The sequence below is a fragment of the Poecilia mexicana genome, unplaced genomic scaffold, assembly GCF_051168715.1.
Source record: "Poecilia mexicana isolate PSO_F unplaced genomic scaffold, ASM5116871v1 scaffold_14, whole genome shotgun sequence".
NCBI lineage: Eukaryota > Metazoa > Chordata > Actinopteri > Cyprinodontiformes > Poeciliidae > Poecilia > Poecilia mexicana.
This window is the reverse complement of record NW_028263383.1, coordinates 6,424,408-6,538,804: the sequence shown is the minus strand read 5'-3', so window position 1 is coordinate 6,538,804 and position 114,397 is coordinate 6,424,408. Positions and strand designations below refer to the sequence as shown.

Genomic DNA, 114,397 nt, shown 5'->3' with positions numbered 1-114,397 from the left:
AAAAACTGAGAACACCAATCTAAAACTTAAGCCTACCTTAAACGTATTCTCTTTTTTTTTCATTGATCTTTGTGATGGTTTTCTCACTCATTTCTTCTAGTCAATCTTTGAAGTGTTTTTTTTTTAACTATTATTTATTGAGATAAAACACACATGTAGACTTTCTTTTCTAATTAGTTGACTTCTGGAGTCACTTGGTTGCACTTAATTGCACTTAGAGGTAACAAAGAAGATATGACTGGATGCAATGGCACAGCACACTAGTCAGATTTTTATTTGAGAAACAAATTGAAAATGAATTATATATAGTTTTTTTTTCTTTTCCTTCACAATTATGAGTTGCTTGGTGTACATAAAAATCCAAAAAAATACATTGAAGTTTGTAATTACGATGCTGGTTGGTTGGTCGACTGGTCAGTTGATCGACTGGTCGATTGATTGGTTGATTGATTGATTTTTTTTTTTTTATTCAGTCATCAAATAATTTGTTATCCATGCTTTAAAGCACTGGCAACAATTTAAACAACTTGACTGGAAAGGTACAAGGAAAAGCACAAGGCTTATATTTATACCTGTCCTACAATGTAAACATTTTCAAGTGATCTGAATACTCCTACAAGCCACCGCATTTAAAAAACCCTAGAACAGCTCAACCCAAATACCAGTACAGAGATCATAATACCTTATATAGTTATAAGATTAAGAACCTGGAAGCAGAAACAGCAGATCAGCCAAAGCTGAGCTCTGAGCAGAGACACACTATTTAGACTACTAGATTCAGTAGGATGGGAGTAATTCATCACCCCAGATTTTAGGTCTAGCCTCTAACTTCTTCACTGAGGCAGAATGAGGGAAAAGACGAGGAGAAGGGTGACACCATGGGCAGGATGTGAGCACTGGGCGTGGGTCCGAAGATGGGTGTTGGAGGTGCGGCATAAGGTCGGCAGTCAATTTATTTCTTCTTTTTCTAGGAGAAGTTCCATCAGATGATATGTTGCAGGCAGTGTGGTGAAATTATGCATTTAAATCTTTAACCACTGAGTGTTACAACACCGGCCACGACATGACAGCAAGACACTATATATATTAACCAGTTAACTATGTGTGAGGCCCAGTTTGATTCCAGACCGGGATAAGTTGTTACCATTTGAGAAGGATATTTATATGCAAAAGAGAAAAGGGAAATTTATATGTTGATGATGTTGGAAGGGATCTGTTATGTAGTTACACAATGTCTTTATACCTAAGCCAACTAAGTGGTTTGGTTTCAGGTGCTAGAACTTAATAAATAAAAGAAAGGATGAAGTTATAAATGTTAGTAAGTACTGCTTTTGATGGAAGACTATTTCAAGTCTTTGGGTTGATAGCTATGTAATAAATTAGATTTTGTCTTTTCTTTTCTTCTTTTTTTTTTACTAATTTTTGCAGTTTATCGCTGGCAAATTTAAATCTGACTCAGAAATCTTTACTAGGTTGATAAGACGTGCCACTGGATCACCTAAATACAGAGCTCTGAAAGCAAATACATTTATTTAACATTTTTGACATTGTTGTGTTGTGGACTTATGTGGAGACAATAAGGAGGCTGTTCATACTTAAAAAAAAACAATCAAATGCATCTTTTTGGATGTGTGCATGTATAAAGTTGCTCAGTGTCAGCCTGTTGTGTGAACATTTGCCACAGAGACAGCGACACAGTTTTAACTGAGAACAGATGGCAATGGGGTGAAACTTTTGGGCTGGACCCCCATGATGAACGAGACCAGTGCAGAATTCATATCAATGCTCCACACATCCATATATGTAACCTCTCCCTGTCTTTCTGTCATATAAAGATACACATAGGATAATCACACACATACACAAAGACATTTATGATAAACAATGATTTATTCTGGCTCCTGTTTAACGTCTGTTCATTAGTTATTCCCTCTAATCTCAATAATTGACAGTCTGACCATGACAACCCTACAGTGCATTTAAAAACACTTCTGATTTAAATTCTTGAATGAATTACAAGTCTACACATTTCTTACAAACCTAACTAAAGCGGCAGTCATATATTAATTAAATAATGAAAAAGCAGTCCCCCAGAATAGGTAAAAATGTCCAGAACCAAGATTAGCGATGTTGGACATATCTCATCTTTTGATCAGTATTTATGCAAAGCAGAAATAAATGTGCCATGGTAGTTGAAGTGGGGCTAAAATCTGTGAGGACCTTTGGAAATGGATTGTTAGGATCTAATGGAGGGTCCTGTCTATACTGGCTGAACTTGCTGGCTGACTTTCTCTGCTATGCAAACACTCTCCTACAGTTGACTGCAACTCTGAGAGGACTCTGACATGAACCAAAGCGGTAAAATGGGGAAAAAACAAAAGAAATGTTTGCCAGTTCAGTGAACTGAAGGAAATGTTGAAATGCATCATTATAAAATGCAGTTGAGAAATTTCTTTTGACAAAATGTTTCTTAACAACAATGCAGCCATATTGATTGTCTTACAATGCACACTGGCTGATTCTTAATAGTCTCAGTAAAGTTCAAAGGTGAAGAACAACAAAGGACAGACCTTTTCAGGCATTCCAGCTATATAAACTGTTTTTTCTTTAGCAGAGACAGAGAAGCTGATCTGTGATAATTCTCCTCTGAGTTGCCAGTCCACCTCTGGAGGGTGGAGGCTGAGCTTCAACTTATTTCTTTCAACAAGACACCTGGACGTGAGGAGCTTTGATACTCAACCCAAACTGGTGGATGTGAGGTTTTCTATGAGTTAAATCTTCCTGTTACCTCTCAGTGGGCAATGTCCTGTCAGCTCAAGGATTTCAGTCTATGTTCCACACTCACATCTGCTCCATGCCTGACATGCATAGTTTACCTCATCTGACCTTTTTCTGACACCATGTGGACTCGTCACAATCACAAGGCCTTCGTAGTCTCCCTCCTTGTGACCAAGAATCTCATTAACAATAAGATATTTGACAATACATTGTCTAAATTTATCTTTGCTATCCACTGCAAAGATCTTCCCCTCCTCTCCCACTGACATCTCCTGGAAGAAATAGTGACCAGTCAAGCTTAGAACCACAAATCCCTGTTCTTTTATAACATCTTTTTTTTTTTACCTACTCCATCCGCTTCTGTAGAGCTTTCCACAAATGTGGGTCAGGAAGCTGCCAAAAACCATGACAGACTGATTGATGCAATTTAATTAAGTGTTCCATTTTTACTCAGAAATTGAAATTTCCAAGTTTGTTGTTGAAAAGAAAAAAAAAATACTGGAGAAGCTCCTAGAAGTTATGAGTGGGAAAGTTGGAGATTTCTCAAAAATCTGAAATGGATTAAAAACCTACTCACAGAAGCAGATGAAAATAGCTTTTTTGTTGTGCACTTCTACTGATATTTACTTCATTCAATTTTTTGCACACTTTTAACTATTCAATCTCATAAATTGTGTTTAAAAAGTATGCATTGTTTTTTTTTTGTTTTTTTTATCTTGCATTGCTTCCAGCAGTTAGTCTGGTCATTGGGCACATCTAATAGAAAATCTCACTGGAACAGATACAGAAGAGAATAAGAGGCATGTTTAAAAAAAAAAAGATTTGAAATGGTTTGACTACATCACTTTCTAATATTGTTGCTGTTTCTCCCAATAGTCCAACGTAACCCTGAGTCTATTTAGGTGTCGGCCCCGGCTATCTGATCCACCTTTTCCTGCGCAGCGGGATGAGATGAGGTCACAGCTTTGCTTTGTGACTCTGTGTCAAAAGAGGAAAAAGGGGGTGGTTTGGTTAGGCTTTCCTTTCCCATGACCAAAATATCACTGGAAAGCCTGAATGAGGTCTATTTCATTCAAACACTGTAAATCTGCTACCTGACTTTTACAACGGAGTAAAACCCTCCTTGTAATTATGTGACATTTAAAAACCATTTCTTGAACAGGCTTCTATTTTTATAGCTAAACTGATGACTCACAGCTGATTACAATTGATATCAGTATTTAGGATAGCACCCTTCTATAGATTTTACTTTCAAAATGAAGCAAATTGAATCCTTACTTAGTTTTCTTCACTCCTTCCATTGCTTTTTTTTATCCAATAGCCAGACCTCTCTATAAATATGTAAACAAATCACAATTAACATTTGTGTTTCTACTTTAGAAAATAGCCAGCAAGGGTCAACTGTTCAGGAAATGTAAGTCTAGAAAAGCATGGCGCCATGCAATACCTTTGGCTAGATGTGCTACATTTCTTTTATTTCTCAAAATGCTGATTAAAAGCCAGACATTAAGAAACACTGAAATATACTAACAACAAAAACTCAGCTATATTTTTAGGAGTTGGCACCAGATTTCCTGTTATGTGTGGCTTCCTGTGGATATTTTTTTTTTAACTCATTCACTGAATTTAAATAGCATATTGGTTACATGGGTATTCTGTATTAACTTGTACAGCTTTTGAAACATTTGAGGAAAACAGTCTGTGGATAAATAGACTAGAACATGTAGTTAAAGCCCCATTTTTATTTTGTTCTGTAACTGTACTTGGCAAATGTTTTGCATAGGGAATTATGTCAAGAAAAATCATATCCAGTCATGACAGCTGTTCACCCCACAAAATCCTCTTTTCACTAATTCTATGCTAATTTGAAGCTTCATGTGCTGGTTTGAATGACACAATCTCTATTATATGCTTGGAAGTTTTGAAGATGTAAGAACTTGTCTGTCTGTGACTCAACCGTACTAACTTTTTGAAAACCCATGTCAGTGCATGGCCTGTTTCCATTTCTTCAAGCTTCATTTGAACAAGGCCTCGCCGCGTCAGCCCAACATTTGCTGAGAATTTTATCCTCTGCGTGATCCTGTGAGAAAGGGGGTGAACAGGGGCAAGAAGCAGTTTAGATTTTCTGCTGCAGCTGTTATTGCCCCCTTGCACTTTTACATGCAGGACTGATAAAGGAGCAGTTCCTCTGACGAGCTTCCAGGTTTTGTACAATAAAGACAGATAACACCACACAATCCAACTGTTTCTCGTCTTTGTTGATAAGTGTTGCCCTTCCACCTCATATACACCGCCTTGAAAAAATAAGCTTCAAACAGGAACCAAAGGGTATTTTAATAGGATTTTGTATGATAGACAAACACAAAGTGGAGTTTAAGTGGAGTGTTTTTTCAAGCTTTAAACAAAAAAGACATAAAAGAAAGTGTGCTGTGTAACTTATATGTATCTTTTCAGTCAACTAGATTTTACTGAAATTACATCTAGAGTTTGTGCCAGCATTGCACAACTTGGCACTAAAACTTTTGCCTCCTTTTTTCAAAGTAGTTTAAATTCAGTTGGATTAAAAATCGAGCATCTATGACCAGCAGTTGTCAAGTTCTGACAGATTTTCAGTTGGATTTAAGTGTGAACTCCAATCCAACCGATGGCACATTCTTACATATACTGTTAGGATCTAACCCTCCTCTTGGGTGTATGTTTGGGATTGTTGTCATCCTGGAAAGATCCACACCTAGTCTAAAGTGTTTTGCAGCCTCTGGCATGTTCTCTTCAGGTTGATTCTCTATATTGATTTACATCCATCGAATCTTATCAGAAAAGAATCCCCACATCATGATGTTGCCACCGTCACCGTTATTTATTGTGGGGTTGCTGCTTTCATGTTGATTTGCAGTCCCCAAAGCTGTTGTGTTTCTCAGTGGGATGATTTCTTCCAAGTTATGCGTTATTCCAAGCACTGTTTGCCCCGTACACAACATTTAGCGTGAAGACTAAGCTTTTGTCGTGACCAGAGAACCTTTTTCTCAACTGCAAACAGAAATTTTATGGCTTTCTTTCAACAACGACCTTCTTCTAGTAAGTTTTGCTCAATGGCCAGATTTGTGGAGTGGATGACTAATAGTTGTTGTGTTAACAGATTGTCCCTCCTGAGCTGTGGATCACCGTAACTCCTCCAGATTTACGACTGGTCTATTTTCTGCTTCTCTGATAAATGTTCTTTTTGTCCACTCTGTCAGTTTAGGTGGACGGCCATGTCTTGGTAGGTTTGCAGTTGTGTCACCCTCTTTCCAATTTTGGATGATGGATTGAACAGTGCTCCATGATATTCCCTGGGAATATCTTTTTATAATCTGGCCCAGCTTTGAGCTTCGCCACAGATATATCCCTGAACTATCTGTAGTTGTTCTATTTTGGCTTTTAGTGGTGACAAATATGTTTATTTAAGTTGAATCAATTTAAAATATTCAACATCTGTCTTTTAGATTTTGTATGAACTTCTGCAACTATTCTTTTTTTGTTCTGTTTTACATTAGAGTTATGTTGTCATCTTGACTAAGACTTCCTGAAAGAAGAGATGTTGTACCACAATAGGAGCAACTTGGCTAAAAACGGCTTTATTGTGATGATGAGGATGGCCATTTGTTGCACTGGACTTTATTGACGGGTGTCAGAATAAAGAAGGCTGAATACAAATTAATGTAATTTTTTTTCTTCTTTTTTATTTGTTGAAAACTGAAAAAAAAAATATAATTTTACTTCAATGTTATGCACAACTTTGTGTCCCAATAAAAACATTAAGGTCTATAACTGCAATGTGACAACAATTTCAAATGATTAAAGATGTATGAATATTTTCAAGACTCTCTAAGCATTTTTTTGTAAATATCTTCTTCTACACATCCAATTCTGTTCTAATCATTATTTAGCTTCCAGTCTTTGTAGGACTCAAAAATTTGCAGATGTCGCCTTCCACGTTTGCACCCTTGTTTCCCCCCATGCTCACTAATCTGTCTCTGCATGACACCTCCTTTCCTCCCTCTTCCTGCTGCTATCAGAATGTTTTATTGTTTCAAAGCAAATTCACAAAGCAGATAGACAGATTACCTCAGGATGGCCTCAATATGAGACCTAAAATTGTTTACACTAAGAGGAAACCTTTTTGCTGCTGCCTAACAGACATGCAATAAAACCTTGGCAAGGATCAAAAGAGGGCGTAATGTATTGATTCAATTGAAATTAAATGCATGTTTTCCACACACAAGCCTTTTTTGTGTCATGGTAATGCAGCTGTGTGTCTTATTAATGTTACGCTGTAAATTTATCATGTGTGTGATAGCTGGATCAGCATGGGGTCCAAACCGAGAGCTTTTGTCCTTTTTTTTTTATTCTTTACTCTAAACAAGCTCCAGTGTCCCTGTTACAATTTTTTTCTGAAGTCTAAAAGTGTCAGAGAGCCAGCTACAGCTGCTGGAATACTTTCTCCTTAAGATTCTTTCACTGGTTCATTGCACAGCATGAATACCTGCTGAAAAGCTTTTCTGCCCAACATTGTGCTCCTCTTGCAAGAGTCCAGCAAACAGGAAGAAGCTAATGCTGAGAACTTCCTATGTATGAGCCAGCTCCTGTGCCCACAGCACAGGAGGATCCTGCATGTGCATACGCGTATGCGTGTGTGTGTGTGTGTGTGGGGGGGGGGGGGGTGTGTGTGCGTGAGTGTGTGTGAGTGTGAGTGTGTGTAATGCTCGTCCATTCTGCTTCCTTCCCTTCAGCCTTTTTAGCCTGCGGATGCACGGCATCGTGGGAAAGCGTGATTTGCACCTCAGCGCACACTCGTCGAGGACAGATTTAAGGGGTGTTTTATGCCAGATGTGTTGCAGTGACATTTTAATAACAATTACTGTTAATGTTCTGGATTTATTGTCAGTGATGAAGAAGTCTGAGATAGTGGAGGAAAGTAAGCATCATTAGAAAGAGGAGCTCAAAACTAATTTGTTAAATTTTTTTTTTTTTTTTTTTACCTCAGCTGGCCTTTTATTGCATATAGAGAAAGTTATACACTTGGCTGTTGTGAATGGTCTGCCCCTTCCCACACACAAAGCACACTCCCTTCCTCAATCTATTATTCTAAGTCTCCCCAAAACTAAATTTACTGTGTTACTGGACAACAGTTACAGTTTTGCCTATGTGTGTACGTGTGTGATGCGTGCGTTTTGGGACATTCGAACCTTGGCTGAGCCTGTGTAGTGTGTCTCAGAGACATCTCAGGAAGAGGAAAATGAGAAGGTCAAGTGCGTAGAGGAGATAAGTTGTCAGTCTTGCTGGCCTTCTGGATCAGCTGCTTCCTGTTTACTTCTGTGTGGAGAGTGTTGTCCCATGACGATAACAAGGCGTTCCGGTGCTTCTGTTCCACCGGAACAGAAGCACATCCTGCAATGGATGAAACCCTGTTCAGTGACTCAACGCATCTAACCCAAATGTAATTATGACCTGCGCACCACTCTGAAAGAAGCAACACGTCACACAGGATCACGGTGCAGCAGAAATTACCATTTCAAATCTGCATTACATAGATTTCACAAACAGCCATGTTCATAGTCCAGTGAGTCCTATTAAGGCAAGAAAGTCTAAATTAATAATTTGTGTGTCAAATTTCAATCACAAGCTCTGATGTATATTTATTTAGATTTTCTGCAGTCAGTCAGCACAATAATTCTGAAGGGGAAGAAAGTTTTGTTGCCTCTTTTCTTTTACAAATAAGATTTAGAAAGTGTAGCATGGGTTTGGAACCAGCTCCAACCAGCTGTCTACTACTAATTATTACAATTTGAGGAAGTGCATTTTTTCTAATATGCTATTTTAGGTGTTACGTCATGATATTAGGGACAATGGAATATTCAGGAACTTGCTGTCTTCAAACTATCGAAGGTCAGGAAATCAAACCCACTTTGTGTCTGAAGAATAGTCCAGACAAATTTTAAAATCGACACTAACTCTTTCAGCAGTCAATTTTGTTTTATAGTCATGGCAGAATGCAGAGACTTTTTGAGGTCGATCCTGGATTGGGAATTCTGTCCCTTCCAATTGTTCCGTTGTCTCTGACTCATTTTTTTTTCCTCATTCGTTTCAGATTTTTTCCAACAAATATCTTCCTATGAGGAAGATAAGGTCCTGAGTTCACCATCAAAGCCACACACACACATATTCACGTACATAGTACTGCTGAAGAAATTTTTAAACTGGGGAGTATTTGTAACAAGGGGATGGAAAGCTAAGACAAAAATCACATCTGTTTATACATTTAAAAACAACAGGAGTTTTAAACAATAAAAAGTTATATCTTGGTTTTAGTATCTTCACCTTTAGTAACTTTGTTGAATTGTTTTTATTATTTGGATTGGGACCGAAACCACATATTTGGGTGTCTAAAATCTCTGCCAACTCAAACACAGAGAGCAGTTCAGATGTGGTGTGTGCCTGTGTAGAGCTCAATAAATCTCACCCCCTGATCTTTATCTCCTCCAGACATCAGCTGGTCATAATCTGTGGTGGTTCTTTGCTTTTCCTGCATCTTCTACCATTTCTCTCTCCCCACTCCTGTTCCAAGTTGCTCTTTGCAGTAAGGGCAGGACCTACATCTAAGTCCAAATGGACCAGCACAACTCTCACTCAATGCCTGATTGTCAACGGTGACTAAGTTAATCAAGCTCTGTCTTTATGAAATGCTCTCATTGCTTCCTGAATACTTAGCTTGTGTCTTCTTATAATTTAGAACTACCCACTTGGGTCCTAGCTCAAGTCCTTCTCATATTAGGTCAACAATACTTATTTGGTTAATGCCCCTCTCACCTGAGTTCACTCTTGGTCCTTTTTATGTTCAGCTTCAGCTTCAGCTTCTTTAGAGATCGTTGTATAATCACTGGAACCTCAGAATATAATCCACCTCTCCCACTACTCGACTTACTCCCCTTGTTGCCTGGAATCAAGTAAGACAAATCAAGTGTTGATTTGATAATTTCTTATACGTTTGAAAAATCTTTGAATCTCCCATGGCAGCCATTTGGGGGTGCCTAAACGCTTGCACATGCAAAGAACCACCTTTTTCCAGAAAAGCTCCTTGGAGCTGCTGTCTTCAGCCAAGTTTCCACCTCTCAGAGAATATCCTGCACCCCCAACACTCTAATGACACTGATATTATGGCCTTTATGTACAGGGCATAATATTTACAAATGGCAGAGCTTGCCCAAGGCAGCACTCATAAAAGAGTCTCCCCTGCTTAACACAATTTCTCCCCCCCCACCCCCCAAGTTTAAAACACAGAAAACCAGTGGATTTTATTTTTATTTCTCAAGAGAAAATTGTTTTAGAAAGATCTATTTTTATGTTGTTGATGCCCATCACCACAATGCAGGAGGAATTGTCTTTAGGTCTTCTTTGGAGCTCTGAACAAGTATCTGATGCAACTCATATGCATCATTTCAACATAAATCATCAGTTTTGTGTTAAAGCATGCAGAGATGTTCCCTTTGTGCACTCTATCTGATCTGGGTTGCTTCATCTCCTATTAAATGGTTTGTAAATGACATGCACTCAGAGGAACTTACTTTTTAACATGTTTAGGCAGTGCAAGGAAAAAAATGATAAACAAGGTTAACTCTTGGCTCCACTCTCATAAGAACAAGAAACTGTGAAGAGATGATGTTGGTCTGTCAGAGTTTCCACTGACGGCAACTCTTCTTCTCAAAATTATCTCACTAAACTTAATTTGAAGGTAATTGGTCTTGTCTCCTATTTTTAACTTTATTCAATGTTCAAAGTAAAAGGAAAAGATAAAGGCTGAAGGGAGTCAACACTGATCTTTATAGCCCTACATAAATTCTTATTCAGCTTTGACAGTGATGTTCAAATAAAGGATTATATTTTGATATTTTTACAAAGATGTGAAACCGTCCTCAGTAGTGTTTTGCCCAGTAAATTCATCCTGAGATTTTTTTAAGTCTCTCCAACCATAGCTTGGCAGTCTGTGAGAATAGGATATTTGCAACGCCTTCTCTGTCATCAAAACACCCGTCCTACATGACATATTTCTTCAATTATGCCTCATTTCACAGAGACAAAAAGAGCACTTCAGGTTCGAGCCAAGTCTTGAGCGTTTTCCACCAATAAGTACATAGCCTTTGCAGCTCTGATTCAAAACAGACGGAGAGAAACTTTGGATGCTTGTAAGACATTTGTTAAATGCACACTGTAAACCAGTTTGACTGGTGAGGAAATCATAAATACTACATTTGCACAGTTCTTGGTTCAGGTACGCAACTTGGAGTTGGCAGTAGTAAAAGGTGTTTTTGGAATAAGGCCCTGGACTTTTCAAAGGTCTCTGTATGGGCTACCAGCGATTAGCTTACACAAGGGAGGTATTTTCTTATTTACAGCCATAATTCTATGTTATTGCAATTGTTTCAGTGTGCATTCCCTCAACTGGACTAAACCACAGAAGCTAAGTTTTCCAAAGAGCAGAGTGTGGCCTAGATTTTCAAATTGTTTAAAATTGTAGTTTCTAACCGCAAACAGAAAAACAAATCAGTTTCTGTTTGGTTTTTATATAGATTAGTTTCAAATCTGTGTTTTTAGACTTTTACAATAACATAATAAAACCAGAGTACAAAAAATAAATATAAAAGTTCAGAGGGAGCTGCAGTCTGACTACAAAGGTATTTTCACACCTTAAGCTTTCTTAAATTTTGACATGCTGCACATTGCAACAATTGCACACTGCTTTCAAAATCTTATGCAATGAAAGTATATAGTTTATTTCTGTAATATTTTGCAGAGATGCCTTTTGCTTCAATTCCAGCTGCAATACTTTATGATACATCTCTCTCAGGTTTGCAAATACAGAATATTTCCAAATTTTTGGCAAAATAGCTCAATCTCAGTCAGGTTCAATAAAGAGCATCTATGAACAGCAACTTTCCAGAATAGTGACAGTTGAATATAAATCTAGGCAGGGTCATTCTAACACATACACTTTGATCTAAATCTGTCACAGTCTCTAATCTTTTGTTGCCTCTTACATGTTTTTCTTGCATGATTGTTTTGTATTTAGGTTGAGATTTTTGTCCAGTAACCAAATCCTGCTTTAAATTACTCCACAAATTAACCCTGACCTGTTAGCTTTATTCCTTGATCTTTGTCATGCTTTTTGGTCACTAATCTATTGAGTTAGGCTGAAGAAGAGCTGGATACATGGCTTGATTTACAATTTTAAAGGCAGTTGACCATGCTGGAATGTAATTAGGGGTATTAAGAGTAAACTTGGCAAAATTGTAACAAAACAAACTTGTTTCCAAATGTGCACAAAAAAAAGTTCAAGTGGCATCATCGCTTTGCTAATGTCCAGTGGTAAAAGATGCCGTTGCTCACATTGGCTGCCATGTTGTGTGTTGGTGATGGAGCTTAATGCAGCAGGCTGAGACATCAAGTAGTGTCAAAGACATCAAGTAGTGTCAAAGACTTAATGAAAGAAAGATGATGGAGAAAAAAAACTTGCAAAAATTGGAGAACCAAGGGTGCCAGAGAAGAACAAAAATCATAAATCGAAAAAAAAAAAAACTAACAGGAGGAACCGGTGAGGAGAGAGAGAAGAAAAGGTGTATAAGTACTGGGAGACTGAATGCTGGAACAACCTGGGCGGATTGGCTAACTGATTGCAGGTGTGAGGGACGAGAGCAAAAGGCAGGCTGAGGAGAGAGAGAGAGAGAGAAAGAGAGAGAGAGAGAGAGAGAGAGAGAGAGAGGCACAGGGGACTAGGAAATGAAACTAACACTTAAGCAAAATTAAAATGTATTAGTTTAGTTTATTAGCTACTAAGAATAACAAGACACAAAAAATAAACATAATAAACTAGAATTACCAAGAAGGGATTGAACTAAAGAAAAATGGAAACAAGACCGATCAAATTAAAGTAAGAACCTAACAGGGAATAATAATGAAACTAGAATGAAACTCAAAAACAATCTAAGATCCAAACAACTGACATAAAGGACTTTGTATTTTAAGAGGCTTTTAGATAAACAGAACTGGTGCAATGTGGTTATGCTGATGTTTTCTTTTGTTTCAGATAATTCTTCATAAGAAAACAGACATGATGTACTTTTTGAGTGCTTTAGGGAATGCTTAACCATTTCTTAGCTCACTCTGTGAAGTTTAGCTTAAGATATTAATGGTTACATTAATTATTTAAACCAACATTTTTGACTGCTAGACAACAGCTTTATTTTCTTATGTGCAGGTCATTCAAAGTGATCTGTAAACCTGATAGCCATGGAATAAGCAATGCTTACAACATAGCTTTCATCTGGCAACTTTCTCTCATTGTTTGTGTTTTTGAATGCTACCAGTCCTTTTTTCTGAAACTAATTGCTGTTTTTCTTTTTTTCATTTTCCATAGAGTTCTGGCTTAATACTTTCCTCTGAAATGTCTCTCCCCCGTGCTCAGCCAGACTTTTTCATTTTGGTGAAGTGTGTCGAGGGGCTGGATGTAGGGATTTGGGAATATTGAAGTTGTGGTGAAGGGGGCTCACTTGTCACTCTTCCAGGCAACCACTGTTTAATTCTCAAATTTTCCATGCATTAGGCTAATAAGCAAGTACTGCTCTGTTCATACTCTCGCACTCAAATTCACTCTGAGTAAGTTCTCCATCTTTCCCACCCCGATGTGTTCCTGGCTTATTTGGGGACTGACTGGTCACTGTGTTTCCCATCATTCTCTGAACACACAGATAGACCTAGATGAAAAGGCAAGGTAGTGAGCTCGCAGCTGCGACCAGAAAATCTGCTGCACTGCTTAGGATACCCACCGGCTGTCCACATCACAGAGACCACAGGTTTCTGAGCTCTGTAATCACAGCTCACGGGCCTATTTTAGTGCAATCTGACTATGGATTAGGCAGAAAATTGCCAGGGATAGCAAATGTTTCCATGGAGAGGTTGGAAGTTCCTTGTAAGAAATAATAAACAGATTCAGATCAGACATGGGCGCCTGGGAACGGTGGCAGCTAGAGGAGTTTGTTGTCTGTGTCTGACAAATTAGTTTAAAAAGTAGAAAAAGGAGATTTTAAATACAACATAATGTTGCAAATCTATTAAAAGTGATTTTTTTGTGTGTCTTTTCTTCATATGCAGATTTAATCACAACCACTTGAGCTTGTTTAACTTAAGTCTTCTTCCTCGAATGCTATTAATCAGTTGGGTGTAATGACAAGGCTGACATCACCGTAAATGTTTGTACTCCGTCAAGCTCACACATGTGTGTTGGGGGCCCAGAAAGTTGTTTTAAATCTTCCCAGAGCTGAATTAATGACAGAGGCTTGCGGTTGCAACTGTCACTAAAGTCAAGTCAACCCAATAATTATCCCCTTTAATGAATAAAAATATGGAAACTGTTCTGTCCTGAACACTCAATCATGTGTTGAAACCATGTGACTCCCATCAGCTAAAGAGTGCTGAGAGTAATCAGCCTCACATGTGAACAAATAGCAGAGAAAGACACGGGGCCACAAATGGGCCATCATTCAGAGCATCAGGTAAATAAGCTAGGACAATCCACACACACACACGCAAACAGAAAAACAAAAAAAAACAGCTAAAACCTTAATGATTTGAAATACCAGTTGAAACTTCCATTACTGGGTTTTGCTTATCTTTTAAAAAGTAAGTCTTTCTGCCACACATCACATTACAATGTGCTACAAATCATCTGTCTTATCTCTTGCACGTTTTCGCTATCAAGCCATGGCTTTAACAAGTCAATACTCTCCAGGTCTCCAGTTCTGGGCATTCTCAAGTCAGTCCCAAACCAGGAGGGACATGCTAGCTGATGTCTCATCCCAATGGGATGTACCCACAAAACCTTCCCAGGGTGGTGTGGAGGAGGAAGGCTCAAATGCACATTTCCTCTCAGCTAACTCCTTTTGATGTGGAGGAGAAGCAACTCTTCGCTGAACTTACCCCAGAAGATGGAGCTCATCACTCTGTCCGTAAACCTGCAACAGATCACTACACAGGAAGCTGATTTCAGCTGCCTGAATCATCTTGGCCGACTCTGTTTGATATTTTCTCCAACCTCCTCAGGAGTCTCTTCCAGGAGTTCAGTTGCTATTGAGACATAGCACACCCAGTACTTACAGCACTTCATGTTGTTCACATTTTACGGTACAACCTGTTTCCAAATTTCTTTCAAAATTCTATATACATATACTTTGTTATGACAATGCAATTTTTTTTTCTTTTTATGAGTGCTTTGCAAATTTTTTCAGAATAGGAAACCAAGAATTACATTTATGTAAGTAAAAAGAGAAGCACTGCGAGAACGTTTTGGATGCATTTTATCCCTGGAAAATATCAACAAACAAACAAACAAAAGGCACCAGCTCAAACTTTATGGTGAGCCCATGCCGTGCAAGCTCGAAAATACCAACAGAACCACATCATGTGTAAAAAGGAAGGATTAAAAACCCTGAGTTTTGCAAACTAGTCACCCTCCTTTTCATCACAACACATTAACATCCAGTTCATGACAACTATAAACTAGATTGCTGGCAAGTGGAAACCCTCCAACCCACTGGAGGAATATGGTGGAAGTGACAAGAATATGTAGCTCTATCTTTGGATATACAAGGACCCACCAATCCCTACAAAATACCATGTGGGTTTCGTCGTAAGCCTCCTTCAAATCCACAAAACTTTTGCGGACCAGACAACAATTCTACCAGAGCAAAGATCTGCTCAACCGTTTCATGGCCAGGACTGAATCCAAGGTTCCACGATCGATTCGACCCTCCTTTAGAAATCAGAGAAAATCAGAGAACTTGCATTTATTTCTATATTTTTTTTCTCCTCCCATTTTGTACTGACATAAGATGAATGCATTCTGTGTGCTTCTTTGCTCCCAGCTTTGCATGAAAACATGTCAGTAATCCTTTAATAGATTTTGAAAAAGCAGATCTTGTAAGCATATGAAGCCTGTATGCAGATGGTATGTAAATCATGCCAAAAAGAAAGAATCTGCCCTGGCTCCACCACTTATACTGGTGTAAATTATAGAAGGAATAACATCACCGTGGAATGATTTATCCCAGCAGCAACTGGGTCAGCAGTAAGAGACAGTGCATTAAGTTTCTCTCATGAGGTCATCCAGGGAGTTTATTTTTGTTACTGATAAACTTCCAGAAAAAAAGTCTCATAGCTGGATTCATAAAGAAGCATCTTCTTTTCCATTGAATAAAATTCAAAGTTTATTCCAGCTCTTTAATTGATCCTTTGAAAGTAGATTAGAGTTTTGACACTGAAACTAACATTCACTGAAAACTACATCCAAATGGTTTCTTCAGATCTGATATTTCTCCCAGACTGGTCATAAAATTCAAAATAACATGTTGGTTTTGAACCTTCTCGTAAGCCAGCGATGAGTGTTGGGGTTTCCCACCCATTGCTTTGACTTTTTTATTCGGCACTAAAGCAGAACAGCACACTCTCACCTGTTCTCCAAATGATTAATTTCCTGGACATCAGAGACTGTTAGCAACAAAGACGGGAAAAGAGTTTGAAAACAGGCAGCTTTGATAGTCAAGAGCTCATTGTGCTAAATGCTAAGAGCTCTGTGAGTGTGTGTGTGTGTGTGTGTGTGAGTTTCAAAGTAAATATGGGTGCCATGTGGGGGTTGAAGGTGTAAGAGAAAGCCTAGCAGGCTTCTCATTTGTAGACCATTAGAACCCACTGCTAAAGGCACATGGTACTTTGAAGAGTGTTCAGGCACCTCACACTGTGTTCCAGGTGTTCAGAGTGACCATAAAAAGACACCAAACACAGGACTTCTTGTTCGCACTTATGAAGCAGTGCAATGGCAACTCAACTTTCAACGTGCACCCGTTCTAATTCTATATGAAACACTTTCCTGACTCACAGGTTTCATTTATCGGGATTTGGACTGCAGTTTCATAAAGATGGCGATGAGCTGGGATTTTATGAGACCCTTCATATGGTTTGTGGTTTGGCTCAGTCTTCTTTCGAGTTTGCCCTTCTGTCTCATTGCTGAACATGGCAGCATTGTTTTGCTTTGAATAATGCAAAAAAAAGGCTTCCTTTTCATGTGGTGTCTCTCCGAGGCATGTTTGGTAGCCTACATCTAATTATGCATTTAATTCCTAAGATTATTCGTTACACATTCAGAGGTAATAACTAAACTCTAAATAACTAACCTATACAGCTTGAGATTAATTGAAACTGGGCTTTTTGGTTTCTTCAACAGTGGATTCCTTTTTTGCTGCTCTTTTGCAAATGTAAGATAGGTGGAAAATTAATGGACGTCAACAAATTTCTCCACCTGAGCTGTGGAGAAATTCTTCCAGAATTACAAATCAGCCTCTTGGTTGCTTTTCTTATTAATGTTCTGCCTAAACTATCAGTCTATGTGCATAGCCTTTTGGTACATTTGAACTTGTGCCATGTGCTTTCTTTTTCTTAATTTTGGATTGAAACAGGGCTCTCGGAAATGTTAAAAGTTTCGTATGTTGCTTTATAACTTAATCCTCCTTTAAACATTCTGGCCTGCCTGTTTGTGTTTCTTGGTCTCCATGATGTTGTTTGCTCATTAATCTTCTTTAATACTCATTTTGTTTCTTCATAATTATGTGCTACCTTGTGTCTGACTATCACAAATTCTCGACAAAACACATTAAGGTTTCACTCTACAAACAGGACTCAGTGGACTTCTTTTAAAACTGTTTCGCCATTGTGTTATATAAAAACACAAAATCAAAACGTACCCTGTGTTGTCGATGCTTGTAGCGTGCATTCTTTTGTTTGCGTGTAAATGCTAATATAGATAATTTTGTTGTTTTCTGGAACAGTTTCTTCTGCACATCTATCTGTTGTGTGAGAGAGTCTAATTTGAAGCTGATTTTGCAGAGCAAATCTAACCCAGCCAAAAACCCTGATCAGTCCCAGGCAACAGAGATGTTTTAAAGTGATTTTACTTCCCAGGTGGTTTTCATTTGAACGACAGCATCATCTTTAGTCTTGTCTCCTTAATTTTTCTGGATTCTGTACTTGGATACAACTATTTTTTCTTGTACGTAGAAACCCCTGCATCCCCATTTATTCCCTCTGAACTACATTTTTTCAACCTCAAGTCTTTTGACCTCATTATGATGACAGGATAAAAACATTTGTTTCACAATTTAGCATTTTTGGGTCGTTTCAAATAGAAACACACTATGTAGGTCCAGCAAGGTATTTACAGTATCGCACAAAAGTGAGTACATGCCTCACATTTTTGTTATTTTGTCTGTTCTTGGGACAACGAAGAAGACATTACACTTTGCTATGATATAAAGTTGTCAATGTACAACTTATGTAGCAGTGTAAATTTGCTATCACCTTAAAATACATAGCCATTAATGTCTAAACCGCTGAGTACACCCTAAAGGGAGAATGTCCAAGTTGTGCCCATTTAGCCATTTTCCTTCCCGTGGTGCTACAAGGTGTTATGTGTGATTCCTCCCAGAGCAGAACTCTCCACGGTCGACCAAAGAAGTTGAGTGCAGGAGCACAGAATCATATCCACAGATTATGTCTTGAAAAGAATAAAGAAAAAAAGAACATTATAAATTCTACATTTTTCACCCACACACTGTAAAATGGGATGCATTAAAAGTAATACATATTTGTCCCGTTACAAATATGTGAGAAAAAAAAACTACACGTATTTCATTTGATCATAGTTTGACCCTTGTATTGTGACTTGCTTTTTTGCGTGCTAACATACAAGTCAAGATAGAAATCAATATGGCAACAGCTCCAGAGAGCAGGATGTCCTTTCTACTACTGACCTCAAGCAGACCTCTAAACCCATTGTATTTGCCTGCTACTCCTTGCAGTAGACATGCGTGAGAAAGTGTTAGCTTTTTAAAATTCTCAAAGCACAGGGAGTAAATTACAAAATCCATGTTTCAGTTTTGTCCCTGGACCTGGTGTATGCGTTGAATGACCGTTTGGCACCTTTTTTTTATTTGTTTGTTTTAACCTTCTTAAAAGCAGACAGGAATAGGAGACCTCACAATGACCTTATTGCTGTTTAGTACCGTTGCAGTCTGCTAAGCATGTCCTCTGAATTATTTTAAAGGTTATTTGCTGACATAAATCAGCTTTCCGTGAGATCTACTGTTTTTCGTGTTTTAGCTGCAACAGCTGAATCAAATAATTTAATTACTTATTCAGCAAGCCAACAAGTTTGGCAAAGGCCTGCTGATGAGCCATTCATCTGATTTAGCTGTGTTGGACTAGGATCGCATCTAAAACCTGCAGGGCAGGACCAGGGTTGGAGACCTTTGGCTTAGACCAATGCCAAGTCACATAGTGCGAGGAAATATGTCCTTAATGTGTTGAATACAAATAATCTACTTTTTATGACTTGTTCGGCTAACATTTCATATTTCCGACTTAAGAATAATGTTTTCCTGCTCCTATCTGAGCGATGGGAATCATTACAGTATGCTTAAGTGGCCAGTTATAGCTAGGGCGCATATTTCTCTAACTCTGTTTTTACACGCATTCCAAAATGATTTAGAAGTTTGCTGACCATAGTGGGAGTGGTCACTCACGCTCTAACTGAAAGGAAATATTTCATCATCCCTATTGAAATTTTGTCCATAAATCACACAAAACAATGGCGTACCAGATCCTCTAGATCTGGTTCAGAGAGAAGGAGGTACATAAAGCTGAAGATTTTCTGTTTAGAGATTGAGAACACTGATACTGATTATAGAAAACTGTAAACATTGTGAAGATGACAGGCAAAAAAAAAAGAAAAGAAAATGCCAAAATCTTCAACTTTTTATCTTGTAGGGATGTAGAATGATAAGGAAATTAGAATATTTAATAATGTACTGTTTCATATGGGTTTTAATCCAATATGTTTTGCTGTTGGTTTTCAATTTTATGCCGTTCCTACTGCAGAGAGACTCCCACCGTGGTCAAAGAAAGGGTTAACCACCACATCTCTTCTTATTTCATTACAAGATGTATCATAAAAATCAAATCTGATAGCAAGACAATGAAGTTCAGATCCTCTGAGTCATATAGGTTCAGTTTCTGAAACGGTAACATATGTTGCGTCCTGAAATGCAAGCTTTGTAAGCTGCTTCTTATTAAGTTGATGCCGTTTAGGTAAATGGAGGAAACAACAACAGATTTTTGAGAAAATATGTTTAATCTGAAAATGTTCGATCTGTTGTATCTATTAAAAGTTGTAAGTTTAGTTCTTGTGTCTCTTTAGATTATCTAGTTATCTCATGCCATTTGATCGGCCATTGCAATAAAATGTGCTGCTTAATGCATCTGGTTTGAGGTTTGCTGCTTTTGGCTGTGCCTGGAATCTAGTCTTGTTGGCAAAGTTTGGCCAGTTTAAGGAATAAAAAAGTTGAGTTTTTAGTTATTTCTCAGCTAAAGCTAAAGTAGGTAAGTTATACAAACAAGATTTTGACATGTTTGTTTAAACTGTTACTATTTCCTATTAGTTTGATATGAAGCAGAAAATCTGTGGAAAAAAAAAAAACAAATCAAGCTCCTCTGCTTTCTCCTGGTCCTAAAGCCATAAATAGAAATACACTACTCAATCAGAAGCAACCATGCAGCGCCAGGAGGAACGTCTTGGAGCTGTCAATCACTCTTCTATAGGTACACGCTGCTCTACCCTGCTCTCTCCTGTGCAACAGCTCCTTCTGTATTTGCTTTCAGGCTTTAATTGCTTATGTGTTCATGACTCAAGACCGGCACGGATTTAGATCTGACCAGTGGTTTTACTCTCAGTGAAATACCAGCTGCCTCATGTTTAGTTTGGCAAAATCAACACAAACTGAATACTAAATTTATATCGAACTGGAAGTGTTTCAAAACGAGTGACTCTGTGGGCATTGAAGAGGAACATAAATGCGACTCGTTATGGTAAACTGTTATGGCTCCTACAACATAGATGAATGACGAGTGATGATGAAAGACATATTTATCTAGATGGGAAAAAGTAGCGAAACATTAAAGCTGGGCAGGGCTGATAAACTGTCTACATAAAAGTAATAGTTTGTCAATATTTTAGTTGAAGATATTTTTAACAGTTTTAATCCAAACAAATACATATCCTTTAGTTAAGTACTTCTAAATATATATTCTGTAGCCAAGTAAAAGATGACGTGCATCTCTCCTTATGTTCAAATGCTTTATTTCAAGCCAGATGCGTTGTCGTGCTTGAAATGCATATGTTCATGTCTACTTAGCATATGTTGATTCACCAACAAAGCTGACATCAATCACCAGCAGACACGAGAAAGATGTTATCGCCGTTGCGGTAGACGCAAATAATTCCGGAATAACAGCTGGCTTGAGATCAGGCTAAAACGGCCCACAGGACTCTGTGTCCCGAAACGTTCCGTGTAGATGCCTGAATTACAAGGACTCACACACTCCACAAGGTTTCTGTCCCATACAGATGACAGGCTCAGGCACATTTCTGAGGATTCTTTTCAGCTGCAAGTTTTCCTCTTTTATTGGGGAGGAAGAGAATAAAAGGGAGGATGCCCTTGGACCGCAAGGACAGTAAATTCGAAACTATGTTTTGTTACCCTTGTCATCTCAACTCTAGCGCATAAATTTGTTTTCAAGCTTTGTATACAGAAGCTAAAATGTCACATGCACATAGAAAAGAAAAACAAATATCGGATGATGTAGAAAGATGAATGGAATAAGATGTTTAATAAGAGTTTCCCCTTTTTCATTTGTTTTTACAACACAATTAAAATTAAGTGACACCAACATTTGGATTGGTGCCATGATCAGTTTTACTAAATATATAATTGTTCAGCTATTTTCTTTTTGAGAGATCTAGTTCAGACTAATTATAAATTTTAGATTCACAGCTTTTTTTGTTCTCCTATACCTTTTTGGTTGAATGTAATTGGTAACTGCAGTAATTGATGTGATTTTGGGAGTGATAAGAGGGTGTGAAGCTGTAATGTTGTCACCCTATTTTAATCCTCTATTTTTTACTGTCTTCACTTGTGAGCAGTGTTGTCCTGGCAAAAGCATCAACAACTAAAATATTTTCCTTTTCCACAAGCTGTACCATGAGCCACAAGCATACAGTGTTCTTTTTACTGCTTCAAATGTCCAGAGAAATTATCTCCAGAGTTGTGTGAGGCCTGGTAAGATGTTCATTTGCAAATATCTTCTACTGAATTTTGAGGTGAGAATATGGTAAATCCTTTCCTGTTATAATTTTCTGAAGATCATATTTGTGCAGGTGCCTTACCTCATGCTCTTAAAACTGAGGTTTTGGTTTGCATTTCTACCAAATTTATGAGCGGTTTTCTCAACATTTTCTAGGTTTTCAGACCATAATTTGGCCTCCTCCACTGTTTTCTGTCAAATTCAGTCATTACGGGGGGATTCTCAGGACAATAAAGCCATCACGCCAAATATTTGCAAAAGGAGCTAGTGGCAGGTGAACAACAGGGGAGTGATTGACAAGCAGCAGGGTTGAGAGAGAAGTGAAACTACAGAAGTGCACAGTGGAGCTGATTTTGGTAAATAATATTACAGGTACAGATAATCAGGAAACACTATGTGGCAATATTGTCCAACATCTTCAACAATTTTAATGGGACTGTTATTAACTTTTTAAAGCTTTCATTTGCTTTGATTAGAATTTTTTTTACATTTTTCTTATGTGATGGTTTGTTGTGTTTAACGTGTAAGCATTTTTGTAGTATTTGGTGTTTTTGATGTGTCCTGTGTTTGTTTTGCTGTTAGAAATTTTAAACTCGGCTTTCTTTACTGAGACATTGTCTCATGTTTGGTTTCAGGAATACAAAAAAACAACATCTCAAATAACTGTCTTCATTAAAACTTGGTACGCATGGATTACTTTACTCTGTTGGGCAGAAAGGCCTCTGCTAATTCAGACAGATGAAAACAAAACATTGATATTTCAGGGGTCACTGACGGAGTGGGGTTTCAAACTGAGGATTGTTGGTTTGTGGCTTTTAAAGTTGATACAGTGCTCAGGGAAATGCTCTTGACATGTTTCCTTTGAGCTGCAGGGGTGTCTTGTGTTGCAAATAAAACAAATTAACTTTTTACTGTTGTCTGAGTAACACTAGCTAAAATCAACAATGTCTAACTGTATTAGGAAATGATTGAGCCTCCTGCCATCATGTGTGATGTAATAGGATTGGGCCGATTGGGTTTGTGGTCTGGACTTTGTAGGAAAGTCACAGATATCATTAAGGTATCAACAGAGGACTTCAAAGAGTGGCCAACAGCAAAATGTAGCTTTCAAAGGTTTACATTTCTAGTTATAGCTATGAAGCATGGACATGCGTCAACATTTTTTCGAAAGGTTTATGAAGAGCAAAAGAGAGAGAAAAATAATTCGGGAGTGATTCATGGATTGTGGACAGCCACTGGAGTTTGCGCCTCCAGAGCCACCACACAAAGACGTGTCCAAGACATTTCTTGCGGTAAGTCACTCGGAAAACAGAAACGTCAAAAGTGGGAAAAGAATGTAACTTTTGCTTATTGGTCCAAAGCCCTGTTTATGATAAACGTAAGTTTTCCATTTCATCTTGAATTGCAGATGTCAGATTCTGAAGGAAATGTTGAGAGGGACAAAATCAAAGCTGCTTGCAGACCAGAGAGAAATTTCCACCATCTGAGATTATTTCTGGAGCTATGCCATCTGCTGGTGTTGATCAAGTGAGTTTTAATAAACTATACAAATAAACTTGACTTGACAACCTTTAATGTGCTTGATTTTCTAGTAAATTAACCTAGCCTGACCTAAACCATATAGAGAATCTGTTGCCAGTGGAAAGTAAGAGATACCAGGACCAGAACTGAGGATGAGAACAAAGAACTGATATCTAAATGAATGAACTGCAGAAGGAAATATTGCAAACATCCAACTTGGCCAACAGTAACCAGGATCATAGCAAAGAAGAACAGCAATGGTTGTGTTAGACCAGATCAGATAAATACAGATGTTACTGTTCCCTTACAGATTTCCACATGCATGCTGGCTAAATGACTGCTGGCACAGTTAAACAAAGGTTTTTTTTTACTAGCCTTGTGGTTTCTCTAATGTCAAGTTAAGCTGGAGAGGTTCTGATTTGACCACAGATATACCTCTTTTAGGACAGCATGTGTGCTTCTTTAACGGCACGCCCCAACCAAACGCAATCAGCATGATCTTACTTAAGACCCACATTGCTGTTTATATGCCCAAAGAGACAATAAAACCTTTACAAAGAAAAAAAAAGGAAAGAGATGGATTGGGTTAATCAATTTAGAAACTAAAAGGTGAGACAAAAATATACATGGTGATAATAACAGGAAATGTCATGGCTGAAATCCTGCACAAATAATCCTCATGTATCACACTCTTCTCCTTTCCAATCTTCTGTGATTATCAGGCTCTGATGTCTCCCCCTGTCAGGAGCAGCAGGTTGATTAAACCAGTGTGCTGAAGCAGAACCAGGCTGCGTATTGATTGGCACAGTGACCTTTTATCTGCCACAGTTCCACACATGTGGGGGGTTGCCTGTCTTGAAAGGCTTGGGCTCAGCAGCAGGAGACATTGCTAAAGACAGGAGTGCCGCTGTGCACAAATGACATTCATAGCTTTCAGACACTGTAGTCTCAGCATTGTGAGCCACCCCCTTCAGTGTCGCTCCTCTGACCATTGCTAAGATGATAATCAATATAAATTGCTTTCTTTGAGGTAGCACCAACTCTTCTCTTGAAAACAAATGCATTTGTGCTTGTTGATAAAAATACATATCTTATTTTTATCGTATATCGGCAATACAAGAATATTGCATTGCCTTCTTTAACCAAGTAGAGCAGATTCACATATTGTATAGTATTGGATCTAAACATGTGAGTCTTGAGAGGGACAATCATTTAAGGGCATAGTCAGAAGTAAGTAACACAGATTCCAAAAAAGCATGATAAAGGACAAAAAAGATCTTTCAGTATGAATAAATAAAAAATTCAATCAATGCTGTTAGCACTGTTTCCTCACAGCAAGAAGTCAAGCTCAAATATCAGCTAGGGGCCTTTCACCCTGTGTGTGCGCAAGTTTTCTTTCAGTCCAAGAACATAACATTTAAGATAATTAGTCTCTCAGAAAATTACCCTTATAAATGAAATGAGTGTGTTTGTCCTGCGTGAATTGGCAATCTGTCCAAGTTTAACCCCATCGTTCACTTAATGCTTTCTGGAGATGTGGACAATGGATGGAGAAGGAAAATGTTGCTGCCAATAATCTCTGTTTCCCCTGTAAATAATCCTTGGATTATGTGTAAATAGCTGTCTTATAGAAACACGACAATAGTTAAAGGTTCATAAAGTAGTGCTTGTAGATAAAAATATTTTTGAGATGAGAAATTTTGAGACAATAAAACATGTGCTTCAGTCTGTGGCCATCTTGGACTCCTGGCCCATCCCTGCAGCTAAACTTTTGGATTTTGAAATATTTTTACTGAGATGACAAGTAATTGAAAAGTGAAAAGAGACAATGAGGATCTGCAGTTTGTGTGTCAGTATTGGAGGTTGAAGATCTACATTTGAAATGTTCGAAGAAGACAGTCAATCCTTCTCCAGTGGAGACGAGAAAAGAAAATGAGGAGCATGTGAAGTAGATAGCTATAAGTACCGGTGGGGGAATAAAGAAACAGACATTATTGGCAGTAAAGACAGGGGAAAGACATCTGTAGAAGGAGTGGCAACCACATGAAGCCATGGGATCCAGATGGGAAAGGAAAGGGGTAGGCAAATAGGATTATCTCAATAATATAAATCGATAAATCAGAGAAGACAAAAAGCCATGCAATGCGGCTTATGGGAAAGATGAAAACCAAACGCAAAAAAATGTGAGGACTGTTTAGCTCACAAAACTTGACATCGATCCATTTAAAGACAAACATGAGTTGGTTGTAAAACTAAACCATTCAAACAGGCACGGAAACACACAGTGAGCAAAGGTTGATCAGGGCAATTAGTTTATTATGTCTATTGCCTATACCAGGCCTGTTAGCATGAGAAGACTAATACAACAGCATTATCTGTTAAAACAAAAAAAAAAAAAAAAAAAAAGGAGGGAGAGACAGAGAAAATGGCTGCCCTCCAACTACTGGTTTTTGTCCCTGGCCTTCTCTCTATTCTGGGACTGTCTATGTGGCACAAAGCTGCACTTGTGGCATTGTTTTCACCTGATTCAAACCTCATGTTGAGCCTTTCACTAGCTACATAGTTTATGTGCCTGTTTTAATTTTCATTCTTTTTAGATTCTCCAGTCCCACATTTGATCCTCAGTATAAATTAATGGAGGGAGATTGTTTAAAAGAATAGACTTTGGATTTTAAATCTCAGGTGAAAGAGATTGAAAATCCCAAGAAATCCTGGAGAAACTAACTTAATGCCTTTTGATGATGGCATTACGTTAATTAGGAGCAGCTTCCTGGCGTAACGACACCTCCATTCACGTCAAGGTAACATAACGTGAAGCAAACAATTAAGAGCAATTGTTTGCTCTTAATTTTGGGGAAAAGAAATCTGAATTTACGAAGCATGTGAGGTTTTGATCATATGTCCAGCAATACCTAATCTGCGCCAGCAGGTGAAGACAACGTCAGCAATAACCACGTCAAGATTACAGTGAAGAAAAGGATAACTAAAGAAGTGCCAGGTCAAAGATTATCATTAAAAAAATTGTAGCTCATGCTTACCCTTTCCTTGTCATTAAGTTTTTGACTTCCATTCAATGTTTATTTCACACCAAGTAAGGACAGATGTGGAATAACTCATATAAAATACTTCTTTAAGGTTGTGGTTTCTAGCACAAAAAGTCAAATATAATGTTTATATTTATAGTAAAACAAGGTTTAAAAAATCTCCACTTAAAAAGGGATTTACATTTTTTTTTCCACTTTTTCAAAATCAATGTTTGGATATTGCAGCTGTCTGCTCCCAAAGAGCTCCAAGTAAATACTCAAAGGTTACTTGGTGTACCGTCATCAACATAGGTTCTTATTAAAGTCAACAATGGTCTATTTGGTTTAAATTTGCTATACAATAGATTGTATTCTTCAACTCACCATCAAACCAGATATAAAAGCTGTTCCATTCTAAACTTCACTTCAGTCACATCAGCCACTTAAATTTGGTGAAATGTACTAACGAATTATCTTCGCATGTAGAGAATCGAGATAAAGAGAGGGGTCTGTTAGCCACTCTCTGGATTAACATCACAGAAAGGGCCAATGGTGATGTGATGTGGTGTGGTGCAGATGATTGCAGTGCTGATTCAGCTGTGTTTGGAAACCAGAAACCAAAAAGACCCTCAATCCCCCAGCCTCCTCTTAAAACCATATTCCGTCAACTCTCTCTTTAATCCCCGTCGACCCCTTTGCACGCCACACTGACACAAGCCACCCTGACTGTCTCCGCCAGAGATCCCTGCCCCTGGGAAAACCCATGAAAACGATCATCACCACTCGCCACACCTCTATCTCTGATTCAAGTCGAGACCATATGTTCGGTGCCTCAGTAGGTCCCGTTGTCAACCTCAAGTGGTGAACTTCATTCAAACTCTGTGTTAACTTCTAATCACAATCTAGATGCAAATCTCAAAACCTGAGAATGGAAATCAAATAACTCCACATTACAATCAGACATCATTAAGCTTTCCATGACTGGAGCTAGAGCCAAGATATCCAACAGGAAATTGCATTCAATTTCAGGGGGATGTTTCACTTTTACAGTATTCACAGGACTGGCAGATTTTTTTTTCTCCCTTTGTGGCACATGTTTTCAGACTGATCTGGCTGTCCCACCTTTTAACAACTCTAAGTAGAGTTAGATGTGGTTTGCTATTCATACGTACAACTGTATTAAAAACTGTTAACAGGTCCAGTTTAAAGCCAAGCTAAGTATTATTCCTGTGATGCATCATGTGTGGCTAAAACCTGATTTTATGTGGCATCTCCAGTGCCGACTAATGTGAAGGAGCTGTATTGCATTCAGGCCACATCATTCATCTTTTGTGGTTACACACCATTGGTTTCCACAATAACCAACTCAAGCAGAAAACAAGTAGCTATCCAGCCTTATGGCTTGAATACAACATTTCTTTTGCTCGTTTATCATCCATACAACACACATACTTTAATACTTACATTGTGTCATGGAAGAAAAGCCTCACAAGCGTTGAAGGCCATGATAACATGTGACAAAGAGATTTTTCAAATGAGAAGCACTTTCACCAACCAAGCTAGTATTGCTATATGGGTGGACAAAGACTGACACCTAGTGGCTCATATAAAAACTCACCCAGAAAAAGTGAACTGAGAATGAAAAGAACAAACAAGGTGAGCAAACAAAAATGCAAAGTTGCATTTTAACAACTTTGCATTTGTTAAAATGCAATGGCTTTATAATCTCATGTGCAGTGTTGGGTATAGCATTTTTTATAAGTTTTTCTTTCAAGCAACTTTTTTGTAAACTTTCAAGAAAGTTGCCCATTGCCAGCATCTTGTAAGCGTTCAAGCAAGCTTGTAAGAAAACCTTCTTTAAAGCTCTTTTAAACAGCACTCTGTTGTTGAATAGACTCAACTTCAAAATGTGTCTGGCAACAGCTAAGATCCTACCAAAAAGAGAAAAACAGACAAACACAACATTGAAAAAAATAGTTTAGCTCTGATTGGTTCTTCTGGACATTTTGAAAGAGACATACAACTTTTTTTGTATGCTCATTTTATTAAGACACCTTAACTAATTTAAAGTGCATTTCGATACAAAAAGAAAATCAATTTTATCAATGAAACTTTGATCCACACAAAGCTGCATAAGAATGTCTACCTTTTGGTAATATTTAAAATCAAAGGTTCAGTCCTGTGGCATTGATTCTCTTCTTCTTGTGAACCTGGATTTGTCTCTGTAAGCTTAACCTTATTTCTACAGATTTTATTCCATGTTGAAAAGATTACAAAGCACACAATACTAATCTATCTCATACCTGAACTGACCTACATTTTAGCTCCCTAGAAACAGTTTTCCATTTCAAGTCACTGTCTCCCAGGGGGAAAAAAAAAAAAAAAGACATTTTGCTAGTTCCTATTGTCAATCAGTTGATCTTAATTAATGGTGTTCTTTATCACTGCTAATTGAGATTTAAAATGCTCAGCTAATGAGCAAGTTGTCTTTAGAAAAACATAAAAAGCATTCTCTGCCTCATTAAATTTTCACTTCCCAGTACATACTAGTCTATCAACACAAATACATGTTAAAAATTTGAGGGTTTGTTTCCCTTTTAATTCCTCTTCCCTAGCATCACTTTTTAAATATTACTTACTTTGACATTTTTCATAATTTTACACATAGCAAAACAACAAAAAGATAAAGTAACATAAAGTAACAAATTGTGCAAATACTTTTGAAAAGAAACATACTTCCACATGTTTCAGAAAGGGTGACAGAAGCTGAAGGGTATCGGTTCGAACCTCACTCTATTACTCACTTTGTCCTGGGGCAAGACACTTCTCCTGCCTTGCCTATTTGTGGTAGTCAGAGATGGTGGTGCAGATTCATCAGTCGGATTGTAGCTTGTAATAAAAAAGCGCTTTGGAGTCCACTGGACTGGACTACATAAAGTGCTACACAAGTACAGTCCATTTACACAATATTAAATAAAAAAAAAAAAACAGCAAAAATCAGTTCAACTACACCGTCTGGCCCTTTTCTGGTTTAAATAAAACAATGAGTCACACAATTTTAACCCAAGACTGTCAGATTAATACATTCTGAAACAAAGGATTTTTACATTAGTTAACAGGGAAGATTTTTGGCAAGATTGTTTTTTTGTGTCCCGAGTACCGTATTTTCCGGATTGTAGAGCGCACCTCACTATAAGCCGTACCCACAAAGTTTGTTTAAAAAAAACAATAAAAAAAACAAACTGGAAACATACTTGTATAAGCCGCACCGGGCTATAAGCTGCATGGTTCAAAGCGTGGGAAAAATACGTTATTTGTAAAAAGTCAACGAATGTAATCAAATCAGTTACTTTAAACTGCATGAAAATTAGGCAGCTTTAGAACTTTGGTGAAAATTGTCCAAAAAATAGTTAACAGTTAAAAGGTGGAATTATTAGACAATTAATTACACTGTATATGAATTAATCAAAAGTTTTAAAAACATTCATACATCCCAAATGACGCAGCGCACATACGTTCCCCTGAAAAAGCTCACTTTCTCCTTCTTAAGCATATTTTTGTCATTAAATGACATTTCTAATTCAATGGGATTTACCATGAAAAATAAAACTGATGCTGAGCAACAAAGTTGCTGCAAAAAAGAAGAAGCACTGCTTCAAAACACTGGAAAATGAAACTTTCCAGTGGTATCAACCCAGAAAACTGAAGTGACTGACATACTTAAAAGATAAATACGTTAACAATGTACAGCTCAGGTGTTAACAGAAGAAGAGCTTAGAAGAGGACTGGTGTCGTCGTCCTTCTCAGGCTGGCCGTCCTCCTCAGAGGTTCCATCTTCTGACTTTATGGGTTCAGTGGAAACATCCACTCCGATGAAAGCCACCGCACTAAAATGTTCAGAAACAGGAACACATGTGGACAGGAAATAGACATTACCAATTCCAGCTAAAACAGGAGACAAGCTTATCTGTTGTGTCATGGATTTCCATTAATCATGTTTTGGGAGTTTACAGACACATTGTCAATAAGTTAATTTTTAAACTAAAATGATTTTCAATTTCATTAAAGAGTTCACAACCTGTGTGCACTTGTAGTTGGCGAGCAACAACAAAATATCTGGGTAGGGCTTTGTTTTTTTTAAAACAGATGACTGTGCAAAGAAAGAAGCACAGCATGTGATAGACATGTAGGCAGTAAGGGGGGTTATGTTTCACGCTACAGCTCCCACATTGACTAAGCAGTATCACTTTGTCTTCTCAGTTTAACAACAGTCAGCAAAATATCCTTTAGTTCAACAGGACAGGGAGCTTCAGTGTCCATGGCACAGCCTACGGCACTTTGAAAAGTATTTTATACTCCTTTGATTCTGTCTGAAAGACATACACAAAAAAGTGGGTGGTTGTGAAGATGATACAGCTTTTCCCAATTCTTTTTACCAATAAAAATCTGAACACTGTGGTATACATTCAGGCTCCCTGAGTCGGAAGAATAATTGATAGCGATTCAAAGTGCAACCTTTCTTACACCCAGAGAAAAAAACATTTTTACCTATTCCTCAATAAAAAAAATACCTGAAGATCCATCTGACTGGATGTAGAGAACCTGCAAACATATTTTCAAGTATTGCTAAAGATTTTCAATTGGATTTTGGCCTGGACTTTTAACTGGGCTATTTTAACACATGACTATGCTTTGATCAAAGCATGGTGCTGGAAGGAGACAGGTTTCAGCCAGTCTCATGTAATCTGTGACTGGATTTTTCTGTGATTGTCCAATATTTATCTCTATCCATCTTCCCATCAACTCTGACCAGCTTCCCTGGATCTGCTGAAGAACAGGATCCCCACAGCATGATGCTGGCAGCAACATTTTTCACATGGGATGGAAGGATCAAGGTAATGTGCAATGTTAATTCTCCACCATAGAGTTCTGTATAAAGGCTTAATGTTGGTCTCATTTCCTCCTTTTTCCACATTTCTGGTGCTTCCCCACATGACTTGTAGTAAACCTTAAAAGGAACATTTTATGGGTTTCATTGAAGAATTACTTTCTTTTTCCCCACTTTGAATTGAAAGATTTGTTAAATGCCTTAGTAATACTTCTCACACCTGAGCAGTAGTATGACTTCACACCTTAGAAAGCTACGCAAGTTGTCGGATAAGGTTTTTAATTCTTATGACAATGGTTAGAAAGTTATACTTTAAATAAGGAACTGTGCCTTCCTACTTTTTAATTTTGAACATTTCTGTTTTCTACAGAAATGACATGTATTTGGCAATTATGACCCAGCAGAAAAGTGTTTTTGTAATCCAAATCCTTCCTCAGACTCCAGCAGCCAATAACAAGTTGGAGCTAAAACTCTTACACAACATTGCTGAGATCATGCATTTTAATGTTGCTGTTGGATGCATCTTTGAGTATAACTTTATTCCTTTCAAATACCAATCTGTGTTTGAACAAATCAGCCAGCGAAGAGACAACTTCTTTCACCAGGATGCGTCTCTGATGAAAACATTGTATAGGAGGGTGGTATGAAGTGAGCCATTGCAAGAAAAGAGCCACAAGGAGCCCTGTGTGTTGGGGACACAGAATATGTGTGGAACACACTTCAAAAAGTAACATTTTGTCCTGCATGAAAATCTGTATTTGTAAACAAAAACTAATACTCCTCATCACCAAGCTCATACCATCCCTGTGGTGAAACTAGGGGATGGCGACTTCATAATGTGGTGATGTCTTTTCATCAGCAACTTAATACTTTAAATCATGTCCTCAAAGAGTTAGGAACAATTTTGCATAGGATTGTGTTTGTATAAACTTGTCAACTAACAATTTTTGCTCTTCTTTTAGATTTATTTCACTGGAAGTTTGATTTTATTTGTGTCTATTTTATGAATTTCTTTTCATTTAGGAAACAAAAAGTCGCTACATGTAAGAGTCAAACGAAAGCCTGATATGACAGTTTAGTCTTATGGTGTGAACACTAGGAAAATCAACTTACGCAATCGCAGATAAAGGAATGACACAGAGTCCTGCAGCTAAGAGGAAGGCTAAACCAGGGTACCACCCCACCGTGGCAGCATAGATACTGTTGAAGACCGCAGATCCAACGTTGTTAAATAAACTCTCCAGAAAGGAAAGATAAGCAAAAAGGGCTCCTGGAGAAAAAAAAAAAAAAAAAAAAAAGAGGAATTCAGTTAACCATAACAGTGACAACTAAAGTCAATGTTATGATCCTTCAAGTCCTTTCACTTCTAGGATAAACAGAAACTTTAAGTGCTTTGTTTTCCAAGTGTACGCTGAAACGTTAAGGACAGGACACACACCAGTGGACTATGACTCTTTAAACACAGACATGCATCCATGGTGTGTGTCCAAAAGCACACTTGCCTTGCTCAGACTTGGAGACGATCTTTGACATTACCGAGCGGAGAACAGGGAAAGGCATTATGGACAGCAGCATGGGGATCCTTACTGCAATAAAAAGAAATCAAACAAGAAAATTAAATAAGAAATTTTATGAAAGCTTTTGTGCAACTGCAAACACACACAATCACTGACGGAAATTAATGTTTCAGAGCTATAACGAGTTTCAGCGTTCATGTCTTTCATAATAACCCCCCTGGCAGTACTATATCTAAACCAAACAAAGCAGAGATAAGAAAATAAGCAAAGCAGAGATGAGATGTCATGATTACAAACACAGTCAAGCTTACAATTCAGTCATCTAATAAAAGACCCTGCAAGCTCAGTAGCTTCTGAACACCTTACAGGCCAATAAACTTAGCTGTCAATCTGTAACCAGAGAGAATAGTCTGTAGTGATTTTGGTAAGAATTTTTATTTTTTAAGTGCTGTTTTTATCTTGTTCAGTAATTAAAAGCTATTTTAGATAAATTGGTCATAAAATGAAACAGAAAACATAAATTACAAGGCCTGAAATGTGACAAGTATGGTTGCTGGATTTGCTCTCTGCGTTCATACAGTGAACAGAAAAATATACATATATATGTATATATATGTATATATATATACATATACATTTTAATGAATTCAAACATTATCAAAAAGTTTATTTCTGCAGCTTAATTAAAAAGTTTAATTCATATAATATTTACATTCCTCAGACAGAGACTCATATTTCAAGTGTTTATATCTGTCAATTTCAAGAATTAAGGCTTTCAGATAATGAATTCAGTTTCTTAGAATATTAGATTAGAATAATTCAAATCTATAATGGAAATAATTTATAGGACAAGGGATATTTACTTGTATCCACATAAATAAATATATCCATCCATCTTTACCCATTTATCCTTGTAAGGTCACTGGGGTATATAGTGAATTGTCATTTACTTGTGAATCATTTTCTTCCACATGCTTGGATTTTGTCGTTTACTGTCTGATTTTGTTAAGTGTCTGACTTTCTGGTGGACAAATGTCAACTCAGTCGTCTTCTTCACAATAGTGTCATCTATACTGTAAAATGTTTGTACCAGAAAAACAACATCAACATATCATTATGTGTGTAATGAATCTATGTAATATAAATGTTCCACTTATTGAAATAAATTACACTTTTTTTTAATTACTTTTACTTTTCAAATTCTTGGGGTTGCATTTTTGTCTAGTTCAAGTAATGACTGTGCAAAGTTTAATAACTTTAATTATGACTCGGCAGCTTAAACTCACCTAAAAACATCAGAACTGTGGTCTTTGCAAACGCCATCATGATCAGTCCTGACAGCACAGACAGGATCCCCAACGCAACGATCAGCAGCTGCGGGACTCCACAGTATGTGAACGCAGACACTCCCAGGAAACTGGTCAGGAACACCGTGGTGGACAGTGCTGAGCCATAGCCAATCAGAATCTCAGTCCAGCACAGTGGCTCGTTTAGCTCGTATAGCGTCACCAAGGAGATGCCTCCAATGTAGGTGAAGGTGAAGCTGGTGAAGATGATTATCAGGAGGACTAAAACTATTTTACACTTGTAGCTTGCTCTTGCAAAGATCTGGCAGAGCCCAAAAATCAACTGTCTCAACCCAGGGCGCTGGGGAGACCCGTCTATATCACTGCCATCAGCGGGAGTCTTTCTTACCGTCTCCTCCAGGATAAAAACTGCATAGACTAGGATCAAACACTGGCACAGGGCTGAAGTTAAGAAAGGCCAGTTAAAGCCTGCAGCTCTCAGGAAGTAACCTGTAGATATTGCGGCCACTCCAGACAACAGTCCAATCATCATATCCACTCCAGCCATTCGCAGCGTCTTCTGCCGGTCGTCTTGGCACAAGTCCGCTATGTAGGCAAAGCAGCCTCCCAGGAAAGTGCTGATACCCCCAAACAGAGAGCTAAGGAAGGAAGAGCCGATGAGAAGGTAGATGTTGAGCTCAAAGAAGGACACAGTCAGAAAGGTGCTGGTATAAATCAGCGTGCCGATCAGAGGCATAATGATGGTGATCTTGCGTCCGCCCCGGTCGCTGTAGGCCACCAGCACAAGAGTAACGATCAAAGATGGGATTGTGGAGAGGAGCTCCGAGTAAAGGGAGAAAAGAGACGCCTGCTTCTGCACCTCCTGGAAAAGCAGACACAGGGAATTTAGGTTAGAATAAAATCAATTACTGCTTAGATGCATACACTGAATGTTCTAGTGTCGCGTCATCACCGCAATTATCCCAGCAGACTTTCATTGGTCCTTCAAAACAACAATTTTGCTGTTTCTTGTTATTGTTTTATTTTAAGTAAAGAACTTGTTTCCTTTACCCTAACTGAAAGTACTCCAGAAATTGATTGATTGACACAGGTTTACAGCAATATTTACAAATAATTAGAGGGTCTATCTGCTCTTGTAGAGAGTCTACAGTCACCTTCATAGTAGACATGCTGCATACTGACAAAACTGTTAGGGAGTCTGAAATCTTTCTGAAACCTGTAAAACTTGTTATTAAGATGGCAGAGATTGTGAGAACAAGTGAGGTTTTTCTCGAGAAAAAGCAAGAGGAACAAAGCTCTACTGCTACGCAGGTGCCATTGTGGCAGCTGTGTCTTCAGATAAAAACAGATTATTCTTGTGTGAGTGCGTTTCACTTCCTACTTTCATTTTCACATTTTTTGATAGCATGACATTACTAGTCCATGACTGCATGTTTCTTTTAATCTGCTTAAAATCAAATTATGTTGGTGCGTTGAACACTGCAAGCTGCTATTGGATCGGAAATGATTTGAGATTATGTTGTTAGTTCAGGGTGTTGAAGTCAAGTTCAGAAGTGTTGAGTCACATGTCTGCTTTGAATATCAATTAAATGTATCCACCAAATTAGCATTCTAAAGTATTTTGCAACAAAAATGCTACTGTAATGAATAAACAATGTTGCTCAGGTGCAACAACAATATACCCCTTTAACTTTGAAATATTAAAGCTGCATAATTATAAATTATGCAACTTCTCAAACCAATTAATTGCGGGGTATGAAATTAAAAGGGGTATACAAATGCTCACCACATTATCAGATTTTCATCTGTGGGAAAAATTGAAAAAACAAAAACGAACAAAAAAAGAAAACCTGGCCAAAACTTTGTGTGAAATGTGAACATTTTCCAGGGATGAAAATATTTCAGCAAAGTTCATATGCATTGGTCATTAAGAGTTGACCAGTTTTTACGGATTAATAAACAGCATAACAACCAGCTAGAATTACAGAATAATATTGATTTTTCATGATATAGTTTTTTTTTTCATGAAATGTTAAAAGACATCAGTACAGAGAGCTAGAGGGAATCACATTTGGGACTGATATTTATTTACATAAAACAACAGAACATTATCAAAATTTAAATTAGATAACCAACAAACATATCCTCTCCTTCCTTACATCCTTCCATTATGAACGAACCTTATGGAAGTCAGTCTGGTTGCTGCTGCTGTTACTTGGAGCACATCTGGAGGTGTTGTCTGAGACGGGATAGGGAGTGTTGGTCAGCTGCTGCCAGAGCCTCCTGTACACATACTGCTGGACCAGCGGGTAGATGAGAAAACTGCTAAAAGCATACAGAGCCACCACTGGCTCCACCAGGTAAAGGCGCTTCATGTTGAGGAGGTATAAATTAAAGTTTCTGAAAAAAGCAGGACAAGAACATGAGATATTTAGAGATGCATACACATAAACCGGGAGCCGAGACTGGTCTTTAAAAGTACTATTCATTTGTTTTCACGAGCATATTCACTCACAATAAAAAGACAGCATGCAAACTAACCAGCATAATTTAATCTTCAAGTGTATTTGTGTCAAGGACATCACAAGAGGCATATGAAATTGAAATTACATGATTTAGAACTGAATTTTTTTTACATGGGGAGGTAACAGAAAAATCTGAATTTCTTCATTTTATATGCGTTTTCAAATATGTTTAGGGTTTCTTTTCAATTCTTTTTAATTCTTAAGTTACATGTCCTTAATTTTCCATAAATCTATGTTGTCTTGAACAGATGTTCAAGAACACATCTTTTCAAGAAAATAGATGTTTTTTTTTTCCTTTCTTTTGCTATAAATATGTAGTTTTTCTTTGTGGAAAAAGTACAAAAAATAAAAACATTAACCAAAGTGAAGAAAAACATATAATTCTTGAACAGCTCTTGTTTTTCTGGCTACAGGTGGGAGATTTTTTTTTTCTTACTGCTTTCAGGTTTTGATTAGAACCTGAAAGGAGAAATTGTGACTGTGGGTCATTTTTCTTTGCTTTCTTTGAATGCTTCCAAATTTCCCTAAATTCTATGGGTTCCATAATTTGATTAAAAAAAACAATTAATTTACAAAATTTAACAATGTCAAAATAACGCTAATGCTTTATGCCCTTTGTGATTTCACCAAAAACATGGAAGACTTGTTTTTGTAGATTTTATCTCAATTACATAACAACTAAAATGCAAAACACATCTAAAAAATTACCCTCATATCTTCTGTAGGTGAAAAACTGCAGAGAGCTTGATTGATTCTACATAAAAGTCTGGTGATAGCTTTAAAACATAAAACTGATCCATAGCTAGTCATCAAATAGCAAACTAATTTTCTCACTGATGCATTGGGTGATAGAAAAACCGCAATTTGTTGCTTTAAAACTGCAAATCAACAAAACACATTCACACAGCTTATACATGATAGCATAATATTTACATTTGTCTGCTCGTATTACTATCGTTATGCTAAGAGAAATGTTATGATCAAACTTTGTCTGCCAGTTAGGAAGATAACACATAATTTAATAACCATAAGAGAGTTTACTTAATGGGAAACATTAGCAGATGCTGTGGGGTGAACGGGGTTAGTTCGATAACACACGTTTAGACGACATGGCAAAGCCTTATTGTATAGTATTCATATTAATCATAATATCATAATACCTACCTTCTTAAATAGCCAATTCAGTCATGTTATTGCTTCCAAACACTGTTGTGTTTACGAATAGGCTGGAGGTCTTGTTATATATGCCAGCGCGCAGGGTTATGAAAGCCTGCTGTCCCGCCTCTGGTCTAATCTGATTGGTAGAAAAAACTGCAAATCTTCTCTAATTGGATGTGAGTAACTGTCTATTATGTTTAAAGGCGGACGAGTTCATATTTCTAGTTTCTTTCTGCGTATTAATTGTAGTTTACATGTGTGCCTGTACAGTTGTTATCAGTAACGTTTACTAGCTTTTAAAGGCAAGTACTTTAAGTTTTATTGCAATTAAGGCACTTCCGTCATATATGGTTTTAGAAGTATTACGGTAACGTGAGGCAGGGCGTGCTTTACTTTACGTCCGAATGTACCACTCCGCCAACACACCGGGAAGGATTTTGTTGTGACAGCGGTACAGCGACCCGGTGGGGAGACGGTAAGACGGGGTTTATAGTACATTTATTCTGTATATTTTAATTAAGCCAGATAGTTGCTACATAAAACCAACATTTAGAAATACATGAAAGCGTGTGTGTTTTACATGAGCGGGACTAGATAAGAAATGCGATAGTAGCTGGTAGTTAATCATCCCAGGACGCGCAGGTAGTGCCACCATCAAAATAATGAAACCTAGCGAATCATAGCCGTCTCTGTGATTTAATCTGGCTAAGTTGGCTAACGTTGCCAGCTAGCGTTAGGCGTGCGAAGGACAGCAAATACTTTCTTCACATACGAGTAATTCACCTGCTTCGTTTGATGGCTTTGCATTGCATAAAAATGTAGCATTGTGTGCTAGCTGGTAGGTTAGCGGTTGCTTCGTATGCTGCTGCTGCGTTTTGAAGTCGTGACTATCAGTCAGGGAAGATGATCTGCCACTTCCCCGGCCTTTAACTTTCACCATGTCCCTCTATCACTGCTACCCTGCAGCGAGTCTGTTAAAATAAATATTACTTTGTCATCTCTGTCGGGCAGTGTCCTCACTGATCCCCCCTATACGGATGACTTTGCAGCCTAACTTTCCTTCTTGTTCCTGTAATTGTTTGGCAAGTTTCCCTTATTTGCAGTTTAAGGGAAACGTTTCGAAATAGAATAAACTGTCACTGTTTTATTGTTTATACAGTCTTCTTAGATTTTGAGACACAAATGGTGGACTTATCGATCCTTTCTGTAGCAAGCTGCAAACAACTAGAAGTTGGTATTAAAATGTAGGTTTACCCAAAACTTTCTGCTGTCTTTGGTACAATGGATAAGCAAGATAATGGTATTATGCAAAGCATGCTGTGTTGTGTTTTGGTTTTCTTCTGTTCAGGCTTGCCATACTCTTGAGATGGAAGACTGCTGCTCTACTCACCCATGTGCAGTGGCCTTCATTGTCTCAATCTTTAAAAGATTTATTGTCCTATTCAGAATCAGAGTAAAAAAACTGATAAGATCGGAGGTCCATTTGCTAAGATATTATTCAAATCTCCGACTTTATGTTGTGCAGGCGGCATTATGGTCTTATCGGTTTCAAATGAGTTTGGCTATCTGATGTCCTTTAGCCTTGGATCACAGTGCCATGGTCCAGCTGAGCAGCGATTGGCACAACCTGGAACAAATCCACCAATTTTCTTAAATGTAAATGTTAAACTGTATCAAACAATTGATCATACACACAGACTTTCTCAGTGTTGTTCCTGACCTTGTCTGTTCCTTTATGACAGTAGTCTATCTACGTTCTGATGGCTGCTTCCTGCAGAATAACACACCCTGTCACACAGCTTAAATTAAATCAAATAGCTCAAATCAGCTGGTTCTCTGAACATGACAATCCTTCACATATGCTAGATCTCAATCCAGTGGACCAACTTTAGGAAACATTTGTAATGGAGGAACTGCATCACAGATGTGCAGCTGAAACATCTGCTGCATTCTGCGGTGCTATCATGCCAAAATGACCCAAAATCTCCACTTGTCTCTGACATCTTGCTGAATTAAGGCAGTTTTGAACCTCAAAGTGTGTCCAACTTGCTACTAGATAGGTATGGCAGTGGGTATATTTATGTGTTTAGAGATGCACCGTTCAACTGAATTGACATCAAAATCAACCACTTAAAGACAGAAAAATTTGGGGTTTTTTTCTTTTGATTAAATGCATCAAAAGTAAGTGCTTCCCATCCTCTTCAGTTTGTAAGTAAATTAATTAACGATTAACCTTTTCTAAATTAGTGAGAATTTTAAGAAAGGTTAGGTACATATGCTTAGATGTATAAATAAGGATTTAAAAAAAAAATTAAGTATTTTCTGTTTTACCGTAAATAAAGATCCTACTGTTCAAGTTATTCAACAAAAATCTTAAAGTAAATGTATTTTTATGTCTCGTAATCACTGATTCTTATTTCTTTCCTTTGTTTACAGGTAATAACATAGGATTTTTTTCATCTTGGATCAGCTATGGCCTTCAGCAAAGGATACCGTATTTACCACAAGCTGGATCCACCACCTTACAGTGTCATAGTGGAAACGAGGGCGAGGGAAGAATGCCTCATGTTTGAATCAGGAGCTGTTGCCGTTTTGTGTAAGCCATCTGTTTTTTAATTGAGATATGATTGACACTATCTTTAGACTGCACTTTCAAGCAGTGGCATTTCAATGGAAGTATGACACAAGCGATTCATCCTAGAACATCTGTCAACTACTTACAAATGATATATTTGAACAGGCTCTAATAATGTTTTCTTCTTACCCGTTTTGTCTCTTTTAGCGGCGGCGGAAAAGGATGCCATTAAAAGTACTTATACCAGGATCTTTGATGCGTATGGAATCCTTGGTGTTCTCCGGCTAAACCTGGGTAGGAAAACAGAAAATGATTGTTCCCTAAATGGTTCCAGGCAGCCATGATGCTTCTCCTCTGGTTTGTGGCACGGTTGCTCCTTAGTCATAAGCTGCTTTCTTCCATCCTTCATATGACCTTGAAGGGTGTTGTTATAACAACAAGGAACCAGCGTGAAAGATTAAAGCTCAGTCTTCTTGATGGCTGAGATTAGACTGGCTGCTGAATTCCTGTTATGCAGTAATGGCATCAAAGTTCAGTTAACCATTTCTTGTACTTTTGATCCCTCAATTTTGCAGGGGACTCCATGCTGCACAGTCTCGTGGTTGTGACAGGATGCAGCTCTGTGGGGAAGGTGCAGGATTCAGAGGTCTTCAGGGTCACGCAGACAGACTTTATATCTCTGAAGAACGATCCAGGTGATGAGGACCGGATTTCCGAGGTGCGCAAGGTCCTAAACTCAGGACACTTCTACTTTGCCTGGTCTGCTACTGGAATCAGCATGGATCTAAGTCTCAATGCGCATCGCAGGATCCTAGAAGACACTACAGACAACCGCTTCTTTTGGTAGAGATGTCAACATTTCTCTGTTTAAAGCTTATAGAATAGCCTTTAGGCGTGCATTTGTTTTATTTTATTTTTTATTTTTTTTCAAAGATTGTGATCTGTTTTTGCTTCTTTTTATTTAGTCATCTTTCCCTCTTTGCAACCAAACAGGAACCAGTCTCTGCACTTGCACCTCAAACACTATGGAGTAAACTGTGATGACTGGCTGCTGAGGCTGATGTGTGGCGGCGTAGAGATCAGGACCATCTATGCCGGCCACAAACAGGCCAAGGCTTGCATCTTCTCTCGCCTCAGCTCGGAGCGAGCCGGCACGAGATTTAATGTGCGAGGAACCAACGATGACGGACAGGTGGCCAACTTTGTGGAGACTGAACAGGTTAGTCACGGCTTCAGTCGACAAGTTCCTTCTTTTCTTAAGTTATCACACAGATGGAAGGCAAAACGTTTAACAAGTTCAGTATGATTTAAATCTATTTTTGTCAGCAGTTTTACTTTGTATGAATGAAGCCCCTAGTAATGCAGTCTGCCCACAGCTCTTACTGAGTCAGTCATTAAATATTATTGATAACATTAAATTTAAATTAAATTCAGGTATTTTATTTTGCAAATAAATAAATAACTCAGCTTATCGATTGTCTTCCAATTTATGTTGCTATTCATTCCAGTTTCAGAATATTTTTAAAATGTATATTTAATCGTTTTGTAAGTGGTTTTAATTGTGTAATTGCATTCATTCATAAAAAAAACTAAGAATTTCTCTTGTTCTTTCCTTCAAAGGTTATCTTCCTAGATGATAAAGTCTCATCGTTCATCCAGATCCGAGGATCCATTCCTCTTTTCTGGGAACAGCCAGGAATCCAGGTACAGATGGTATCAAATGCTGAAGTATTAATGTAATGTAAGGCATTTATTCAAATTATAAAACATTTTTGATGGTTGAAGTTTTCTCGATTTTCTGGATGCTTAAGTCATAGGTAGGACTCAGTTAGGATTGTTTACTGTGGCAGTGTATGTTTGCTGTGTTTTTTTGATTAGTTGGCCTCTTCGTACCTCCTGTTTGCAACTTCATGCCTTTCTTCTTCCACTTCATATGTTATTTAACCCTTTCATAGCCATTAACTTAAATAATTGCATAAAGTTTATTGTCCTTTGTCGTCAAATATTTTTAATGAATTTTGAAGAGAAAACGTGTAATTTAATTTTGTTCATTTATTTAAAAGAAGAAGCTGAACTGTTGCATCTAATTTCTTGTGACCCCAGTTTAGGCCTCTTCACTCTTATGATGTTTGACATATTATAACACCCAGATCAATCCAGTATAATTGAGTGAATCTCTATTGGTTGAGGTTATTTAATGAACTCATAAAACCATTTTTTCTTATAGTTGAGTAATTATAGAATATAGAGAACTTCTTTAAATTATGGGCTATTAAAGCTGAAAGAGAACATCTCTGACAGGTAAGAATGAACTCAAGGCTTCATTTCATACCTAATGACATCCTCCATCAAGCAGCCAAAACTAAAGCTTCATTTTATAGTGAAGGGAGCAAAATGACAAGTGCCTTTTATGTTATTACAACATAAAAGGGAAAAAAAAAAGTCATCTTGTTTTCACAATAGATTTTTTATACCAGTTTTAACCCCTTTTTGTCGCTTTATTCAGAAAAAGTCCATTAAGGGTGTTTTGTTGCACCTCAATGAGAATCGACACCCTAATGGACTGGATGAAAACCCCCACCTGGTATAACCTTTTCCTTTTGTTTTGTTGTTTTTATTCCCCCCTCCCATCTCTATTTATTTTCATTTTTGGGGTGGTGGGTGGGGGCTGGGAGCTCTGCTGCTGTTGCTGTTGCTTTATTACTGCAGATAAGTCAATCCTCTGTGCAATGCCAGACTTGATGGGTGTAAAACAAAATGAGAAGTTTCATTATAATTTCTTAGTCTACCCTGCACCTGTCCAGGAAATGCCATTTTGATTACATCTGATATTCCCATTGTGTGCTCACAGCTGACGCAACATCACTTGAGTTTGCCTGCTCCTGTTCTGACATTGCACAGACTGGTAATTTAGATAGGATGTGGGGGAGGTTAATGATAGTAATAGTGGTTGGTAAAGGGCTTTTTTTCTGTTTTCCTCAGCTCCCAGACTTCTTGGGTCAGGTGAGAGAGCCTGATCTGAAAACATCCCCTAACCACTTTTTGATTTACTCTAATATTCCCAAAGCAGCTGGATACACGTTAACCTCTAACAACAATAATCTCCTAAAAACCGACATGACGCCATGAGCATATTAGCCATCTATTCAGGCCAGTAGGTCTTTTCTCAAAACACAGATTAGTGGGCTTGGGGTTGTTTTCAGACACAAGTGTAGTTCTCCTGCTTTGACGCACCTTCTTAGCTCTCAGTCCCCTTCTACCAGTTGTGGCTTGTAGGCTCTCCTCTCCATACGCTCAAGTACTTCCTGAGCAGGATGTGTTATGTTAGTTTCATTTAAAAGAGAAGTTTTTCTAATGCAAATGAGCCTATATATAATTAGCACAAGTGCAATTCAAAGAGCACCTGCTGAGTGAGATAGTCAGTGGTAGAAGTTGAAAGTCATTCATTGTTTTATTTACCCATCTTTGAAAAGAGCTATTTACTGGTGCATCTGAGTAAATTAGGACATTGTCAAGAAGTATATTTAAGCCTTTATTTCAGTTTTGGAAGGTCCAGGCTTATGGATTATGAAACGTGGATTTTAACCTAGCAGTTGTAGCTTAGTGAAATGCTCCTGTTGCTTGAATTACTGCGTCAATGCCACATAGAGTTGGAGACAATCAGCTTGTGGTGCTGCTAAGTTGTTAAGAAAGCCTGAGCACCTTTAATAATGACCTTCAGTTAAACTGCAGTGTTTGATCTCGTGTGTTTTATCTTACAATACCCCACAGATTCTTTATTGGGGTTTGGTTTAGGTCAGTTTTGCTGGTCAATCAACCAAAATGTAGAAGTACCCATGTTCTTTCTTATTTTTCTGTACAAAAAAAAAAATTAAATGCTGCAGGAATCCCTTTTTCTACAACATTTTTTCCTTCCACTCAACTTTCTACTAATATTGATGGATACTGCACTTTGTGAACAGTCAATATCTTTAAAACCCTTTAACTGTCACCCCTAAAACACTTACTGGTAGGTAAACGGGTTCATAAAGACTCTGTTGTCGTCACGACAGTTAAAGGGTTTTAACATTTTGCAGTTTGACATCTACGTAGAGGGTACCTGCCTTTGGGTAACTATAAAGTCTTCCCCATGATTGTGTTGGCTATAACAGAACATTTCCAGTTTTTGAAAACACTTTAAAAGGAATATTCATTTTTTAAGGTCCTCAGTAGTCATCCTATTTGCAATAATTCTACATACTATGAAATGAAAATGTTCAATTATTTAGTAATTTACTGAGCTGCACCTGTATCTATTCTCTGAAGCGAAATGACTCATACTGTGAAAGATGCATCTGTCCTTCAACTATAATAACAATCTGAGAATCCTTTTTTTTTATTTAGATACCAAAACGTTTTTAGATCATGTATAGATTTAGTACTTGAAAATGTTGATTTTATTGTTCTTGACCAGTCTACCACGGTGTTGTGGCACACACTGACTGTGTTTTAGTCTAAGCTGTTCCACTGCAACCTGAGTAGTTTCAGATGTCATCTCAAGAAGTTATTAAAAATGCAGAGGCTGGACCTGCATGACGGAGGAGAAAGAAAAGAAGTCACAATGGCCGCAGTACGGTTTACCCCCAGTATAGTTTATACAGGCCCTGTCAAAAACAGGTCTATGCAAGCAAATCATAAACGGAACTAGACAGAAAAAACTCTGTCTAGCCATCATCCTACAAGCTGATCACAAACAGAAGTCAAGTGAAAGTAGGAAGAGCTTTTCTGTTGGCAAATATTTTTTAAAAGGGAACAGCAACGTGACAAAGAGGAACAGACTTCCTTGTTGCGACCAGAGTGTTAGATTTATTCATTTCTCACCAAGCCTGAGTGGGAGTAGTCATGCGTATCCAAGTTTACTTCCCTGATTCTGTGTCAATGCTTGTATTAGATTTTTCGATGGAACAACAGGGCTGAAATCTGGGGAAGAAAGGTGTTGGAGAGATGACGAGATTCCTCTGTTGCTCAGTGTCTTTGTCTGCGTGAACAAATTTCCTCCATTCTGTCGCTGTGTTGCTCTTGTCCCACTCCATCCTCTCTCCGTTTAAAATGAACCAAGGCCTCATCTGTCTATTTCAAGTGCACAAATGTCTGTTTCACTTTCTCAGGTTTTCTGGGAATCCACACAATGTGTACTCTTATCTTTTTTGGGGTCTTTTAAATTTATTTTTTTTGTACTTTACCAAAGTAGGACACTGTGGGTTGTGTGTTTGCAGGTGGGGTCCCATCGTGTCAAACTCTCAAGGGGATTTGAGGCAAATGCACCAGCTTTTGAAAGGTAATTAAAAGGTTAAGTGGATCTTTTATGAGTGACTTCAGTTGCACTTCTCTTCTGCTTTACTTGATTCCAGCTGATTGATGGCCTTCTGGAAATCTCTTTGCCTCCTGGTTGAGAGTAGCTAAGGCTTGAAAACAGGAGAGGATTAAGACTGAAATGCTAATATTGTTGCTGGGAACACCAAGGACACATTAATAGCTCTTCATCAACAATGTCCTACCAAATATACAGTATTTTTGATGTGACATGAACATTGTCAAAAATCATGGGAGATGCTTTTGATTCAGTCTAATATTTGCCCCTATATATGCTACTCTCTCTTCAGGTGACTGAGTAACATTTGCATTTGGAAGAGTTCCATTTCTGAAATTGTTTTCAGTTTCTTCATTAAATAAATCCCCTCAATAGTTTTAATCCATTGGTCCAAAATTGCTGGATTTACAAAGTTCCACTTCTGTTTCCAGGCAACACAAAGATACAAATCACATTTGGAAACAAATTATGATCCAGGATTTTTGGCATTAATCGTTGCACTTTTTTTTTTCAACTTGGACAGCTCAGTTGTTACCACATACCCCTCATTTTCTACTATATCTTTTAGCTAATATACATTTTTTCACGTTTACAACCCTCAGTGGAAATGTCAAAGACGTGGTTTCTGCACGTCTTTGCAGAAACCCTGCAGGGTTTTCCGTCACATTTTTTAAAATGTCCTTTTAGTTGTGTCTTAAATTAGTACCCCCATTACTTTTCTAAGCGTATTCCTTTTTAATACAATTAGATATTTTTGTTTTGAGACAAGTGCTGACAACTATCATGCAATGTGTGTTGAACTTCGGACCTAGGGATTACAATGCTACAATAGATGCAGAGCAGGAGCCTATTGCTTAACGTTCAGCCTTCCTCACAAACAAATCTGTGGGTTTATTGTAGCTAAGTGAATTGAAATAAAACATTTTTGTTACCTTACCATTACTAGCTCCTTTAGAAGTGTGTGACATTAACTAAATTTGTCTTGAGAAACAGATTTCAGTAGTTGGCTTTAACTTTATATCAATAACAGTTCAGGTACTTATTGTATTATGCTGCTGCATAAAAGGCAAAGTTAAGAAACTTGCTAACGCAAATAACTCTCATAAGAGAGCCAAAAATGACCAAGATAAATTAAAGAAGCTTAGTTTAATCTAAGTAACTTACGTTACAAAAACAAAAACTGAAGTTTTTGTTTTTTTATTTAGGCCTTTAATTTTGAAAGGAAATGTTATTTTAAAAGTTTTCTAAATATTTGTAAATATAACCAGCTGAAACATGCAGAAGCTCTACAGACAGCTTCAGCCCCTCTTAACTTCTCATCGGTTTTGCATCAAAAAATAAATAAATAAATAAAAATTGACTCATTTTCTGGCTTTAAATGACCAGGTATTCTTGTCCTTTCCAGTATACTTTAGAAATCAGATGGTGATAAATGCTCTTTTTCTTTACACTTTGGTTGTTTTGTGATTGGGGTGTGAACCATGCCTTCCTGGTTTAAAATCTGTACCACACCCAAATAGTACTGGAACCCTCCTTATCAATCCACAGCAGCCGCTTTTTTAACTGTGTTTTTCCAGAACTTATTTGATTGTACAAGGCTAGCACATACATACTGCCATTAATTATAAATTAAGCAATGAGGAATATGGCCAACTTCCAATCTTCTGTTTTTGTGGTGCAGATGTTAACCAACTTTTCTTTCTGCTCCCTTTAATTTGCTTATTGCATCATTTTGGGTCCCTTTGCCATGTTTAACACCTCAGTGTTGCAGAGTACGGCTGCTTCCTTGACTAGCAAGTCACACACTGAAAAGTGTTAATGTCTTGGTCTGGTAGCTCTTTGAACAGTTATACTGTTTGCAGTTTTAAATCTAATTATATTTATTGATATTATTCAATGTTTTGTTGTTGTGTCATGTTCAAACTAACCTAAAACCTAGCTACAGTGCATTTACTTAAAGATAATTATGATTATTGCTATCAACTTTGTAACCGCTTGTATTTGATAAATGCACTATATGCCTGGATCTGTTTTGCAGACACTTCACTGCACTGCGAAGGTTGTATGGGAAACAGGTGATCATCAACTTGCTTGGAAGCAAAGAAGGGGAACATATGCTCAGCAAAGCATTTCAGGTGAGATTTAACTGTCTTTTTTGTTTTTACTAAAGGATTTCTATCTAATGCAGACAACAACACAGGATTTCAGTGAAACAGTTGAAGATGTGTCGTAAGAGGCCTTTTTACTGCACATTGCTTTGTGTAAGCTTGCAAAATATTGAACTGTTACTGCCTCTCCAGAGCGGAGGATTTTGCTCAACACAGAATGTGTCACTTCCTGCTCGTTTTTTCTGCCCAGTCAGTTAGCAAAGAGAAAAGTAAAATTAAATTAAAAAAACTTTAAGATGTTCAACATTTTCAAAATAAGAAGCAAATGTGACAGCATTGCAAGCTTGAAATGAGCTTGAGCCTTTTTTATAAAGCACGTTGCCGTACAAGCTTTCCTGTGGATCAAAAAAACTTAGTTTGCATAATGAATGGAAACTGTTGTATGTTTACAGGCCACACAACTGCACATTATACATCTTTGGATTATATTTAAATATTAACAAATATGTGCTCTTCCCTTTTCTCTCCCTCAGAATCACCTGAAGGCTTCAGAACATGCCACAGCAGTGAGAATGGTTAACTTTGACTATCATCAAAATGTGAGGGGTGGCAAGACTGATAAACTCAGCAGTGTTCTGAAACCACAGCTGAGTAAATTCATAGACGAGTGTGGGTTCTTCTACTACTCCGGTGAAAAAGGCATTGTAAGGTGCAAAAGTTCTTCCTTACTGTACAGATTTGTATATCTTTTCCTGATCATTTTCTTACAGTTGAAGTACCAATATAACAGGTATTTTTTCAACCGCAGTTGCCATGCTCACACATTCCTCATCTTGTTAGTTGTCTCCATCGCATCTAAGAAAATCTAGGTTTCCCTCTTTGGAGCTCTGAGTTTACAAAACCCTTCTTTTGAAACTCTGTGATCAGGGTTTCTTAAATGTTGCATAGCTTAGCTCTTTAAGATTATGTCCACCCTATTTTGGTACATCTCCTCATGTCTCTTTGCCCAGTCACCCTTAACCTTTTATTCTTTTGAATAATTTGACTCAAATTGTTACAACTTCTATTATTTAATAGACATAGTCATCATCTTGTTGTAACATACTATTTGCTAATTAATCCTTCTTTGGCAACACTGTTACTTGACTCTATCCAGTTGTTTGCAGACCATCCATTAGAGGGCACCTCTGAGCTCATGGTCCATGGTTGTCATTGCTGTGTTATCCAGCAGCTGAAACATTTATCTAAGTGATCAATAATCTCCATGGGCCTTTAGTAAAACTGTCAAAAACACATTTTTCCACAGCTTTCCAAAAGTACTTGAACATTTTCTAGTCATAGTACAAAGACAATGTTCAACTTAATTTGATGGGACAAAGTAAAGTGGTGCATATCTCTCAAGGAACATAATAGATATTTTCTTGACTTTTTGAATTTATTTTGGAATGAAAAATGTCAATTTTTCATTAGCCCTCTTTACTCTGATACAGCTTAGTGAACAATTGCCATCAGAAAGCATCTAATCAGTATATAGACTTCACCTATGCTCAATTTAATCTTTGTGTAAATACAGACATTCTGTAAGTACCTCAGGTCTTTCCAGTTATGCAAGTGAGAAATTAAGTATCACAGGTTTGATTGGGAGGCATTTAGTATAGAAGTCTAAATCTATAGCATTACACATTTATTCTCTAATGACTTGCAAGTTTAAAAAAATGAAAGGAACTACAATAATGATAAGTCGGGTTCCATCAAATGTTAAATTATTGCATTTTGCAGTTGCATAAATCAGATTTTATTTTATTTTTTTCAGGACTCAGGGAGGGACCATCAGGAGTAACTGCCTGGACTGTTTGGATAGAACCAACAGTGTACAAGCCTTCTTTGCACTTGAGGTTTGTGTCCAGCTTGGTGTACATTAATGCCTGAAGTTGAAAGATTTTATAGATTTGTCGTTTATTCAAATTCCCTTTGCCTCCTTCCATTCAGATGTTGCCCAGACAGTTAGAACAAATGGGTCTGACAGAGAAACCACAGCTGGTGGCCCGGTTCCAGGAGGTCTTCAGGACCATGTGGTCTGCTAACGGAGACTCCGTCAGTAAGATTTATGCAGGAACTGGAGCTCTGGATGGGAAGGCCAAGGTATGTAGTGAAACAATTTAATTCTTGGGAATAACGAGAAGTTTTCAATTGTTTAGGTATTTTATAATGCAGGTTAGCAACACTTCCGCTTCCATAGATTCTGCTCCAATGTGTGATGTAGCGTTACCCAAGTAGTTTTTGCAGGCTAATAACATGTGACTGTAAATGATGTCATCCAGGATTTTAACACCATTTTAAAGATTCTGAAGAAGCATTTAAAAAAAATTGTACCATTTCAAGTCTGAATACATCTGATAAATGCACACACGAAAAGTAAAAAAAAAAAAAAATCAATTTATCTTATTTTTTAACTTTTATACCCTCCTAGATTAGGGCTTTATGCTGAACCCATGGCTCTTTACCCGGCTCCAGTTTAGATTCCAAACAGTGAATTGCATGAGCACAATTAGGATATCAATAATTTCTTCATTGCTTTAAATATATTCAGCCATCACCTCTTAGACACTAATTCATAGACTGCAATTTTCTGTAAGAATGCAAGCTAATGATTGCATTATAACAGTTGCATGAATATTTAATCCTCTGTGTAGAAATTGTACCCTTCTTTCCTTTAATTATGTGCATTATGTCTTTTGGCTAACCTGTGGACCTCTCCACCTGTGTGGTAAGTTATTAGGATGGTTGGTGTTGCCTTTAAGCTATGGGTCTATTTCTGGTGTCCTGTGTATATGATGGTTTCATATAAATGAGAATGGAGTTTGGGATAGGTGACAAATCTTGTTTACTTCTCTTTGATTATCCTTCTGAAAATATACGCTCTCATTAAACTTTCCTCTCACTGTGAGCAGAAATTCAAAAATAAGAGAAACAAAGAGGGGAAAAAACTACTTTAATTTCTTTTACTTGTAGCAATTACACTTATACTTATTTCTTCCATTGAAATGCAAAGTCTTTCTTTGAATTTAGAGAAATCTGTCCAGATTGCCACCTAGTGGTCATTAATGAAATCTTAAACTTGTCCAGAAGATAATTGAAATCCACCACTGAGAGCTTTAAATCTGACAGATCTCTCTAGAATGTTCCTCCTTGTTCTTTTTTTTTCCATCCGCAGCGGTGAAAAATGTAAATTTTTAACCAATACTTCTTGACCGTGCCTTTTTTTTTTACTGGTTGGATGCTAAATATATATGTATATATTCTTTTCTTGTAGGCTGGAAAGCTCAAAGATGGCGCTCGCTCTGTGACACGGACCATCCAGAACAACTTCTTCGACAGCTCCAAGCAGGAGGCGATAGACATCTTGAGGCTGGGATCCACGCTTAACAGTGATTTAGCAGACAAAGCGCGAGCCTTGCTCACCACTTCCAGTCTTTACGGTAATTTTCTACAACATGATGGAAGTGCCTTTTTATTTGGTGGAACATTTGTGGAAACAATGAGCTGCACTTTGCTTAAACTTTTGTAACATAAAGAAACAACAACATTTTGAGCAATGTTAGACACAAAAAACAATGCAAAGAAAGAATACAATGTAATTATTATCTCCTTTTAACTTTTTCTTACACCGCCCTCCACATTTGTTGGCTCATCTGGCTAGCTTTATAAAAAGCCTTAAAATAAATCTGTCTTTATTGCTGTTAGATAATCTCTCAAATACTTTCACTTGAGGACATTGATTCAGTGATGAAAAAATTTGGAATTGTCACTGGTTGCCACACTTATTGGCATCCCAGCTGTTAATGTTTTTAATGTCCCTCTTTTGCCAATAGCACAACACTTAGTCATACCTGATAACAATTCAGATGGTTAGATTAGAGACTAGGATTCTTAAAGATTCCTCTCTGGGCACTGAGTAATTTCTGCATTTTTTGGGTCATGTATTTTAAACCATTGTTGACCTGATTTTTTTTTTTTTCCATACCAACTAATTGTCATGAATACAATGTTTAATGGTTGCTATGGAGACATAGGCTTCTCAGCAGCACTAAAGAAACTTTGTGAATTTCGAAGGGAGCCCTGACTCGACTGATTTAATATTTACCGGCTATTATCTGTTGAAGGGATGCTAACCTACAACTTTCTTCCTTCTCTCCCATTTGCAAACAATCTTAGTCACTGAGCCTGTCTTACAATCAGGTATAGTAACTGATGGACTGCAAGCAACAGATAGATATGTTTTCCTGCCCTGTCATATAGTTGTTTTGTCTTTTTTTTTTTTCTCTCTCTCTCTATTGGTTGTGGTCTATTCCACTGTCTGTTTTATTAGATAGTTGCAGCAATGATTAAACTAAAATGGACTAGATATTTTTTTGCAGTGATGTTTCAACATGTTTTCAGTAGGTATTTACAGACAGCTATAAACCACTACCAAGGTTTGCTTTGTGAATGTTTTCAGTGAAGTGGTCACAGCTAAAGTCATCCTCCCATAACCTTTGTTTTTAAACATTCTAGTGAATTTCCTCTGTTGTGTTTTGAATATAATAACTTTCTTCATCAGTATTTTCCCCTTCTTTGTTTCATCTTCCTCCAAACCTCCTTTCTGACGTGCACGTTCCCATGTTTTGGCATCTAATCCGCACGTCCTTTCCTTTGCAGCCTCTCCAAGAGTGTTGCTTGGAATGTGTCAGAGTCACCATAAATACACAAAGCCCAAGCAAATCCGGGTCTGTGTCGGGACCTGGAACGTCAACGGGGGCAAGCAGTTTCGCAGCATCGCATTTCGCAACCAGACACTGAACGACTGGCTGCTGGATGCTCCAAAAAAGGCAGGACATCCCGAGTTCCAGGGTATGTTTCTATTAATTTGTCTACAGTCATTTCTTGGTAATGGCCCCTTGAGTATGTATCCTATTTGTTTAGTTGAAGTAGGTGCTGTAAATATTCAACTGTTATTATTAAATAAAGAAGTGTGTACACTAGATATTAAATCAGAAAGTGGACATTGGTGATCCAGTAAGCAAATCAATCAATCCCTCCTTTTTAGTTTATAAGTCAGTACAGAAATGGTTAAGTTTAAGATAAATCTATGACTATTAGAAAGAGACAATTGATGAAATTGAAATAAATTGACAAAGATTACAGCTGATCTGTTTTCAGTAAATGTCCGTTGTGTTTAGCACAAACTTTTATTTATAAGATCATTACCCTTTAACTGTTGACTGTTTCTTTAAACACATTCACTGAACGACAACCGTTTATTTTTGTTTCTTGACAGACAGCAAAGCCAACCCCATAGATATCTTTGCCATCGGCTTTGAAGAAATGGTTGAACTGAATGCTGGGAACATTGTCAGTGCCAGGTATGTGCCAATCAATAACCTGCAGTTAGTTCATAATGGACTCAATGCATTTCAACTGTAATGTATTGAAATGTACAAAGCATATTTCAGTATGTGACTGTTAGACACACCTTCAAACATTTTGCAGCAGTGTCTGCAGCAGGTGGTTCTATTCTCTTCTCAGTTATTTGTAGAATCACCTTTTGCTGCAGCCTCAGCTACAACAAGTCTTTTGGGGTGTGTCTGGAACAGCTCAGCAATTACTTCGTGATCTGTCACATACCACTGCTTTAGAATATAGCACATTTCATGTCTGAAATTGAAACATTACAAAATTTAAAACGGCTACAAACACTTGGTGCTAAAACTACTGATGTTTAAAAGGTATTAAACCTTAATAAACAGTAATATTGAGTTGATTTTGTTTTTTTGTTTTAATGTTGGTGCTCTTCATCTCTTCTTTGTCTCAGCACTACTAACCAGAAACTGTGGGCTGCTGAGCTCCAGAAAAACATTTCAAGGGACCACAAGTATGTGCTGCTTGCTTCTGAGCAGCTGGTGGGAGTGTGCCTGTTTGTTTTCATCCGTCCTCAGCACGCACCCTTCATCAGGTAAAAATGGTGCAGATTCTGATCAGAAACACTCGATGACTACGAGTGCTAAGAAAACCCTTGCGAGTTTTTCATTCGTTATGTTACAGGGATGTTGCTGTAGATACAGTGAAAACCGGAATGGGCGGGGCCACCGGTAATAAGGGAGGTGTCGCCATCCGCCTGCTGTTCCACACCACCAGCATCTGCTTCGTCTGCTCCCACTTCGCTGCCGGCCAGTCTCAGGTTAAAGAGAGGAATGACGACTACAATGAGATCACTCGCAGACTCAGTTTCCCGATGGTAATGGCAGTTCTGGTCACAAATGTTGTATTTGGATTCAACCGCACTTGAGATAACATTTATCCTCTGCTGCAGGGCCGTCTGCTGTATTCACACGATTACGTGTTCTGGTGCGGAGACTTCAACTACCGAATCAACCTGCCCAACGAGGAAGTGAAGGAGCTCATCAAGCAGCAGAACTGGGATGCTTTAACAGCTGGTGATCAGTTGTTGGAACAGAAGAACACAGGAATGGTATGATCTGTAGAACACATCTTCACTGCATTAGTATCATTTGTCACTATATGATGGTGTATTAAGACTGATTCAGAATAGATTTTCTATGCATGTTCTGCACCGTATTGTAAGAGTTTAAATGTGTTTGTTTTTTTTGTTTTGTTTTTTTTTAGCAATTTTACCCAGCAATTTTTTTAATAACTGTGACCAACTATTGGAGTTTTGTTGGATTATGCAAACTGGCTCAGTAACGCTACCTTACTTAGAAATTAATAATTCTATCGATTATCCTGACGATCAGTCGGCTAAAAAGGAAAATTAACACATTTTGCAGATTTTTCATTTCAACACCAAAATGAAATGCATTAAAATATGCAAAAATTAAACAATTCAATTTCATTTTTAAATAAGAAAATACTTAATTTATTACCTAAAAAACAAAAACAATAACATTGCATTTCTTTACTGTACACTAGCAAAGAATGAATCTGCAACTACAAAAATATTTACAGCATTAACATGTGAAAATCTCAGTCCTTTCTTCTTGATTTAACTGTCGGGCTGATCTGTTGTTTTATTTTTGTGGTTTTTTTTGGGATTAACAAATTGATAATTGGATAGCCAAATGTGCTTAATATGAGAATTTTGAACCAGTTGAAGTTTATACTATGCATCTTGAACATTTTTAACACATTTTACATTTTATCTTAAATGAAAACTTGTAATTGTTTTGTAAAGTTTTGCCTTAGTCACTGTCTGAATATGTACTTCTTTCAGTAAATGGTCTTTTTTTTTACTCTGTATATGCCAGTTAACGTTTAATCGATTACTGAATTCGTTGACAGTTACGCCAATAATCGATTAATCACAATTAATCATTACAGCCCTAGTGCAAACCTTCATATATCTTTGCAGGTCTTCCGAGGTTTCATTGAGGGAAACCTGGATTTTGCCCCCACCTACAAGTATGACCTCTTCTCAGAAGATTATGACACAAGCGAGAAGTGTCGCACACCAGCATGGACTGACCGGATACTTTGGAAAAGGAGAAAGTGGAACTTTAACAGAACAGGTGAGATGCAGGGCATCTTAAACCTAATCATTGTAACCTTTTGACCAGCAAACAATGCAGTAATGCCTTACTGTTTTTTTGCATTTATAAACATATATGTAAAGTTTTGAAGAATTGCATTTAGACATTTGTTTTTTGTTGGTTTTTTTTTTACTCTGTGGTTGTTTTACAGCTGAGGAGATGAACATTGTAGGTGCAGCCTCTACATCTGGAGATGCTGAGGATAATCCAGACCTGACCTGGAGCCCTGGGACTTTAAAGTACTATGGCAGGGCTGAGCTCAAGACCTCAGATCACAGGTAACCATCATGATATCTCTGTAATCCAAGATGATTAATGACAGTTTAATAATACCAGTAATTCATGTCTCTTCCATGTTTTGTGATATTTCTCTTTAGGCCTGTGGTAGCAATAATAGATGTGGACATCCTGGAGGTGGACCCTGAGGAACGACACCAGGTCTACAAAGACGTTATTGCCCTGCAGGGGCCTCCAGATGGCACCATCTTGGTGTCCCTCTGCTCCTCAGGGCCTGATGACTATTTTAGTGATGAACTCATTGATGAGCTACTTGATAAGTTTGCTAATTTTGGAGAAGTCATCCTCATCAGGTGAGGCTAACATGCAAGGACAGAGATCCGGCTGTGTTCCACCTTCAGCCTCTTATTCTCGATTAATTGTGCAATTTTTCATGCAGGTTTGTTGAGGAGAAAATGTGGGTGACCTTCTTGGAAGGTTACTCTGCTCTGGCTGCGCTCTCTCTCAGCGGTTCCACTGTAAGTTGGCTCCTATTCTAATTTGTTGGAATGAACCCCTCAGCCTTTTTCTGCTCACCTTGCTGGTATGTATTGCAGGTTCTGGACAAGGTGATTGACATCCGCCTGAGGAGTCCAGGGTGGATCAAGAGTCTGGAGGAGGAAATGAGTGTGGAAAGGATCTGCGGCAGCATTCCCACTTCAGCTAGTTCGACCTTGCTTGCTGAAGACGTGGACGTGGGTGATGAAGATTATGATATGGAAGGTCAGGAGTTGTCAACAAATTGTACTTATCTATGTTAAGGTTTGTAGAAATGTTCTAACCATTCGTTCTTGTCTGCTGCTCCAGGTGACGTGGATGATGAGGTGGAAGACATCCTTCCCCAGCACCTGCAGCCTGGAGCAGGCTCTTCTTTTGGATCCTCACCTCTGCCGTCCCCACGCGGTAGTCCCTGTCCCTCTCCTACTCATGGAGAACCCGCTGCTCCCAATAGACCAAGTCGTGGACAACAACCCCCTCGACCATCACAAGGTAATGACATCACTCAGCATAAATAAATTGGTCAACTACAGTGATGTTCCTCAAATCATCTGCACAGCTAATAGTCTCAATCGGCTGGAACGTAAACTGTGATTTTGTTGTGTTTGTAATAAGTGGAAGCAGATTTAAGCCCAACATCAGAGAGGAGAGAAATAGCAGGTAAATGAGTGATAATGCAATCTGTGTTGGTTTCCACTTGTCTGTTTTAGAATAGTGTTTCCCTCTGAGGCACAGTTTGCTGTGTGGTGTTGATGTGTGCTGTGTACATTTTGCTTTGATCAAATCAGAATGGTAAACAATAGGGCAAAAAATGGACACAAACCACAAGGTGTTTCTATAAGGTGTTCCAGGATTGCATCATGTTTTATATGACATCTGCATAAGACCCCTTTACCCTGAATTAGGACTGGCCTATAATCTTTACTTTGGAGAACCAAACACCGTCAATACTTTGATCAGCTCATATGCAGCTTGAAAGGTTGTTTATTGTATTTATTAACCTAAATAACTGGCTTTTTCCTTTTACTTCACTTCTTCTACTCCTTGTCCTCCTCTTGTGTCCTCGTAGGTAAATGCAATGCCAGGGCTACTCTTTCAAAGTTATGAACATGGTTTGCATTTAAACTGCTGCATGAAAATGTCAGATTGTATTTGCAATTTGGAGAAGCGTGGGCTCCCAGCTTGGACGCGTGTTTGACAAGGAGCACAGGGCATACTGATCTTTTCAAGTGAACATAGCGTTTGTTAGTGTTTTGTTCTTATGGAGTGTGGGGTGAGTTTGATACCAAAAAAGAAAACAGGTTGTTGTTGTTGTAGAGCTTTTAGCTGTGTGTGCTTTCACAGATGTGTTTCATGAAATTGTAAGAAATATGTAAAATAAACTAAGCAGTTATGGACATGACTCTATGCCGTATTGATTTAGAAGTTAAACTGCCACAGTATATTTAATACAACAAGCCACTCTGCACCTCTTCCTTCAAGGGCCTCCTGTAGACTTCCAGCCTGGTGCTCCCACAGGTCCTGGCCTGGAGCCCAAGCGGCCTCCTCCACCACGGCCCAACGCTCCTCCAGCCAGACCAGCTCCACCTCAACGACCACCACCACCTTCAGGTACCGCCCCATCAGCCTTCTCTGTAAAAGAATGACATAAAGCATTATTACTTTTGTCAAATTAGCCCAACTTAAGTGGGGGCAACTAAATAAAATCCTGCTGTGGAAAAAAAAAAATCACTTTTAATTATGGTTCTCTACAGAGGAAATAGTAACTTGTCACTTTTATCCCACTGCTTTGCCAAACCCGTGAAGGTGGCATGAGCCCTCAGCCTGTTAGAAAGTACTCTGGAGGTAAAGTTAAAGTTACTGGATGATGTCTTGATGTACTTTTGTGGCTGATTTACTTTATGCTGGTGCTTGCTGTTTTCCATTAGAACTATGCACAGCAGTCAGTAAGTGTTGATTCAGTGTTATGTACAAGAAAAAAACTGGTCATAAATGATCAAATTGTCCCACTGGTTTTGAGGAGTAAAGGAGGTTTTGCATCTTTTGTCTGAATAGAGGTAGAATCCAACTCCTGATGTGACGCATTAGCTTGGTATTTTAAATGCTTGACTACTTCCCCTTGTAATTGGTGTAATTTGTTAGTAACATACTTGTATGGTGTTTTTGTAGGTCCTAAAAACCTTCCTATAGGTGAAAGATGATCTTGTACTTTAGTTTAGTTTTACATGACAGTAAGTGAATTTGGGAATTAGGATATAGGTTTTACCTGAACACTGTGACTAATCTTTACTTTTATCTGTTGATATTTTTTCTGTTCTACTTTGTTTTAAAGAAAAAATCATTTGTTTTCCTCTTTAAGACAGTGGCATATGTCCCAGCCCACTGCTCGGTAGGAGAGGCAGTGAAGGTAACGAGCCAGGAGTTTTTGAATGTTTCCTAATTCCTTCGGTCTTAGACCCAGTCATCAATGTCAGTGAGGCTATTTTGACATTGATGGTTTGTGTTAACTTTCACTGCTTTATTGTAGGGGTGTAAATCAAAAGTTTATCACAATACAATAATGTATCAATTTGTTTGGATGACAGTACAATGTTACTCAATATCACGAAGTCTGTATGATTTCAATAATATGCAATATATGCCCATCTAACACAACTATTTCGTAATTGGCAACCTACAAAAACAACTTAATATGATTTGATCACTTTATTTCAAAGTGATTTCAGTTTCAGATTTCAATTTTAAAAAAGCATTGTTCTTGATAAAAATAAATAATAGATCACTTGTTCAGTATAGTCTCACATTTCTCATATTTAAGTGCATTTTTTTTTCTTATTTAACCTAAATGCCCCTGATGACGTTTCAGTCTTAAAGAAAACAAACATAACACATATCAACATTTTAAAAATCACTTTTGATATGGATGAAAGCAGATTTTAAACTTTCATTCAGTTTTAGTGTCCCAAAAATTTTTTAGATTAATCTCAAATGCAGATCATTCACCCTGTATCATCTTAAAGATGACAATGATATTTATGTTTGCTTTGATGCAATTACATCATTAGTCTAATCTTTTAGTTGATGTATCAGTGTGGATTGACGTATTGTTTACACCCCTACTTTATTGTGGTTCATTTTAGTCTTGTTTGTAGGTGTGATTGAGACGTGATTAATCCGTTACTAAATGCAAGAAATGTAAACCACCACAGAAACAAAATCAATGAAAGAAGCTTGTCTTCTTTCCTTCAAGCACAATTCATTCTCATCTGTTTTTATTACTCAGCAATTGTGCAGATCCATTTTAATGGGACTGCAGTCACGATTACAGTGAACATTACAAATGCAGCTTAATAAATTACAATATTTTCAAAAATGTAATTCAAATAAAAAACTGAAAGTCATTTTGTTTGTGTTAAAGACTTTCAGTGAGGGAAAACATGAAAAATCAGTATGTTTTCTTTGAATTACTGCATTAGTGCAGGCCTGCATGGACTCAATCAGCCTATGACACCATTGAGGTGTTCAGAAAGCTCTAGTTATCAGACGTTACTATTAGCAGCCTTCAGTTTGTCTGCATTCTTGCCTCTGTTCTCTGCCATCTTCCTCTACTAAAACAACATAGGTTCTCTATTAGATCAGGTCCATCACAGTGGACATCCCAGTAATTAAAGTTATTGTTGGTACTTTTAGCAGTTTGAGCAGGTGACAACTCCTGTTGGAAAACAAAATTAGCATCTCCATAATGTTTGCCATCAGAGGGAAGTGCTGTAAACTGTCTTTGTAGAGAGTTGCTCTGAATTTGCACTTCAAAACCACAGTGGAGCAACTCCAACAGATAAGCATTCCCAAATAATCACGGACACTAGAAGCGTCTGAACCTCAAAGAACCTGGATTTTCTGCTTCTCCATTCTTCCTCCAGACTCTGGAACCTTGATTTCCAAACTAAATGCAAAATGTTTTTTTCATTTGACAAAAACACTGTGGACCACTGAACAACAGTCGTATCCCATCCCACGTCCCGTGGCCAAACATCTGTGTGTCCTGGCGCTTGAAGCATCAACTTCACTTTCACTCCTCTCCTTGTTAATCTCCTGAAAACTCTTAAATGGGCTTGACTTCACAATCCTCTGAAGACAGCGGTCATCCTTATTGCTTGCCCATTTTGTTCTCCCACTCTTATTCCATCAGCTCAACTTTCCATTAATATGCATGGATACAGCACTCTGTGAACAGCAGGTCTCTTTCACAATTACCTTTTGTCATTGCCCATGATAGCATATGGTGTAATATGGGCAAAAAGTAACATTTTATGAAGAACATTTTGATTGAAATATTATATAATATATCATAAAATAATACAATACATATTCAAAATGAACATAAACTCATATGTTTCACATTTTGTGTTGAACTACTGTGGAAAAAATGAACACATTTACTATTTTAATTCATAAAAATTTGTGTACAAATCTATAATTACATGCATATTTTTCATAGAGACCAGTGTGTGTATCTGAAGGGATAAAGTGGGTTTATCTTTGAGGTTGTTTTTCATGATGGGAAATGGAAAAGTCCTCCTTAGACAGATCATTCAGCTTTTATCTTCTCAAGCGTCACTGCTTTGCTACAATATTTCCATCACATGCTTTTTTTTCTTTTTTAAAGCGCTTCTACTAGCCTTTTTTTTTTCCTTTTGAACACCTGCATCTGGTGACTAGCTAGCTGCTTTGTGTGTAACTTTAGTGTAATTTGGTTTGCTTTGTGCTGCAAAGGACCAAAGAGCCCTGCTCTTCCTCGGCCAGATGCTCCTGCAGGTGAGTGCCGCTATGCACGACGTAGCTGCATTTAGCATGAATGCATTCAGCAAGGATAAAGGTTTATTTGGTGATTATGTAAGGTCTCTTTGTGTGACGTTTATTTGTACTTGTGATAATGTGGTGAGATTATACCTCCCTCTCCCTCCTATAATCCTGTTTTGTGTGCTTGTGTTCTGACACACAATGTGCTTGTCCTGAGGTGGAGGATAAAGTTTGGATGTCTAGCCAATCGCCGACTTTGCCTGTCTGCACCTGAGACATTTGTATGGTGTTTGTGGTTAGCCGATTCCCTCTTGCATAGTAAGAGGCTGTGTGGTTGGCAGGGTTGACTTATGATTGGTGACTCGACAGGACAGAAGAAGACATTTAAGTGTTGTGGGAAAATGTTTGAAGGCTTTAGGAGGGTCTGGGTAAGGGAATAGTGAAAGAAGAGGAGAATCCTTATAGTGTAGTGAGCAGTTGGGTTACAAAAAAAGGCCCGTGTGTCTGCCAGACCTCCTGGAGCTGTGGAAGGACTGAGCCATCTTTGATAACAAAGTCATCCATAGAATAGCTTGTGCTGGATAAACTGCTTTAAATTGTGATTTGTTGTTTTCATTTGATTAATCATATCAAAGTAATAAATATGTTATTGCATGTAATAGGACCAAAACTAAATATTATTGCTTGAAATATGTGCTTAACAATTATTGTTTTGTCTGTCTTAATGTTCTCAGGTCGAGGACAGGCAGGAGCTCCAGCACCTGGAGGAGCTTCCAGACCAGTGAGTTTTCGACCAATATTTAGATCTAAAATATTATTATTTTTTTTATTATTATTATTGTCTGTGTCATGTTAAGAAATGTATCATAAATTACAACTTTTGTTCCCGCTATTGACTCTTGTATTGCTCTGCTTCTTCTTCAGCTATGAAATAACTTTTTCAGTTCATCCACTCAGCTTGTAGCATTCACAGAACATTTACCCTCATCCAGTTTTATGTTGCGATGATTATCTTCTCAATTTTCATCTTGCAGAATATTCCTCCTCGAGCTGGAGTGATCAGCATGCCCCCTCAGTCTCGCCCGCAGCCTCCATCTCACCCGGGTGCGCCAAGGCCCACTCCTGATGTGCATCCCGGGGCCCCTCGGCCTATCCCGGACACTCATCCTGGAGCCCCACGGCCGGTGCCCAGTGCACAAGTTAAACCACCAGACCTTCCCCTGGGTAAAGACATAAGTTTTCATGGAGCTAAACTTTCTGAAAAACTTTATTTTAAGGTTATGTGTCCAACTAAAAGTTTACAATAGCCATGCAGCTGGATCTCGGCATGCGGGCTCTGTTGGAATTTTGAGTAACCATGGCAACGTAATGGGTGAAAAACAAGCCAAATTCAAATTAAAACAAATTCTAACTGACACTGTTTTGTGTCAGTTAGACTCTCAAAACAGAGATAATTTTGTCTCCACCTCTGCCTGTTTCATTCACACATAACAGTTAACAGAGAGGATAGATTACCATAGCAACAGAACACTGAGGAGGGCAGAGATGTAGAGAACTACAGAGATGGCGGAACACTCAGCTCCTACAGAGGAGAGCAGAGCCTCCAGTTAAACTACAGAGATGCCACCTTGGCAGAACATTTACTACAGACAAGAATAAATGTTTTATAATATATTTACCAAAAAAAAAAAACATTTTCACTTTTTTGAAAAATGAACCATCTGCACAATTCTTTCTAAGTAGTATAATATAAGTAGTATTTCAAAAAAGCAAAAGAAATGTTTTTTTGAACAATAACAATATTTGTTGTTAATCTGTTGCTAAGAGAGGAGTTTGTTTTCTGGTAACCAAGTGCCATGAAGTAAATATCTGATTTTTACTTTTGCAAAATTTACCAACTGTAAATTTCTCGTGTCTAAGCAGATGGGGGAGTATGTCAAAAGAGCTTATGTTTTATGAACAATAATATTCATTTGGTGTTAAGAGATGAGTGTTTTTTCTGGTAGCGAAATCCCACATAGTATAAATCAGATTTTTACTTTTGTGTTGAATGTCAAGTATAAAAGTTTTATAATATATTTACCACAAATGACAAAAAAAAACATTTTCACTTTTCTGCCACATTCACCAACTGCACAATTCAAATTAAGTAGTAAGTAATGTAAAATAAGTAGTATTTCAAAAGAGCAGAAGAAATCTTATGTTTTTTGAACAATAACAATATTTGTTGTTAATCTGTTGCTAAGAGATGAGTGCGTTTTCTGGTAACCAAGTCCCATAAAGTAAACATCTGATTTTTACTTTTGCAAAATTATTTATTTTATAAGCAGATAGGCTTATGGGTTATAAACAATAATATTACTTATTATTAATTTGGTGCTACGTGTTGTGCGTTTTTTTACATGAAGTAAACATGATTTTTACATTTTTGCTTTAACATTAGCACAAACATTGCTAATATAGCTACGGCCCAAATTAACAGTAGCCTTTTCCCTAAAATAAGCTTTTTAGCTATTTTGTTTATTTATTGCACACTGAATGGAGGAAGTCAATGTAAGACAACATGCTAGTTATACCCCACATGCTACTGGCAGCATTTAGACTAACATTAGCATTTTGGCTGACTTTAGTTTATACACTAATTTTAATATTCTGAATTTAGTAAGTCCATGTTACTCAACATGCTTGTGACTTTCCACCTGCTATTGAGTACATTGTATTGTACTTTAGCATTGATGCTAAGGATGATTGACAGCACCAAGAGCCTCCTTCTGCCTCTGATTGGTCGTTTCTGACTGAGCTATGATTTTCTGCAGATGACTGTAGGACCACAATGAGATGGCAGAGGAGCTTAAATATATCTACCATATTTTTCGGACTATAAGCCGCTACTTTTTTCCCACGCTTTCAACCATGCTGCTTATAGCCCGGTGCGGCTTATATATGTACGTTTTCAGTTTTTTTTTTTAAAACTCTATGGGTGCGGCTTATGGCGCTCTATACAGTAGATTTTTTTTTTCTTTTTACAGATTATTTCTCATTTTAAACTGTCGCAACACAGTTACAGTTTTAACAAATATGTAAAAAACCTTATGTTATAAAAGTTGCCTACTGAAGCTTTAAACCTGCAGCAGATTATTTCAGGAAGAGGAAATCCACAAATCCCCATTCAGTATGTCCATTTGACCTTTACAATGTGGATATTTTGAGCTTTGTCTCCGTTTTACTTCTTCACTCAGGTCCCCCACTATCTGGACCCCCGCCCACAACAAAAGCCCAGACTCAGTCACCCATGCAGCCTCAGCCAGCTCCCCCGTCTGCTCAGTCGCAGCTGCCACCACCGATGCAGCCCTCACTTCCTGCTCCTCTGCAACCACAACAAGCAGCGCCGCCTGCTGCATCTACCCCACCTGCTGCAGCCCCACCCACCGCAGCGTCTCCTGGCCTTCAGCAGGGCCTATCCTCTCCTAAGCCTCCACCACGCTCCCGATCTTCTCATGCTTTGCCACCTGAAGCTGCCAAGCCTGACTCTGCCCCAGCTGCACAGGTTGGTGCTAAATTGAGTTAGCTTCAGCAACTGAACAGTTACAATTATGTTACTAATCTGTTCTATAAATTTATAACTAAGTTTATCGATTGATGTATTGAAATCAGCAGTAATAAGAATATATTTTTCTGCTTCTTTTACTCGCTTTAGTTGAGCTTAGTTGTGTGTCTCTCTTCCTGCTTTTGTCTCTGATGCATTTGTCTCTTTCTCACAAGCTGGAGAAGCCATCAGGGTGAAAGGTACTTTATATCAAACCACCTGTTTGTCTCATCCTCCAAAACACAACAGTCCTCTGCTCTGTTATCACTCCTCATACATTACATGCAGTAATCCCTTTTGTCTTCTGTTGCAATTGATTTATTTATCCTTTGTAGTCTAAATACGTCAGCCAACTGCCAGGGCTTATTGACGTTTATATTAGGCTCATAAAATTTGCTTTTACTCTTCTTTTTTTATGGAATAAAGATAGTTGTTGTTTCCCCTCATTTGGTCCTTCATATGGTCTCACTCTGCTATTGAGGGATAGAGTGGGCACATGTGTAATGACTGCATAAATTGTTTTAACATGTTGATTTGTTCAGAATCCATTCATATGTGTTAAATTCAGAGACTGAATGTTAATGGTGATACATGTATTGCTTATTAATTTTTAGTATGTTCATATTAAAGGTACCCTGTAAGGGAATGGCATGCTTTATAACATATAAGAAAAACAGATGTAGGCATTTATAAAACTTGACAAATCAGTTTGTTCCATTAAACACAATCAAATTTACCAAAAAAAAAAAGTAATTTAATAACATTCAAAGGGGTATCTTTAAGTTTTTGTCACCAACATACAGTGATGTGCAAAAGAATTCACAACCATTTAACTTTCTTCTCATTTTGGGTGCGTTCACACTGCAGCCTGAAGTGACTCAATTCCGATTTTTTGGCAATTCCGATTTTTTTGCCGGGGCCGTTCACACTGCCAGTAAATGTGACCTGTATGCGTTCTGCAGTGTAAACGGGCAAACGACCTGAAAGTGTCCCGCATGCGCAGTAGAGGGCGCCATAGCGTCAGCGTTCTCAGTGTTCTGCCAACCACCATAAAAAGAAGAAGTGCTCAGTGTTTGCGGAAGTAAACATGGAGGCTAACGGTGGAGCATAGCTTATATATTTGAAGTTGTTATCTGGCCGGAGCAGCATATTAACAACTTAATCCTTATATAGTCTGTCATGGTTGTTGTTTTTCTTCCCACTTGCGCGTATCAGGACGCAGAATAGTGAGATTTGTAGATAAACAGTGACGTTCAGTTCGGATGAAGGCGACCTGAACGTTAGGTCGCATTTGAATCGGATACGTATCGGATATGGGTCAGATTCGAAAAAGAATCCGACCTGTGCTGTTCACACTGCCATGAAAAGATCAGATACAGGTCGCATTACTTCAAAAAAATCGGAATTGAGTCACTTCAGGCTGCAGTGTGAACGCACCCTTTGTTACCTTACAAGTGGCAAGTTGGTATTTTGAACAGTAGATCAACACAATGTAGACATGCATAGCTCTGGTCTATATGGCAGCTCTGCCTGTATGTTTAGTGTCAATCTCCTCCCGAAAGATAAACCTCTGCATCAGTCTCAAGTCCATTGCTGCTGCTCTTCCTGTCCCTCCTATTATGAAGCCTGATGCTGACACCTTTATGTTTATTGGAAAGTTTGACTTGTGTTGTGTAGTACATTTTTCCCTTCTCATATAGTATTCTGCATATCAACCAAAAGGTTACATTTTGGTCTCTTCTACAATGAGATCTTTTTGGCTCTCATCTTGCCACTCTAACACAAATGTTAGATTTGTGTTGTTAAGCCATTCAGATTCTTCTAACTGAGCTGCGGATCTCTGCATTAGAGTTACCACTGACCTCTTGGCTGCTTGTCCGATTAACAGTTCTTTGTAACTAGCTATTGTGTTGTCATCTTTATATTCTGGATGATAAATTGAACAATGCTGTTTGCGCCCTTAAAATCTTGGGATATGGTTTTCTGACCCAACTTTGCTTTCAGAGGATTTATACCTGACCTGTTCAGTGTATGCTTTCTAATAAATTACCTCAGGGATGATGCTGTTTCTTCACTAAGGTGGACTAAATTGTATACAGTTTGTTGCACTGGATTTCATCAGGTGTTCTCTCTTTCCCAACTTTTACTGGTTGAAACATCTTGCATCCTTTTATTCCACTTCACAATTGCACCTGTCACATAAAATCCCAATAAAATAAGTGGAAGTGTGGTTATAATAGGACACAAAATGTGAAAAAGTTCTTCTGCAGAGCACTGTATGGTTCATTAGATTATAAGTTTGTATGTAAACACCTCAGTGATGTTAACATGTTTTTTATTTATTTTTAACATAATCTGTTTTTGCACCTAAAAAAGATTTTCTCTGCTCTGCCCTTGTTTAGACCAACGGACTAAATGGATTCCAAAGAGAAGCACAATGGAAGCCTGATCCCTTTGACTCTCTTACATTCAACATGTTCTCCTCTTCATCATCATCCCAGCACACCACCCAGTCCCTAAACAGAGGCTCCTCTCTGCGCCCTCCGCCGTCTCTTTCTCCATCTGTATATTCCTCCTCCACTCTCCCCTCGTCCATGTCCTTCCAGTCCTCCGCTTTGTCAGACCTTCAATCCCTGAGTTCATCCTCCTCATCCTCATTCTCTACCCCGTCACCGTCAGCCACCCTGCTGCTCCCGCCTCCCCCGTCTCGCAGCCGCTCCCAGGAGATCCTGCGTGCTTCCCCGAACGTTTTCCAGTCTGAGCCGCTCCCTGCCCGACCCAGCAGCACCAATCCCTTCACAGGCCCCCTGGTCCAGCAGCCGCTGCCGCGTCGTTCCCTCACCCCAGACTTCAGCCTCCAGCATCCAACCCAAACGGCTGACTTTCAGAGGACCCCATCTGCTCTTTCTCAGTCACTCATCCCCACCCTTGCAGCCGCACCGTCCTCCCAGCACAGTCAGACCATGTCTTTGTTCGGACCGTCATCCAGTCCCACTCCTACTCAAGCTTCTCTGCTTCCTCTTGATCCGTCTCCTGCCCTCACTTTACCGCTGGCGCCGCCCTCTTCCCTCCCTCCCACTCTCGCGCCTTGGAGCCAGCCACCACTTCCCTCAAGAGGGAACCAACAGAAGCAGTGGGTCACTTTTGATGATGATTCGAAGTTTTCCACAACAACCAAAACACAACAGAACCCCATGTTCTCGTCCAGTTCCCTTGTGCCCCAGAGTCAAACTCCGTCAACCCGCTCTGTGTTCGACTCTGAGCCTGAGTGGTTATCCACTCATGTCCCAAACAGAACTGTAACCGGTAACCTGAACCCCCCACAGGGTCCCACCAACAATGGCTTTTTTCCTAGGTAGTCAGCAGTAAAAAACAAAACAAAAAAAAAACATAATGCCACCCCTCAGATGCAAGGGGTTTATCCATATATGTATAGATAAATGAGTAAATGTGTTTATGTAAAAAGAAGAGACAATATTTAAGAATTATAGACCAAACCCTTCAATTACAGGAAAGAGTTTATATCTCAAAGCAGTATCATGAGAAATGTTTGAGCCCAGCTGCGTGTTTTAACTTTTAAGCTTCTCTGATATTAAAGGGACAGTATTATGTAAAATTTACTTTTTTGAGCTTTATATCATGTTATAATGCTATTTTCTCATCAAAGACATATCTGGCGTGTTGCTTTGATCTTTTCATGCATGTTTGAGAAATCCATCAATCTCCCATGGCAACCATTCAACTGTCCATGACGCTTGCTGTCACTCAGCGTTGTCTTTTCCGCGCAGATCAGTCTTCAAGCCCAGCCTCCACTTCACAGTGCACCTCTCTCCCGCACCTTTGCCACTCAGCTCCTTCTGACTAGCGTTAGCAGCAGTTAGCAAACACCTGGCGGATCGGTGCATGTGCTGACTTATCATACGAGCTGTTTCTCAGTGAAACACTGGTAAAAAAAAAAAAAAAAGTTGTTAAAGACTTAATTGAGTTGTTGTGATGAAGGTGGAGTGTCTCTTCCTAAAGAGACAGGGGCCCAAATCCCAGGGCATTAAATTCTTAAGTCAAATTATGTTTGATAAATACACCATTTCTATAACAACTGAAGGTAGCGTGCTTTCTTCATTGTGCTATAAAACGGCACTTTGTGCCTGAAAAACACATAATACTGCCCCTTTAACATTTGATTTACTCTTACTTGCTATGTATGTTTTAACTAACAGCAGCAAACACGTGCCTGTGTCTACAGTATGTTGTCCTATAAAGTATATCTATATACACAAGTCATGCGTTTACACCTGTGCAATATCAAAGCATACCTGTGTGGCTGCGCTGATGTTTCATATAAATATGTGTGGCTTTGCAGAAGACTCTGCGGTTCCCAACCACCATTTTGACTAATCTGAGCTCTCAGAGCAACAGTTGGTCGCTCTCTGTCTCTTTGTCATCTGGTTGCAGGATGAGCACTGCAGGGTTCTGGGTCCTTGTTTTTGTTTCCTGGAACTGTCAGCTTCACACTTAGTCGCTTTAATTTGTGAATGTAATTTCATTTGCACTGGATTTGTTGACTCCACGGTGTGGGGAAACAGCAAGAGCACAAGCCATTGTGTCAGTTTAATCGGACTGCCGCAGGACTTTTTTTTCCGTTGGCATTCCTTATCTTTAAGACTATATACATTGCAAAAAGTCTTGTTTAGCTCAGCATCCAAACTTCTACATCGCAAAATCTTGTATAAATGTACGTATGATTTTAAAAAGAATTTGCTGGACGTGTGAGTGTGTTTGCAAGAACCAAGCCAGAGGTTTTGCTTGATGATACGAATATGCACTGAGATGCTGTATGCACTCTCCTGGTCATGCAGGTTCTAACACAAGAGAGCATTCGAGTTTGATTCCTTTTTTTTTTTTATCCAAGGTATCAGTCTATACTATTAGAAACTATAACAATGTTGCGTGGTAGTGTGTGTACTTGTATTTAAAGTACAATGACAACATTCTCTGGATCTGCAAGGGTTATAACCAGACAGCACTTTTTTGTTTACTTTGAGTCATTTATTATCATTTCTAGTACCAGCTACTCTAAATAATTATTGTTACCGTGGTGAGAAGTGATGTGCTGTATTTGAGGTGCATATCGTCTGTTGTGCTCTTTTTTTTTTTGGTTTGTTTTGGTTGTGAGCTTGTATAAAGATTGAAGAGTGGGAACCATCATATTTTGTTACAGACTCAAAGCTTAAAGCCAATATTCACTCACCTATGCCTGCAACTATATTTTTCCTTTAACCTGTCAGTTGCTGATTAAAGGCAATAATGTAAATTAAAGTAAAGGACTTTTTTCTTTATCAAATAAAAACTCTCACATAGCACTTTCTCTTGGTCAGATGAGAACATTTCCAGCTGATCGTGGCTCAAATAGAATATATTTTAGTTATCTGGCCGTGAGCGGTCATTAATTATTATAATTAGTAGCAATGGGACTCTCGCATTGTTTGTGTGAGACAGCAGTTGCTACAAAATGATTTCAGAGGAAAAATTTTAGGTCATCCATAGCATCCTACATTGGTCCATGTTTCCTAGAGAATGTGAGTTCGTACCTTAACTCTGAAATTTCTAAGCAGATGCAAGCATTTCCGAATTCAGCATAATTTATAACAGACTAAAGTGAAAAGCTCAAGAGAGATAAACATCACGGTACTCTGCCAAGCCTTCCTGTTAATTCTGAAAAGTCTTGTTCTCTATAGACTTTTGTTAGCATTGCAAAAAAGGTTTCCTTTTTAACAGCTTCTTACATCTCTGTTTCCTTTGACTTTATTTTAAACACCTCACTTATTCTAAAACTAGCTATCTGGAAGTCTTCTTCACTTAGCAACAGTATGCACACCTAAGAGTGTTGTCAGTGCCACCTCCTGTCTCCTGCGTATTTTGCATTAACTGAAGTGGAAAAAATACTTTTTGCCCATCTGTGCTTTTTTGTTTCCAGTCAGCTGAAAAATTTTTGGGTTCTGCTCATCGGCCCATTTCTTGTTGCACCTCTAATTACAAGTTGCACAAAGTATTTAATATTCCACATTTAATGTCTGAACATGACCGTTTCCAGCTGTTGAGAGGTTGTTTGTTTTATAGTCTTACAGAATTTTAATTCATTTTTAGGTGTGTTTCAGTACTTTGTCTTGTACTTCCTGATTCACTCATTAAATACTTGTTTGGGTGAGCTGAAGGATCAGTAATGGGCAGTATCCATCCTAACATGACACACCAAATATTGTCTAGACATATAACATGTCCCCCTTTTCACATAGAAATTAAATAAATGGATAAATGTCTAAGAAGAATTTTTGAGAGAAAAAAAAATAAACTGAAGATCATGTCTGTTAGGTTTTGCTTCTATGCTTTTGTCACATGTAAATACGCAAAGTAAGTCTCATTCTCTGTATTTAAAATCTATATGTAAGCAAGAGTATCAGGCACCAATTGCTTACACGCCATCTCTGAAATATATCTGTTATCTCAATGTGTGCAGTAGATACTGTATCAACAGTCGATAACTAGCCAGTGCTTTACATCATGTCACGGTTCAGATTCAAGATTTCTTTTAGGTAACAAATTACTCCCTTTGTGAGGTCGATTTCCCTTTTTATGGCTATAATCCATAGTAAGTAAGAGTCCGTGTTGTGAAACAAACATATTCTGTATGTATTAAAGTGAGTACATGAAGCTGTAATTCATGTTAATATCCATTGTTCCATAGTTTACGTGCAAAGCAGATGGCACATTAATGTATGAAACAGTTTGTGTTGTATGTGTGCTAAAATAAATGTACATTGACATGTGTGTTTTGTTTTATTTTGTTTTTGGGGTTAGGTGGGCTGAACGTTATTAATTCACAGCTCTACCTGTAAATCAATTTCAAGCCATCACTTACTAATGTGTTATCATATTACTGTAGATTTGAAAAAAAAAAAAAAAAAAACATTTAATCATTTCTTGGAAATAAGGTGACAGACATTCCTGCAAACTCTGTGACCTAATGGTGTATTGAGGAAACCAGCTAAAACTAAGTCTTTGGCATTGTTTCAAAATGAAAGACACACAATACTTTTAATTAAAATGACTGTCACAGCCGTCAAGTTATTAATGTTTCTCCGCTTTAATGTTTGCTAACACAGCTAATGTGGCCAATGTTTCTCAATCAAAAAACTAATTATGGGATACACCTCTGGGCATAGACGTTTGTACAGACACACGTAGAAACATAAACAAAGTTTGTTTTAGCCACCCATGTGCTGTGGAAATGTTTTTGTTTTTTTTAATCTCTTTTTCATACTCTATGCCTTTGTTGCCATTGTGCCTTTGGCTTTTTAGTCTGCCTATTTATGGAAGAAGAACATAGGGCTTCAAGTGCATTGCAGCTCATACAATAGTGTCCCTATTCTCAGCATAGAGCAGGAATATCAACTCTCCCTTGCCACCACATGCATGAAAGTAATGGAAGTCTTGTATATTTTTAGTTTTTGCCTGTGCATGTTATCCCTTTGTGATTTTGCCATGGGTAGCTGACCACATGATCCATAAAAAATAAACATGGTGATGAGGGTGACGTGCAATATTAATTTTGCATCACACAAAAAGTTTGCATGTAGCACCTTCTATATCTTTACAATGTACCCTGCATGGCTTGTAAACAACAGTTCAAAGTCTACCTCATAGGTTCTCCCACCTGGGATTTGTGCCCTCCTTGGCGATATTTAATTTTTAACTGTTCCAAAGGTGCCAAGCCATTCAGTTTGGTCTTTTTGTAGTTGTGGCATAGTATATTCTTTTTGTTTTTAGATGATGGAGCAGAACTCCATGAGATGTTGAAAGTTTGGAATAATCGTATGACAATCGTATGAAGCCTTCAGAAGACAGCTGTATTTACGCTGAGACTGAGAGTAATTTATTCCTACGTGGACTCTCTATTAATTAGGAATTTTTTGAGGGAGAATATTTGTAATGTAATTTATTTTATGTTATTGACATAAATAGAACTGAATACAAGTAAATAGCACACTTCAGTTTTTCTGTAAAAAATGTATTCTATATTTCACTTCACAATAATTCTCTACAACGTGTTGGTTATCAATGATCCCTTAAATTGGCTTGACGGTCCTCATTTTTTAAGATTGGTAGCATAAGAGATGTTATATTACTTTTTTTTTAAAAAAAAGGGACAAAGTCAGGCGAAGTCATACTAAATTCATCTGGAAGAACTGCTTTAGAATAATAATGTTCCTTACCGTTAGAGGGCAGTAAGTGTGACAATATTCTAGAAACCGCAGTCCAGAACTCCATTAGAAGAAGTAACTCCACAATCGGAAATGGTGACAGCAGTTAAAAACAAATTATAAGCTCACACTCGGCTGCAAAGAAGACCTACTTGTCATTTTACTTACCAGGTAAGCTTTCACTAGGATCCAAAGCTGTGTATAATTTTCATTGTTAAACACCAAGCGCCGCCCGTGGCTAACAGCTACATCAACTAGCTAGCTGAGGTTACTCGTGCTGTTCTGGAAGCATCCGAGCTTCTCTGTTACCATGGTTACTCTGTTGACCTGAAGACGCCTTGGTTGTCGGCATCGGTACTAGCAGTAACTTTGTTTCTTCTTCTTTCGCCTATAACCGTCTCTGTTAGGAGGAGAGCTGGTAAAGGATGGTGCAGCTGCATGTGAAGCGCGGAGATGAGAGCCAGTTTCTGTTCAACACCACAACGGACTCTCCTCTGGAATCGGTGATCCAACAGGTTACTGCTATTTACAACGGCAGGCTCAAAGTGGATAGGATATGTTCAGGTAAAACTCTGTCTCCATTGCTGCCTGTGCTTTCTGTTAAAGATCCACATCCTACTCATCCCTGCTACTGTGAACTGTTAAAGCAGTCTTACAGTTGCTTTGGATTTTACGTAATGTATTCAACACAAATTGAATTGTTTGATGGTCATCGAAATGTTTTACAAATGGAAAAACTGAAAAGTGTGGCATGCATTTTTATTCAGGACTGTTACTTAACTCCTAAATAAAATGCAGTACAATCAATTTGATTGCATAATCTATTTTGGTATAAATCCAGCTGTTCTGCAAAGGTTTGTTTGAGGACATTAGTGATCAAACAGTATTATGAAAGTACAGAGATGTACACCTTGGGTGGAAGAAGTGTTTAAGAATATATTCACACCACACTTGAGATGTCTATTTGTAGAAAAGGCTTGCAAATCATATTTTATATTTCATTTTGTCTGAAAGCTCTACACTCTTTGGGACATTGCTCTAAATATTATGTAGAATTTGTCAGGATACAATTAAATTTGTGATCTTTCTATCTGGTATCAACATACTTTTTTTTATTTTTTATTTTTTTTATTCTTTGCTGTGTTTTGTCAGAGCTCCCAGAGCTCGCCGATCACGGCGTCACGCTCCCACCCAACATGCAGGGACTGACAGATGAGCAAATTGTGGAGCTGAAACTGAAGGATGAATGGGAAGAACGATGCATTCCAAGTGGAGGGGAGATATTTAGGAAGGATGAGATCGGGAGGAGGAATGGACATGGTGAGAACTTATCTCTTTGGTGGAACCTTTTGTTAAGAAAAAAACAAACAAGTTTGCTGTTCTCAAGTAAACACAGCTGTCCTTTCAGACATGGGAAAGGATTTTGCTTGGTACTGAAACGTCAAATGGCTTGATATTAAGCCACTTGTAATTTACGCCACTTGAAATTGTTATATCCTACAACTAAAAGTGGACTGATGTTTTAAATATTCTTCTGTAAGTTTGGGTAAAAAGTAGTTTTGCAATTCTTTCTGTTTGCTGATGTATCTATATTTTTTTTTTTCGCATTCCAGCCCCAAATGATAAAATGAAGGAAGTGTTGATGAGGACAGTTGAGGAGGCAAAAGCACTCATCTCTAAAGTGAGTTTTACTGCAAAAACTGCATTTTTACCTCCTTGCTTTTGTCATCGTTGGTCAAGCAATCACCACTGTTGCTCTGATTTTGCAGAAACAGGCTCAAGCTAATGTTTGTGTCACAATGGAAATGGTAAAGGAAGCACTGGATCAACTAAGGGGTGCCGTGATGATTGTGTACCCTATGGGGCTGCCTCCTCATGACCCGATAAGAATGGAGTTTGATGACCAGGAAGACCTGTCAGGGACACAGGTTAGCCTGCTGATAGTGTTTTAATCAATGTCCGGTGCTTTGATAGAAGGAGCCTCTAATCAGTCTTCTTAGACTCTTTAGGAAATTCTTAGAATACATGTTGTAACCATCTGTACATCCGTTTGTTCGTGTATTCATCATCTGCTGAATATTCAGAGTGAACTTTGTATTTAATATTTTCAAATTGTGAAAGAAATACTGAAAACTAGACATTTTTAAATTTTGACATGAAGGTTTAGTAGAATCCCAGGTTACGGACTTGAGACACATTTCGTTTTTTAGAAGTGTACTCCGTGTAATCGAATGTAGCAGTTTGAGAGTTTACTTTAGGGGCCATCTACCACATCCAGTTTCAACCTGCTTTTTTTTTTTTTTCTTTTTTTTTTTGGACCCTCCGTCCCTTTCCATCTGCCCTCTCCATCTGTCGTTCCTCAGGCATCTCTGCAGGTGATCACAGAAGAAGAATGCCAGCTTTGGTGGGCTGGTAAAGAGATGCAGAGAGGGAAAAAACTTCAGGATTACGTCGGAAGAAATGAAAAGACAAAGCTTGTGGTCAAACTCCAAAAGGTGAGAATCTGTAGTTTGTCAAGGGTAATATTTATTTATTAGTTTTTCTCAAAGTGCCTTTCTACTTAACCGGTTATTTATTCGCTTTAGAAAGGACAGGGGGCGCCAGCGAGAGAGCCCTTGGTCACTGATGAACAGCAGAAACAGATGATGCTGCATTACTACAAAAGACAGGAAGAACTTAAGGTGAGGTTAGGTAAAGTGAACCTTTATGCTCCATGGAACCATTCTGTATGTACAACCTAACTTTGTTCTTATAACGCTTCCAGAAACTGGACGAAGCAGACGATGATAGCTACCTGGACTCGGAGTGGTCGAACAGGCAGGCCCTCAAAAGACAATTTCAGGGCCTTACTAATATAAAATGGGGGCCGAGGTGACTCTGACAACTTGCCCTCCAGATATCCCAGTGACTCAATTTCTGCCTTTCTTAATACAACTGGCCAAGACTGCCTAATAGCAACCTGAGGCAGGTTTTCCCGTTTTTCTTACCTGTGCTCTATCAGAGATCTTTTATACAGGTGATGTGTCCCTACGACTTGACTTTGCTTGTTATTGAAAAGGGTATGCAGCCAGATGTCTTTACTGCGTCAGATAAAACAGACATGATTAACCCAGGTTTAATATATCTGTGATAAAATATTGTTATGTTGGTGAAAATACGAATAAAAGAAATGTTTCCAATGTTTCCAGTGGAGATGTTTTGCAACAGAAAATGTTCAGTTTTTCTTAGAGTGCAGGGTCTAGGATGCTACACCTTTCCTCTCTTTGTCTCGCAGTAGTGGACCACATACTTCATTAGGTCATTGTAGCCCAAAGGCAGGAAGTTGCAACACAGTCATCATTTCAGCAGTGCTGACCTGGGAACTGGGAGGGAGAACTGTGTGAGGTCGATTACACAGCTGACTTATTCAAAAAGGCACCAAAACACAGAAAAGAGGCAGGTAGCATTGTAGGGTTCCAGAGAAATTTTGACATTTGAATTTTCCAGGTCTGGAATCGGAGTGTTCAGACTGCCTACCCATCCATGTGCTAGTCCATCCATTGGTTTATCTTCCCTCCATCCACAAACACATCAGCTTTTATATGTATACTTTAAATACAGCCTGAAAACTCTGGAAATTTGGATACTTGCACTAAAACTAAATGGCAGCTCAAGATTTAAATTTAGCATATTGTTGCATTTCATTATTATTCTGCTCAGATCTGAGAAAGATATTACCTCTCTAGATGCAATTATGCTGTAAGTCATGATGTTTTTAGGCTTTTTGAATAGCTGCCTGATCTCCATATTTTAGATGACAGATACACTAACCTTTAGTTCAAAACAATACAGCAGCTGAAGGATGACAAATGGATAACGGAGCTTTAAAATTTTGTAATTTAATGTTTTTATTAAACAGTAAAAAAAAAAACACTTTTGCTGATATTATATACAGCTTTGCTGATCCCTCTGTTGCAGATTATTAGAATACTATGTAGCAAAGATGGCTCGTCAGATTTTTTTTTTCATCTTGTGGTATAAAAATGTTCTTTTGGAAATGTGAAGTGTGAGGAATCTGAACAAATATCCACACGATTTATTCAGCAGGAGCTGCCATTCAGATAGGAGTTCATCCAAATCTCCTGGATGATCATGTCCCTGCGCTCGATCCTTTCCGCCAGCTCAGCCGCCTCGCTTACATAAGTCACTTCCTCCCAGCCTTTTATCCCCTTCCTCTCTGCAGTCGAGAGCAAAGAGCTCTCGGTTTCTTCTTCGTCGTCGTCATCATCTTCTGCTTCATCCTCCTCATCATCCTGCTTAGAACAGTCGGGAGTCAGGCCGTTTGACTTGGCTCCAAGTGTGTGATCTCTGTGCCGCCGCCCCCTGCAGGTCACTCGGACAGATAGAGCCAGCAGTGTGAAGAGCAGGCCCACACAAACGCTGGAGGTGAAAAGCAGCGCTGCCATTTCTGGGTGATCTGTGTGGGAAAAGAGGAAAAGGAACAGGTTCACTACACAGTCTGGAAAAGGCTGAAATTTGACTTCAGTCTTTAAGCACTGAATAGGCAATTAGTTTTAATTTTTACCTACTATGTCTAAATATGTCATTTTTTTTAGAACCTTTGGTCTTATTTTCTTCCTGGTACTTTATATACTTCTAAACCATTTTCTCCTTCGCTCTCTCACATGTCTGCTTCCATCCCTCCTGGTGTAAATCTGTCCTTTAGTTTTACCTTCCTTTGTCATTTGTCTTCTTTCTCTCTCCTTTTCTTCGTTTTGTGGGATTTCTTTCTTACTTCTTAATTTTGTTTTGTTTTTCAGCTTCCCCATTGGGTAGCATTTAAAGGCTACCCAATGTAGAAAATGTGGCATAAAGGCAATGTTTAATAATGCATATTTTAAAATGACTAAAAGGGTGAGAATTATGGAGACTTCAGTCTGAAAAAGTCTATGTTTACATAAAAATGTGTATGAAACTCGGAAAAGAAAAAGTTACCTTTGATGAAGGCGTAGGTCAGGAGAGAGTTGCTCATCATTGCTCCCGAACTGTTTGGCCTATTTGACTCCAGATCTGCAGCAGGAGCTTTTGTAAAGTTCACAAAACAACTATGAGTAGGCAACTCATAGAACAAATATGAGTTACCTAGAACAAACATAGAACAACAGCAAATAGATAGATACTGGTACCTTTTTCTGTAGTAGGAAGTGAGGTGGAGCTCAGTATGTTTGGGTCTGCCTCTTTAAGTAAAGACTTTGGCACTATTAAAAAAAAAAAAAGAAGAAGAGTTCTTCTTTGCTGCTAACCAGTTGATATACAATGGGTTGTGACAGAATTCATACCATATTTGATTACTTCACCACATCACAACAAATCCAAAAATATGAGCAATGTGACACAACCACAAACAGGCATTTACATCCACCCAAACTAATAGATGGCGCAAGGAGAGCATTAATAAGAGAAGCAGCCAAGCAACTATTTGTCGGGCACAGCGCAGATGAGTGGAAAGAAGAAAACCGTTGTTGAAAGAAACACACGAGGTTTCATTTTAGCAGGTCACCACAAGCTATGAAACAAACAACTAAGAAGGTCCTCTGGGCAGATGAGACAAAAAGTAACATTTTTGGGCTGCATGTAAAAGACTGTGTAAAACTCTGAATATCCATGTTGAAACATGGTTCAGACCTAAATCTCACTATGGATCTGTGGCAAAACTTGAAAATGTATGTTTACAGCTCCAAATGGGTATGAACACCTTTTTAAAACACTGTGGTAAATATGTTGGTGGAAATGCAGTGAAATAGTTGCCCAAGTCTTCTGCTTCCAGTCTGGGTGGAGAACAGAATCTTAAAATACTCAGCAGTGCTGGATTAATGCCTGCGCTGCATTGTTGTGCTATAAATAGAGCCAACAATTGTACTAGGAACTACTCATTGGGTTTCAAATTATGGTATATGAATGGTGTTAGCTGATGTCCTCACCGGCATTTCTGTCAATCACAGGAAGTGTAAAAAAGAAAAACAAACAAACAAAAAAATAATAAATTGGGAGTCTTGTTTCCCACTTCTTTATATTATGATTTTTTTTTAGGGTGGAGTTAGGACAGAGCCACTGAAAGCTGGGATCTGAAGATAAGAACTCAAAGCAGGAAACAACAAATGCTCACTGAAAGTACTGCAGCATAATGAACAAGGCTGCGATAACATGACATCATGCGAGCTGGTATTTTAATGCATCAGAAGGCTTCTATGTCTATTATGTGAATGAGGAAGCAGGAGAGGGTCCTACCACATGAATAAAGCACGCTGAGGTACTTCCTGGTTCCTGGAAAGCAGGGGTCCCTGAAGGTCTGGTTGCTAACAGCAACGGCGCACTTCTGTTTGCTGTAGCAGGATTTGGACACCACCTGCACAGCGTTGTGGTTCAGACACTCTGAAAGGAGCAGACAAATTAGGAGAAACTTGAGGAATATCACAGCAAGGGCAGAACCTGGCAGATGTGATAAAGTCCTGCAGACTTTATCGCATCACACATTATTGCACCCTGGAGGGAGAGGCTCAGGTGTCAGGGGTTTATCCTGTAACTGGTGGGTTGTGGGTTTGAACCTCCATTCTGTCCATTGTGTCCTTGGGCAACACACTTTTCCCGCTTTACCCGCTGATGGTGGTCAGAGGGCCCACTGGTGTTGATTGCATGGCAGCCTCGCTTCCGTCAGTTTGCCCCAGGGCAGCTGTGGCTACAATGTAGCTTACCACCATCAGTGTATATAAATGGGTGAATGGCTGATAGTAGTGTATGGCGCAGACCATTTACTCATTATGTGACTTCTGAATGCAATAGATGTCCCCGCATTTTATTTAGGGGTATCAAAGTAAAGAAGGAAAACCAGTTGTTTTCTTAATTTGTAAAAAAAAGACCAAATGCCATTTTACTCCTCAATTTACTTAAACTTCAAAATTTGTCTATGTGTTGGTCTATCACAAAATTCTAATGAAATGCATTCATATTTGTGCTGGCAGTGTTAAACAATGTGAATAACTTAAAGGGCATGAATACTTTTGCAATGTACCGTAAGAGCAACTGAACGTGCGTATTTGATTTTTGCTCCTGGGCTGCAATAGCTGAATTATTGATTGCCTTCTGCAGGAGCTCGACTGCAGTTTAGCAAGAGTGCAACTGTGTTTTTGTGGCTGATGGTATTTAACCCAGCCGAGCAAATAGTTAATTCCTTCTGTAAATATAGAGTTTGATAACATCTATAAACGGCTTCTAGTGCGACACTTAGGTTATTTAAAAGCAAATTAAGCATCTGCGAAAGCGAGGTGTTACATTACAGCGCACAGACAGCTTGTCTTCCAGTTTGACTTGACATACCAGGAAAAGCACAGGTGTACTCCAGTAACAGAAGGAATGCAGCCACAACTGATGTCATGAGGTACACCTGTTTCTACCTGCACCGTTTCTGCTTGTGATCTCTTTGCATTTTTAATAAACCCCACATTCCTCATAAATCCTCTGGGCTCTGCGTTCTAAAAGGAAATATGCAACTCTTTTAGTCAACAGACAGAGCCGATATTTCCATAGAGAACAAAGAATCGCTCCCCCCCCTCCTCCCTAGTCTGCCGTGGGCCGTTTAGATAAGCGTCATGGGAAAAGAACAGTGCTCAAAATAAATACCAAAAAAAAAAAAAAGAAAAGAAAAGAAATCAATGGTGGCTGCATTCCATTTAGCTTTGGTGGTTTCAGGGTTCCATTTCCCTGTTTGTGTCAGAGTTGCATGAGGCCAGCCGATGCCGCTGATCACAAACAACAACAAACACTCACTGCGGCGTGTTTTCACTTTACTTTACTACAGTGATGTTTCTCTATTAGTAGCTCACAGTGACTCACCAAATGGGGGTGATCTTGCCGAGAGCGAGGGGCAGGTGTCAGTCTGACCCAGACCTCGGCCGTAGACAGCTGCGTAGATGATCAGCACATTGGGGGTCTTGCAGCGCAAGATCATGGTCTCTCCTTCGCACGCCACCTGTGTTTTGTGTTCAGCTGAGTGAGGGTCAAAGTAAGACTGTTAAAACTCATCCTCAGCTAAGTGTGCGAGGGGATTCAGAGGGGAAGAACTCACAGGGTTTGCACTTATAATTCACATGGAGGTACTTGTTCTTGCCAGGACATGGGTCCTTCCCAAACAGCAGGTGACTGACTGGTAGTTGGCATTCTCTGAGGTTCTGACACTCAGACAGGAGCTTCTGCAAAATAATCCCCCAGGGCAATGGTCACTAAGGTCCAGCACTGTTGATTTAACGATCAGGGACGCATAAAAAGATTCTGCACAACCTGAAAACCACATGCTGAAATTTGCTGAAGATCATACTATCAAAATCTAGTACAGCTGGGCTTTAAAGTGCTGCATGGCTCGTGTCATGCGTGAATGTGCACCTGTAGAGTGGTTAAAGCTGAGCAGCTGTGGTTGCGGGGTCCAGATGCGGGGTCCTCTGTGCACAGCCGGACCTCTCCACTCCCGTAGAAGGCCGACTGGATGGAGATGGTGGAGTGGCGAGGACAGTGGAGTCTCAGTGGTGTCCCGTCGCAGGCGTGAGCAGACTGGCTGGTGATGATCCTTGAAAGGTAATCTGTTGCACGGAAGAAAGTTGAAAATTTTTAGCAGCCACGCATCAGACATAATGTTTTACTATTTGTAGATCTGACTGTTTGGACTCTTCTTATTTCCGGGTTGCATCTTTTGTTGTGTCCAGTAAGATTGCAAATATTATTCAATGTTTCCTTGAATGTAAAATATGGAAATTATAATTAATATAATTCCTTCATTCATTTCCTTTACATAACCAGATTTACTTAGGAGTAACATCAAATAATTTTTTTGACAAAACATTTAAGTGTGATTTAACAGTAAAACACCAGAAGAAGATGCCTATAGAAAAATGCAAAATGCTGGTGATCAGCCATAGGATGGATCTGACTGCTAATACCATAAAAAATATTTTTTGGAAGGATATAATAATTTTCAACATGTCATTTTTAATAAGTTTGTTTCCTGTCATAAAAACCTTGCGATTGAATGAAAAGAATTAGCAACAATATAAATTATTTGGGAATTGGGGAAAAAAACAAAACAAAACAAAACAAAAACAATAGTGGGCCAAGAATGGTACCTTGTGCAATGCACCCCTTATAAACTTGCAATACATGGTTCTACTGACAAAATTATTTGCTATTGTGAGCTACACACTCAAACTCCTTGATAAGCAAAATTAATTTTTAAAGTTTTGGACTCCTGAGGTGTAATACTTATTTTGTGTTCTTTGGTATGTCATTTTTACACCATTTTATGCAAGTTTTAGCCAATAGAAAACTTCAGAGCTACCATGTGACATTTTTTGTGAGAAAATTGTTTCTGTTGTCTGTCTGTAAGCTTTCCCCTCCTTTTATTGCATCATCATCATCATCATCATCTTACTTGAAAAATCAGCCAGTCCGTTCATGCGCCTGGTCCACAGTAGTAAAGTCAGATAGAATAGGCTATGGCTCCAGTCCAGTCCGTGGAAAGGACGCGTCCAGCTCATGACTCGCATCCCCTGCCCCTCTTCTCATATTAATGAGGCTCTTTGAACTCAGACTTGTCGTACTTAATGAAAAACCCAAACAGGAAGGTGAGGGAGACGATCCCACAAGGCCGCGGCGTTCGGCTGCATCTCCTTAAGTCCAAAAAAAAAAAAAAAAAAGAAAGAAAAAAGTTGGTCGCTCACAGAAAGTCATCCAGCTCTCCTCCCTGAGAGACAGAAAATACCTCCAGGCGCTGAGACTCAGATCAGCAGCTACAGCGTTTTGTCGTAGAGAAGCAGCGGCTGTCTGGCTGCGGCGACGGACCACAGGGGAGGTGGGAAATAGCAGCTGCGCAACAAGCTGCTCACAGGTGACGGACGAGGTGGTCATCGGTCCGATTCATGGCAACAATCGAGTCCTCCTGCGCGGATCTGTGAATGGATAGCACCATGTGGGAACTGGGAGCGATTTACAGTAACAGCTGAGTGGGAATCATGGAGTGGGAGTGGCACATAAAACTATTTTAAAGGGAACACGGGCAGCTCGCGCTAGTATGACGCATGATTTATTTTTTTTTCTCCCTCCAAAAGGCACATATATTCTTCCTAGGCTTCCACGCTCTTTGACGTTATTTTACTTTTTCCTGCAAATTTCAGGCAGCATTTTTATTGTATCTGATACTCAAACACACACAAAGTTTGATATTTATGTTTGCTTCTAATTTGTACTGTACAGAAGTTTCAACAACTTCCAATTTCTTTACGCTTTGCCTCTTGCAATTGTTTAAAATGGTTTTCAGCGATTTACTGGGTCTCTTAGTTGTTCTTTGGACTTTTAAGCTCATCATCTGTGCATCTAGATGACCGCAACACTGTATACTATCTGGGTTAAAGTTAACCCAGTAGTCTGGTCTGGGCAACTGACTAATGTATGGAATGCATTCATAAAATATTTTGAAAAACATTTTTATTCCTTTTCCCAACCATTCACTACCTTGTGTTTGCTACATAAAATCTCACTTATATCCTGCACTGTGTGATTGTAATGTGACAAATTACATGATTGGATTGAAAGAAAAAACCCTGGATTTTTTCCCCCCCAGAACCCCTATTTGTCCCACTTTTTAACCACAAATGCATAAATATCAAATTCAACATTCATCCTTCTAATTTGTCTCTTTTTTTTCCATATCTTTGATACGCCAGTCTCAATCTTGTGAAAATAAGTACAAAACAAGAGCCTACATCAAATTAAAAATTCAGAAATAAGCATGGCTTATGGCAATTTATTAAAATGAGAGAAGACATTCTGGTTGCTTAGAAGAACAGATGTAAACAAATGAGATATGTTGCGTTCTTTTTCACACAAATTATATCTCGGGTTCTGTTTCTGTTTAACTTTGTCAAGTTAACTCCAGCAACAGAAGACAGAACTGCGAAAAATATTTGATGAACAGAGTCAAACAGGAGTAAGACACATTTAGGAGACAAATGTAACCTCTCTGAAAAAAATTGCCAGATTATGTTCCTTTTTTTTTTAATACAAACTGTTGGTACTCTAACCACATGGTTCTTTTCTTCCAAGCCGGGGGGCCCCCAGTGGGAAAACTGCTCTCCAGTAAGCATCTGTGGCCCACTCCATGGTAACGGCTCAGTCTCCACGTCAGACTGCAGATCAGGTCCTACAGCAGTCAAGCTGACAGAAACCGTCGAGGTGTCCAGGCTCTGCTCCGCTCCAGAGGACGGAGACCGACGGGGCAGAGAAACGGTGAGGGGATATTTTACATGCAGACAGAACAGGCTGATTCCATTCTGTCTGCTTTTTGCTTCAGGCACAAAGTGCTCCACCGTTAACTCCATGTGACATTATCCCTCCAAAGCCAGTGCCATTTTATTGTAAATCTCAAAGGGTTTCCTTTACCTTTAGACTTGTCGGTCAGACGTTGAAGGAATTACATTAAAGCAAATGGATTTAGAGGTAAAATACTGAGGTTTTGAGAACAAGATCCAAGATGTATTGAAGACTTATTTGGATTCCAGAAGGGCTGAGAAGCAATATGCAGGTGGACAAAAATACATGTACAAAAACAAAAACAAAGAGAACTCGCATTTGATCAGGTTGTTCACACAGATTAAAACTTGTTTGGGTATAATCTGTCAAGACTATTTTTATAACTCCAAGACCAACCCCTCAATTAGATTGCTGTGATCAGAGAGGAAAAGCAAAACATTTCATTAGTGTTGCCGATGTTTGAAACAAACAGGAAGGGGTGGAGACAGACTAGTCATCCAGCTACACATTAGCACTAGAGTATTATTTTTACCTTTCGTATTTCATCATAAAATAAGAAAGCTAAAATCATATCAGAAAATTTTACCCGTTTCTAGACACTGACAAGCATGCAAACAATGTTTTGTTGGTAAACCTACAAGACAAAATAAGCTAGTTATACGGGTTGTAAAATATAAAAATGTTCAAGGTATATGAACTAATATGGATACTGTGTGAGCTTTTTATGAGTGTCCAAAATCTCTGAAATATTTAACCTCTACTTAAGTAAGGTCCCAAGGTAAAGGAGGAGAGAGGCAAGAAGTGGTTTGAGGTATTTAGGAGACCCAAAATGCCTCAAATCACTTTTCTTTTTAACATTAATGATAAAGACAGGTAAAGGTAGAAAAAAAAAGATGAGTGCAAAAACTTTATTTTTAAAGAAAGGACTGTGGAACATGCAACTTCATTTAAAATCCACCTTTGTCTCAAGTTTGGAATCGAGAGAAGCCTAAAAAATGAATGAAAGAAAAAGGAATTCAAATGACAAACGAGCAAAGAATGACATCCTATGTTATAAAACCAAAATATTTAAACACTCACTAGTTCTCTTTTTGCTTCTTCTATCTTCACTTGTGCAAGAGATGGGCTCTGAAGGTTTAGAATGAAAAAAAGCACATTTCAAGATTAACAGATTTTTTTTTCTTTTCAAAGGACGAAACAGGAAACGTGATCGCCCCTTTGGTTGGAAAAGTAATGAAGTCTGAAAAACGAGAAAACGAACGCACCGGGCTCAGGTCCATGTACGGCTCCAGCTTCTTTTTCAGGGGGATTATTTCGTTTTGCAGTGCGCCGACTTCCTGCAGAGTGAAAAAATAAGATGACATGTTTCAAACCCTGAATGCAGACAAAGTAAAGCTTCTATCCCCATGGCGATGAATGTGGTGAAAATGCTGAAATACCTCAGAAAGCTGCACAATGGCCTGGTGGGTGATGGACTTGTCCATGTTCCTGGATACAAGCTGAGCCTGCAGGATTGGCAGAGCAGAATAAAGTGACTAACAGAAGACCATGGCCCTCCTAACAAACTAAACAGTGTATCTATTAAAGTTTTAAACAAGAGGCAGACGACATTGCAACTAGGTAAACAGAATTTAAACTGTTTGATCATTTAGAAAGGGAAAAAAAAAATACGGGTCTTTTTTTATGAAGCTTCTTTCTAAAGCTGAGCAGCAGCTTCTTATCTTGACGTATACGCATCTGAAATATTTTTCTGAGTCTAAATGTGGAGATGTGAATCATATTTTGTCAAGCATAAAGTTGATTCCTATCTGTGGATAAAGCAGGTTGCTGTTTAAAATCACAAAATGGCCTAGAAATGATCCCACTTAGCACCTCAGCATGCCATCTATGCAGTAATCCCAAATTATAAAGAGGAATACAACAACATACCTCTGACCTCTGCTGTCTGATACTGAGCTCTTGAGCCTTGGCCGTCACAAAGTCCATGTTGAGCAGCCTCTCCTCTGCTTTCGCACTCTCCACTGCTTGAGATTTGGTAGTTTTGTCGATATCCCTGACAATGAAGACCGCCAATGTGTACATGTGTAAGCCCAACCTTCTAATCAAACTCAACTCACACACTTTTAACAGCTCGCTTCACGCGTTATTCTTACTCTTGTAGATTTCCCCGCAGCACCAGAGTTGAACCGAGTCTTTTTTGGAGCGCCCTTAGTTCCCTTTCGAGTTTTCTGTTTGACTTCTCGACTTCCAGAAGATCACCAGTGAGGTTGTTGATTGCTGGCATGAAGCTACAAACAAACAAAAATGAAGCAATCATACATTCTGATCAATGAAACACAGGAGCACAGGAAATTACCTGGTGAGTGACGTGTCTTTCACTCCCAGCACCATAGCATTGTCCACTAAAGCAGACAGGTAGTCTGCAGTCGGCTTTGACAAGCTTGCCCCAGACAGGCCGACACCTTGCAGAAGAACATCCTCAAAGTGGGCAGCTAGGTGGGGGGAAAAAAAAGAAAGATGGGATTAGTGAAATACAGTTTTTGGAAAACATTGAAAAACAGACTAAAGAGTTCTTATGTGTTCTTTATTTTGAAATCCTGTGCATTTTCTAAACTCAGATTTCTATTTTCCCTCCAATTTAATTACAATTTGGACATCTGAGCACAAAATATTCACCTTAAATGCTTCAATAGTAGTCTTTAGTGCTGTTTAGTGGACTGATATGGAGACAATTTGGAGAGCTATAAAAAATAAAAACACACCTGAATCTTAAGGCATAAAAAAATAATTTACTTCGGTTTCTATTAGTTTCTACATGTGCCAAAAATGCCATTCGACAAATCTAAACACTTTAGATCAATTCAGCCATTCCAATCCAAATGTTTTATGCATCATCTATTCTCCCTGCTGTGTGTGCCTCACCGTCAGCCTGATACTCTGATGTTTTCTGCTTGTAGTCTTCTATGAGGAGAGCAGTATCACTGCAGCGGGCTTCACTGGACTGAGCCATCTGATACAGTATGTCCACTGTCCTGGTGTTCACCTCAAACGGTGGCACTGGCTGATCCCCAAACACCGCCCCCAACCAGCTGTTCACCTGTGGAAAAGACAGAAAAATAAGACAATATCAGCAATTGGGCTGGCGCATTAATGTGTGTTTACTAGAGTCAAAGAGTTACCTTCCTCAGCTTTTCACACATGATCACAGAAAAAGCATGAAAAACCTAGACAGTCACTACAGAAATGTGAAATGTTTTGACGCTTTAACGATTCTCAATATAAAAGCCGTGTGTTTTCGCGCCCCTCAAATTAACTTCCTGGTTTTTAGCCAATGAGAAGACAGAGAAACTTTGTTTCGAAGTTTTACAATATATAAATAAATATATATTGTATATAAATATATTTTTACACGAAAATGATAAACACCTTATGCGTAAGTGTAATCAATTAGTTATGTATATGTTTTTTAAAGTGTATACAAAAAAAATCCGTGTGACTTTTATCTTTTTTTTTCTCTAAAATTTCAAAGATTGTTGTGAAGTTAAGACAGTTCACTCCAGGAACCCGTTTCAGAAAACGGGATAAGTGAAAATCCCGAGTATCGCGGAGCCGAGTAGGTTTAGTATCTGTTTTCAGAGCTTGTATAAAAGTCCAGTATAAAAATCCAAAGGCAAAGTAGAAACAAAAATATATTTTTTTCTTATTTTATTTTGTTCTTTTTAGCAATTCTTTTATCACTTCTGTTTTGTTTTGTTTTTTTTGTTGTTGTTTTTTTTGTTTTGTTTTTTGGGGGGGGCGGTGGGGGGTTGTTTTTTTTACTGTTTAGATATTTTTGTCCGTTTAATCAGTCCATATAGTATGATAAGATGTTTGCACTCAATCCACTTTTTCAGGCAGAAAAACGAAAGCGGAAGTATGCAGTAGTGAACATCTCGAGTGCTTCCGGATATTTGAACCAACCGCCTAAGTTCAAAACACACTTCGGCCGCACTGGGTTTGCAGTAATGGCAACAAAAGAAAAACCTACTAGACGTCTTCAAAAAAACATAAACAAGACGTTTGAGGTATCTAGTATCGACTCTAGCGCAGTGGAAGAAAAACTCTTCGGCCGAGCAGATAAAGATGTAGAAGACGATGACGGGCCCGTGGTTTTCATCTGCGGGAAGTGCAGGCTGCCTATAGGAGATTCAATGTCGTGGGATGGAAGTGAAGACGACCAGAACCAAATAAAACTAAAGCGTGAGTATGGCCTGTTCCTGTGTGAATCCTTCCCCCATTATGTCTATCCATTGGTATGTGGTTTTGTGCATCAACCAACTATCCGTCCATCCCATCCATTCATCTATTAATCCATCCATTCATCTATTAATCCATCCATTCATCTATCAATCCATCCATTATCTCCTTCCTTACAGTCTTTGCAGGTTCTAGGATTTAAGCCTAGAACAGGCAGATATATCTGTCATAATTCAATACTGAGCTTGCATTTATACTTTAAGGTTTTTTTTTTTTAAATGAACTGTAAATTTAAACATTTATAGTTCAGGTTTTAAATAGACTTTAAACCCTGAACTGACTGATCTGGTCACTGACAGGCTTGTGTCTTGGCTTTGCAATAGTACTATGTTACTTTATTCTCAAATTCAGACCAGCAAACTGCTGTCTGATTGAAACCCCCAACACAATATATAATATATATGCTGAAAAGTATAAGGTGCCACTCTAATAGTTTGCTATTTTGTGAGAATGTGATGCACCATGCTGACCTGTTTATTGTTACCATTACAGGGGTCACCAACAATGTTATCATTGGAAAGGACACTCACTTCCTTGAAATGAACAAACAATCAGCTTGGTAAGAAGGGTTACACTCTGTACTTTAGGAGTTACTAATGTAGCCATTTTCTAGCCTTCTGGTGTAAAACTAAATTTTAAGTAAAAAAACAGAATTATCAGTATTACTATTATTAGACTTATCTGCTCATTTTTAAAATTACTGCTATGTTTCAAGCGCTAATGCACTCTAATGCTTAAAGCTACTAAGAAAATATAATGGTCTACTATTACAAGCTATTTATGGTATTACGGTTGAGTCGTGACTGGATAGCAAAAATTTGTTAACACTTTACGATTGTTTTTTATTTCATGAACTAGATGCATATTTTACATTTCTGTATAATTGCATTTATTCAAATTATGAATTTTTCTATGTTCTTTTACTTTTATTTCACTCAACAGCCTGGTTGTGGATCTCATCTGTCGCAGCTGCTACTCGTTGCTTGGCATGGTCTACACATCTACGCCCCGGAACCTGGACCACAAGAGGTCCACTTTCTGTCTCAGCGTAGCCAGCATCGACAGGTGCTTTCATTTCTAGTTCACCGTTACTGTCTGAAATTTATTTTCCTTTTTCTTTAATGTTCTCTATTTACAAATAAATGAAGCAAGAAGGTTTCTGTATATTTCTCAAGATAATAATTTATAAAGGATCAACACTAAAGTGAACACTTGAATTATTGAGTTAAAGAAAAGTCAGTGGGTACTCGTAATTGCTGTAATCAAAAATTGTAGTTACTAATAATCAAACTGCGATCTACTTACTAACACAAATAAACATAAGCAAATCTAACGACTAACAATGATGGAAAACACAAATGCTCCACTCCAGCTACTATTGGTTAAGAGGGAAACTTTTATGAAATGAATAATGTTTACAATATAATTAAAATACACATGCTGTAATTGATTTTCATGTTGGCTTGTTTTTCAAAGATTGCATAACAGTAAGGGCCATTAAGTCATTTATATTCAAAGCTAACAGAAAATTGTGGATCACTATTTAAACATTATTTAAACAATCAACTTTGAGGTCTCTGAATAGAAAATAAAAAAAACATCAAAAAAATATATTTTTACATGATTTATTTTCTGTGAATTAATGCTCTTAAACTAAAGGTTGCATTTTATTTTTCAGTGGGAAATTATGCTACTTCAACTATTTTTGCATCTTTTCTAGTGTTGCCACAAATTGTAAAAATTGATTGTAAGATGAGGCCATATTGAGCCCAAAGACAATAACCGCTTAATCTTGCTTTTCAATTTTGACTGATGAGCACAAACACTTTTTTGAATTATTACCAGATTTTAATTATGTTCAATCATATTCTTGCTAGTTTATGCTAATAAATTACGCTGTGGTGTTTGATATTTTCTCTAAGATGTTTTTTTTTAACCCGCAGCCCTGTTTTCAGTGACCTCAAATGTGTGGCTTTACTCACTTCTAATATATTCATATTAGTTGTGCAGCATTAGACTAGGAATCCTCACATTAACACTCTGTTTATATTTGAAACAATAAAACCAGTTTTGTAAAATAACTTCATTGTTATTGATCATATGTCAATTTTACGTTGTATTGCAGCCAGGTGAGTGATGTTATGTATCCAGATAACTTCACACCCTGTGTGTTTTTCAGCTATGTGCTTGGCTCTGGAGGCCAGATGTTGGCAGCAGAGGGCCCCAAAGAGCAGCTGGTTACACTGGAGTACAGGCACAATGTTGAACAACAGTTGGCAGAGGTAATTTATTGCGTCTGCTGCTCTTTGTCTGCCTTCCTTCACGTAGTTCTATCAGGATGTAAAAATTGTGAAATTAGCACTCTGTCTTCCCTTAAAGCTTGTTGTCAAGATTAACATCTATACATTTGTATTAGATTGCATTATTTGTCTTAAAATTATTGTGCTGTCTTATAAATTAAAAATAAATATCTATCTGATATTGAAGTGAAAAATAGAAATCTGAGCAGCAGGTTAAAGCAGTTTTGGCTGGAGTCGTCCAGTGTGGAGTTGTATTCTTGTCCTGATGAGGCTTTCTAAATGCACAGGTTGTACTACAGCATAAGGATGACATCAGCTCTGTTCCGGTAAACCCATTCCCCCATAGTGGGCAGACTCCGATATCAGACATTACCTCATCTGCCGACCCGTGTCACCTTCCAAAAAACACTTTCATATTTTAACCTCCCAAGTTATTTTCTTCGCTCAAAGGAGCAAAGTTCTGCATCTTTTCTTCATTTTAACATCCAAAATCACTGCTGTTTAAAGTTGTCTGTTTATTGTAGCTCTAATGATCTTCTATGTTTTATTGTCATGCTTGCATTTTATTTTCTTCCACATGTTCTTTGATTGTGTGTTGGTTTTCTGAATTCATCCAAATCACCCTTTGTTTAGGAAATTTCCTCCTAAAAAAACAGCAGAAACATCAATTGTCCAGTAGGTGGTGGTAGTGTGCAGGAGTACCTGCTAGCCCTCCCACACTCTAGCACTCTGGGCACAATAGCTGGAGAGCGTGTTGAGGAATCTTTGTTGAAGGGACACAGTTTTTTATGATGAAGTGTCTTTGTTGCTTTAACTCAATGAATATCTGGAACATTATTGCGCTTATCTCACCCCTTTGAACATCCCACACTTGGCAGTCGGCTCATTGTACAGTGAGATTTTATCTTTTATGCACGTGAATTGAAAACAGGTGACACTGCCCTGAAGACGAATGCATTTGTTGGATCAACAGATGTGTCTTTATGTGCACACAGAGACTGTAATTAAACACCATGCCAACTTTCTGTCTTTTACTTGAGCAGTTCTCACTTTTAATTAGATTTTGTTTTTTGCCAAAATAAGAACATTGAACATTGCAAAGTTAACGTCACACAATGAAATCTTTGCCATTCAGACAAAGGGTGCATTTAGTACACCGCAATGAAATATGAGAGGTTGAAATTTAGATTAAATCTACAATTGAGCCTGTTGTTGACATGTTTATCTATATAGGCTGTTGATTCTGACTGTGGGAGAAAGCGGTTGCATTATTTGAAGAGTTTTATTTGTTAGATTTTTTTTATTATTAATTGTTGATGCATTAAAATATATGCTGGATTAAGTCTTGCATCAAGAATGTGTAGCATTATTTGAAATCTACAAATATAATCAAAACGTTAGGAAGTTTTTACTTTAGCTTTATGTAGTAAGATTTCCATTCAAGGTGTCATATCATGGGGAGACAATAAAAAATTAATGCAGGAAAATGATGAGTTTAGATTTTTCAGTGCAACTTTGATTAAATACTTGGGTATGTTGTAAGTAATGTGTTTATTTCACCTTCTTTTAATCGGCCAAATGATCTGTCAGTCCTTCACTCAAGTACAATTTAAGAATTAAAACTTTAAAGGGGCGCTTGTTAGCTTTTTTGTAAGCTACACAAGAGTTTGAAAATGATTTCTATTTTTATAGTGCCAGTTCATAATGCATGTCTTCTCAGTGAGAAATGGGCCTAATTCATACCCAGGTACATAAAGACCAATTTGGTCCAAATCAAAATGAATCTAATTCACTCCAACAAGATCCAATGAGATTGTCATGTGTTGCTTTGATACCAGAGTTTGATTCAGTTGTAGTTTTGATGAAAATCCAGTCACAGTCAGTTAGTCATATGTTTTCCAGTTGATGAAAAAGTTTTCCAACTAAGGCTGATTGGATGCAGTCAGGGACTTTGCAAGAATTCCTCATGCTGATCAAACATGTGGCAAGAATAGAGATGAATCAGACTGAGTAGCATAAGCAAAATGATATGAAGGAGATGAGCACTATCAGAGAAGCACTGACCCATGAATACTTTCTAATGGATGGAAAACGGCAAGTCTTGTAGTTTCCAGGGTAACTTCAGCTCAGCCCCATCAGTGGTTCTCTATACCAAAGAAGAGACACTGCTAAACATAAAATCTATGAGCCAGAAATACATTGGACTGCTTCTTGCCCTTTATATCTTAAATTACCAAAAAGTTAAACTCCCAATCTATTTTCTAAGTAAAATATAGATAAGTTCTTGAATCGTTAAGCTAGTGTAAATATCAGCACAGATTTGATCTGTTCTGTGTCTGATATTTGTTGGCTATTCTGCTGTAGTTGTACTCCATCTTTTCTGTCGACAGTTAAATGAGTTTCTTGTCTGCTGTTCTCGCTGACCTGTTTCCCCACCCTTCTCCTGCTCACCCATCCCCTCCTCTTCTTCTCTGGCACCTTTGTCTAATTATTTCTTCTCCTCCCTTCTGTCTCTGCTCTCTTCATTTCCCCACCTGTCCAGTTTCCCTCTTCGTTTGTTGCCCCGCTGTGACTACTTCCATCCTCCCTTTCTTAATTTGTTTCACCACCCTCTCTTTTGCTGTTCGCCCCGAGATTGCAAACACCATGAAATGTCTCTTTCTCCGTTACCCGGTCCCGATGTTTCCAGATGAAAATGCTCGTCGTGTCCATGGCACAGCGGCTGGAGGAGATCGAAGCCGGCCTTAAGGAGGAATGCGACGAGGCTTGACGACGATGGGCGTCAAGTCATCTGTGATGCTGTTTATTCCCAGGTGTTGCAAATTACAGATTGTATTGTCTCAACTTGTGCACCTGTTTATGCATAAATGCCTCCAGCTCTGAAGTTTAATATCAGCCACTTTTTTTTTTTTTTTTTGTCTCCAGGAGAACATTTTGTCCCAGTTACACCTTGTACACAGGAACGTAAAGCTGCACACACGTACACCGTCTACTGGGCTTTGTCCTAAAAACCAGCGGTGAAACAAAGACTGCCTGCTCTTGTAATCAATCATCTTGCCACCTCGGCTCCTTGCGGCTCGCAGCGTCTGCTCTGTGGGTCCGGTGCAGAATAAATGCGTGCCATGAGCAGAATGTTTATTTGTCCAGGATGTCATCAGCCGGGCTGCACACTCAGCACAATTGCGGTATTGATCTGACCACTTGAGGCCACACACTCTTCGTTTCCTCTTTGTTCTGTTCCTCGAGTGTGTAGCGTTTTTAAGCTTGCAGATTTACCCAGGATGTTTTTGTTTGTTATTAAAGCAGAAAGTGATCATAATGAGAGCATTTGTAAAGCACCTTTTTCATTTGTTGCATTGTCTCATTGTTGTTCTTGAGCTTTTTTGGTTGTCCAGCTGTTCTTGTGTAATAAAAGTTTTGCTAACTTCAAGTGACAAACCAAACCAGTTTGATTTCTTGAAATAATCTTTTCAACTGCTTCCTCTTGTTTTGCCCAAGTGTTTGTAAAGGATCAGGGGGCTCATCTTGCTTTGTTTCTCTTGGAGATGAGGGCTAAATGGCAAGTTTCTTCAAGGGTCGCTGGTGGCTAGGATGATTAATTTATTAATGCCTCTCTGTTTGTTTACTGGCTGACCTCTAATGTGCCTGGCAACACTTTCTCCCGGAGCAGGAAAGCGGCTCCACGCGGCTCTCCTTCGCCCTCCCTCATCCACGAGGTTTCATCAGCCTCGCACAACAACAACAACAGCTAGAAACGGCCAACCAGCATGCTGTATCCAAGGGCAGGTTGCGATGGCAACTGAGAGCACGTGCTACGCTGGGTGTCTGTTGCCATCTCGTCACCGCATCCGCTGCCGGAGGAGCAGCCAGCCAGCTCGCCGGCCAACACGCCTGTCAATAGGCGTTGCTGCTCCCCCCTCCCTTTTTTTCTCCCCGTTCATGCACAAAACACATATGAAGAGGGAGGAGTCCTGAATGACCCCCCCACCCTCCTCCCACCCACCTAACACTAATCCTTGTGTGATGTTTTTCTCCTGCTCTGACTCCACCCGTGTCTCTTTCTTCTTTCCCTCCCTCCAGTTCTCCCCACCCTCAACTGCTGTGGGGTGGGGAGGGGATGTTGGAGGAATCAAAACAACAACAAACAAACCGCGTGGTGGTTGTTTTTGTTGTTTCTGGTGATGGTGTAAAGATGAGCCCAGGTGTGCGTCCGCTGACTGCGCTCCTGCCAGTCGGAATCCAGTCGGCAGTCCAGATGTATGCTGCACCCCCCCTTAAACAAAGCAAATAAGTAAATAAAAAAATGTTGCATGTGTCCCATTTTTAAAATTCAGAGTACTAAGTCAAAAAACTCAAACACTGCTTTTTAAAGTTAGTCAGCATCTTAGTGAGTGGCTCCCTAAATGGCCCCAGAGCTCATTTAGTTGTTTTATATATAGACATGGTGTTGCTGGATGCATTGCACAGTTGGGTGCAATTATTGCACTGGCTTCACCTTATTCACCCCCTAACGTCTCAACCAATCACTGCTACCCAAACCAAGATAGAAACACACACATCAGTCAGTCAGTGCATTCACACACACTCTACCAGCACACGGGGACAAAGGATGAATAATGCAGAGGTACCGTCTGAGTGAAAGTCGCCTCCCCTCTTTCCCTCCTTTTCACCTTCCCTAAGCAATAAGGAAGCAATGTTGCCATGGAGGCAATGAAGCCTTGGTGCGCTGGCAACCAATTACATCCCTTCCTGTGTGAAACAGCCGACCAATGGCCAACCCAGGCTGGTGCTGCTGCTGCCACAGACACTGAGATCCTATTGGCTCTCTAGTGCTCTTTGATTGAATTTCAGATCTTGTTTTTGAGGGGAAAAAACATATCAAGGAGTGCCACCTGTGTGTTGCCAAGTTAGGATATGCTGAATTTTCATACACATTTAAAATTATTGCAGGCTGCGGAGAAAAAAATAAATGTTTATTTTATCAGCAAAAGAAATCTAAATCTAATGGTGTTTTGTGCTCTGGTGGTGAGTAATTGAGGGGTATATGTTTGGGGTTTGTCAGCATTGCTTATAATATCAAAAATGCCCGTTTTTATCTCCCAGGCAGACAGTTTTATATTTAAATTTACCTCTGATAAAGTGCTGTGGCTCACCAAGCTCAGGTTGATTTATGACCCGTTCCTGAGTTAACTGTTGGTTTGCCACAGCCGGTGTGAACCATACCACCCCTGTACCCTCTAACAGCCCAATCCTGGCAATGAAGACAGATGCACACTGGCTTTACTGGAAGATTGTGAGCACTTCTCAGTTTCTTCTAGTCAGATTTTCTACACTGTTTTGAAATGTATAGAATCTGGTTTTAATTTTTTTGATGGATAAGTTGCAAGCAATTGTAAATAGATTTTGTGGAGTGAACAAAAGATTAGGGTGATGATAAGGGGTTGAGAAAAATCTAGGAAAACCTGTTTTTCCAGTTCCTCTTATTTTTTCCCCCATTTTTGTTCATTTTACCAATAACCATCCATCCATCCACCTATTTGTCAATCCCTCTATCTGTTTATTCATCCATCCACCTATCTGTCTCTCCATATTTACTTCCATCTGTTTTTCTTTCATTCCTTCCTTTTGCCCAATTTTAGGTCTAGTTTAAAACATGTCTTAATTTAATCAATGCTTCATTTGAAAATAAAACAAAGATATTTCCATATGACGTATCAAGTTTTGGGGGAAACCATTTTCATTACATTTTACTGAAAGTTTGTATATCTAAAGTGATTTTTACCCTTTGTATTCAAGAAAAACATATCCATATTGCAGGCATCAAGACCAGCTTCCAGTTGTTGGACAGCTTTTTGTGAGTTTCTTTTGGTATTTTGATGGTTTAACTTTTAAGATCAACTTCAAATCTGTGAATCTGGAAGGCTTCCTTGCTGTCACCCTAATGTTCTTCTAGCTCCACAGATTTTCAATCAGATCCAAGTCAGCTCGGCAACTCCAACATACTATTATTGCTTCCAGAAAGAACATTTAAAGAATTCTTAATATTGGACTTAGCTGTTCTTATGATTTTATTTAAAATACAATCCTAAAACTAATTATTAAGCCATTTCTTCACACTGAAAATCTGTGTTAAAAGGACAGAGAACCCTAGAAAAGTATTTATTTATTTATTTATAACCAAACCAATGTACAGGAAACTTTAACATATTTTAAAGTAAAATGCAGGTAAAAAGCCAAATCTTTGGGGAACCTGGCTAAACATTTGACTTGATTCATCCCCCTTGTGTTTCCTTAACACGGCGGCTTGTTCAACATGTGTTTGCAGCTGAAGTGATTAAGACGATCTGGTGTCATTAGTCGACTAGTTGCAGCTCAGTTAAGTTTTTCACATGGTGCTTGGATTTCTCAAATTAATCAGAGCTATATCTTTAACCTTTGAGAAACTTAGCCCACTTTTGTTCTGTGCCTATTGAACAATGAGTCCGTAAAGCCTGTGCATCAGCCTTCTTGTTTCATTAATCACCTTCATCAGTCAGTCTGACAGAATAACCCAAATCCCCTCTGAGTGCTCAAAGCCCCCTGCTTCATTAGAAAACATCTGCTTGTTTATTTCCTCCCACATCTTTGTGTGCAGTCGTGTCTGCCAGGTAACCCGCCGTGCACTCACTCTCTCCTGTCCAACCTAAACCTGCACGCAAGAACACAGCGCAGGCCCTCTTCTAAAGACCCGGTGTGGTCATGTTTCCTCCGCCCGACAGCATCCTCTGCTGCCGTCGCCGTGGAGCAGGTTAATCTAATGTTTTTCTCAGACACAAAGGCTCGTCCCATTGCCAGTGACACCCCGGTGTGCGCGTGGATGTGTGACGAGGGAGGAGGCAGAAAACAGGATTAGTGTCATCGGGATCTAAGCCTGAACAGATTGAGAGAAATAAAGTCCTGCTGGACAGCAGTGGACAGTTTACACACACATGAAAAAGGAACAACATCCCGTTATGTGGTGGTGTTGTATCGCTTTGTGAATGGCACTGTCATTACTGTCCTTTTCTGGCAGAAGATGCCTCACATTAATGTGTTCAATGTCTAAAGGTAAAATAAAATGGAATTTCTTTTTCTAACAGGGAATTTTTTTTCAGAATTTTTTTTTTTTTAATGTGTACCTGTCTTTTTCACATCTTTGACAAGTCAAAATGTCATTTCAAAGATTACGAACTTAGTGCTCACTCTCCTTAGTTTGCTGCTGGATTACTCTTACAACATGACCTGTTCTTGGCAGATTATTTCTAAAATAATCTTTGCATAGAGGAAAATTATTTTTTCTTTATCTTATCAGTGTGGATTACTGATTTCTGAGAATGTACTTGGATTAGCAACATACTGTTGAAGACATAATCTCTAATCTTTTCTTCATGTTTGTTTTCACTTAAGTAAATATTTAAAAATTCTAAATATATATATATATTAATACTCACCTAACAATGCCACTTTTGGTTGTTTAAAATAAAAGTTGATGAATTATCTCATTTTATGATCAAAACAAGTAAAAAAAGGTATTCAACTTAATTTTACACATGCATGTTCTTACCAGTTGAAAGGTGTTCTAACTGCAACTTCTTCCATCCAGACATTGTTCACCATTTTGTAATCATTGAAGTAATCAAACATGTTCTCTGTTAGTGCTGTATGAAAACAGCTGCACATGCAAACTGTTTTCAGATGTACATGTGACATGTGGGTCAACCTTTTCAGAGTATTTCTAATTTGCATATTACAAACACCACTTTCCAATTTGCATATAAGCACCCCTTTCTAATGTGCATGAAAGCACCAAAGAGGAATGCATGATACAACCGCAAACATGTTTTGCACAACAGCTTAGTGTCCAAACGTCTACATTTAACTGTTTATAGATTTTACATGTGTATTTAGCTGTATTAAAATATACGTTTTAGAGACATTAGAATAAATACAATAACATTTATCACTGAATGTCCTCAAAAGGTTAATCATGGTTGTATTGAGTTTATTATTTGGACTACGGAGTGGTCTTATCACAACTGTTCTCTGTCTATATGAATGGGTAATTATAACTATAAATTATTTAAGTATGTGAATGATATGGGGCTTTTTTTTTTTTTTTTTACCTCTACCGCTGTAAAGCAGACAACAGAAAGAGATCACTTAGTTCTACAGGAGTGGTGGTGAAAGTGCCTTTTAGAAATGAATGTCAGTAGGACAAAACAAACTCATTACTTAAGATCATAAATAATTAATTCAGTCTAACAATCAATTGAGAGCTGGTTGAAGTAGAAAACATATTCATACATCTTGGTACATAAAATTGACAGCAAACTTACTTTAAGGGAAAATACTTGTATAAGAAGTGCTCTTATACACTTCTTATACAAGTTTGGCAGTTTTGCAGCAAGGCAACTATTCTTGAAATTATGTAAAATGGTCGGGTGAAAAGCATTTTATCCTTTAAATTGTAAAGAATCTGAGCTAAATCTGCTGTTGCTCAAATAATTTCAAAACCATAGTCATACGGTGACAAGCCTGTAGTCATTTACGCCTGTGAGGATGCAGTTCTTGGAGACCCGGATGATGGTGGAGTGTTTGAAGCAAAAACCTCACACAGCTCCAGGGACTTGTTGAAGATCTGAGTGAAGATGGGATTTTGATTACCAGTGAGATTGATTTATGGATATTAAAGTAAACTGAGCTGGCTGGTAATCATTACAACCACGGCAGCTCAATCCTCCAGGAGGCATTTTAAATTTATTCCCAGTGATGTCAGGGGGATAAATTACACTTGGGGCTATAGCACCCAAGCCTGCCGCAATACGCAATTAATCAATTAATCACATGTTAAAGTGAAAATGAGCTCAATAATTTTCATTCTTATGTTTTTTGAAGGGGAAATTTCTTTAGAGACATCATAATTCATTTTATTTACAGTTTCAGCTGTATGCATTTTTTAAATTTCCGTTTTATTTGATGCTTTTGGATGCCGTGTTTAACATATAACTTGCAAATAGTCTCAAAACAACAATATTTACTGAGGCAATTTATCATCCAACAAGATCTGTTATCATGACAGACCTAATAACACCAGTTTTTTTTTTTTTTTTCCAGTTTTGTGCTCTGTAAAGATTTTATATTTGAATTAATTGGAATGTATTACTGGCAGTGGACTGATATTGTTTTTAATGACATGTTTATAATATACTTTTCTAGATATAAAAAGTTGAAAAGAGATAAATATCTTTTCTTTTTCCAACTGTCTTAATAACATTAAATGTTTCCTATTTTTTGTCACTTGGGATCTCCAACATAGCTTTTTCCTAAATGTCAGAGGAATGAGTGGGAGAATCTTTGACTCCTCCTATTCAGAGGCTTAAGTAAGTAAGATTATCTTTCTTTCTTTCTAAAAGATATTGATAATATCATAGCCTTGTATGGTATTTAGTACACCTCAAATGTATTGCTCTCTTGCGTCTCTTGATATCAAGAAAATAATTGTGGACCTCCACGTGTCGGATTCCCACTTGAGTGCAATGTCCAAGTTTCTGCCAGTTTTCAGACATTTAATGCAAGTATACACAGCTTAGTAATGTCCAGCCATCATTTCATTCAGGAAAATTCAGAATTCTTTGTCCCGGAGAGGAATGTGTTTTGGTGTAAACTGTGTGTATGAACTCCAGAACAAAAACCAAAGTATCCCACGAAGATGTCGTCTGAAAACTGAAGCAGGAGTGTTGTTGTCTACAGTGGACACTTTTTTCTTGAAAGCACGTTGGTGGAAAATAAAGCTGTTATTATAAGCTTTTATTTTCATTTACTAATCCACAAAGTTAAAAAAATAATAATTCTTTGTTAACATATGGTTCCACACAGGTGTGACGAGACCATCACCGAACTTCAGGTTCTCTGTCCATGTCCTGTGTTATCCCTCTTAAGCTGGCGTATTCATGCCCACAGGCTGCTTGTGACACCAGACCTCTGGGGGATTTTGACCAACAGTCCGCCTGTCTGTGATAAACAAAGGGCTCTGGCTTTAATGCATTTTAGGGCCACTCTTGTCCCTCCGCTTCTATCAGCTTAGCCACGCAGATTTAATCAGACATCCCTGTTTGTGTCGTCCTGTGAATGTGTTTGTCTCAGAGTGCAGGAGTCCCCCCGTCTTGCCCCCCTCCCAGTCCTCCTCTTTGTCTCGACATGGCAGTGTCACCCAGAGATGTTTATTATAAGGAAGGGGGAGGGAGAGGTGGCCACAGCTGAGTAGATTAGCGTCTGTGGTGTGTGTGTGTGTGTGTGTTGGTGTCGTTGAAAAGGGAGGGGGATAATGGTATGTGAGGGTATCATTTGTAAGGGTCCTTCAGCTGTTGCTTCAGTGTCCCCCCCCCCCAACTTTTTTTTTTTTTTGCCCATTATTAAGTTGTCTCGTGGGAAATGTGCATGACATGTTAAAAAAAAACGACACAACGTGTTTGGAAAGAAATATGGCTCCCTCCATAGCAGAGAAGCAAGGCCTCATTAACTTTTCCTAAAAGAAGGAAAAGACATCACAAACTTACAGTGTCTTGCTTGATTTGTTTTTATACAACATTCTCCGCCTTCTTGGCCTATTTACAAAATGCCGTGATGCCTGGTGGTGGCAACATCACACTGTTTTTAAAGACAAACCTCCAACGAAATAGTGAAGTCAATGTAACGTGACAGAATGTGAAAAAGTTCACTGAGTTTGAATACTTTTGCGTGCAGTGAGTAATTTGTGATCCAATTCTCAAAGCTGTTGGACTGCGTTACGTAAACATACTTTTCTTTTGGTTTTGAATTGAAAGAATGTGATCTCCATAATTTCAGGGCAGACGTTATTACCTCAGACACACCACGCAGTTCACTGGTGCAATTCAAAAGACCAGACAGACACGAAGCGTTCAGTATAGATATTTAAAATACTTTATACAGCATAGAAATCTCTTGACACTCAAACCAATCCATTAAAAAAATCTTACAAAAGACCCCCGCATATCTGTAACAATCTCAATTTCAAAAAGAAAAAGTAGTTACAAAGACATAAATTCAAATGGTGACATTACAGTTCAATTCATGCAACTTTTCAGTATTTAATAATAGCGAGGCAAAAAATTCCCTTGTGCCTGTGGAAGCCTTATCTTTTTTTATTTTTTTTTTTATTTTGTAAAAAGGTCATTTCCATAAACATTTTTTTTTTAATTCTTCCTATACTGAACTACTAACGTGAAGGGAACAGGGGCATTTGAGACAGCTATTTACAAAAAAACAACGTTCACATCACGCTCAAAGAGCTCTTGGCAAAAACTCATCATTGCAGTTAAACACTTAAGACTATTGCACAAACTACAGCATTAAGACAAAGGGAGGTGAGTTACTTCTTTTGTGGTTGTTAGGTGACACGAGTAGCACTTGTTCCCACTTTAAATCCCTCAGTGTTTCAGTGAGGTGGTTAAGTTTAATAAGGCTTCTGATGCTCTATTATATTTTTACTAACTACAAACCGGTGTGTTCAGCTGTGAAATGATCCATAAGTATGACTTTCTCTGTTGATGAGTTAATACTTGTGTATAAAAAGATATGAAGTGTAATTCATCACTGATGGGTAACGAGTTTATAAAAAAGTGAGCTTATGGTTCTACCGTTGGTCCCTATGTAGTTTTATTGTGTTAAATCTAAAGTCAGCACTTAGACACATCCTACACAGACAGGTGTGTCAGACCTGACTGTCACTACAGTATGCAAAAATGCACGATTAATGCAGTGAGGTAAAAGATAGTCAGCACATTTATTTCTTATAGGTTTTGGTATTTAGTAATAGTGCAGTGAGTTTTTTTTTTCCCCTCCCAGCAGTCCGGCTACAGTGCGAGCTGGCTGGAAGTCAGTGGCTATATTACACAGTTTCTACAGAGACAACAACATTTACACATGTAGAGTCAGGGTTAGGGTTAAGAGTCGGGTCCTGTTAGCTGGTGTGAATCAGTCTGCGGCTTGCTCTCAAACCAGATGAAGCAATATTACAAAACAAACTACTTCAAACTGTCTATATTACAGGGTTTTGTTTCTGTGTGTGTGTGTGTGTGTAGGTGTGAGTGTGCGCATTTGTCGTCAAGGCCCGTATTACAAGACGTCCCAAGTTCACTGTGTGTCTAGGACACGGAGAGGATCCATTTCAAATCTCACCTTGACATTCTCAAGATGAGGTTTGTGTAATAACACAAGAGTATCGTGCTATGTAATAACACAATACTCTAGAGGTAAAATGGTAAGTTTTCACCCTTTTCTTCCATGTTTTTTTTAAATTAGGCATGGGCCGGTCACTAGATTCAATGACTAACAAGGTTTGAATTTTTTCATCATATTTTTTCCTACTGCTCAAAGTCCTTTTCTGGTCTTTCCTTCCTCCCCAACCTGTTGCTGAACAATGATGGTCAGCTGAGTACAAGAAGGCCTCTACAGATGTCCTTACTTTCAAGAAGATACAAATTCTGTAATTTGGAAGAATTTGCTGTTACAAAAAAAAACAAACAAACAAAAAAAAAACCCTCACCGAGTTACATAAAAAAACAAAAAGGGTGTGTTACCTGTTATTAGGTCAACAACTGCTGTTTGACAACTGCAGTTGACAGGCAACAGTCAGCCTGTATAATTAACACCTTGACTAGAATGTAGTGTCTCTACTGAAGGTTATCGTACAGTGAGAATCTCATACCGGCCCATGTCTAGTTTTCATACTGAAGTGAAAAGTGGCTCAGTTGGAATAAAAGGGCAGTTCACAGTTCAAAAGGCCGCTCTGGAAGACCTCTCCAACTTTTACAAACTGTTGAGAGGGGCCCAAATGTTCCTTTCATTTTTTTCCCAATCCCTCAGCAGAGGGTCTTCAGTGCACCTGAAGCACACATCAGAGTTTTCATTGGATAAGGAGGTGGAGAAACAACTTCCTCAATGAACTGTTCCGGTCGGAATGTAAAAGGCTGCAGTGGGACTTTCTTTTTGAGTCCTTTGGCCACAGAGGGAAGCTTGCTGCGATGTGTTGGGCTCTCAGGATCGCTGCTCGCGCTGTTGGATGGAGGGCTGAATGCCGAGTTGGGGTTAATTAGGCTAAAGGCAGACTTCAGTGGCATAAATGCTGAGCCTCCTGGCGGACTTCCAACACTGCTAGAGGGGCTTCCACTTGTGTCGGAGGAGCCACACCCATCCGATGACAAATTCTTCTTGGGCTGTGGGTTGGAAATCAGGACTGGGGGACTGGGGATGGTGGCCTTTTTCAAGTAAGAGGAGTCGGGCTGGAAGGCAGAGACGTGGCGTGGTGGTGACAGAGTCCCATTGGTCAGCTTGTACCAGGGTGTGGAAGGTGTGTCCTCAATTTGTTCGGCCTTCGAAAGGGAACCAAAAGAGTGCATGCCGATTGGTGACGGCGCTGGTGGAGCAGGGATGTTATGTTCTGGACTTGTGTTGACCGGCGGGAGGGTGGCCAAGCGCCTCCGCTGCTGCGGAGTGTTGGGGAAAAGGGGATGAATCTCAAGGTACTCCATGGATGACGATGCAACTGTGCCTGGAGGTGCCAGAGGTGACTTGCGATGTCCTACCGCTAACGCTCTTAGAATACCTGAAGAAAGAAAAGGTGTACCTTTAGTTCCCATGGCTGGAATTTTCTTGTACAATCTTTTTTTTTTTTTTTTTTTTTTTTTTTCTGTAGGTACTGTAGAGACAGGTGAACAATAAAAATAACACACCTTGAGCAACACATAATGTTAGATTTATGACCTGCGTGTCTAGGTAGTATGTCATCTCATTTATGTGACAGCATGCACTGAGCCAACGTAAAGAACTACCTGACTCAGTTTTAACCTCGTCAGTACTAGCCTATCCTTATTTCCGGGATCAAGAACACCTTATGGGCTTTCTCAGCGCTTCCCAAAGTTAAACAACTTGTAAAAAGGAGTTTAAATTTTAGCTTTGCCCCAGGTGCTCACATGCCTCTTCACTTTACACACTTTTCTTCCAAATATAATTTCAGTGCAGCTTTATGCAAATTTATATTCCTCAGTGCTACGCTGTCTCTCATTCATATTATGTCAGACATCAGAACAGTATTTAGAGTAAAAGAAAGTGCTTGTGCATTTGCAACACAAATGGCTGTAAGTTTGTCCAAGATGTTATTTTCAGGTAGATGGATGGATGGACGGACGGGTGAGAGGATGTAGGAGGGGATGAAGGGTGGGTTGAAGAGGTAAGTGTGGTTGTGTGAGACAGGCGGTTGTACATGAAGATGCATGCTCAGTCAACCTACCCTATGTAAAAAAAATAGAAATAAAATCATGCAATCAATATCTTTTTTCATTTTTATGTGAATACAGTTTATTCATGCACATGTTTTGCATTAAATAGGACAAATCCTTACCTGTTTTGTGTTTCTTTTCCTTGTTCTGTCCTTTGCTAACAGCGAGATAGACGGGCGTCTGTTTTGGAGGGATGGTTAGTTTATCGACGTGCTTCCTCCACTGTGTTTGATAGTATTCTGTTTGTTGCTTCTCTAGCTTCTTTTTCTCCTGCATCTGCTTCTCCTACACATAAAAATGGTGCGAAAGATTCTCAGAACTGGTCACGCAGGTTTTTCAACTGTCAGAATTTAAAAAACAACAAACAAAAACAAAAAAAAACCTGCACTATGCAGAAGAGTTTAGATTGCTTCTCTGTGTTTCAGGCGTTAGCTACGACACACTCACCCGATACTCTTTGGAGAGCCTCTTCATTTTCTTGTTGAGAAGAAAATAGACAGCCAGAGTGTGGCAGGCACGGTTGGTGAGGACAGCGCTCAGCACTTCGCTGTGCTTGTACCCCATCTTCTCCGTCATATGAAGCAAAACTGCTTGATTTATTTCTTCAATGTGGATTCTTGAAAAAAAGAGAGGCCAGATTAGTGTTACCTTGTAACACTATGCTTACTGTCTGCAAAGTTACTATCTGAACATGCAAACATTTTAAATGTGTAAGGCATTGGAAGTTCATGAAAACCCCACTCAGTTTTTGCATTTAGTTTTATGGACTACAGTTTGCTTTATTGGGATTTTTTTATGATTGGCTGTAAAAAGGTAGAATATCTGCAAATATGTTGAAAAATGATTCTCAAATAAGCACTATTCAAGGGGCGCATTCATCCGAGAAACAGCCAAAACGCCCATCCTAACTCTGGTAGAACTGCGCAGATCCACAGTTCATGTGGGAGAATGTGTAAGCAGAAAATCTATTAATTGTGCATTTCCATAAATCTAGCCTTTAGGAAAGTGAAAGAACTTCTTGCTTTAATTTACCATCAAGCAGGTGACCTAGCAAAAATGTGGAGCAGCATGTTTTGCATAAAGAGCAAACAAAGGGTAACATTTTGGATTATATGCAAATCATTTCATAGCAGAAAACACAGTGAACACAACGTGCTCACTGAAAAATTATAGTGACAGGTCATGCTGCAGGGAGGCTTTTCTTTATGAGCACAGGAAAGTTTGTGGGGGTTTGAAGATGTGTGGTGCTAAATTCAGAGCACTTTTACTGAAGAAGAAGAACATAGTGCCCACACAATTACAGTGTAAATAAAAACAGGAAAATAAAAATGGGTACCCAGTTTGGAAGAACTGCAAAAAAATGTGAATTGCCTGCACTCCCACAATATATGAAGGTTTTATATTGCTCACATTAAAACCTTTGTATATTTTGGAATGCTGGTTATTCACTTTTTCTTTTGCAGTTCTACAAAAGAACATGTAAGAGATTGCAGAAGACTGGGGAATGAATTTAACCTTTCAGTAAGACCAGCACACACAGCCAGAGCTGAAAAGAATTTCTAACATTCTTCATGTGTGAGAATGACCTCTACTTAAATCTACATGAGAATTCTTGGAAAGACTTGAAATTTTGTGTGATGCTTTTCTTTCAGTCTGACTGAGCCTGATCTCTGTCGCACAAAGGAAAGGGCAAAACTGTCAGTCTCTACTTGCAGTGGAAAGTTAGTCCTACAAACTATATCAAATCTACAAACCATTTAATGCATAAGTGTTTATTCACAATATGTACTGATTTGTGTGTTGGCTTATCACAACACATCTCTCCCCCTAAGAAGCACACTACAGTGGCTGTTATGTGACAGAATGTGAAAAGGCTTGCAAGGCACTGCATGTGTCCATGTGTACCTGCTGCGATAAGGTGCCCCTGTGTTCCTGTTGGCCAGCTGCAACCAGGAATCAGTCATCACTTGATGTATATTTGGACGCCTGTGAGGGTCTGGCTCAAGAAGCTTCTTCAGCAGACAGATGGCAGCTGAGAGGAGAAAAAAAGAATAAATCATACTGTGTTGTCAACCGCTGCCTGTCCTAGTCTGTGAAGATTCCTGACAGTTAAACATGTCATTACCTGTAACAATCAGTTTGTCTTTACATGGAAGTCAAAACCAAAACCTTTCCTACTTGTTTTACACTCTCTTTATTTTCAAATACAATGTCAGCACTCAATCTCCTCCTTCTTTTCACCGTGTTGTATTTCTAAGATTGAATCATCACGATAAGTAGTAGGTGGTGGGGCCAATCCTTCATTTGAATATTAGCACTGTCGTGACATGTAAAGAGTGACAAGCATCAATGGTTCCAGTGGTTTTGTTTTGATACTCGTTCCTCTAGTATTATCTGTACCCCCACCCTCTTCTACCTTAGAGAAATTCTTTTGAAATGCAACCACATAATCTGTTGCTGCGCCAGGAAATTCTTCGGAAATATTTTTTCTGCTGGCAACAGCGGGTGTGTGCAACTCCATCTAGCCAATGATAATGATGAGAGTTGTTTTGTTTTTCTTTTTCCAAAGAAAGCACAGAGGGCCAATGAAAACAAGTTCAAGAAAACAATTAACAAAAACAAAGGTTTGTTTGATTAGCAGGTGCCTACAGTTGGCATTTATGATGCATTCAGTTTTTAGAAAATGTCAGTTACCAGTAGAAAGGGTAGGAGGTAGAGGGTTCATTTCTTTGTCCACCATCTTCTGGTGCAGAGCTCGTAGGCTAAAGGGCTCCACAGTGAAAGGGAGCGACCCGGTCAGCATTGCATACATATTGACTCCACTGTAAAACAAATAAGTGCATATTTAAAACTTTAGGTTGCGGTAAACAACAATAGGTGAATTCGTACTCTAAAGAATGAATGTGAACTTACATGGACCAAACATCCACCTTTGGGCCGTATTTCTTTCTGGACAGCAGCTCGGGAGCAGCGTAGGCTGGACTGCCGCACTGGGTGCTGAAAGGGTCAGAGTATCCCAATATGCCAGCGCAGTTACTGAGGCCAAAATCTGATAAGGAGTGGGAGGGAGAGTGTGGTAAGTGTCATTCTTAGGATTTTTTTGTTGTTTATATATCTCAGCTTTGCACAAACAGACAGAGCAAGATTAACGCCTCAGCGAAAGCTTATAAGCCTTTTAACAGGAGGTTTAGCTGTTCTTAACCCTTTACCTTGTTAAGGCTCTGATTGCACTCAGGGTGAGAAAATTTACAGTGACCATCCAGGCATCAGTAATAAATAGGTACATGATTACTATTAATTATTCATCTGTTATAGAGTTCAGACTGTGCTTTTGGAAGAAAGGAAAATTTGATAATGCCTTACCTATGAGTTTTATGTTGTCCTGCTCATCCAACAGGAGGTTTTCTATCTTCAAATCTCTGCAAGACAAAAAGGGAGAGAAGAAATGTCACTGCATGCAGTTTTTTTTTTTCTTTTTTGGGGGGGCTTTTTTTGCAGTACATTGACAGGTAAGAAGGGTATGAGAGAGGAGAGAAAACATGCAGCAAAGGCCACCAGGCCGGGACTCAAACCCCTAACAGTCACATCGAGGACTAAGGTCTCTGTACTTGGGTTGTGCACTCTACCCACTGCGCCACTGCCGCACCCCACACAGTCAGTTTTTATGAAAGATGACAGAAGTCATTGTTATCTTAGCCACTAAAAAGATCAACATGATGCAATCTCTTGCACAACTGGGAATTTCTGAATTTGTACATCTTTTAAATGTAAGTTATTAATGATGATAATCACTGTTTGGATTATTGCACGATGTTTGAATATCCGGTGCTTTTAGTTTATTTAAAGAAGTTCTTAGACACCCTTGAATGACAACTTGACAAGTACAATAGATCTGGGTGATCTTGTGTATTCATGTGCACAGGATAGACCTAAGCCCCATGTTGAAAGCAATCTTTAGCACAAAAAAAACAACACAGTACTTTCAGACTTGGGAGAGCAGGCAGTTTCTGTGTCCATTGTCCTACCTGTGCACCACGCCAGCCCTGTGAAGGTGCTCGACGGCCAGCACCAGCTGCCGGATGTATTTCTGAGTCTCCCTCTCATCGAGGTGCTTCTTCTCGTAAATGTGGTTCATGAGGTTCCCTCCAGGACACAGCTCCATCACCAGGTAGTAGCTGTTCTCCGTCTCCAGGATGTCCAACAGCTGTGCAATGTTTGGATGCCGAATCATTTCCTGGATGAGGCCTTCCCTCCGCAGGTTCTTTGTCACGTATGAGTCCTTCTTGGCCTTCCTCTTGTCAATTACCTTAACCGCCACCTGAAAAAAAAAAAAAAACAAGGGAAAGGCTAAGAGGATGAGGAGAGATTCTTCTTGAAGCCTTGGCAGCTGCAGGTTGACTCTTAAACCCTGTGCCATATGTTGTAGTTAGCAAAAAGCACACTCCTATATTAGTGTGTCTTAGGGTTAGATTTCAAGGCGGGTAACAGGTGATGACGCTACTTGATCTTTACTGCTGGGTACATAACTCGCCGCTGACCTCTCCCAAGCAGCTGCTCTTAGGGTGTGGAGTAATGCAATCCCCTTAAGAGGGGAGGCATGTGAGTGTGAGAGAGGTAACAGAATCGTAATAAAGTAAAGGGAAAGCAAACGTTATCCTATGTGCTGAGAAGGTGCCAAAGCCAAATGGGCAGTTAAAGTTACCCCCCATTTGCTTTCCCGTTGCGTTAAACTTAATCTCATTTGATAGGTTATGATGGAAGCAACACCAGTAGTAAAAGGTGTTACTCTTTGCCTTTCATTTATCCTCTTAGAACGTTTTAATGGAAGACTGCTTGAGTTACTGTTAAGAAATCCTTGAAGTTGTCCTCATAAATGGAAAACGATGCGTCCTCTGTTCAACGGCAGATCCTTGTGGATAATTGCATTCAATAAAAATATTTCATTCTCTGCCTGAGCGTCTCCTTGTGTCCTGTCTAGACTGAGTTCAAGAACATGGTTGCCATACATTACAAATCATCTCAAGGAGAGTGAGTCCACAGACGTGGACCAGCATGGCAAGTGGAACAAATCACCATGTCCATTAGCGACACAGTGCAACAGTGTCCTCTCTTTTCTCCTGCCCTTTGGCTTATTTTTACAACCATCCTTCAGCTCATTTTTATGCTCTGATAATTGATTCCCCTCTGAAGAACCTTTTTACAGTTGCTAATTAAACCTGGCTTGCAGAAGAAACTCTCTCCGTATACCACGTGCCATCACTTGACAGTTAAAGATGGCCCATGTTTACACTTGGGGGAAATGTATGTGGCGGGTTAGGATCGGGGCTATGCATTTACATTAGTGCATATGAGAAGGGCGGGGTGGGATATCAAGGGGGAAGGGAGCATGCTGCCGGGGGGCTTTTGGAGGCTTCAGTTGTTTATCAGGCACCCCTCAGACAGAAAGGAGGGGTCTTGCAGGGGGAATGTGGAGGGGAAAGTGGGTTACATATATCAAAAACACACCCATGTGACCTCTCCTACCTCCCTGACCATGGTGACCCCATCGTTTTCCTCTCTTCACTTTTACATTCTCATGCCTAAATCCATATCGTCTTTCAAGTGATGCTAAAAAAGGGAATCTGGAGGACCTGATGCATTTCCTTCGCCCCGGCATACCCTCTTGGTTGGACAAACTTGCTGCCCTGCCCTCCCACCCTCCCTAACTGCTCTTGTTGGATGCCTTTATTCAAATGAAGAGCTGTGCTTGGTTGTGAGATTACCACTGTTTGCATCATCCTAAACAAAGAGAGTGGGGGAAAAGGGGAGAGGAGAGGCGCCTTTTCTCCTCTGAGCAACAGAGCGAGCACCAACGGACAAACAGGGGGTCAAGATAATTACATGAATTTTCAACAATTTAATATCATGTTAGGGTACAGTGGTACAAACAGGTTTTACAGGTTGAAACATGCAGGAAACAGAGGAGGAGCTTGTTTTTCTTAGATGCAATTTTTTTCCCTGGCAGTTCTCCAAAAAAAAAAAAAAAAAAAAAAAATCTGAAGAGATGGAGACAAAGGCAACAACCGGCCAATGGTTGCCCATCTCAAACTCCTGCGCTTGCAGAATCCCAATGAGCCCTGCAGCCCATTTATCAACGAGGTCATTTCATATGCAAGTAGCGGCTTTGCTTCCTCATAGGCCAGACAATTTTGTTCTCCGTCCCTATCGCAGCCATGCGCGCCTGCAGAAGGTGAGATCACCAGCTGCAGCAGACAAAGCAGCGCACAAGTTGCCATCCAACGCCTCAGGAAAGCAGATGCTTTCCATTCCTCTGTTTGAGCCTTTCTCTCACACACAAACACGTAAGGTAAATATTGTCGGTGGAGCTTCGGTACTGTGCATGCACTGCACCTCGACAGCTGGCGATGCAACATGAGCTCATTAACAAAGGGAGAGCTGGCCACTTTCTCTGAGGTACAACTGATTAATTGAGCTGAGCAGTGGTACCGCTGGGTTAACCCCTCTGACTATATAGTCTTCTGTAATTATCCATCTGCTAAATTTATTTCTGTAATATTATTTATGATTTGACCCTTTTAAATGCCCATATACCACCAACAATACAACAGCATAAGAAAAAGCTCTTAAGACTTCCAATTATATATATATATATATATATATATATATATATATATATATATATATATATATATATATATATATATATATTTGCACTGACAAGCCAAGAGAAACTGAAAACAAGCAAGCATTATATCTGACAACAAACACCCAGATACATGCAATGAGATGTAACTTTCATCCACCACCATGCCTTACCTTTTCTCCCGTAAGAGTGTGGAGACCTTCTCTAACTTTTGCGAAAGACCCTTCTCCCAGCTTCCTCCCGATCAGGTAGGTCCCGACGCGCTTGGTGTGGTAAAAGTTCTTGAGGACGTCCGGGGCAGGACTGCCGAGGGAGCCCGAAAAGGTGCTCTCATCGTCGGCGCTGTCTGAGGTCTCGCCGTCGTGCGTCCTGTTGTCCGTTCCCATGTCGTGGTCCAAAACGGGCATCTCTATTGCCTTGTCTGAGGAGGGAGAAAAACACTTCGCACTCGACTCTGACCCACCTTAAAAGCAGGTATCCTATTAAACGCTTAACGTCCGGCAAATTAGGAGTGCTGGATTTTGCGCCACCTGTTCACCCAAACGCATCCAGCCAGTGCGCTCAGCAGTTTCCGAGACAACTGAATCCGCTTAGATTATTATGACATAAGGAGCATTTAAAAAAAAAAAGCCAATATCTGTCATGGAAAACTGACGCAACGTGTCTTATTAGCTACGCGAGAGTGTTTTCAGGTCGAGGATCAGAGCCAGGCTTCTAGGCTGTGTGCGCATCTCCTCTCACACGAGCGTCTCCAGTATGATCTGTGTGCCATGCAGCGTGTTTTTCAGTTTGAAGTGACTTTCCCGGTCCTGTGGATGGGCGTTCCCCTGGCCAGTGTGAGGGTGAAAAAAGAAACACCGTGATGGAAGCGGGGGTACTTTTCTATCCAATCAGCGCAGGGTGGGTGGAGTGTGTGTACGGACAACGGGGAACAACAAGTCTACCGGTACCACCGCCCCGCCGCTCCGCTGTGTGGGCTCACATTGTACATGTGCAGGAACAAAGAATGTATTTGTAACCCTGATAAGTGACTTGTTACAGAATCAACATTTGAGCTCATAGGGTTTGTAAAAAAATTATACTAACATGTATTTGGGTTGGCATTTTAGTTATTGTAAGCATCTCTCTGTGCGTTAAGAATCCGCCCTTTTCATAATAATAAAAAATAAATAAATAAAGTTTTTTTTTTTCAAGGTAGTTAGAATCAATATTAAGCTTGAATTAAATTTACCCTATCTATTTTGGATGTTTACTTGAGTTCAGCAGACAAACAGAGAATAATTTCACCTTGTTTACTTATGAGGTTCATCGGCCTAATTAACATTTTTAATCACCCAAAGGAGAACAGGGAGGGGCCACTCATCATAAGCTTCGGCCAAGAAAAAAACATTTTATTTTTTTATAGTAAATCTAATCAGTCTCAAATACTTGAACGGTTGCTTTAATGACATTTTTTATTGAATAAATAAATCTATTTACTTTATTTTCAAATGTTGTATATTATTAGATTTTTGTGTGTGTGTGTGTGGGGGGGGGGGTGTGCGCGCGTGTGTGGGTGTGTGTGTGTGTGTGTGTGCGTGTGTGTGTGTGTGTGTGTGTGTAGCTATGCTTCAATTTCGATCTTTAAACAGAATGGCTTTAGCAATTCTAAACCACATGCTGCTTTTTCCAAGACTGCTGGACCATGCTTTCTTGATAATTCACTCTAGACATAATAAAGATATGAAGCGTACAAGTACGACATCTTTTGGAGACTTTTTGCACTACAATAAAATGCAGCGCAGACGTCTTGCTGAAATTCAATCTACATCCGTTTTGTAATTGTCTTGACACAAGAGCCTCAAGCATCTCATCGATTAGACCTGCATTAGCCCTTAAAACAGAGCATTTGATCTTCCCACGGGGTAAAATGTGTTACAATTTTCTGCACGTCTTTTGTGTCTCGTGTAGCTTTTTAAACACCTTACTCTAAGATGACTATTAAACAGGCAGATCTACTTTCAAAAGCAGATGAAGGCAAATTTTATAGAAGGAACAGTAAAAAATAGATGCTTCCTAAGTTGAGAGTTAGATACTGATATTTACAGAATAAATCAAAGTTCTTGCTGTAAAAGCCATTATCACCCTGTGAGTTGGATTTCAGGCTGCATGGGTAAAATATCCTTGTGAATTCTGTTTTTGAGTCACAGCTGTGAGGAGCATCCACAAACACAGACCTTGTGTTGCAGGAACAGAGATCGCAAAATCGTTTGCATTCATGTCTGTGGGGAACTGTGGCACTAGTGCATCTGGAGCCATTTCTCCTGTAACAGTTTGGTTTCACAGCAAATACTGTGCCTTGCAAAATTCATTTTACATCTTGCATGTTGTAACTGCATACCTTGATGAATTGAATTGGATTTTTTTGTGATGAATCACGACAAATAGATGCAAAATTGTGAAGTGAAACAAATAGTAAACAAGATTTTCAAGTAAATTTTAGAAAT

The 114,397-nt window shown here is 38.8% G+C and overlaps 7 protein-coding genes across 8 annotated transcripts; 3 read left to right on the top strand and 4 right to left on the bottom strand.

Moving 5' to 3' along the window:
- Positions 1 to 28,833: 28,833 nt before the first annotated feature.
- On the bottom strand, positions 28,834 to 38,103 carry LOC106915944 (lysosomal proton-coupled steroid conjugate and bile acid symporter SLC46A3). Its single transcript, XM_014983909.2, has 6 exons — positions 37,999 to 38,103; positions 36,490 to 36,709; positions 34,289 to 35,171; positions 32,988 to 33,071; positions 32,599 to 32,755; positions 28,834 to 30,484 (listed from the first exon to the last, which is right to left on the bottom strand). Exons 2-6 carry the CDS (start codon positions 36,682 to 36,684, stop codon positions 30,349 to 30,351), a joined length of 1,455 nt encoding a protein of 484 aa, XP_014839395.2. The 5' UTR covers positions 36,685 to 36,709; positions 37,999 to 38,103; the 3' UTR covers positions 28,834 to 30,348.
- A 196-nt stretch (positions 38,104 to 38,299) lies between these two features.
- On the top strand, positions 38,300 to 71,589 carry synj1 (synaptojanin 1). 2 transcript variants are annotated; one of them, XM_088012699.1, is made up of 29 exons: positions 38,300 to 38,467; positions 40,429 to 40,588; positions 40,775 to 40,861; positions 41,143 to 41,410; positions 41,561 to 41,786; positions 42,188 to 42,271; positions 43,074 to 43,151; positions 45,823 to 45,884; positions 47,956 to 48,052; positions 48,559 to 48,734; positions 49,839 to 49,920; positions 50,015 to 50,167; positions 51,339 to 51,504; positions 52,724 to 52,915; positions 53,343 to 53,427; positions 53,877 to 54,017; positions 54,107 to 54,299; positions 54,375 to 54,533; positions 55,431 to 55,587; positions 55,760 to 55,886; positions 55,986 to 56,198; positions 56,285 to 56,363; positions 56,442 to 56,607; positions 56,692 to 56,874; positions 57,865 to 57,993; positions 61,917 to 61,963; positions 62,217 to 62,406; positions 64,422 to 64,729; positions 67,171 to 71,589. In XM_088012699.1, the coding sequence occupies exons 2-29, from the start codon at positions 40,465 to 40,467 to the stop codon at positions 68,125 to 68,127; spliced, it is 4,929 nt and encodes a 1,642-aa protein (XP_087868825.1). In that variant the 5' UTR covers positions 38,300 to 38,467; positions 40,429 to 40,464; the 3' UTR covers positions 68,128 to 71,589. The 2 variants fall into 2 exon arrangements, with proteins under 2 accessions (XP_087868825.1, XP_087868826.1); XM_088012700.1 differs by lacking the exon at positions 43,074 to 43,151 and having other exon boundaries at positions 38,301 to 38,467.
- Positions 71,590 to 73,055: 1,466 nt separating this feature from the next.
- On the top strand, positions 73,056 to 76,209 carry cfap298 (cilia and flagella associated protein 298). The gene is made up of 8 exons (XM_014968086.2): positions 73,056 to 73,197; positions 73,434 to 73,590; positions 74,179 to 74,346; positions 74,640 to 74,707; positions 74,796 to 74,954; positions 75,390 to 75,521; positions 75,612 to 75,707; positions 75,791 to 76,209. Exons 2-8 carry the CDS (start codon positions 73,452 to 73,454, stop codon positions 75,899 to 75,901), a joined length of 873 nt encoding a protein of 290 aa, XP_014823572.1. The 5' UTR covers positions 73,056 to 73,197; positions 73,434 to 73,451; the 3' UTR covers positions 75,902 to 76,209.
- A 686-nt stretch (positions 76,210 to 76,895) lies between these two features.
- Positions 76,896 to 83,509, bottom strand: eva1c (eva-1 homolog C (C. elegans)). The gene is made up of 8 exons (XM_014968085.2): positions 82,481 to 83,509; positions 81,442 to 81,635; positions 81,128 to 81,251; positions 80,896 to 81,048; positions 79,294 to 79,437; positions 78,192 to 78,263; positions 78,001 to 78,087; positions 76,896 to 77,482 (listed from the first exon to the last, which is right to left on the bottom strand). The coding sequence occupies exons 1-8, from the start codon at positions 82,593 to 82,595 to the stop codon at positions 77,106 to 77,108; spliced, it is 1,266 nt and encodes a 421-aa protein (XP_014823571.2). The 5' UTR covers positions 82,596 to 83,509; the 3' UTR covers positions 76,896 to 77,105.
- Positions 83,510 to 85,251: 1,742 nt separating this feature from the next.
- Positions 85,252 to 87,677, bottom strand: haus1 (HAUS augmin-like complex, subunit 1). The gene is made up of 9 exons (XM_014968087.2): positions 87,537 to 87,677; positions 87,280 to 87,454; positions 86,714 to 86,849; positions 86,511 to 86,645; positions 86,287 to 86,410; positions 85,797 to 85,862; positions 85,623 to 85,694; positions 85,438 to 85,485; positions 85,252 to 85,345 (listed from the first exon to the last, which is right to left on the bottom strand). The coding sequence occupies exons 1-9, from the start codon at positions 87,555 to 87,557 to the stop codon at positions 85,301 to 85,303; spliced, it is 822 nt and encodes a 273-aa protein (XP_014823573.1). The 5' UTR covers positions 87,558 to 87,677; the 3' UTR covers positions 85,252 to 85,300.
- Positions 87,678 to 87,987: 310 nt separating this feature from the next.
- mis18a (MIS18 kinetochore protein A) lies at positions 87,988 to 94,396 on the top strand. The gene is made up of 6 exons (XM_014968076.2): positions 87,988 to 88,596; positions 89,146 to 89,212; positions 89,596 to 89,718; positions 90,833 to 90,935; positions 93,643 to 93,766; positions 93,879 to 94,396. The coding sequence occupies exons 1-5, from the start codon at positions 88,224 to 88,226 to the stop codon at positions 93,721 to 93,723; spliced, it is 747 nt and encodes a 248-aa protein (XP_014823562.2). The 5' UTR covers positions 87,988 to 88,223; the 3' UTR covers positions 93,724 to 93,766; positions 93,879 to 94,396.
- Positions 94,397 to 101,889: 7,493 nt separating this feature from the next.
- On the bottom strand, positions 101,890 to 112,695 carry hunk (hormonally up-regulated Neu-associated kinase). The gene is made up of 9 exons (XM_014968088.2): positions 112,085 to 112,695; positions 109,294 to 109,586; positions 108,632 to 108,687; positions 108,182 to 108,317; positions 107,963 to 108,090; positions 107,174 to 107,300; positions 105,716 to 105,884; positions 105,391 to 105,553; positions 101,890 to 104,595 (listed from the first exon to the last, which is right to left on the bottom strand). Exons 1-9 carry the CDS (start codon positions 112,316 to 112,318, stop codon positions 103,853 to 103,855), a joined length of 2,049 nt encoding a protein of 682 aa, XP_014823574.1. The 5' UTR covers positions 112,319 to 112,695; the 3' UTR covers positions 101,890 to 103,852.
- Between the last annotated feature and the right edge of the window lie 1,702 nt (positions 112,696 to 114,397).

Coding starts and splice junctions, on each gene's coding strand:
- LOC106915944 (XM_014983909.2), bottom strand. CDS start 36,684: ATGAAGCGCCTTTACCTGGTGGAGCCAGTGGTGGCTCTGTATGCTTTT. Junction 32,756..32,987: donor CGTCTCCAAGTCTGAGCAAG/GCAAGTGTGCTT, acceptor TTTTTTCTCCAG/GAGCCCTTTTTGCTTATCTT. Junction 30,485..32,598: donor ATTCCTTTATCTGCGATTGC/GTAAGTTGATTT, acceptor TGAACATTTTAG/TGCGGTGGCTTTCATCGGAG.
- synj1 (XM_088012699.1), top strand. CDS start 40,465: ATGGCCTTCAGCAAAGGATACCGTATTTACCACAAGCTGGATCCACCA. Junction 49,921..50,014: donor AAGCCTTCTTTGCACTTGAG/GTTTGTGTCCAG, acceptor CCTTCCATTCAG/ATGTTGCCCAGACAGTTAGA. Junction 57,994..61,916: donor ACGACCACCACCACCTTCAG/GTACCGCCCCAT, acceptor TAATGTTCTCAG/GTCGAGGACAGGCAGGAGCT.
- cfap298 (XM_014968086.2), top strand. CDS start 73,452: ATGGTGCAGCTGCATGTGAAGCGCGGAGATGAGAGCCAGTTTCTGTTC. Junction 74,955..75,389: donor AAGACCTGTCAGGGACACAG/GTTAGCCTGCTG, acceptor GTCGTTCCTCAG/GCATCTCTGCAGGTGATCAC. Junction 75,522..75,611: donor TTGTGGTCAAACTCCAAAAG/GTGAGAATCTGT, acceptor TATTCGCTTTAG/AAAGGACAGGGGGCGCCAGC.
- eva1c (XM_014968085.2), bottom strand. CDS start 82,595: ATGCGAGTCATGAGCTGGACGCGTCCTTTCCACGGACTGGACTGGAGC. Junction 81,636..82,480: donor CGGACTGGCTGATTTTTCAA/GTAAGATGATGA, acceptor TCCGTGCAACAG/ATTACCTTTCAAGGATCATC. Junction 79,438..80,895: donor GGCAAGATCACCCCCATTTG/GTGAGTCACTGT, acceptor TGCTCCTTTCAG/AGTGTCTGAACCACAACGCT.
- haus1 (XM_014968087.2), bottom strand. CDS start 87,557: ATGTGTGAAAAGCTGAGGAAG. Junction 85,863..86,286: donor TCAGACAGCAGAGGTCAGAG/GTATGTTGTTGT, acceptor CCAATCCTGCAG/GCTCAGCTTGTATCCAGGAA. Junction 85,695..85,796: donor CCATTGTGCAGCTTTCTGAG/GTATTTCAGCAT, acceptor TTCACTCTGCAG/GAAGTCGGCGCACTGCAAAA.
- mis18a (XM_014968076.2), top strand. CDS start 88,224: ATGTTTGCACTCAATCCACTTTTTCAGGCAGAAAAACGAAAGCGGAAG. Junction 89,213..89,595: donor ATGAACAAACAATCAGCTTG/GTAAGAAGGGTT, acceptor TTCACTCAACAG/CCTGGTTGTGGATCTCATCT. Junction 89,719..90,832: donor AGCGTAGCCAGCATCGACAG/GTGCTTTCATTT, acceptor TGTGTTTTTCAG/CTATGTGCTTGGCTCTGGAG.
- hunk (XM_014968088.2), bottom strand. CDS start 112,318: ATGCCCGTTTTGGACCACGACATGGGAACGGACAACAGGACGCACGAC. Junction 109,587..112,084: donor ACACTCTTACGGGAGAAAAG/GTAAGGCATGGT, acceptor TTTTTTTTTCAG/GTGGCGGTTAAGGTAATTGA. Junction 105,554..105,715: donor GGCTCTCCAAAGAGTATCGG/GTGAGTGTGTCG, acceptor TTTTATGTGTAG/GAGAAGCAGATGCAGGAGAA.